At 46.9% G+C, this 128,527-nt stretch overlaps 4 protein-coding genes and 1 non-coding gene across 7 annotated transcripts; 3 read left to right on the plus strand and 2 right to left on the minus strand.

The window, feature by feature from the left end:
- Window positions 1-3,603: 3,603 nt before the first annotated feature.
- Crk (CRK proto-oncogene, adaptor protein) lies at window positions 3,604-34,457 on the plus strand. 2 transcript variants are annotated; one of them, XM_028866766.2, is made up of 3 exons: window positions 3,604-4,001; window positions 17,215-17,750; window positions 30,890-34,457. In XM_028866766.2, exons 1-3 carry the CDS (start codon window positions 3,761-3,763, stop codon window positions 31,025-31,027), a joined length of 915 nt encoding a protein of 304 aa, XP_028722599.1. In that variant the 5' UTR covers window positions 3,604-3,760; the 3' UTR covers window positions 31,028-34,457. The 2 variants fall into 2 exon arrangements, with proteins under 2 accessions (XP_028722599.1, XP_028722600.1); XM_028866767.2 differs by having other exon boundaries at window positions 17,215-17,580; window positions 30,890-30,982.
- A 13,409-nt stretch (window positions 34,458-47,866) lies between these two features.
- Window positions 47,867-50,953, plus strand: LOC119087036 (specifically androgen-regulated gene protein-like). The gene is made up of 2 exons (XM_037201469.1): window positions 47,867-48,062; window positions 50,655-50,953. The coding sequence occupies exons 1-2, from the start codon at window positions 47,967-47,969 to the stop codon at window positions 50,940-50,942; spliced, it is 384 nt and encodes a 127-aa protein (XP_037057364.1). The 5' UTR covers window positions 47,867-47,966; the 3' UTR covers window positions 50,943-50,953.
- Window positions 50,954-50,955: 2 nt separating this feature from the next.
- On the plus strand, window positions 50,956-87,349 carry Ywhae (tyrosine 3-monooxygenase/tryptophan 5-monooxygenase activation protein epsilon). 2 transcript variants are annotated; one of them, XM_028866770.2, is made up of 7 exons: window positions 50,993-51,156; window positions 71,853-72,052; window positions 76,450-76,556; window positions 77,457-77,663; window positions 80,339-80,475; window positions 84,659-84,703; window positions 86,361-87,349. In XM_028866770.2, exons 1-6 carry the CDS (start codon window positions 51,093-51,095, stop codon window positions 84,664-84,666), a joined length of 723 nt encoding a protein of 240 aa, XP_028722603.1. In that variant the 5' UTR covers window positions 50,993-51,092; the 3' UTR covers window positions 84,667-84,703; window positions 86,361-87,349. The 2 variants fall into 2 exon arrangements, with proteins under 2 accessions (XP_028722601.1, XP_028722603.1); XM_028866768.1 differs by lacking the exon at window positions 84,659-84,703 and having other exon boundaries at window positions 50,956-51,156.
- LOC114691630 lies at window positions 71,075-71,179 on the minus strand. Its single transcript, XR_003734240.1, has one exon. It is a non-coding gene; the product is annotated as a U6 spliceosomal RNA (small nuclear RNA).
- Window positions 87,350-92,423: 5,074 nt separating the features above from the next.
- Window positions 92,424-120,591, minus strand: Doc2b (double C2 domain beta). Its single transcript, XM_028866771.2, has 9 exons — window positions 120,045-120,591; window positions 111,423-111,502; window positions 106,768-106,842; window positions 105,399-105,508; window positions 105,183-105,309; window positions 101,790-101,947; window positions 96,923-97,004; window positions 95,895-95,991; window positions 92,424-95,416 (listed from the first exon to the last, which is right to left on the minus strand). The coding sequence occupies exons 1-9, from the start codon at window positions 120,415-120,417 to the stop codon at window positions 95,280-95,282; spliced, it is 1,239 nt and encodes a 412-aa protein (XP_028722604.1). The 5' UTR covers window positions 120,418-120,591; the 3' UTR covers window positions 92,424-95,279.
- Between the last annotated feature and the right edge of the window lie 7,936 nt (window positions 120,592-128,527).

Below are 128,527 nucleotides of genomic sequence, written 5' to 3' on the forward strand. Positions count from 1 at the left end.
GTCTCTGGGTAAGGCCCTGCCTTGAAGCCCTGCAGTCCTGAACAGGGACAGCAGATAGTCCTTTTCCCCCAAGGGCCAGCATTCACACTGAGTGACTTCTGCTGCTGGTTCCTGGTGACTAAGCTAAGTCAAGATGAGTCACTGAGAACACAGAAGGGCCCTTTTCCCTGCAGTCTTTTATAGGGCTGGCCCCGGCCACGCCACGGAAGAGCTGAGCTCCCCACTAGGCCAAGGATAACTTTTGCTTAGGGCTTTTTGTTTGTCTGTTTTGAGACAGGGACTCACTACATAGCCCACACTGGCCGGGAATTCCCTACATTGACCAGGCTGACTTGGAACTCACAGAGCTCTACCTGCATCTGCCTCCACCACATAGGGCCTTGTTGTTTGTTTTTCAGACAAGGTTTCATGTAGCTCAGGCTAAGCTCAAACACATGAAGTAGCCATGGTTGGCCTTGATCTTCCTGTCTTTAACTCTCAAGTGCTGAAATTATAGGTGTGTGCCAGCATGCTGAGATGGGTCCTAGAGAGCAAAGTTAGGGCCTCTAGCATGCTAGGCAAGCGCTATCCCAGAGAACTTGTCCCCCAAGTTGCATTTGTCTTGACATTTGCGACTGCTAAGTGAGGAGCTAGAATTCAGATCTGGAAGGAGAGTGCTCTGTTCTGCGATATCCTCCAAGCAGATGCCAGCCTGGTTTACATGGTGAGTTCTAGATCAGCCAGGAGTACAGAAAGACCCTACCTTACAAAAACAACAACAACAACACACACACACACACACACACACACACACACACACACACGTGTGCACACACAAGATTCCCCCTAAAACAACAAACAACAACAAAAACTAACAAACCTGAACAAACAATGAAAATTCAGGCTGTTGAGATGGGTTGATGGGTAAGGTCATTTGCCCACCAAGCCTGAGATAAACCTTCAGGACCCTCACAGTGGAAGGAGAGAACCAACTCCACAACGCTGTCCTCTGACCTCTATATGAGTGCTGTGGTATCTGTATGTACTCATGCTTCCAAAGAACAATTAACTTCAATTCTGAGCTTCACTTTCCTTATCTGTAAAATTAGGCAATTTAAAGATATTAGCCCCTCAAGTTGGGGTGAGTGTAAAATGAGATGGTTTGTAGAAAAGCATCCAGCACCATGCCTGATAGTGATTCCTGACTAAATGAGAGCTGTTATTATTATTATTTTTTAATATTTTAAAATTTATTTTAGAAGCCAGCATTGGTGGCACACGCTTTTAATCCCAGCAGGAGGATTTCTGTGAGTTCGAGGCCAGCCTGGTCTACAAAGCGAGTTCCAGGACAGCTAGGGCTACACAGAGAAACCCTGTCTCGAAACACCCCCCCCAATTTATTTTACAGTTTATTTATTGGTGTGGATGTTCGTGAGTATACATGCATGTGCTGTGGTGGAGCACGCAGAGGTCAGAGGACAACCCACAAGAGTCAGTGCTCTGCTTCTGTGGTTCCCAGAGATCCAACTCAGGCCACCAGGCTTGGTGGCAAGTACCTTTACTCACTGAGCCAAATCTCCAGCCCTGTAGATGTTATTAAAAAATATTAGGTTTTCTAGACTAGATTTGGATTTTTTGAGGTACAGTTTCAGTATGTTGCCCAGGTTGCCTCTGGCTCTTCCTTCAGTCTCTCCAGTAGTGGGACTTCCCTAACTAGATGCCTGGCCTTTGAAGAATTCTAGCAGGAGCCACAGATGGGCCTGTAAGTGAAAACTTTCAGGACAAGGGGTAAAAGCTGTAATGGAAATAATGTGGACGCAGTGCTAAGGGAGTGATAGGGTGATCACAAAAAACCACACCGAGGCTGCAGCCCTCGGACAGTGAAAGAATGTGAGGTTCAGGTAGGAGCTGTTAGGATGAGTGAGGCTAGCTCCATTCTATGCTGGGCGCTAAACTAGAAGGTTCTTTTAATTTTATTTATTTATTTTTTACATCAATTGGTGTTTTGTCTGCATGTATGTCTGTGTGAGGCTGTCAGATCTTAGAGTTACAGACAGTTGTTAGCTGCCATGTAGATGCTGGGAATTGAACCTGGGTCCTCTGGAAGAACAGTCAGTGGTCTTAACCACTGAGCCGTCTCTCCAGGCCCTAAACTGGAAGTTTTAAAGCTTTTAAAAGTTTTATGCAGGGTAAGAGCAGATTGGTATTTAGAAAACTTATATTGATGTTGCAGTGCCATCCGGCAAACTAGCCTCCGGAGCAGCCTCAGGCAGGCTGTGCACAGGAATCATGGCAATCGTGGCCAGGCATGGTGCTGTACTCTTGTAATCCCAGTACTGGGGAGGCTGGAGTGGAAGGATCTTGAGTCAGCCTGGGCTACAGAGTAAGATTTCATTTCAAGCAGGGCATCATTGGTGGCTTGGGGGGCAGAGGCAGGCAGATATCTAAGTCTGAGGCCAGCCTGGTCTACAGAGTGAGTCCCAGAGCAGCCAGGGCTACACAGAGAAACACTGTTTAAAAAAAAAATCATTTAAGAAAATTGAGAGAGATGATCATGATCACAGGGAGTAAGAGCAGGAGATACCCATCGCTAAAGCTGAAAATTGAGAAGGCCCTGACTGGGAGACATGGGAACGTCAATAGAGAGAACTCCATTCTTTTGCCTGTCTGAGCATTTTGCTTTCTTTGCATTGAGTACCTTCCTCACTTGCCATTCAACACCCCACCATCCAACCTGTGCCTCCTCATCTGTGTACCCCTGTTTGCTGTTCTTTGTTTAGGTGTTTTTTTTTTTTTTTTCTTCCTGAGACAGGGTTTCTATGTGTAGCTTTGGTGCCTTTCCTGGATCTCGCTCAGTAGACCAGGCTGGCCTCGAACTCACAGAGATCCGCCTGGCTCTGCCTCCCGAGTGCTGGGATTAAAGGCGTGCGCCACCACCTCCCGTCTTGTTTAGGTTTTGTAAGGTAGGGCCTCAGATTCGCAGTAATTCTCCGGTCTCAGCTTCCCAAGTGTTGGGATTACAGTCTTGAGTCCCTTTACCCCGTCCTTTGGATCCCTCTACAGACTACTTAGTCGATTTCTTTGTATCCCTGTTCCCCATCACAGCCTTTGGCGTTCCTTTGTCATTAATTGTTTCCTGGTTCCTCCCACTGGTCTGTGAATTCGGTGACTTACGGCCCAGTCTGGGTCACCACTGCACCTGCAAGGCAAATGCAATGTCTATGACTGTTACTGAATAACACGAACTTCAGCTGGCCTCGGGGGAAACTGAAGACAACAGAAAAAAAAAAAAAAAAAGACCAGCTTGTCAGGGAGCTTTGACAGAGGCTAACATCTTGGAACCACATCGTCTTTTCTACTCCAGTCTTTGTATTGGAGTTGCTACCTGTAGGTCCTGGGCGAAAGACCTACACCACCAATCTGTCAAACACAGATCAGTCAGCCTAGAGACTGAGGCTCCGCCCCTTAGTCCTAGACTCCGCCTCCCCATCCTCGGCGGTCAGAGTTTGGACCAGGAGGCGACGCCCATGAAGCCGCATGCGCACTGCGGGCCCCAAGGACTCCGTTTCCCTTCTCCCAATGGCGGGCGGCGGTCCCCTTCCCGGCAGCCTCCCTCGGGTAGAGAGCGCGTCATTTCCGGTGGGGAAGGCCCGCGGCCGCCGCCGCCATTTCGGGCGCTGCTGGGAGCCTGACACCGGAGCCGGTCCGCTGGGCGGCGGGCGCCAGGGCTGGAGGGGCGCGCGTGGCGGCGGCGGCCCAGCGTGGAGGCGCGGAGGCGGCCATGGCGGGCAACTTCGACTCGGAGGAACGGAGTAGCTGGTACTGGGGCCGCTTGAGCCGGCAGGAGGCGGTGGCGCTATTGCAGGGCCAGCGGCACGGGGTGTTCCTGGTGCGGGACTCGAGCACCAGCCCCGGGGACTATGTGCTCAGCGTCTCCGAAAACTCGCGTGTCTCCCACTACATCATCAACAGCAGCGGCCCGCGCCCTCCAGTGCCTCCGTCGCCCGCTCAGCCTCCGCCGGGTGAGGGACAGACGGGCGGGAGGCTCCGGGCGGGGATGAGGGCCGTGGAACTCTGTTCTGCTTCGGCAGGAGAGACGTGGGCAGAGAGGGCAGCAGTGGCCCTGGCGGGGGAGCTGCCTTCAGCTCCAGCTGGTTCCCACCGACAAGCGGGATTGTGGGGGAGGAGGAGCTGCTTTACCGAGGCCTCTGGGTGTGCCTTGGGAGCCGGGGAAGGGGAACTGCGGCGGCCCCGGGGTGGGGCTGAGCGCCAGGGTCAGGCCCAAGGGCAGGGCAGGGCCAGGCCACTTGGGCAACTTGGGGACAAAGAGTTAATGGGGGACGTTGCGGGGACATAATTTGCCAAAGGGCCCAGAATGGATCTGCTAATTCTACAAGTGGCTTTTAAGGCTTGAGACGTTTCCTGCAGTGTTAGCGCTGGTGGCCTTCGGTAGGAAGTCACCACGTACTGGCTGGCTGGGAGGGATGGAGACACCCTCAGGAAGCCAGTCGGTTTTTTCCTTTCTTGGGCATTTTTCCAAAATCTTTTTACCGTGCTCTTCCCTTGTGGAATACGAAGGTGGTGAACTAAGTGAGTTGGTAATAGAAAAAAACCTCTGTGGCCAGCCCGGCGTAATTGAAGCCTAGCTGGCAAACTGTGTTCAAGAGGTTTTAAGTGTCCAAAGGATTGCCTGCTGCAACTAGAGTTTCTAGTTTCAAAGTGATTAGTGGAAGAAAGATTTTTTTTTTCCTTCAGAAAATAAACCAGGTATAAGCCAATGGGAACAACCGTGGAAGTGAGTGGAGCGTCATTCTCCTTGGGTTTAAACAGTCAGTGTCAGTCATGTACTTCTGGATCTTTTCTTGCTCAGTGAGTTGGTGCTGTGGTCAAAGTCTTCCAGGATACAAGAACAGACGTGGCTGGAAGATAACACGAAGAATTTTGGTTATACCACTGGGTCTTCCTTGTCAAGGATCATTGAATTCTAACTGTGTTGCCCATGTTATTGGAGTTGTCTTGGCAATGTTAAGGAAATCCATGCACTTAGTACTTGAGGTTTCTGAGTTGCAAAGTGACCTTTGTCTGTGTATGTATGTAATAGCACCAAGCTTCTTGCTTTCTGGATGTTTGAAGTGCAAGCCTTTTCCTCCTAGATCTGAGCCAGTCTCATGAATGAAGACTCCTTGGCTAACCTTAGCAGACCTGCCCTTTTAGGATAGTCCTGACTTAAGTTAACTCAGTTTGGCCAGAAATGAGGAGGTGGGATAGACAGTTCTTTTTGTTAGCACACAAGTTAAGGGGAAAAATGAGTATTGAGATCTTTTTAGTTTACACATTTAGATCTTTCTAAGTCTTGTAGGTTTAATAACATAAGATAGGAATATTAATATAATAATTAATATAGCCCTAAATAAGATAAATTCTATTTTTTGTGCTATCTGCAAGATAATCTATTTGTTTTGTGTTAAGTGCCATACTAGGATGGTATGTTTTCATTGAAATTCAGTTCTCAGCCCCATTTCGTAGTTCATGCTTCTAATTCTAGCACCTAGGAGGCTGAAGCAAGATGATTTTACAAGTTCCAGGCTATCCTGGAGAACTTAGTAATACTCTGCCTCAAAATAAAAAGTAAGCTTAGTGGATGGGAGTAGGGATGTAGTTCAGTGGTAGTTTATTTGCCTAGCATTTGGGCAGCCTAGGTTTTATTCCCAATAGTGGGGTAGAAAATTGCAGTTCTCAGCTTTCTCTGTGTGTGTTTTGTTACAAAATTTGGGAATAGCAGCAGGCAGGTTTGTTAGTTTGATTTTTCTCTATACCTGGTCATTGTGGTTTTATATCTTAGCAGCTCCACCTTTTCAAAATAGATGGTTGGCCTAGGCAAGGAGCTTGCCAGTTTGTGGGTGAGGTGTGGAAAGTTCATTGGCATTGTGGCATTTTGTTTCATCATGTACCCCATTTTCTCTACAGGCAGTCAGTTCACTTGCTGTCTTTACTTTGATGGTTACTTAATCTTTGTTCTCCCCACTAAGCTCTTTTTTTAAAGCCACACAGGAATTACCTGAGTTTTAGAGAGGCGTATATAATATTAATAGCTAACACTTACTGACTAGTTATTGTATGCCATATGCTTTGCTGAGTGCTTTGTGTGTCTTATATAAGTGGCTGTCAGTAACATTATAGTGAGTGAAATACTGCAATTTCCATTTACTAAAATATTCACAGTTTTTGGATGAGGAACTAGAAATCCAGTAACTTGTAAGGTCATACATTCAGTCTATAACTAAACCAGAATTTGAGCTAGACAGTGTGAACTGAGAACTGACCCAACCCTTCATTATATAGTTTTGTTATTCTTTGTTTATTTGTTTGGGATCCCTGAAGTGCACACAGGAAACTCCATTCTTTTGTTGTGAGACAGAGGCTCACTGTGCAGCCCTAACTGGCCTGCAACTATCTATATAAACCAGGCTGACTTTGAAAAATCCTGTTGCCTCTACCCAGCTCATAATTTTAAATAAATAAATAAATAAAAATAAGAGCCAGCAGGATGGCTCACTAGGTAAAAGCACGTGTCTTGAAAGCCCGAGGATCTGAGTTTGATCCTTGGATCCCAAGGTAGAGTAAGAAAATCAACTCCTAAGGGTTGTCTTATGACCTCCCCACTCCTACATCATTCATGCATACATCATGAATGTGCGCGCACGCGCGCGCGCGCGCGACACACACACACACTGTTGAGAGGCATGTGGTTAAGGTAGGTCAGGGATTGTCACCTTATCCCAATAACTGTTTGTTTGAGATGGGATAATTTTGTAGCTCTGACATGGGACTCACTATGTAGATAATGTTAACGTCTAACTTACAAAGATCCTGCCTCTGCCTTGATGTTGGGATTATAGACCTGAGCCATTAGGCCCAGCTCAGTGACCCTATTTGAACTTAGCATAGATCCTTAGCTCCCACAGATGATCTCCTGTGCTGCTATAGCCTGGGAGCATCTTGACTCGCCCAGAGCCATAGGGGAAAGTTTGTTCAAGTTGACTGGTCATGTTCTGTAAGGTTGGGCTTCAAGAGGAGCCTCTTGGGAAGACCTGGAACAATTGATCCACTAGTTTCTTCTGTTTGAAACAGTAAAGACTAGATTTTGACTGATAGAGTCCTAAACTGAATGAGAAGCTGGGAGTGTACCTCAGTTGATAGAATTCTTTATTCTAGTAAGACTGAAGGCTCCAATTGCAGTCCCCTGCATCACACAGACCAGGCTTAGTGGCACAGACCTGTAATCTCAGCACTTGGGAGGTGGAGGTAGACAGTTCACAGTACAAATAATCTCTGCCTATGTAGTGAATTGGAGGCCAAAAAAACCAAACTTGAATAAAGTGTATGTGTGTAATCTAAAGACAGGGTCTCATTTTGTAAGTCTGTCTGGCCTCAAACTCAGAGAGCCACTTGCCTCTGCCTGGGATTAAAGGTGTAGGCCACCACACTGGACATACATATTCTAGTGACAGTTATTTATCCCCGGCCACTTCTCTTATGTGTTTACATTTATTTTTGTTTCGTGTGTGGTGTTTTGCCTGCATGTGTATGTGTGAAGATGTTGGATTCCCTGGAACTGGAGTTACAGACAGTTGTGAGTAGTCACATGGGTGCTGGGAATTGAACCCAGATCCTCTGCAAGAGAGCCAGTGCTCCTAACCGCTGAGCCATCTCTCCAGTCCCACCTGCCACTTCATACTCACTTTGGGTGATTTTTTTTTTTTCCCTAAACTTTGCTTTGGTTTCTTCTGTGAAAGTCGGAAAATAGCAACACCTCATAGGGTGGTCTATTGCAATGAGTAAATGGATTCAAATATATAAAATTCTTGAATGTGGCAGGCATATTAAGTAAATACCCAGGTTATAATTATTAAGAATATAATGATGTGCAGGGTGTGGTGGCTCATGCCTTTAATCTCAGCACTCAGGGAGGCAGAGGCAGGTGGATCTCTGAGTTTGAGACTAGTCTTATCTGCAGGGTGAGTTCTAGGACAACCAAGGCTACATCGAGAAACCTTGTCTCGAAAACCAAAAAAGAAAAAAAGAAAAAAAAATACAAGGATGTTAGAAGGTAGTTCTGAAAGGCTTTCTGGCATGCACAGTGTGGTTGGTAAACACAGGACCACTTAGGGAATCCTGCTGAGTAGAAAGGAGTAGAGTGCTGGAGGTGTGAAAGGCCTTGGCTCTGGTCCATGGAAACAGCATTGTAATTGTTAGCTGCACAATTGAAGCTTTCCACCTGTTGCCTAGAGGGTGAGGGAGCCTCAGAGCTTTCCTTGGGTTGGGGATGTAGCTTATTGATAAGAGTGTTTGCTTAATACAAACTGTGATCATCTTAATACAAGGCTGTGATCATCTTACCTCACTTTGGAGATGGGTGGTCAGGGTATCCCTCTAATCTAATGGTTCCAGAGAAGTTCTTTCTTGTCTTTCTTTTTTAAAGATTTTCTTTATTTTTATCTTACATATATGATTGTTTTGCCTGCAAGTATATAAATATACCACGTACATGCAGTGCCTGCTGAGACCAGAAGAAGGAGTTATTAGATCCTCTGGAACTAGAGTTACAGATGGTTATGTGAATGCTGGGAACTGAACCCAGGTCCTCTGCAAAGCAGAGTGTGCTCTTAACTGCAGAGCATCTCTCCTGCTTCTCTCCAGAGTTCTTTAGTAGTTACTGAGAGACTTCATGGAAAAAAAAAAAAAAAAATCCCATGGTCAGATAGAACAGGTTTATTCACTGTAAGACTTGCTACCAGTTTTACTGTGCTCCTGTGAATTGCAGATTTCCAGGAGAGAATTCTGAGTTTTTCGGACCTATCCAACTGTTCTGCTCTTGAGAGTTATCAAGATAGTGTGGAGTCTTCTCTGTCAGAAGTGTAGTTCAAAGAATATTTTGGGTGAATTGAAGTGTTCTTGGAGTTGGGTCTGTGATGTGCATGTGTTTGTGTGTGCCTGGGGATGAAGGTTAGAGATGGTGTCGAGCATCTTCCTCTATTGATTGTCACTTTGTTTTCAATGCAGAGTTGCTCTGTGGAGCCCTGGCTGTCCTGGAATTCACTCTGTAGACCAAGTTGGCCTTGAACTTACTGACATCTGCTTGCCTCCACCTCTCAAGTGCTGGGATTAAAGGTGTGCATCACCACCGCCTGGCTGTCACTTTATTTTTTGAGAAAGGATTTCTTACTATTCCTGAATGTCACCAAATGACTAGACTGGTAGGCTCATGAGCCCCTGGGATTCTTCAGCATTAGCTTCCCAGTGTTGGGTTTACAGAAACAAAGCTTGGTTTTTCATTGTGGATGCTGGGGGTCCAAATTCAGATCCTTGTGCCTGTGCATCAAGCTTTACCCACTGAATCATCACCCCAGCCTGAAATTTCTTAAGGAATTGAAAGGGTTTGAGGAAGGATGAAGCTGAAATTTCATCTTGTTTAGAATCCATGGTATACTTTTTTGTACATTTTTTAAAATTTTGTGTGTATATCCTGGCATATGAGTGCTACAGGGCCCATATGGAGATCAGAGAGAAAATTGTGGGAGTCTGTTCTACAATGTGAGTTTAGGGATCAAACTAAGGTTGTCAGGAAAATGCTTTTACCTATACTGAGCCATCTTGCTGACTCCTAGCCTTTTAATAAAATTTATTTATTGTAAATTTTTATTGTTACGTGTGTGTGCATGATATATGTGGTGGGTTGCATGTTCTGAGGTATATGTGTGGGGATGAGTGAGAGCTGGTTCTCTCATTCAATCGGTATATGGGTTTCAGGGATCAAACTTATGTTGCCAGTATAGCCCTAGTGGTCCTGGAACTAGCTGTAGACCAGGCTGGGATCAAAGGCGTGCGCCACTGCTGTCTGGCCGCCGCTAATTTTTTTTTAAAGGCAGAGTTGTTGTTATGTTAGCTTTCGGGAGACGGGTTTCACTTTAGATTAGGCTGGTCTCTTCATCTTGTCTCCCCCTCTGTGCATGGCACTGGCCACTTTAGAAGTTATTAGATAGGTGCTTGACCTGTTTTACAAAGAAACTGAGGCACAGAGAAGGAATTAGATAGCAGTTGTAACAGCCAGTAAATGAGAATCTGATTCCATCAAGCATGAATCTATAAAGTACCATGCCAATATCCACTGTGTTTAAAAGATTTTTATTTTCATAGTTTTGGTGCCTGCCTTGGGTCTCGTTCTGTAGACCGGCTGGCCTGTGAACTCAGAGATCTCAGAGATCCGCCTGCCTCTGCCTCCCGGTGCTAGGATTAAAGGCGTGTGCCACCGCCGCTGGGCTTATTTGCATAGTCTTTATTCCCTTGTTTATTGTTAATATTTGTTACGTTTTCTAAAATGGTCTCATGTAGCTCAGGCTAGCCTGGAACCTCCCCTAGGTAGCCAAAAATGATCTTGAACTCCTGATACTTTTGTTTCCACCTCCCAGATATTGGGGTTATAGGCACCCTGTTATAGCCTGTTATCATGCCAGGCTTCCTTAGTCTTCAGAATTCCTTGTTAAATGGAAGGCAGCAGCCTTTGTATTAGACCAGTATTGGGTATTTATTTATTTATTTAAGCAACTTCTGTAAATGGTATAGGCAGAGGAGGAGGAAGAAAGGAACAGTAATGAAGGAAAGAGGAAGTGCTGTGTGATTTTGGAAGGGTTGATGGTGGAGCAGCTCTTGGTGATCTTGCCAGAAGTTACCTAGCCAGTTTTAGCACAGTGCCCTCGGGTGTTATGAATTCTTTGGGGAATGACATTGTAAAAACTGATGTGACCCGAGGCTTGAAAAGCTTAAAAGTAATTGGTTTTACAGATAGCAGAGAAGCACTTAACAAAAAGAAAAAAAAGAATCCAACTGTTTGCTTATTTTTGTTAGTTTATTTATTTATTTTTAAACATTTTTTTTTTAAGATTTATTTATTATTATGTACACAGTGTTCTGCTTGCAGGCCAGAAGAGGGCACCAGATCTCATTACAGATGGTTGGGAGCCACCATGTGGTTGCTGGGAATTGAACTCAGGTCCTCTGCAAGAACAGCCAGTGCTCTTAACCGCTGAGCCACCTCTCCAGCCCCTGTTAGTTTATTTTGTTACTTGTCCCACTACGTATCTTTGGCTGACCTGGAACTCAATTCAGAGACCAGCGTGCCCAGGAAATTAGGATAGTCTGTTTCGGTCTCTTAAATTCTGTGATTACAGGCGCTTACCACCACACCTGTTAATACTTATTTTTTGATATGTTAATTCATAACTGCACACTCAAGCCAGGGCCTAGTGATGTAAGCCTGTATAATTCAAACTCCTTGATAGGCTGGGGCTGGAGGATTACAAGTTGAGGCCTTGTCTAGGCTACATGGTAAATTCAAGGCTAATCTGGGCAATTTATTAAGAACTTTTCTCAAAATGAAACTTGCCTAGCATGTGTGAGGACCTAGGTTCGATCTCAATGTCTGCACTGCACATTCAGAATCTCACGAGTTTTGATATGGAGTGGGTGAAGTTTTCCGAGTCCCGGGTAGCTCTGAAGCTATAGGCTCTGTAGCTGGTTCTGTCCTCTAGACTGACTGACTGTATCTCCTTCCTTTCCCTCCCTTCTGTTTCCTGCCTTTGGCTGTTTGTGGTTAGAAGGATGGAAAAGGAACCCAAATTCATAACTGTGGTGAGGTCTGGGCTTATCTGTGACTTATGTGCATTCTTTTCCTTTTCTTCCTTCTGGAGTTGCAATCAGTGAAATTTGCCTGCCCCATATATCTGATTGCCAAGTAGTCAAATTAGGCATCCCTCCATTATTGTAGTGCTAACACCGTAGAAGTGTGCAGGTAAAGTGTGTCAAAGGTTTTGTTTACTGCTTTGCTTGTATTTTGTTAGTTTGGGATTGCCAAGCCAAAAGAAAAAGGCCAGTTTATACCATGCAGCATTAGAAGCATTAGAACAAGAAAAGAATTAAACTTATCTTTGATAGTTTTTTTTTTAAGTGATTTATGTGTTTTGCGTGTATGTGTGTATATATATATGCACCACTTTTGTGCCTGGTGCCCTTGGGGGCCAGCAAAGGGTGTTGGATCTGCTGAAACTAGAGTTGCAGTCTCTGGGAACCTGATCCTCTGCAAGAGCGGCATGCACGCTTAACTGCTGAGCCGCTGTTGGAGCCCACATCTCACTTGTGTGCTGGAGGAGCTTCTGAAGCTTATCCTTTTAAAATTTCATTGCACCCACCTTTCAAAGGGGTTTAACTTAGTGGTACTCTTGGTTCTTCCAGCAGCCCCCAGCTTTACACAAGAACATTCTACTTGCCCTTAGTACTATAATGGGGGCGGGGGCAGCAGTGGGTGACAGGGAGTGTTTGCCTTCCTTCTTAGATTACAGATGCTTCAGAAATGTTCCTGACTCGACAGAACTGCCCTTTCCTTGTGATTCGAGACAGGGTTTCTCTGTGTAGCTTTGTGCCTTTCCTGGAACTCACTCTGTAGCCCAGGCTGGCCTCGAACTCACAGAGATCCGCCTGCCTCTGCCTCCTGAACACTGGGATTAAAGGCATGCGCCACCACCGCCTGGCTGCTGCTGGGTTTTATAGGAACACATCTCCCATTGCAATAACAGCCAAGATGGCTTTCTGAGACACTCTCCTTTGTTTCTTACTCATCACACTGTTCACAGTTGCATAAAGCTGGAAGTAGAATTTCATTTTACCCCTTTCCCTAATTTCAGAGTTAAGCGTGTATGTTGATTAAGAATAATTCACACAGGGGCCAGAGACATGGCTCAGCAGTTAAGATTGGTTCCTGCTCTTCCAGAGGACCAGAGTTCTGCTCACAGCAGCCATATTGGAGTGCTTACAACCACTTGTAACTCCAGCTCTAGGTGATCTGACCTCTTCTGGCCTCAAGAAGCACCTATTATATATAGCTGGTATGGCACACAGGCACATGCATATAAATAAAAACAAATCTTTGTTTGTTGTTTGTTTGTGCAGCCCTTGCTGTCCTAAAACTTGCTTTGTAGACCAGGCTGGCCTTGAACTCAGAGATCTGACTGCCTCTGCTTCCCTAGTGCTGAGACAACACCACCTGGCAAAATAATCTTAGAAAAGGAATAATGTATGGGGCTGATGAGATGACTCAGCAGGTAAATAAAAGCTCTTGCCACCAAGCCTGGTGGTCTGAGTTCAATCCCTGGGACCTACATGGTACAGTGAGAGATCTACCCCTTAGAATTGTCCTGTTACACAAACACAGACAGAAACAGGAACCCACACACAGGGTCTATAATTTCAGAAAAATTTTAATAATATGTGAGGTGGCTCAGTGGGTAAAGCACTTGCCAAGAGAAGACTGGTGACCCAAGTTACCTCCCTGAAACTCATGTGACAGCTCCGGATCCAGTAGCTCACACCTGTCATCCTAGAACTCCTAAGTGGCATGGGGGCAGCGAGAATTTCAAGAGCCAGGTAGCCTGGACTACAAGGCACAGCAAAAAAGAGAGACCTTGGCCCAGTAGGGTGGAAAGAGAAAACCAACCTCTGTGAGTTGTCCTCTGACCTCTGCACACATGTACAGTAATAATACAAATAAATAGGTTAGGCTTGGCACATGCCTTCAATGCCAGTACTTGGGTGGCAGGACCAACTGGATCTCTATGATTTTGAGGCCAACCTGGTCTACATAGTGAGTTTCTGGCCAGCCAGGACCACATAGTGAAGACCGTCTCAAAACAAATATTTAAAAAAAATGGGACTGAAGAGATGGCTCAGAGGTTAAGAGCACTGGTTGCTCTTCCAGAGGTCCTGAGTTCAATCCCCAGCAACCACATGGTGGCTCACAACCATCTTGTAGTGAGATCTGGCATGCAGGCAGAACACTGTATACATAATAAATAAATAAATCTAAAAAAAAATTTTAAAATATATGTAAAGTTAGGTATGGTGACTCATGCTTCTAATCTCAGTACTCAGGAAACTGAGGCAGAAGATTCCATGTGAGTTTTTTTTTAAAGAGTAAGTGACGTTCACATTTCAGTACAAATAAAATATCACCATAGTGACGCTTTCTGAACACTTCATGTCAACCATGGTTTCAATGAGGTAACAAGTAAAAGCCATTTTGGCAGGTGCATCTTGGTCTGTGGTTGGCTAAACATTAGCAATGGAGTTTTCTGCCCTCTGTGATCTAGGACGATCTTCTTAGCAACAGACTCTTTGCTGTGTCAGCGACTCTGCTCTGTAAATGGTCCTTGGAGCTTTCTCAAGCAGGAAGTACTGAGCAGATTTCTGAACATTTTCACAATTGCTGTCTTCACCGAAAATCATCTTGAATTAGATCAGTGAGGACAGAGCAGAATAGGAGCAGGTCTTTGTGAAGAGAAGCTGTAAGGTAGCATTGCTGTACAGTCATAACCAAAATAGTCTCCTCATGCCAACTACTATGATACACATTTCAAATCCCAGCACTTGGAAGGCCGAGGCAGGAAAGCATAGGCTCAAGCCTACTCTGGGCTATATCACACACCCTGTTTCACAAAAACAGCCACTGGGTGGTGGGATGGCTCAGTGGACAAAGGGTTTGTCCACAGCCTAGCAACCTGAGTTTGACCCCTGGAGCCCACATAAAGCTGGAAGGCAAGAACTGACTCTGCCTTTGTCCCCTGATTACAATCATGCATCATGCACATACACAATACTTTTTTTAAAAAACCAGCCAACAGTGGTGGCTCCAATTTCGTTTCGTTTCGTTTCGTTTCTTTTCTTTTTTCTTTTCTCTCTCTTCTCTCCTCTTCTCTCCTCCCTCCCTCCCCTCCCCTCCCTCCCCTCCCTCCCCTCCCCTCCCCTCTCCCTCCTCTCCTCTCCTCTCCTCTTCTCTTCTCTTGTTTTCCAGACAGGATTTCTAAGTGTAGTTTTTTTTGTTGTTGCTTGTCCTGGAACTAACTCTGTAGACCAGACTGGCCTGGAACTCAAAGAGATCTGCCTGGCTCTGCCTCCCAAGTGCTGGGATTAAAGGCATGTGCCACCACTGCCTGCATTTTTTTTTTTAAATAAGTAAGAATTAATTAAGCTTCCAAAAATCATCTCTGTAGGCCAATCCTTAGAACTGTTGAGTTAATGTTGCAGTTTTCCTGAAGAGTGTTTAGGTAGGTGGACTATGTAAGCCCTCTAAACTGCATCCCTAAACTGTTTCATTTGAGCTGATATATCTTCACTTATTATTCTTGAATTGTAGACTCAGTAAAAATGTGCTCTGTATTTATGACATACACATATTGTTGTCATGAATTTTTTTCATTTATTTATTTTGTTTGTTTGTTTTTGGAGGCAGGTTTGTCTGTGTAGCCCTGGCAGTCCAGGAACTCGCTTTGTAGACTTTGCTGGCCTTGAACTCACAAAGATCCTCCTGCCTCTGCCTCCCAAGTACTGGGATTATAGGTGTGCACTACCACCACCCAACTGTGGCATAGTATTTTAAGTGTTCCTGTTAGGTCCTTTCTCTCAGATCATTGGTTGAGCAGAAATTGATGGAGGGTTAGAGGTGCAGTTATTATGTATCCCAGGCTGTTCCCCGCCTTCCCATATAGCTGACGATAACATTGAACATCTAATCTTTGTGCCTGTACTTTCCAGAGTGTTAGGATTATGGACGTGTACCACCATACCAGTTTATGTGGTACTGGGTATCAAACTTGGGGCTTAATGCAATTCTAGATAAATACTCTCCCAATAAAGCCATCTCCTTAGTTCCATTTTTCATGTTTTTGTGATAAGATCTCATGTACTAGGCTGCCCTTAAACTCATATGCATCTTAAAATGACCTTGGAACTCCTGATCTTTCTTTCCAAAGAATAGATTGAGGGACTGGGGGAGGGGAAGATTGTGAGACAGGGTTTCTCTGTGTAGCTTTGGCTGTCCTAGATCTCGCTCTGTAGACCAGGCTGGCCTTAAAGTCACAGAGATCCACCTGCCTCTGCCTCGCCCCGCTCCGATCCCCAGCACTGGGATTAAAGGCGTGCGTGCACCACTACCACCTGGCTACTTTTTGTTTTTAAAGTATGGTCTTGGGATGGAGATACATTGCTCTTAAAGAGGACCCTAGTTGAGTTTCCAGCATTCACACCAGGCAGTTCACAACTACCTCTAACTCAAGTTACAGGATATCCAATATCCAAATCCCTCTTCTGAACTCTATAGGTACCTGCGTGCACATACCTCCACACAGACACACATTCATACTTAAGTCTTTGGGTCTGAGGAGACTCTCTGAATAGGAGCACTTGCTGCTCTTGCAGAGGATCTGGGTTCAGTTCCTTACACCCACATGTCATCACACAAAGCCATCTGTAATTCAAATCCAGGGAACCTGATGCCATCTTCGGAATTGTACATTGTAGTGATGGTGATGTATGAACTTAGAGTAGGTTCCAAGTTTTTCTCATCTCATGCAGAAGCAGTTGCATGGATGGACCTATTAAAAAGGACAGCTTGAGGCCAGGGCACACGCCTTTAATCCCAGCAGTTGATAGACAAAGACAGATAGATGGCTGTCTGGGAGCCTGGTCTATATGAGTTCCACATCAGCCAAGGCTACACAGACCATGTTTCAAAATAACAACCAAAAAAAAAACCAAGCCATAGTGGTGCATGCCTTTAATCCGAGCACTTCGGAGGCAGAGGCAGGCGGATTTGTTACAAGGAAAAACCCTGTCTCAAACCCCCCATCACCCCCAAAAGGAGAGCTTGCTGTATTTCCTGAGATTGTAGAGTACATTTGGTTACTTTATTTATGGGGTAGCAGCAGAACACTGGGAGAATGACCAACAAGTGCATGTGTTGTACTATCTTGGCGAACCCAGTGGCCTGGCCTGTCATGGCTGTCTTTTTTTTTCTAGAGGATGCTTATTTTATTTATTTTATATGCATAGGTGTTAGTCTGCATGGATATCTGTGCATCATGTGGGTGCCAAGTGCCCAAGGAGTCAAGAAAATGGGCATTAGACCCCTGAGACTGGAGTTAGAGTTGTGAGGCCACCATTTGGGTGCTGGGAATGGAACCTGGGTCCCCTGGAAGAGGATGCTCAGTGTTAAAGGGTGATACCCATTTGCACTGTGAAGAAAGGGTTTTGTATCCAATATTGACTAGATATATATGAGAAATACATAAAAATCTGTTTCTTATGCAGTGTAGTATACCTTCAAATGACACTTTGCTCTGTTTTTTCCAGGAGTGAGTCCCTCCCGGCTCCGAATAGGAGATCAAGAATTTGATTCATTGCCTGCTTTACTGGAATTCTACAAAATACACTATTTGGACACTACAACATTGATAGAACCAGTTTCCAGATCCAGGCAGGGTAGTGGAGTGATTCTCAGGCAGGAGGAGGCAGAGTATGTTCGAGCCCTTTTTGACTTTAATGGGAATGATGAAGAAGATCTTCCCTTTAAGAAAGGAGACATCCTGAGAATCCGGGATAAGCCTGAAGAGCAGTGGTGGAATGCAGAGGACAGCGAAGGAAAGAGGGGGATGATTCCAGTCCCTTACGTGGAGAAGTATAGACCTGCCTCCGCCTCAGTATCGGCTCTGATTGGAGGTAACCAGGAGGGTTCCCACCCACAGCCACTGGGTGGGCCGGAGCCTGGGCCCTATGCCCAACCCAGCGTCAACACTCCGCTCCCTAACCTCCAGAATGGGCCCATTTATGCCAGGGTTATCCAGAAGCGAGTCCCTAATGCCTACGACAAGACAGCCTTGGCTTTGGAGGTACATAATGTGCAAAATGTAGAAAGACGAGATCTGCTACAGGGTCTCCCTTTCAGACCTCTTACAGCTTTGTAGGAATGCTGATGCGGTACCAGCTTTGTGATGTTGTAGATGTCAAACCACTAAATACTGATTTTGACATTTTATGTGGGTTTTCTCTCTTTTAGAGAAAACCTATTTTGTAATGAGTAAACTTAAAATTGTGTAACTGAATGTTCTGATTGATCTACTAAACCTATTTTGACTAATAACCACCTGAATTCATAGGAATTAACATGAAGTAACTTTTCTCACCTCTATCCTAACTTCTTTCCTGCTTTCTGTTTGTCACTGTCTACAACAAGATGGGTTCACACAGATTAGAATGTAATAAGTGATATGTAGCAATATACTTAAGTGGGATTTTTTCATAATTTTTTTTCTTTCTATTTTGGAGACTGGGTATCTCTGTAGCCCTGGCTATCTTGGAACTCAATTTGTAGATCAGGCTGGTTTGAAACTCACAGAGAACAACCTGCTTCTGCTTCCCAAATGCTGGGGTTAGAGGTGTGTGCCAGCAAGTTCATTCAAAAGCTGCTTTTATTGTAGTGGATAGTCTTACTATTAATTATTTTTGACATGAATCAGGAAAGGCTGAATGCTGGCTTTGAGCAGGCCTTAGGTTTAGTGGCTAGTGTGACATACACACACACACACACACACACACACACACACACACACACACACACAGAATAGGGAGGAAATAGTGGTGTGCAGATGTAAATTGAGCCATAAACATAAGAGAGTGAGTTACAGAAAACAGATTTAATTGTCTTTTTTGCTTAGTGTGTTGGAATGGAGAAGTCAGTTGAATGACTTTTTTTTTTTTTTTGAGACAGGGTTTCTCTGTGTAGCTTTGCGTCTTTCCTGGATCGCACGCTGTAGACCAGGCTGGCCTCGAACTCACAGAGATCCGCCTGCCTCTGCCTCCCAAGTGCTGGGATTAACCCATCGTAGCCTTTCTTATGACCTGCCATTCATTGCATTTATCCCTTTGTTCCTCTTCAGCACTGTCTCTTACCTGTTTGAATGCAGAGGCGGCCTGCTGGCCCATCTTTCAGAGCCTACCCATGGACTGACTTGAGAGAATAGGTAGCCAGCTCCCATAAGCATGGCCTGGGGTTATGTGAATACAGCAGCGGGGAAGGGGTACAGTACGCTGGTGACTTGGTTCTTCTCTTTCCTTTGGGTTGTGTTCTTACAGCTGGGGTAGGGGCTGCCTGTAAGTGAGACTCTTAGTCCATAGAATGAGCAAAAATTTATTTGAACCAGACTGATGTTAATGCATTTGATTGATTTTTTTTTTTTTTTTTTTTTTTTTAATTTACTCTTCTTATTTACCAGGTGTAGTGGTTCACACCTTTAATCCCAGCACTTGGGAGGCAGAGGCAGGATGATCTCTGTAAGTTCCAGGAAAGTTAAGGCTACACAGACCGAACCCCTGTCTCAACTCCCCCCCCCCAAAAAAAAAGAATTATTATATGTGTATGGATGTTCTTCCTCCATCTGTCTATATATCATATGCCCAGTGGCCAGAAGAGTGCATTGGATGCCCTGGTATTGGAAGTTGCAACTGTCTTGTGGGTGCTGGCACTGGAACTCTGGTCATTTGGAATAGCAGGTAGTGCTCTTAACCACTGAGCCATCTCACCAGCCCTGAAATTTTCATTTCTGATCTAGTGGGTGTGTAAATTAAGTTAATTGAGTTTCCTAGGTTTGACTGAAAACTGTATTATTGGTTTATTTATAATTTTTTTTTCTTTTTTTTTTTTCTTTTTTTGGTTTTTCGAGACAGGGTTTCTCTGCGTAGCTTTGCGCCTTTCCTAGAGCTCACTTAGTAGCCCAGGCTGGCCTCGAACTCACAGAGATCCGCCTGTCTCTGCCTCCCGAGTGCTGGGATTAAAGGCGTGCGCCACCACCGCCCGGCATAATTTTTGTTTTTTTGAGGCAGGGTCTCACTATATAACTCTGGCTGTCCTGAACTTACTAGGCTGGTCCTGAACATACAGAGAGGATGCTAGGAGTAAAGTCATGTGCCACCACCTCCAGCTTTTTTAAATGTTCTGTTTTGTTGAGATGGGGACTCATTCTAGCCCAATCTAGCCTGGAGCTCACTATGTAGCCCAGGCTGTCTTCCCATTTATGATACTCCTGCAGAAGCCCCCAAGTGTTAGGATTATAGGCATGAGCCATCACACTCCTGCTGAAGTTTGTATTTGAAATTATGTCTTAACTTTAAAGTTCATGTCTTGGCTTTGAGAAATGGAGTGTATGTTGTCTAGGTCACACTGCTTGGAAGATAAAGAAAGCAAGTTTTTCAGCTCATGAAGTTGAGGGATGATGCTCACATCTAGCATGTGTGGGCACTTATCATTGGTTGTGGATCTTATTAACAGACTGGAGTGGGAAAACGGTGTTCCTGGACCAGGTCACTGTATACCCAGAAGAGGATAGTGACTGTCAATTTCACTTCCGTTTTCCACTTCTTTGCCAATTTAAAAAAAAAGATTTGTTGATTTTATTCTACTTGTGTGAATATTTTGCCTGCATGTATGTATGAGGTTCAAACTGGAGTTATGGATAGTTGTGAGCCATCATATGGGTACCGAGAACTGAATGTTGATCGTCTGCAAGAACAGCACATGCTCTTAGTTGTTGAGCCATTTCTCCAGGCCAGTGAAAGATTATTTCTAAGGATGTCTCTGTTAATTAATAGCACCAGTGCTTAAAAGTGGTTGAACTGCTTTTTCTGCTATGAAATACTACAAAAATCTTGGGGGATAAAGATTTGAGTTGAAAACTGGTGTGATTTCATAAAATTTCTTTTTAGTTGGTTTTGAGTTATATATGTTTATTACTAAAAAGGGCCTCTTTCAATATAAAACAGATACCCTAAAACGGCTTTAAAACACCTTTCTTACATGCTTGAAGAAATAGCTTAGGCTGTACATGGTGGTACATGCTTTTAATCCCTGAATTTGGATCTCAGTGAGTTCAAGGCTAGTCTGGTCTATATAGTGAGTTCCAGGACAGTCAGAGCAACAGTTTCTGTCTTAAAAACAAAAACAGTTGGCTTATGAGAACTCTTCAGTGGGAAGGAACCTTAACTCTCCTTTGCTGTAGGAAAAAAACTTCTAGGCAAACAGGTTGAATCAAGAGTGATGGTAAACCCCAGCACGATGGAGTGAAGGTAAGAGGATTTCAAGTTTAAGGCCAGCCTGGGCTACATAATCAGATTCTGTCCCTGATTCCTGAGGTAGGGTTGAGTGACATTCAGCCTGTTGGAGGCATTAGAGATGTTGAATCCAGGGATACAGTCTCTCTTTGTTTTCCTAACAGTGTTGCAGTCCTCCTTGACACAGATAGATGTGGTCTTTTTGTTTGCTTTCAAATAAGTTCATTAGTGGTGGGGGGGGGTTAGAGATTTGGCTCATGGGTTAAGATCATTTTTATTTCTTACAGAGGACCTGGGTTCTCTACATCAGGAAGCTCATTGCTCAAAGTCTAGTTCCAAAGGGATCTTAAGCCCTTGAAAACACAGAAATGACAACATTTTTTAAGATGATTTTTTCCCCCTTTTTAGTTTTTTTTGGAGGCTGAGTCTCACGCAGCCCAGGTTGGTCCTCCTGGCTCTGCCTCCCAAAATCCGGGATTAAAGTTGTGTGTCACCACACCCAGCCCTCCCTTTGTCTTTTGTTGTTGTTATTTTCTGTTTGTTTTTTTGAGACAGGGTCGCCTGCCTCTGCCTTCCGAATGCTGGGATTAAAGTTTGTACCCCCACCCGGCTCCCACCCCTGCTTTTTAGGACAGAATCTTGGTGTGTAAGCCAGACTCTATTTAATAGAGTCCTAGAGTGAACGGCCTTCGTGGGGTCTGCGGTTCAATGCTGGAGCGCTCCTGTAGTGTGCGCAAGGCCTTGGGTTTAATCCCTAGCAACACACACAGAGGACTTTGGAAATAACAAATCCATCTTTCAAATATTAAAAATGTCTTTGGTATCTTCATAATAACTTTTTTTGAGAACTCAAAAACTTTTTATTTGTTTTTAATGTAGCATAGCCTGATCTTAAAGTCAGTAAAGTCTAGGCTGGCCTTGAACATTATCATCCTGCTTTAGCCTCTTAAATACTTTTTTGTTCTTTATAACTGGTTCTTTTTGTTGTTTCATTAGTAACTTAGGGTCTGGACAAGGATTTACCACTGAGGTGTATCCCTTGACCCCAAATGGCATGATTACAGACCCCTTTCACTATGCTTGGATTCAGTCTTAAGTACTTTTATTACATAATGGTTGTTTTTAAAAGCAAATGTAATTAAAAGAAGATATTTTTAGTTTAGCATTGAATAACTAATACTTTACCTAGTGAGATGTGTACATCAGTTATACACCTCCTAGTTTATCGTACCTTGTGACCATGTTGAACATTTCCACTCTCATTTCTCACTTCACATTTATATCTGTAAGTTACATACACTTTTTTTGAGTGATCAGTCAAAATAATGGGTTTCTTTATGACATTTTTGTACTGTGCTCATAGTCACATCCTACTCACCTTTGCTTCCTTGTTTGTTTTATAATTTATTTTTATTTTATGTGCGTTGGTGTTTTGCCTACATGTATTGTATGTCTGTGTGAAGGTGTCAGATCCCCTGGAACCAGAGCTATGGACAGCTGTGAGCTGCCATGTGGGTGCTGGGAATTGAACCCGAGTTCTCTAGAAGAACAGCCAGTGCTCTTAACCTCTGAGCCATCTCTCCAGCCCCTTGTTTGTTTAATTTAAAAGAATACATTTATATATTTCTTTTTGGGAATACACACATGTAATAACTTTACATGTGGGGACTAGAGGACAACTTGGGAGTCAGTTTCCTTCCACCATGTATCCACTACACTCAGGGACTAAACTCATTGGCTTGGTGACCATTGTTCATACCTTGGTATTTTTGAGACTGGGCCTTATGTAGCACACTCTGTTCTTCATTTCCCTGTGTAGTTGAAAATGGTCTTTATCCTGATCTTCCTGCTTGTCTCCAGTGCTGTCACCATGCCTGCCTGGAAGGTGGATGGTTTTTTTGTTTGTTTGCTTTTGGTTTTTTGAGACAGAGTTTCTCTGCATAGCCCTAGCTGTCCTGGAACTTGCTCTGTAGACCAGACTGGCCTGGAACTCACAGAGATCTGCCTGCCTCTGGTAAGCCCCGCCCTCCTCCAGTGCTGAGATTAAAGGTGTGTACCACTACTGCCCAGCCCTGGATGGTTATTTTATTCTTAAAGATTTATTTATATGTTTAGTGTCCATTAGAGTTTTGCCTGCATGTATGTCTGTTTGAGGGTGTCAGATCCCCTGGAACTGCAGTCGCAGACAGTTGTAAACTGCCATGTGGGTGCTGGGAATTAAATTCACATCCTTTGGAAGAGCCATCTTTCCAGCTCCGCCAAGTAACTCAGTGCAGATCAAGTGTTCCTGTGTTTCCCTCAACAGCTTAAAACACATTTTGGCACTCCTATGGTTTGTGCCATGCCTCTGACACTACAAAGTTTGGGGACTTCAGGTCTCATTTATAATACTAATTTTTAGGAAAAACAATTTTGTAGTATGGGGATTTGAACCCAGGCCTCTCATGGATGCTAGGCAAGTGCTCTATCACCTGACCAGAAAATTACTTCTGTTTAGCTTTTCTTTGTGGACACAGGGATTTATTTGTTTGTTTGTTTTTGAGATGAGGTCTCACTATATAGTCCTGGCCTGGAACTCGATGTGTAGACGAGTCTGGTTTTAAACTCGTGTAGATCTGTCTGTTTGCCTCCCAAGTTCTGGGTTTAAAGGTAAACACCACCATGCCCAGCTCTCAGCTTTGTTGTTTTCAATGGTACTGTAGATTAAATCAAGGCTTTGCATGCTAGGATATATATATATATATATAATATATATATATATATATATATATATATCCCTAGCCTTTTCTTTTTGAGGCAGGATTTTCACACCTATATAGCCCTGGCTCATCTTAAACTCAAGGCAACCTTTCTGCCTCAGCCTCTCAAGGGCTGGGATTACAGCTGGTGTGAGACACTGTGCCTGGTTCTCAGCCTTTTTTGATTTTATTTATTTAGATATCATCTGTGTACCCTTGGCATGGAACTCACAGTTCTGAGGTTGGCCTCAGGAACTCAGATTTACCCACTTCCTGAGTACTGGGATTAAATGTGTATACCACCAAACTGAGTTTCTCCTTGCACGTTTACTTGACTTCCGGGAATTGAACTCAAGCCCTAAGGTTTTGAAGTAAGCTCTCTTACCGTCTTGCTAGCTCTGTTATTGGAATCCACCAGGCTCCACTTGTCTTGTTTATAACTCCCTTCTGGTTACAGTGGCAGAGTGGAGTCCTTATGAATAGAGACCATGGAGCCATCCAACCCCTGCAGTAGGGGAGGAGAGAACCGACGCCACAGAGTTGTCCTCTGACTTCTGAAGCAGGCACAGACACACGGAATGACAAACTGTTTACAAAACAGCAAGCTGGATTTGATTTAGAAGCCATGATTTGCTGACTCCTTCCTTAGATTTCTATAATTTCCTTAACTTTCTCCCCAGACAAATCTTAAAGTATTCTTTTTTTTTTTTTTTTCTTTTCTTGAAGCTGAGGACCAAACCCAGGGCCTTGCACTTGCTAGGCAAGCGTTCTACCACTGAGCTAAATCCCCAACCCCCTTAAAGTATTCTTTTGTCTTCGTTATATTAAAAAATGTTAGGACAGAGCTGGGGAGATGGCTTACTTCGCTTGCCACATAGGACTTAGTATCTGAATTTGGATTCCTGGAACCTACATAGAGAGCAAGGAGCAACAGCATGTGCCTTTAATTCTAGCAGCTGGATGAGGCAGACACAGGATCCCTGGTGTTCACTGCACAGCTAGGCCATGCCAAATTGTGAGCTCAGGTTCAGTGAGAAACACTGTTCTCAAAATATATTATGGGTGAAATGATTCTGCAGGTAAAGACGCTTGCCATCAAAGTCTAAGATCTGAGTTCCATCCTGGAAACCTATGGTAGGAAGAAAGATCAGACTCTACAAGTTGTCTCTGACCTCCATGTGTATGCAAGTGTAAAGAGCTAATTTAAAATACACACCATGAAGAATGAGAGAAAACACCTGCTGTGAACCTCTGGGCTCCCTGGCACACCGGAGGCCGCTGTTTCTCTTCTCTTGTTTCTTTCTCCCTGGCTTTTCTGTCCCTGTGCTGGCGTGCATGTCCTGCTCTGGGCTCACAGGAGTCCTGCAGGTCTGGATTGGAGGAAAACTGGCAGTTGTTGCTGTCTTTCCTTTAGGTAATAGGGACAAAACCTATTTTTGAAAAGATTCACCTGGAGGTGTACCCACAAAGGAGCTCACATAGTTCCCTGATAGCCTCCTAGTTAGTGAATTTCAGAGTTTAATGCCGTTTGGACTCCAGTTTCTTTTTCATTGTTACTAAGACTTTCTGGTGCGGATAGATGGGTATTCTTTTGTTTCCGGACTATTCTAGGTTTAATTATGTCTTCACTAGGGTCGCAGCTGCCTTTGGTAGTGGGACAGAGCCAGGAAACAAACCAGTTCATTAAGTTTCTTGGGAATAGCCTTGTTTAGTCCCCTTTATAGGTCACTGTCTGCTTCATCCTCAGGCTTGCTCTAGAGGATGTTAGAGAATCAGTCGGGAGGGTGAGGACCAGATGGAGCAACAAACAGTGGTCAAAGAGTCCTTGGAGCTTGGGACACTGGGGAAGCATCAGGGTTAAGACCCTGTCGCAAGCTCTTTCCTCCTTGACCCTCCCTCCCCAAGAGAAAAGAAAAAAGAAAAAGAAACTGAGCACTTGTGAAGCTAAGGATTACTGAGTTCAAGGTCAGTTTAGAGTAATATATAGTTAGTAATACCAGGCCAACTAGGACTGTATAGAAAGATGCTATATCAGGAGAAAAAGTCATCAGAACCTCTGGTTGTACACACCTATTATCCTGGTACTTGGGAGGTAGAAACAGGAAGATCAGAATTTAAAGGTCATCTTTAATTAACAGTTCTTGAGAGTCTTGATAATCCGTGTGAAGGTCTTTTTCTCTTTATTTCTTGTTTGACTTCGTGGTTAATGTTGAGACTAGAATCTTACTGTAACCCAGGCTAGCAATGAGTCTTCTGGCTCAGCCTCCAACATTCTAAGATTATATGTATTGTACCATGTACCCTAACTGACTTTTTGTTTTCTATTTATTTGTCTCATTTCAATTTTTTTTTTGTTTGTTTTTGTTTTTTCGAGACAGGGTTTCTCTGTGTAGCTTTGCGCCTTTCCTGGAACTTGCCTTGTAGACCAGGCTGGCCTCGAACTCACAGAGATCCTCCTGCCTCTGCCTCCCAAGTGCTGGGATTAAAGGCGTGGGCCACCACCGCCCGGCTCATTTCAAATTTGAAATAATGGGCAGAGAGATGGCTCAGCAGTTAAGAGCACTGTTAAGGCTGTTCCAGAAGGCTTGGGTTCAATTTGCAGCACCCACATGGCAGCTCACAATTATCTGTAACTCTGGCTCCAGGGGATCCCAACACCCTCAAACAGACATACATGCAGGCAAAACATCAGTGCACATGAAATAAAAATAAATTTTAAAAAATATATGAGAGCTGGGCGGTGGTGGTGCATGCCTTTAATCCCAGCACTTGGGAGGCAGAGCCAGGTGCTGTGAGTTCGAGGCCAGCCTGGTCTACGGAGCAAAATCCAGGACAGGCACCAAAACTACAGAGAAACCCTGTCTCCAAAAAAAAAAAAAAAAAAAAATGGCTGGGTGGTAATGGAGCGTGCCTTTAATCCCAGCACTCAGGAGGCGGATCTCTTGAATTCAAGACCAGCATGGTCTACAGAGTAAGTTCCAGGGCAGCCAGGGCTACACAGAGGAACCCTGTCTTGAAAAACAAAACAAGAAAAGATTGTAACATTTTACTGTGGGTTGTAGCATATATCCATGATTCCAGTACCCAGCAGGCAAATAGAGGAGGATAATCACAAATTTATCCTGGTCAACATAGGAAGTATCAGGCCAGCCAAGAGTACATAGTGAGACTTTGTCTCAAAAAAGAAAACATATAGCATTTCTGGGGCAGATCCTTTTATTCTACCTGCTTTGTGGCACTTATACTTGGGAGGAGCAGAGGCAGGAGGACTTCTGAGAGTTGGAGGCCAGCCTTGTCTATGTGAGATCAAGCCAGCCAGGGCTACACTGTAAGACCCTGTCTCAAACAGACAAAAATAAAATAAATAAAATAGCACAAAAGCCAGACACAGTGCTGCATACGTATAATACCGGCATTGGGGAGGTGAGGAGGTCTGGGCAGGAGGAGCAGCAGTTAGTGCATCCTCGGCTGTGTGAGTGTCAAGTCAGCCTCAGCCACCTGACTGGCTCAGGAAACCCAAATAAACCTCCCTCTTTAGTCTGGCTTTTTGACACAGAGCAAGAATTGCTCTTGATGCCCCAGAATTGACAGCTGCTCTTCCCCCAAACTGTTGGGAAACCCACCTTGTGGGGCTTCACTGGAAGCCCTATCTCTTAAGTTTAGTCATGCTCTCTTTGGCTCTTGCCCTTGCCCTCAAGAGCCCCGAAGCATTTCAGGAGGATGACCCTATGGGGTAAAAAGGGTTATCTTAATAATTGTCTTTTTGAAGTATTTGTAGTTGATGCCACTTTAGGGAGTGTTATTAGCCCAGCTGACTACTTATATGTACCTCCATTTAAAAATGACAATCGGCCAGACAGCGATGGTGCACGCCTTTAATCCCAGCACTCGGGAGGCAGAGGCAGGTGTGTGAGTTCGAGGCCAGCCTGGTCTACAGAGCAAGATCCAGGACAGGCACCAAAACGACACAGAGAAACCCTGTCTTGAAAAACAAACAAAGACAATTATTGCTGGGCATGATGGCACACACTTTTAATCCCAGAGGCAGTCAGATCTCTGAGTTTGAAGTCAGCCTGATCTACAGAGTTCCAGCATAGCCAGGGTAACACAGAGAAATACTGTCTCGAAAAACAATGAGCGAGCGGGTGGTGCACGCCTTTAATCCCAGCACTCGGGAGGCAGAGTCAGGCAGATTTCTGTGAGTATGAGGCCAGCCTGGTGAGTTCTGAGTCCGCCAAAGCTGTTACACAGAAAAACAAAACAAACAAAAAATTTGCATTTTGTTGATGTTTGCCTTTCACTCCTGATTGATGAAGTTTGTGTTTAAGAATAAGATACAGGGGGCTGGAGAGATGGTTCAGTGGTTAAGAGCACTGACTGCTCTTCCAGAGGACCCAGGTTCAAGTCCCAGAACCCACATGGCAGCTTGAAACTGTCTGCAACTCCAATTCCAGGAGACTTAACATCCATGACAAACACCAGTGTACATAAAATAAAAATAGATAATTTAAAAAAAAAAGAGTAAGATACAGTTTTTCTTGAGTCTCCTTTGTAGAGTGAAATTAGGAGAATGAAAATATATAGTTTTTTTGTTGTTTTGTTTTTTAGAGACAAAGCTTCTCGGTGTAGCTCTGGCTGTCCCGAACTCGCTCTGGAGACCAGGCTGGCCTCAAACTCAAATGTGCCTGCCACTGGCCTCCTGAATGCTGGAATTAAAGCCGAGCTCCACCACCTCAGGAATCTATATCTTAAAGAGAGCTCTGATGCCAGGCAGTGGTGGCACATGCCCTTAATCTCAGCACTTGGGAGGCCAAGCCAGGAGGATCTCTGTGAGCTCGAGGCCAGCTTGGTGTACAGAGTGAGTTCCAGGAAAGGTGCAAAGCTACACAGAGAAACCCTGTCTCGAAGAAGGGGGGGGGGGGAAGAGGGCTCTAAAGCCAGGCATCGTAGCACACACCTTTCATCTCAGCATTTGGGTGGGAGAGGCAGGCAGCTCTCTGTGAATTTGAGGCCAGCCAGGCCTACATAGTGAGATCCTGTCTCAAAACAAAACAACCCCATAGGAAATAAGAAAGAGAAGAAAAGATGGCTCTGTTGATAGCTCTTGTTTGATACATTGTGTACACACAATTCTGTCCTCTAGTGATGCCTGGCTCTATAGGAACTTCCCATTTCTCTTTAAAGGGAAAAGGCCTGATGACAGATGGGATGATCTAACACCTAGGAAAAGCTAAGTAAAATATTGACAGATACCCTCCCACTTTTTACTGAGGTGTAAAATCATTTGGTAACATACAGAACTTAAATATGCAGTTCAGTGAATTTACAGATGTGGACACTTGTATGATGCAAGTCAACGTTTCACACATTTCCAGCACTTTAGAATGCTCCCTTGTGTCAGTTGTTTAGGGCCTTGTCTATGCTGTGTGCATGCCATATCATGGAGGTGCACCCTAGCCAAAGATTACTTTTACTAAAAGTGAAATTGTACTTAAATGTCTTGGGTCCTTGAAGACTATATGAAAATCTGTGGTCGTCAGTCAGCTAACTTGGATGTCTGACTTGGAGCCAGATAGTTGCTAGCAGGTCTAGGCCTGGATGCGTGTGGTCTGTGGTCCTCGCCCACCTTTGCCCAGTCCTTATGGCACTGCGGTTGGAGCTGCTCTCTTTTTTCACCCTTTGTATCTTACTCTTATTTCTGTTACTCCCCTCCGGCCTGTTCTGTTTTTCTGTTGTTCGAACAAACACATCAGGCCTTTGTGGTTTTCATATTTTTTCGTGGGAAATTACAGACCAACCAGTAAGCAGGAGTGTTCCTTTCCCTGTTAATGTGATCAGGCTGGTTCTCTAGGAGTCCCTGGGTCTTCACAGGAGTTGGCTTTGCGCAGTAACTCCCAAGAGAAGTTCTTACCATGAGGCCTCATACAGCAGAGCTTCAAGGTTCCTGATCTAATAGCACAGTGAGCTTCAGCGTCATGTTGGCTTTGTGACTATCATGATTGTCCTAATCCTCCATCTTGTCTATAAAATAAAAAAAAAATGTTCTTATCCTGGAGGGTTATTATGAGAATTAGAAATTAATGTTTCTAAAATACCCTCTTGAACCATAAAATAGACTCAGAAGACAGGAACAATGTGAAGCTCAAGGGACTTGCAAACAGTGGTCCCCATCTGGCTTCTTAGTCGGGGTCCTCTGTTGTGTTTTATTTATTCTTTTTTTTTGCTACATTTTCTCTTTTGAGATAGTAGCCAGCACACGTGCCTCCCATTTCCCATGTAGCTGAGGATAGCTTTAAACTCATTGTCTTCCTCCTCCTGTGTCCCAGGGCTAGGATTACAGCATGCACCAACGTGCTGTTTGTTTAGGGTTTTGCCTCAGTGAATCTAGTTATCAGTCTGACCTTATCTTTACTTCATGGCAAAGTGGTGATATATCTTGTTAAAACTTTATATTTGATTTTATAAATAGAAGGGGTGATAGTTAGCTGGTTATAGCTATAGTAGTTAGTGGACTTTGTTTCCTTTGTCCCCGATTGGGTAATGAATACATGCTGTTTTAAGGAGCAGCAAGTCAGCTAGTAGATTTGAGAGTTGACATTTGCTGGGAACTGAGAGGATTTGGCATTTTGGCCTCTACCTTCTCTAGACTTGGCCTGGGCTAGAAAATAGTAAGAACACTTCATTTTCTGGGTCCAAATGCAGTGAGCTTGCTGTGGTTGCCTTGTGCTGTGTAAGCAGTGGCCGCCACAGTGTGTATGAGAGAGTTGGGCTAAGGTAGGGGTTGGGCCATGCTACCACCTGTGCATGCTATCCCAAGAAGAACTGGGTGTTAGTCCCTACGCCAGAGCTTGTCGGGTGGGGTAGGGAGTTGCTGAGAATAGTAGACCAGAGAAAAGGAAGATTAGCTCATCTAGACATGCTGAGTTCACAGGAAGTATCGTTTTCTAGGATCATTTTTTCTGTATTCTCAGTGTCTTTCTCCACTGCTAACAACACTCTTTCCTTTTGCCTGCATTAACCACAAGTAACCAGTCTGGTGGCTGGGGCTGGGGAGGTAGTGAGTAGCCATTTCTATAACATCAGCCCTAGAGCAATCACATGGGCAGGGTATGCCTAACAGAGAATGGAGATTTGCAGCTTGCATTCTTGACTGGAAATAAAGTGCTCTCCTTATTCTCGTCCTGCAGGTCGGTGAGCTGGTAAAGGTTACGAAGATTAATGTGAGTGGTCAGTGGGAAGGGGAGTGTAATGGCAAACGTGGTCACTTCCCATTCACACATGTCCGTCTGCTGGATCAACAGAATCCTGATGAGGACTTCAGCTGAGTATAGCTCAACAGTTGGCTGACAGATGGGAACAATCTGGTTTTTCCCCCAATTGCCATCTATACAATTTTCTTACAGGTGTCAAAAGCAGTCTAGTTTATATAAGCATTCTGTTACCTGTGATCTTTTTAAAGACTGAATTACTCCATTCTTACTCGTATTTACCATATTCAGGGTACGAAACTGGAGGGCTTGTGTGGTTAACTTCTAAATTGGCAATTTTTGGTGGTAGTGGCCATGCGTGTATGAGAAGAGGTAAATACCTTGCCTCCTTTCTCTTTGGCAGTATAGATCAACCTGTGGAAAACTGATGGTCAGGAAAAGAATGTTACACACTGCTTACCCTGATTTCTTCAGTGGTTCTGTTTTCATTCTGAAACCATACTATCAAAAGGCAGCAGACTGTTCCCTCCCACTCCCATGAAGTAATCATGCACTGTGTGAATATTACCCAGTGGGATTGCATTTGCATTTATGGACCATGACCATTGTATGACTCATTCTGACATTTCAAATCCTGAGGATTCTGAGAACACTACTCGAGTCATTTGTCTTCCTTCCCAGTCAATGCTTCATACTTTTTCTTGGATTCTTTCCTTGTTACTCTCTTCCCCTGTACCTGTAAGTGGCCTGATTCTTAGGATAGTGAATATCTTCATTCCAGATGAGAAGCAGGATGTGCAGAGCACTTTATTCAGTGCATAGCTTTAAGCCAGTATTGGATTCACTCAGTGGAGAAACTCCCAGCTTTCTGCCTTCCCCCAAGGGGGCATCATAGGTTCACACTGCTACCACAGCTAAGAGACTCCTTGCTGATAGGACGGATCCGGCAGGGCCATTTCTCCTGATTACTAGTATCCTAATGGGATACTTAGGAGTTCTCAGATTCTACTTGGAGTGGAAGGACCAATCCCATATTGTATCCTGTAGAAGGTATCAGGGGCCAAACTCTGCCCTCTGCATCATGTGCAAGTTGTATAAAAGGCAGATTAGAATTCTATGCATTGGGGTAGGATTAGTACTTTGAAAACTGTGCCAGTCATAAATTCCTTATGTATCATTTTCCATGGTCAAAATAGTTCTTGAAGTACATTACATTATAAATTGCCTTCATTTGGGTTTTCCTTTTGTCCAGATTTAGTTTATAAACCCTTTAAAGTATAGAATGATTTATGTGGGGTCAGATGCTCCAGAGAATAGGCCTGTGAGGCCACAAATGGTTTAGGGTTTCTTTAGACTGTAACATGAGACTTTTGGGTGCTAAAGACACTTGCTGGTCTCTGGTGTGGTATGACCAATAGAAATACCTTATACGTTGCTTTGAACTTCATTTTAGAAAAATAATGTACCTTCTTAGTTGTCCTGTATAGATTAATATGATGAACTTGCATTCTTTGAACATACACCAAATCATGGTATTGCAGTGACTAGCACATTGCTTAGCACATGTGTGTAGAAATTTTGTATGAAAGAGTGAGCAGAGTGCAGAAGCTTGTTACATGACCAGGGATACCAGTTGGCATAGGATTGCATACATTACCACAGGCAAACTAATGACGCTAATGTAATACATTTTTACCTCACTCTAAGGTAAAAGCTTGATAAAGACATTAAAACTCAACTTTGGAGATGTTGGCACAGTGCTAAGTACATAGTAGGTGTTCAATGATGTTGAGTGGCAGATCTGCAGTATGTGACATATTCCACCTGACTACTTGGTTCAGTTTTCAGTTAGTATAGATAGATACTGTAAATCCCAGTGCACAGTAAATCTTGTTTTCCTAAGCCAGGCATAGTGGCACACGCCTTTAGTCCTAGCACTCAGAGGCAGGTGGGTCTTTGAGTTAGAGGCCAGCCTAGTCTACAGAGCTACTTCTAGGACAGTCAGAGTTCCAAAGTGAGACCTTGTCTCAAAAACCAAATAAATAAATTAATTAGATTAAAAAAAAATCTGTCCCTGAAATTATGGCATCTTAATTACTTGTAGAAAATCCTTGTCACAGTTGATTTGAATGTTTGTATTTTCTTTGCCTTTGATGCTGGCTTGTACTGTCTGCATTGTGTGTGGTGTTGATGGGATCAGAAGAACTCCTCAGTGACTAATGTTCAGAGCCATTACACGAACCGTTGGTTGAATTTGGCTGGGTGTAGCAGTTATTGGACCTCAAGAGATCAAAGGACTTCTTACAAATATCTTCCAAAAATAGCAAGTGCTAGAATCCTAGTCAAGTGCATATGTACATTGTCACAGAGCAAAAGAAACTGAAATTGGCTGCTATGTTTTATATAATCACTTCTGCAAGAGCCCATTTTTGGATACTAATATTTGACATGGTTAATTCTTATTAATTTGTTGGAATTGTTTATTAATAATGCAAATAGATAATTTTAATTTTCCACAAGTAACATTTCACTATTAATGGTTTGAAATGGGTGATAAGCAAACCAATTTGAAATAAAATATAAACATGTGCCATTGTATTATAACACTATACACTTTCTTGACAGTTAAATTTTAAAAAATGTGTTTTTTTTGTAGCATGTATTGTATATGTTTATAGTATATGTAGTAAATAAAAGTATGGCCAAATGTTTGGCTTGGTGATCTTTTGGAGAAAATAATCTTGGAATATTTGTCACAAAAGAGTGAAACCTTTATCTTTTAAGGAATAGAAGATGTGTGTCTCAACTGCCCGTCAATAGTCATATAAACTGTTACATACATGGTGGATTGCTTAAAGATGGGGCTAATCCTTAGGTATGCTATGTGGGACCACTAGAAAGGATGATACGGCTGTGAGGGGAACATGAAGAAAATCGTCTATGAAATCTAAAGGAAGCAGGTTGTGAACAGAATACCAGACTCGTCTGGAAAAGGGTATATGTGAATGTAAGACAATGACGACGATGACAGTGTGTTGGGGAGCCTGAAGGCTTCAGAATATTAGTGTAGGTACTCCATTAGTGTAAGTAGCAAATGCACAACAAGGTTCTAACGGTAACAACAATGACAAAAGGAGACCGTACATGCCACCCTTCCCCAAAGTATGTGTACACCCCAAATTGTCATCATTCTCTCTAGTATTGGGAACTATAGTTTCATGGTGCTGTGCCATGTCCCCATCATTCCAGCTCTTCCAGGCTGTGGAATTATTTGAATCCAGGAGTTGGAGGTCAGCCTGCATGACCTAGCAAGACCCCTATCTACTAAATACCCATGGGACAAATTGTACCTATTGCCTATATGACACTCTGCCTTAGACTCGAAACACAACCTCATAGTTGCTGCTGTGGATTTAGGAGTATGTCAGTGTAGAGCTAAAGCAGGTTCCTCGGGGGGATCCAACTTTGGCATATGCAAGCTGTTTAACAGCACAGTTAGATAAAGTGTATTTCAACTTGTGACAAAATAAACTGTCCAACTTTTGTTTACTGTGTTGAACGTTGGGTTCCTTTACATAGTCTCTTAGAGTGTTCATATACGGCCCATGTTTAGTAACTCAAGAAACTTCGGATGAAGTTTTCTCCTCATAAATGTGGAGAGGGGTTGCCTGAGTAAAAATGTGGGAAGAGGCCCAGATGTAGGCGCGGGAGCTAAAGGAGCTCTGCCCCCACTTGGGCTGTAAAGACGTGAGCTTCCGCCAGTCTTCAACGTTCCCCATGGACCAGACCCCCTCCCCCACCACCACCGCACACACACACCTTTACTTTTGGTTCCAGCTTAAATGTAGCGTCCTTAGAGATGTTATGTTTACCTTCATGGTGCTCCTTTCAAATGACACCTTTTGGTTTTTGAGGCAGTTTCTTTGTGTATCCTTGGCTGTCCGGGCACTCACTCTGTAGATCAGACTGGCCTTGAACTCACAGAGATCCTCCTGCTTCTGCCTCCTGGCATTAAGGACTTGTGCCACCACCATCCAGGCGATAGCTACATACTATTGTGCTTGTTTAGCTCAACTATAACAACTCCAGCAAGGCAAGAGTAATTAATGTCTCTGTTTCTTCAGATTTCAGCCTCGCACAGAGCTTGGCTCCCTCCCAGGAGTCAACTGTTGCTGAGGGCTGACATTGGGCCTCAGGGGAAGAGTGGATACCCAATATGAATGAGGCTTTGGCTTCAGCCCCCAGCACCACAAAACCATACAGGTGTTGAATGTTTTCCTTAGTAGGGTGTGCTGGAGAATGTGGACAGAAGGTCGGTCACCTCAGCTGCTTCCCTAGCATCCCTGGTCTTACAGAAGTTCAAAAACAAGGTTCAGTCACATCTACTTAATGATCCTTTGCAGAAATACAAAATGTTCTTCGTGGTTTGTTCTTAAAAGGGTGGGTACTTCCCAGCCTTTGTGTGTGTGTTTCCACAGAAGGGAAGGTAATCCTGTCACTTGCTAACTATTAAAAACATAATGATTCATTACTGGTTTGTATATTTTTTAAAGTTTTTATTTTTTATTATTATTATGATGTATAGTGTTCTGTCTGTGTATGCCTGCAGGCCAGAAGAGGGCACCAGATCTCATTATAGATGGTTGTAGGCTGCCCTGTAGTTGCTGGGAATGGAACTCAGGCTGTGAGCCATCTCCAGCCCCACTGGTTTACATCTTTGAGTTTGTAGCATTAGCCACACTCAAAAAGGCTGACTCCCACTTGTCAAAGCATCAAGGTTATGTTCAACATGCTCTGTTCTCAAATACTATATGGAAATTGCTTAATAGATTCAAATTATTCAGGGCTGGAGAGGTGCCACAGTCGTTAACTGCACTCGCAGCTCTTGCAGGGGACTTAGGTTTGGTTCTGGGTTCCTCATGCATCAGACACACCTGTGAGGCACATGCGTACATACATGAGATATCTCTTCTATTATCATTTAGGTCTTTTGGTATTTTTTGGTATTATAGATCCTAAAGAAAGTAACAGGGTAGGACCCTAGTGAATCCCATCTATGTGTGATAGTCATGGGCATGACCATATCCTAATGCCAAGGTGAGTTGGTAGAATTGACCTGAGCCAGGGGCCCAAATATTTTCAAGAGTCAGGTGCTAAAACAAAGAATAAGGCCAGGCGATGGTGGCACACGCCTTTAATCCCAGTACTCGGGAGGCAGAGCCAGGCGGATCTCTCTGAGTTCGAGGTCAGCTTGGGCTACCAAGTGAGTTCCAGGAAAGGTGCAAAGCTACACAGAGAAACCCTGTCTTGAGAAACCAAAAAAAAAAAAAAAGAAAGAAAGAAAGAAAAAGAATAAAACAAGGAAATGACTTAAATTACTTGTGCATATCTTTTCTTTCACTAGAATTAAAGTATACCCTCCACTACCTGTTTTCCTTTGAACACAGTCTCACTGTAGTCCAGGCTGAAATTCTAAGGAATGGAATTCAGAAGCCACATGACAGCAGAAAGCAGGTGCTTCCCTCCACCCCTCCCCCTCGAAACAGGGTTTCTCTGTAGCCTTGGCTGTCCTGGAGCTCCCAGAGATCTGCCTCCCAGGTGCTGAGATTAAAGGCATGCACCATTGCCTGGCCTCAGGTACTGCTTTTTAAAAAGTAATTTTTTTTTTTTCCGAGACAGGGTTTCTCTGTGTAGCTTTGTGCCTTTTCCTGGAGCTCACTTGGTAGTCCAGGTTGGCCTTGAACTCAGAGAGATCCACCTGGCTCTGCCTCCTGAGTGCTGGGACTAAAGGTGTGCGCCACCACCACCCGGCTTAAAAAGTAATTTTTAAGAAAGCTTGACTATTATTTGTTATCTTGTCCTGTTTTGTTAACATACTCCCTCAGCTAAATCTCTCCAAGCAGTGGGACTCAAGTACTCAAATACCAGAGCCTATGGGGGACGTTTTTCACTGACGCCACCACGATTTCCTTTCTCAGAGCCTCTTTTCCCTCCTCGGACCCCTTTCTAGTTTTCTAATGTCTCCCTACACTTGCTCCCACATAAATGCATATACTTGCAAAGTAAAAGCTGGGTGCTGCTGCTGGTGGTCGTGGCAGCTGCTTACTCTGGAGGCAGAGGCAGGCTGATCTCGGAGTTCTAGGACAGCCTGGTCTACACAGAGAAACCCTGGCTTGAACCCTGCCCTCCCCCCCAAAAAAAGGAACCCCCTGGGATCTGCATGAGAAAGAACATGGGCTGCTCGTCTTCCTGTTTGCTCACCTCAGTAATTCCCAGGTTCATGCATGTTCCTGTAAACTTTTTATTTTAAGTTGTGTGTGTGAGTGAATGCCATGTGTGTATAGGTGCTTCCAGAGTCCAGAGGAGGGTGTTGAATCCCTTGGAACTAGTTACAGGCAGTTGTGATCTGCCTGACATAGATGCTAGGAACTGAACTCAGGTCCTCTACAAGAGCAGCACATTTTTCTTAGCCACTGAGCCATTGCTCCAGCCCAAATTCCGTTGTGTATATGTACCACATTTTCATATCCATTTATCTATTCATGGACACCTACATTGATTCCTAGGTTGCATCAAGAACGCAAGCCGGGCGGTGGCAGCACACCTTTAATCCCAAAACTCAGGAAGCAGAGGCAGTCAGATCTCTGAGTTTGAAGTCAGCCTGATCTACAGAGTTCCAGCATAGCCAGGGTAACACAGAGAAATACTGTCTCGAAAAACCAATGAGCCGAGCGGTGGTGGTGCACGCCTTTAATCCCAGCACTCGGGAGGCAGAGGCAGGCAGATCTCTGTGAGTCCGAGGCCAACCTGATCTACAGACCAAGTTCCAGGACAGCCACCAAAACTACACGGAGAAACTCTGTCTCGAACAACAACAACAAAAAAGAAAAAACCAAAGGGAAAAAATTGAGTGGCAATAGGCAGACATGCATGTATCTATGCTAAGATTCAGATTTCTTAGGGCATATGGCAAAGACTGAGTAGGGTAGTTGTCAGTTTTTAGATTTTTAATTTTTTACAAACATAGTATTATTTGGAGTTTCACTTAATGTACCCCGATCACATCCACTTCACAGTGCTCACAGGTCCACCCAAGCCCCCCCCTTTTAAGCCATGGGTTCACTACATAGCCCTAGGTGTCCTGGAATTTACTATATAGACCAGACTGACCTCAAACTCAGAGATCTGCCTGCCTCTGCCTCCCAAGATCTGGGATCAAAGGCGTGTGCCGCCGTGCCTGACCAGATGTGTTCTTTAAACTTTTGTTTCATTTTGTGTGTATGTGTGTGCACATGTGTTTGTGCATGCCGTGACATGTATATGGGAGTCAAAGGACAACTTTAGGAGTTGGGTTCTCTCCTGCCATGTGTGTCCTGGGGCTCAAATTCAAATTATCAGGCTTGGAAGCAGGCACCCGATTAGCCATCTGGACATCTCAGTAGTTGTAGTTTTAGTAGTCTTATTGGAGGCTCACATACTTACGTAGCCTAAGTTTGCCTTTTTAAGTCATGGTAACCTTCCTGCCTCAACCCCCTGCATACTAAGATTATGTGCATGACCGCCATGTCTAGCAAACAAAGGCCTCTGAAATATTAGAAATGACCTAAAGTTAGCTTGTAACTATGGTTATACCAGTTTGTATACTAAAGTACCTTTTAATTGTATGGAAAGTGAGTGGTATGATGTAAGCATCACTTCATCGATGCAGCTTCGTGATACTGAGTGTGCACAGCATGTGTGAGGCCCTGGGTTCAGTCCCCAGTACTGCAAAATAAGAAACCCGTGAGCCTATCATAAAAATACTGTTGGTTGGGCAGTGGATATGCTTGAGATGGTAGAGTGATTGCCCGGCACACAAGAGGTCTTGGATGAGATCTCCGTCACGTAGAAGCTGGGTATGATGATGTGAGCTTGTAATCCCAGCATTTGGGTTTCTTGTTTGATTGGCTGGTTTGATTTGTTTATTGTTGGGTTTGGATGGGTGGTGTTTTTGTTTCTTTTTGTTGTAGTGAGACACTATATAGTCCTATAACTACTATCAGGCTAGCCTCAAACTCGTAAGAGACCTGCCTCTCAAATGCTGGGATTAAAGCTTTTTACCAGCATGCCCTATTAATTCCACCATTTGGGATGTAGACAAAGGAGAATCAGAAGTTCAAAGTTGAGCCCAGCATGATGGTACCTGTCTTTAATCCTAGCACTGGGATGACAGAGGTATCGGGGAATCTCTGAGTTCAAATCCAGCCTGGTTTACAAAATGTCTAGGCCAGACAGGGCCACACCGTAAGACTCTGTCTCAACAACAACAACAACAACAAAAAAAAAAAAAAAAAAAAAAAAAAAAAAACAACCAATATCCAGGCTGGAGAGATGGCTCAGGGGTTAAGAGCACTTGTTGCTCTTGCAGAGGAAATGAGTTTTGATTCCCAGCACCCATATGGCAGCTGACAACCATCTGTTACTCCAGTTCCAGGGACTCTTATTCCCTTTACTGACTTCTGCAGGCACCAGGCATGCACATAATGCACGTACATGCATGCAGGCAAAACACTAAAGATAAAGATACATGTACTATATAAAAAAAACAAAAACAACACCTGAGAAAGTCATAGGAAATTGAGCATGGGATTAATATTAGATGATAAAATGAAGTTTATGTTACTCATGTTGTGTGTGATGATGATATTGTCAGCCACTCTAACAAAATCTACCCTGGGGTAGACAGAATAATGTTCCCCCAAAGATGCCCACATTCCAACCCCTGGGAGCTGTAAGGATGTTATCTTACTGATGGAAAGGATGTGGCTTCTGTGATCTGAATGTTGACACAAGGAAGATCCTTCTGGGTTATCCTTGACTGCCTGGTTCAATCACACCTTCTTTCTATTCACAATGCAAGAAGGCCAGGAAGATGGCTCGGCAGGTAACCATATCTGACAACTTGAATTCCTTCCCTGGGACCCACAGATGAAAGGAGAGAAGCAACTCCCATGAGTTTCCCTCTAACTCCCACATGCATGCTGTGGCATGCACCCATACAAATAAATAATTACAAAATGTACTAAATCAGAAAAGGTGTAGACAAGCTTTGAAGTTGGTCCACAGTAAAAGGAAGCTGCATCAAAAGAAAGCTTTTCTGTTGGTTTTTATAGTGCTGAAAGATAACCTGCCTCTGCTGGCGACAATTGTCATCAACAGTCTTATTCAGCTTTGAACCCTGTCTTAATTGGGGTTTTATTGCTGTGAAGAGACACAATGGCTACGGCAACTCTTATCAAGGAAAACATTTAATTGGGGCTGTCTTACAGTTTCAGAGGTTTAGTCCATTATCATAATGGTGGGACATGGCTGCATGCAGGCAGATATGGTGCTGGAGAGGAGCTGAGAACCCTACATCTTGATCCACAGGCAGCAGAAGGAAAAACTGTCACACCAGGTGGTGGTGGTGCATGCCTTTAATCCCAGCACTCTGGAGGCAAAGGCAGATGGATCTCTGTGAGTTCTGAGGCTAGCCTGTTCTACAAAGTGAGTTCCAGGACAGTCAGTGCTGTTACACAGAAAAACCCTGTCTCAAAAACACAGCAAAAGATTGTGTAACACTGGCCAGACTTAAGCTTATGAGACCTCAAAGCCTGTGTCCACAGTGAGACACTTCCTCCAACAAGGCCAAACCTCCTAATAGTGCCATTCCATATGGGCCATGCATTCACACGGGAGTCTATGATAATCATTCCTATTCAAACCACCACACTACTAACCTGACAGATAGTATATGCCATGCCTGAAATAGTGGCATCACTGTTACTGCAGTAACCAGCCACTTTCTGACTGTGGCTGCAGAAGTCTCTGGTTGGGGAGCTACTTATGTTCTATTAGTAAGTCACTAGGGGCCTACTAGATGACTCACCAGGTAAAAGCACTTGCTGCCAAGACAAATGACCTGAGTTGTTTTTTTTTTTTTTTTTAATTTCATGTGTATGAATGGTTTGCCTGTGTGTATGTATGTGTATGCAATACATATGCATGCAATGCCCTTGGAAACAGAAGGGCATTGGATCCCCTGGAACTAGAGTTACTGATGGTTGCAAGCCACCATGCAAGTGCTGGGAACTGAACCCTGGTCCTCTCCAAGAACAGATAGTCCTCTTAACTACTGAGCGCTTTCTCCATCCCTCTCCCCATTTGAGAGAGGCTCTCACCATGTCCCTGGCTGGCCTCAAACTCACAGAGACCACCTGTCTCTGCCTCTGGAGTCCTGGAATTAAAGGTGTGCACTACTGTATCTGGCTGTGATATGAGTTCTAGTTCTGGGAACATACCGAGTATAAAAAGAGAACCAACTCCAGCAAGGTGTTCTTGGCCCGCCACGTTCAATGCTGCAAGTCTGTGTGCCCATACACACGAACATACACGCTAATAAAATGTCAAAACTTAATAGGGGCTGGAGACATGGCTTATTGGTGAAGAGCATATACTTCTCTTCCAGAATACCCGAGTTCGGTTTCTAGTACCCACATCAGGTGGCTCACAACAGCAGACTTCTTTGGGCACCTGTGGTCACATGCACACACACATTACGTACAAACACATAATTAAAAAATCATTTAGATAGGTAGTGATGGCACTCAGGAGACAGAGACAGGTGAGTCCCTTGAGTTTGGCTACACAGAGAAACCTTGTATCAAAAAAGAAAAAAAATTAAGCTGAGCATTGTAGGTTATGCCTTAATGCTTCAGAAGCAGGTAGATCGCTGAGCTTGAGGCCATCCTGCTCTACATAGTGAGTTCCAGGCAGGCCAGCCAAGACTACATAGAACCACCCTGACTCAAATAACAAAAACAAAAAAATGTAAGGCCAAACAGTGGTGGCGAAGGCCTTTAGTCCCAGAACTTGGGAGGCAGAGACAGGCAGATCTCTGTGAGTTCAAAGCCAGCCTGGTCTGCAGAGCAAGTTCTAGGACAGCAAGGACTACACAGAGAAACCCTGTCTTGAAAAATAAACAGCCAGGCAGTGGTGGCACACGCCTTTAATCCTAGCACTCGGGAGGCAGAGCCAGGCAGATCTCTGTGAGTTCCAGGCCAGCCTGGTCTACAAAGCGAGTTCCAGGAAAGGCGCAAAGCTACACAGAGAAACCCTGTCTCGAAGAAAAAACAAAAACAAAAAAACAACAACAACAAAAAAAAAAAACGGAAAAAAACAAAGAATGTATAAATGAATGTGTAAATAAATACATAAACTAATGAAGCCAAGCATAATGGGCCATGCCTTTAATTCCAGCTCTCAGGAGGCAGAGGCAGGTGGATCTCTGTGAGTTTGAGGCCAGCCTGGTCTACAGAGCAAGTTCCAGGACACCCAGAGCCACATAGTTAGACCCTGACTTAAAAATAAACTACCACCAACACAAAAACTAATGGTAGTAGAAGTGCCATAAGATGCTCTGAAGGGCCGAGCGGTGGTGGCACACGCCTTTAATCCCAGCACTCGGGAGGCAGAGGCAGGCGGATCTCTGTGAGTTCGAGGCCAGCCTGGGCTATCAAGTGAGTTCCAGGAAAGGCGCAAAGCTACACAAGAGAAACCCTGTCTCAAAAACCAAAAAAGAAAAAAAAAAAAAGATGCTCTGAAGATAGAGCAAGGCCATAAATGAAGGCCAAATTTAAAGAGGGAAGGGAAGGGCTCTTTCTCAGAGTCTCTGGCATGAACCCCACTTTTGGCAGTGAGGTTTTTTTATTAGTCTTCTCCCAGAACTTGGTGATAAATGTGGGTTGTTTTGAGCCTCAAAGTTGGTGGTAGTTACAGCAGCATTTGGAAAATCTTACAAAGTTATCTCCATGAGTCTTTGGCTTCAACTGAGTTATTTTTAGCACAGATTCCCAGGAGTAGGGTTACTGAGTCACAGCCATTGCTACATCTCAGTATCTCATTTTCCAAAGCGTGTTTACCAAGTGTCAGTGTTACCATCTCTTTCAAAGAGAATTTAGGAAGTTTAAAATGTATCTCACACGATTATGTGACTGTACTTAAGACTTTGGTTGGCTTGTTTGTTTACCTTTAGATACAGCCTGGCTATATGGTGGCTGTCCTAGACTTGTGAACCAGGCTGGTCTTGTATTTGGAACAGTTCCCTGCCTCCACTTCTCCAGTACTAGGATTAAAGACAGCATTTATTTATTTGTTTATGAGTCAGGATCTCTCCACATAGCTCTGGCTGTTCTGGAACTCACCATGTAGACTGCTCTGGCCTCAAACTCACAAGAGATCCTCCTGCCTCTGTCTCCTGAGTGCTGGGATTAAAGACATGAGCCACCATACCCAGCTGAAAATACATCTTAATAAAAAAAAAAAAAAAAAACAGCCGGGCGGTGTGGTGCACGCCTTTAGTCCCAGCAGAAGCAGGCGGATGTTTGTGAGTTCGAGCCAGCCTGGTCTACAGAGTGAGATCCAGGAAAGGCACAAAGCTACACAGAGAAACCCTGTCTTGAAAAAAAAAAAAAACAAGGGGCTGGAGAGATGGCTCAGAGGTTAAGAGCACTGGCTGTTCTTCCAGAGGTCCTGAGTTCAATTCCCAGTCAACCACATGGTGGCTCACAACCATCTGTAATGAGATCTGGTGCCCTCTTTTAATTTATTTATTAAATAAATATATTATTAAATATATGCAGGCAGACATATATAATAAATAAATTAAAAAAAAGAAAAAACAAACAAACAAACAAAAAACCCCAAAAACTCTGCTTTCCTGAACATTGAACCCAGGACCTTGCTCATGCTGGTCTTTTATTAAATTATACCCCAAGCCTTACTTACTTACTCACTTATTTATTCATTCATTCATTCATTCATTCATTCATTCATTCATTTATTTATGTTTTGAGATAGGGTTTCTCTGTATATCCCTGACTGTGCTGCAATTTGCTCTGTAGACCAGGCTGGCCTTGAACTCATGAGATCCACCTGCCTCTACCCCTCCAGTGCTGCAATTAAAGGTGTGCTCCACCATAGGCTGGCTCCAAGCTCTATTTTTAAAAAGAAATTTATATGTGTGCCTTGTCAGGATTAATTCAAACTAGCCTCAAACTGTAGATCCTTTTGCCTTAGCCGCCTGAATGCTGGGAGAACACACTTGTGGCACCATACTTGGCGTAGTTGTTTAAATAAAGTTTGTCAGGTGTGGTGGCACACATCTATAATCAGGAGGCAGGAACAGTCAGATCTCTGTGAGTTCAAGGTCAATCTGGTCAACAAATTGAGTTCAGACTAGCCAGCACTATCTAGTGAGACCCTATCTCAAAAGAAAGGAATAAAATAGACCTTTAATGTAGTGGTGAATAAACTATGTGTTATTTATCTATTGAATAAATAAATAGTGGTTCTCAACCTGTGGTTGCCTAAGGCCACCAGAAAACACAAATACTTACGCTATGATTGATAACAGCAAAAAGTACAGTTATGAAGTAGTAACAAAAACAATTTTATGGGTGGGGATCACTACAACTCTATTAAAGGGTCCTCTAGGGCGGCTGAGAACAACCGCTCTATTCATGGGTTCGAATCTCCTCTTCATCATCCTTAGTACTGGGGTCACGGGAGTGTGCTATACTTCTGACGAGATTATTTTAAAATTACATTCATTTGTCTGTGTGTGAGTCTGTATGTGTGTGGGCACGAGAATAACGTGTGTGTGTGTGTGTGTGTGTGTGTGTGTGTGTGTGTGTGTGTGTGTAGGTCGGCCGACAGTTGTTGGAGTCTTTTTTCCTCATCTACCATGAGGTCTCCAGGCTTGCCTAAAAAGATATCTTACATGGACCCATGATTTTTATTTATTTTGTTATTTTATGTATATGAGTGTCTTGCCTGTATGTGTCTTCACACTGCCTGTGCCCTAGGAGACCAGAAGAGTGCTTCCTAGGATCCCCAGAACTGGAGTTGTGGATGCTTGTGAGCTACAAAAGAAGTCAGTGCTTTTATCCACTGAGTTATCTCCTGAGCCTCGGTATGATTTTTCACATAAAATTTATTTTTGAGACATGGCCTCACTAGGTAGACCTGTTACCCTGGAGCTCTCTATATAGATGAGGCTGGCTGAGAACTCACAGAGATTCGCCTGTCTCTCCCTCCTGAGTGCTTGGATTAAAGCTGTGTGCCATCACACTACATTTATTTACATGTATGGAGGCACATGTATGACAGTTGGCACGGAATTCAGAGAACTTTCAGGAGTCTGTTCTCTCCCTCCACCGGGGGGTCCCAGGGCTCAAACGTAGATGATCAGACTTGACAGCAAGGGCCCTCACCTGCTGACTTGTCTCACAAGCCCTTGCTTTCTTTTTTGGGGCCATGGTTTCATGGTACGCAGGCTGGCTTCAAACTTCTATGTAGTCAAGGTCGGTCTTGAATTCTTGATCCTTCTTCCTCTACTTCCCAAGTGCTGGTATTACAGTCTTTAAATTTTTTTTTTAATTTTTTGTTTTTGTTTTTTTTGAGACAGCATTTTTCTTTATAGCCCTGGTTGTCCTGGAACTTGTTCCTCTGTAGACCAGGCTGTCACCGAGATCCACACAGAGATCCACCTGCCTCTGCCTCCCAGATATGAGTATTACAGTCTTGTGGTGACATCCCATTTCTGTGGTGCTAGGGGTCAAGCCTGGGTGTTAGATATGCTCCATGCCTTAGTTCCCTTCCACGCTGCTGTGATAAAATATCCTTCTCACAGCAATGTAAGGAAGGGGTTGTTTTGGCTCACTGTTTAAGTAAATACAGTCTGTGGGCTCGGGAGATGCTCCCAGGTAAAGAGCACTTGTTTTGCCCTTGCAGAGGACCTGGGTTTGTTTCACAGCATTCATATGATAGCTCAACAACCATCCTTAACTTCAGTTCCAGTAATCCAATGCCTTCTCTGACCTCTTTGAGCACCAGACACACACGTGATGCACATACATACATGTTGACAAAACACTCCCACATAAAAATTAAATTAAATCTACTTTTTTTTTTGTTTTTTTGAGACAGGGTTTCTCTGTGTAGCTTTGTGCCTTTCCTGGAACTCGCTTTGGAGACCAGGCTGGCCTGGAACTCACAGAGATCCGCCTGCCTCTGCCTCCTGAGTGCTGGGATTAAAAGCATGCGCCACCACCGCCCAGTCAGTTCTTACTTTTTAAAAGTAGATTTAGCCGGGCTGTCAGTTCTTACCTTTTAAAAGTAGATTTAGCCGGGCGGTGGTGGCGCACGCCTTTGATCCCAGTGCTTGAGAGGCAGAGGCAGGAAGATCACTGTGGGTTTGAGGCCAGCCTGGTCTATAGAGTGAGTTAGTTCTAGGATAGCCAAGGCTACACACAGAAACTGTCTCAAAAAACAAACAGCTAAGTGGGTATGTTTTCTTGCCTGTAATCTCAGTGAGAAGGAGGCAGAAACAAACTTCCAAATGCAACCCACCAGCTAGACTAGGTGAATTAGCCAGCCTTGGGTTCAAGTGAGGTACTACGACAACATAGAAGGTGAAGAGTGATTGATCAAGATACCCAGTGTTCACCTCAGATCTCTACAGGCATGTACACCCATGTGTGTACATACACATGCACACACACACATGCACACCACAAACACATACACAAAGCAAAAACAAAAATGGGGCCGGGGTGATGGCGCAGTCAACAAAGTGATTGCCACACAGTCATGAGGACCTGAGTTCAATCCCCAGCAACACCTAAACAGCTGAGCACAATGGTATGTGCTTGTGAGTTGGAGACACAGAGACAGGTGTTTCCTGGGGTTTGCCAGCCAGTCTGTCCTAGTCAAGGAGTTCCAGCCCAGTGGGAGAGCCTAAAATCTCAAGGTTGATGGCTTCTAAAGAGCATCTGAGGTTGACCTTTGACCTCTACACATGTGCATCTGTACACATGTGTAAATACCCCTTTGTACATTCACACAGACACAGGAGAGAGAGAGAGAGAGAGAGAGAGAGAGAGAGAGAGAGAGAGAGAGAGAGAGAGAGAATGTAGCTCAAGGGGTTGGAAAGATGGCTCAGTGGTTAAGAGCATTTGCTCTTGCAGATAACTTGGGTTCAGTTCCCAGCACCACACGATGGCTTACAGCCATTTGTGTCTATAACTCCAATTCTAGGGGTGTGGTGAGGACACCAGGCACACACACGTGGTGCACATACATGAAGATGAAAACAGAAATCTTAAAATTCTGGAACTAGAAAATATTATCCTGACTGAGGTAACACAAACCCAGAAGAACAAACATGGTATGTACTCAATCATAAGTGGATTCTAGATATAAAGCAAAGAACAATCAGACTGCAACCCACAGAACCAGGGAGGCTACATAGCAGGGGGGACCCTAGGATGACTGTGGCTTATAGAAAGTTTTGGTTTTACTTGATCACTGGGCAAGCCTCAGTGAAACATTTCACTATTAGGATAAGAATTTGTACTGTATCAAGCTGATAATAAAAATTTTAAAAATCATTTTTTAACTTAATAAAATACTGATTTCCTGACTTTTTATGTTTGGTTCTCTTTTACCTCTACGTATTTTGTATTTGTTTATTATATTTTATTTAGTGTGCACATGTGTGTATGCACACGTATGTGCTGTGGCATGGCTGAGGAAGTCAGTTCTCTTCTATGCTGCGGCCTCCGAGTGTTGAACTCTGGTCCTCTTGGCACCAAGTTCTTCACCCCCTGCGCCGTCCTGTTGACTCCTCCCTTAAAGCCTCGCTGCTCTCCTTTTCAAAGAAGGGTCTGTGCAAGTGATCTCCAGCTTGTGAAGGGCTGGGACTGTGGACACGTGCTGCTTCACCTGGATAGCCTCTTGGGTTGCGGTCCGTCTGTCTGTCTATTTTGAGACAGTTTCATGTAACTCAGGGAGTGTTTGTTTGGTTTTGTTCAAACTCCCTGTCTTCCTCCAGATTTTTTAAAGTTACATTTTCTATTTTGTAGACCTTCAGTTGCTTTTTCCAACCTGATTTTTAAAAACTATTTACAGGGGATGGAGAGATGTTCAGCAGTTAAGAGCTCTTGCCGAGAACCCGGGTTCAAGTCATAGCACACACATGCTGCCTTACCATCATCTGTTACCAGGGGATCCAAGGAAGTCCTCTTCTGGTCTCCAAGGGCACTGGACACACATGATGCACACCTCTGTACAGGTAAAACCCCTATATACATAATTACAATAAATAAATCTTAACAAAACCAACCTGATATAATAACCTAAGTGATATAATATAAATATCTTGACTGCTAGGAAAATGCATCCTGCAAAACCCAGGGAGGGTTTACACTTGATGTGTAGCTGAGGGTGGCCTTGAACTCCCAATCTTCCTGCTGTGATGTCTTCAGTGCTGGGATTACAGGTGTGTACCACTATGCTGGGTTTGTCAATGCTCCTTTTCAATTATATGCTTCTACCTGCATAACCTTGGGGGCAGCCTCAGAAACATCATGTGCTTAAAGAGAACTAATGTTTTCCTCTGTATCTTATCAGCCAGCAACTCTTCCTAGAGTCCTGTTCTTTATTCAATTATTATTATTATTTGTATTTTTTTTTTTTTTTTCGAGACAGGGTTTCTCTGTTAAACAGTCCTGGATGTCCTGGAACTTACTCTGTAGACCAGGCTGGCCTTGAACTCAGAGATCCACCTAGCTCTGCCTCCAGAGTGCTGGGATTAAAGGTGTGCACCACCACCACCCGGCTTTATTCTTTGTATTTTTTGAGATAGGGTCTTACTATGTAAACCTGGCTGTCCTGGAACTTGCTCTGTAGACTGGGCTGGCCAGAGATGGGAAATCAAATTTTGCATTATTTCCCACAGCTGGTCACCTACAAAAGTCTTGTGGCTTCTCTGTGCTGCTCTTCCTGTCCATCCTTTCCTCTCTCTCCAGAGGCTATCATCATCGATTACCTTTTGCTTATATTTTGTAATATGGTAATTTACCATTCTTGTTCAATTACCGCTTTGTTTTACTGAAATGTTTTCTTTTTCTGTGTGTGTTTTGAGGTAGGGTATTATTTTAGTCCAGGCTGGCCTAGAACTTGTTGCAGTTCTTGTCTCCTTTTTCACAGTGCTAGAATTATAGGCGTGAATCACTTCTGCAAATGTGCAATACTTTTCTTAAGTGTAATCACGGTGCTGTCACCTTCCACTCAGAACCATCAAAATAGAGCTCCCCGGACAGGACTATAACTCAATGTTAAAGCACATGCTGGAGGCCCCAGGTCAGTACCCAGCACTTGAGCAACAACAAAATAATAATTCTCCTCCGTTCACAGACTAAGACACACACCTCTTGGTTTGTGACCTCAGGCCTATCATAATTTGATTCCAACTTTTTTTTTTTTCCTTCGAGACAGTTTCTCTGTGCCACAGCTTGGCTTGTCTCCAAACTCACTTTGTAGACCAGGCTGGCCTTGAATTCACAGAGATCCTCCTGCCTCTGCTTTCAGAGTGCTGGGAATAAAGGTGTGCATCACCACTGCCCAGATGATTCCAACCTTTTTATTTCACGCTTATTTTGAGACCCTTTCCTCCACGGCTCAGCAACAGATGTTAAGAATAAGATGTTGAAAATCTATTGGGAAGCAGAATATGATGGCCATTGCCAGAGAAGCAGTGCCCATTGAGGGTTATTTATTTCTAGCTAATTAATGTCAGTTTGCCCTTACTCCACCACCTCTGGTGCACCTTGCACTCCACACTAGGCATGTCACTTTCTTTCCCCCTTTCCCCTTGAATCAGACACACACAGAGACACTCTTCCTTTCTTTTTTCTTGAGATGGGGGGGGGGTGTCTCACAATATAGCCCTGGCTGACCTGAAATTCACTTTATAGAGCAGGCTGGTCCCCAACTCAGAGAGATCCTCCTGCCTCCTTTTTTTTTGGGGGGGGGGGGGGGGTTCGAGACAGGGTTTCTCTGTGTAGCTTTGCGCCTTTCCTGGAACTCACTTGGTAGCCCAGGCTGGCCTCGAACTCGCAGAAATCCACCTGGCTCTGCCTCCTGAGTGCTGGGATCAAAGGCGTGTGCCACCACCGCCCGGCTTCCTCCTACCTCCTTAATGCTGAGATTAAAGGCACGCGACACCATCCAAGGCAAAACCTGGGACTTGTTTTGTTTTTCAGAGGCAGGGTTTCTCTGTGCAGCTTTGGCTGTCCTGAAACTGTGTAGACCAGGCTAGCCTCGAGGACTCGTAGAGATCTGCCTGCCAATGCCTCTGGAGTGCTGTAATTAAAGGAGTGTGCCACCACCGCCCAGCTAAAACCAGGTTTTTTGTTTTTTTTTTAAACAAAAATCCTGTCTATGATGGGCCAAAGTGATAGAATATGGCTGAAGGGGAGAAGAAAATACAGTGTGTGAGCAAAAGAAAAGCTGATGAATAACGACTGGAGCCCTCCCTTGCTCAAATGTCAATTCTTTTTTTTTTTTTTGTTCTTTATACTTTATTTTATTTTACGTGCATTGGTGTGAAGGTGTTGGATCCCCTGGAACTGGAGTTACAGTCGTGAGCTGCCAATTTGGTTGCTGGGAATTGAACCCAGGTACTCTGGAAGAGCGGCCAGTGCTCTTAACCATCTCTCCAGTCCCCCACCTTTCAATTCTTTACAGAGAGGTTAAAAGGACCTGAAAAAGGCGTATGGATGAGAAAAACCGTGCAGGAGTGCACAGTGCGTGGATTTCAGTGAGGAAGGCCTGCGGCTGCAAGAACCCATCAAAAGCCTCTCGCTCTGTCTTTCCTCGGCAGGCCAGTCCTCGACCCGCGGCCACGGAACAGGCTCCGGGCTCATTCCCCTCGCCCAGACTGGGCCGACCTTGCCTCCTGCCCCTCAGGCTCGCCGGGCCGTTCTTCTTCGCAGTTGCAGTTCCCGCCTCGCTGCGGGGCCGCCCGCTGAGCCGACGGAGGAGGGGCCCGTCCGTCGGGCTGGTTCCAGCCTTTTCTGGCGCCGAACTCCCGGACCCGCCTCTCCTCCCCGCCTCCCAATCCCCCCCCACCCCGCTCCGCGCTCCAGTTGCCAGGGAGCGGTTGCCATAGAGCTGAGCAGTTGTCCGCGTGCGCAGGCGGAAGTCCCGGATTGAGGCGCCGCCATTTTTACTGCTCGGACGCGGAGCGAGACGCCGAGAGAGTCGGAGCCGCTAATCCGCTTCCATCCGTCGCGCAGACCCTGCCGGAGCCGCTGCCGCTATGGATGATCGGGAGGATCTGGTGTACCAGGCGAAGCTGGCAGAGCAGGCCGAGCGATACGACGGTGAGCCGGGGGGGCGTCGGGGGGCTGGAAGCCTCGGACCCTCCGCCGCCGCCGCCGCCCACAGAGGCCGGGGACCGGAGACAAAATGGCGGCAGGGCCGCCGAGCCCGGCTCGGGACGTGGGTCGGGAAGCCGGACCTGGCCCCGCGGGCCCCCGAGGCGGCGGGAGTCTCCGGGCCCGGGGACCTGACCCCCCTCCGGTGTCCCGAGCTTGCAGGCGCTCGCCAGCCCGCAGGCCGGGGCGGAGGGTGGAGGAGTTGGTTGTAAAATGGCGGCTGGAGGGGGAGGGCGCGTCCCCGGGCGGGGGAGAGGGGGGAGGGAGGGAGGGAGGCAGGCGATGGCGGGTGCCGTCCCCCGGCGCGCCGTCCCCCACGGGAGCTCTGGGCACCGTGGCGGGCAGTGGAGGGCCCTCGGGTGGGGCGGTGCGAGGAGCGGCCGAGGCCGCCCGGGAGCGGGCGCAATCCGGGGGAGCCGTCGCGCGGGCGCCTTTCGGGGAAATATGGCGGGTGGGGGCGGTGGCTTTTCCCCCGAGGCCCAGTGTGGGGCGGCGGCTTGCGGAGCCTCACAAAGGAGAAAGCTCGGGAGCGGACGGCTGCTCGGGCCCGGTGGTGGGGGAGCCGTCTTCGGTGAGGGTGGCGCGCGTGGAAATCACTGCAGATCGTCCTTGGGTGGAGGCACGCCGAGATGCTGCGATTGGATTTCTTCCCGTAGGCCGGCGCTGCTCGGGAGTGGAGGGGTTTGGGGGATCTCCTCGCCTCCATCCGGGGAGGTGCAGACCCTCCTCGTTCAGGCTCCGTGTGTTCTTCGCCCAGGACATCCCCAAGTTCCTGCGGGTTTTTTTTTTTGTTTGTTTGTTTGTTTGTTTTTTTCAACCTTCAGAAGCACCGAGCTCTGATGGATAGAATAGACTACAGGAGACCAAGCTTGCCAGGACTCTGTAGTACCGATGACCCTTTACAGTGCCCGTGCCTCAGTCTACTCGTTTGTAAAAAAAAAAAATGACTTTACTATTCACACTCAGCATTATGACACATGGAAAACCTGTTGAAAAATAGTTCATTCGAAAAATGTTTAGTAACACTCCTTTGGTTGACAACCCAAGTTTGGAAAATGCGTGTTGCTTGGATTGGGGATTTTACTTATTTGGAACAAGTTGAGGCTTGGGGATTTTGAATTATGACATCGTGTTCTTTTTTTCCTTTTTCTTTTCCTGTTTTATGACTTCATTGTTGCCTGGCTGGAGTTCGAACCCAGGGTTGCATGCATGCAACACAAGTGTTCACTTAGATACATTCTAGTTCTGTTCTATCTATTTTAAGCGAATGGTTTTATGTACACATTTTTTTTACTAGTTACTCTTTGTTCATTGACACCCGCCTCACCCTGAGTGATGGAACCCAAGCCCTTGTCCATGCTAGGTCAGTGCTTTCTGTCACTAGTTATATCCTTGGCTCGTGCTAATTTGAATTTAGTCTTTCTTCAGTATTTCATTGAAATATCCATTGTGTTTAGTCAGTTGTAGGCAATTTATATGCATTTTTTATGCCGTCCTTTCCCCTAATTTTGTACCTAGATACCTTGAGTTAGGCAATATCCATCAAACTAGTATTTTAAAAAAAAAAAAAAGTGAAAAATCACATATGTGCTTCCTGTGGTTGGTTTGTTTATTTATTGAGATAGGGTCTCACTAGGTTGCTCTTGAAACCTCAGTTTGTAGACCAGGCTGGCCCCGATCTCCTCAGTGCTTGGATTAAAGGCATGTACACTAAGGCAGACAGGTCCATGAGATTTAATGTTTGGGGGCTAGGATGGGATGAGACATGTTTGAGATTAAGTGCTATTGCCCCTCAGGTTTTTTTCCAGATGACTTAGCCACTTGTTTTCCAAAAGTTAGGTCAGACTCTTTTCCTTGAATGCCACTTGGGTCCTGTGGCAGCTTTTGAACTAGTCCTCCTAGAGTCTTGTTGGAAATTACTGTTCTAGCATTTGAAGAGTAGAACAGAGGGCCTCAGAACCTCCAATGTAGGAAGTTAGATTCTGAACTAAATTTTGTCTTAAAGACTGAAGTTGCTGTTTGCAGTGTTCTGGGCTCCTGTTGGGAGTGGGAGGAGGTAGGATGAGGAAAGTACAAATAAATGCAGCTCAAGGTCAGCTTTCATTGTAGTGTGGGTTTTTATTTTTTTATTTTTTTTTTGGTTTTCAGAGACAGGGTTTCTCAAAGTCCTGGCTGTCCTGGAACTCACTGTGTAGCCCAGGCTGGCCTCGAAGACACAGAGATCCGCCTGTCTCTGCCTCCCGAGTGTTGGGATTAAAGGTGTGTGCTAGCCGGGCGGTGGTGGCGCACGCCTTTAATCCCAGCACTCGGGAGGCAGAGCCAGGTGGATCTCTGTGAGTTCGAGGCCAGCCTGGGCTACCAAGTGAGTTCCAGGAAAGGCGCAAAGCTACACAGAGAAACCCTGTCTCGAAAAACCAAAAAAAAAAAAAAAGGTGTGTGCTGCTGCCGCCACCTACCTGGCCCTACATTTTAGTGTGTTTATAACCAGGAGAGTTTGCTAGCATTGGAGGTTTCTCTTTGCCTTAATCTAGTGTCCTTGGGAAGAAACATAAAATTACATTGGAAGACTGGGGATTTAAGGCTTTGTGTGAATGTGATAACACCTCCCCCCCCCACACCCCGATATAGGGGACGATTTTGGGTTTGTTTTTAAAAGTCATTTTAGAAAGGATTTGGAAGCTTATATGATTGTAGCTTCCAAGTTAATTTCAAATCATAGTTGCGATTTGAGTGCTGACTGTTTTTGACCCAAGCCTGGCCTTGTTGATTATTGAGCATAGGAGTGTAGACAAGCCACTTGGTTTTGACTTGTTATTCTGTCCTCTTCCAGGCTCTAAAGGAGGGAAGGAAATAGGAAGCACCTCCGGGATTTGGCATGAGGAAGGGATCCAGTTGAAAGGGAGAGGCGGGAAGGCAGTCAGGAAACGCCATCGCTCCTTTACCGACTGCATTGATGCAGTGTGTTTGTGTAACAGAAGGGGTTCTACAGAGTGACCACTGAGTAAAATACGAGGGGTAGCAAGAATGCATTGGAATCCTGAGTTTTGGGTACTTCCATGTAAATGTTGGCTTTTTAGCTGACCTTTCTTGCTACTGTCCTAGGTTTATCTTGTATTTTGCATGCTATGTAGAATCTGGTGCCTAAAGTATCTTTTACTCTCTCCATAGGGAATTGAAATCAATCTATATAGATTATTATTTAATGGTCTTGGAAGAGGAGGTGAGAAGCTATGTTTCAAGAACAGAATCATTTGGGGGTTTATATAGGAAATATCAAAGCTTGAGACTAGGAGTGTTCACTTCAGTAAGTTTAATGTTTTTTTCTCTCTCTTGGTGTTTTGAGACAGGGTCTTTCTAAAGAGTCCTGACGGTCCTAGAAGACATTCATTATATAGATCAGGCTGGCCTCGAACTCACAGAGATCCTTCTGCCTCTGCCTCATGAGTGCTGGGGAATGCTCCACAACACCCAGCCTAATTTAGTAATCTCTTTAACAAGTCAGTAGTCTAAGAGATATTTTTGTATACTTGTAGCCGTATTAATCAAGTTAACATCATAGTCAACCAAATCATAATTTTCACACATATTTAAAACATTAGTATAGAAAAATTAAGGGGGTGCGTTGCTGGGATTGAACTGGGGGCCTTGTGCATGCTAGGCAAGTGATCTACCATGGAACTATATCTACCCAGCTCTATGAGACAGTCTCACTAAGTTGCCTAGGGTGTCCTTGAACTTGCCATTGCCCTCCTACATCAGCCTCCCAAGCAGCAGAGTTTGACCTGTCCAAAAAAGGAGTGTTTTTCCTATTTTCTGGGATCAGAGTGGTCAACATAGGTAATATTTGGCTTGTGTGGTAGTTCTTTTTTGTCCTTTCCTAATAACTTTCATCCTGCTTGGATTGGCTCACTGGAGTTAATATGGTGGCAAATCCCTTTAAACTACACTTAGAAGACAAGGGAAGAGGCTCTTGGGGTTCCAGACAAGCCTGAGCTATGCAGTCCTGTCTGACAAAGACAGATAACCAGGTGGAGTGGCATGTCAGTCCCAGCACTCAGGAGGCAGGTGCGGGACAGCATCAGGCCAGCCAGAGTGATATCAGACTCTGTCTTTTGAAAAAGGAAAGGGAAAAAAAAAAAGAATTGGCCCTATGGGGTGTGGCTTGTGTGCCCCCCCCCCCCATAGTCACTCGGGTCACTCTAAATACTGAAACACCAGAAATGCATCTGTTCTGAGTCATTGACTTGAGAGCTGTTTAAAACACCAAAGCCGCATTTCTAAGAACATACTGTGCTAGTTAGGGAAGGATGGAGAACACACACTCACTTATCTATTCATTTATTTTGAGGTAGGGTCTTATTTTGTTGGCCTGGAATTCACAGAGGTCCTCATTTGTACCTCCCAAGTGCTTCAGCTACATGTAATGAATTTGTGGTTACATGACACTGTCTCAGCTCCTTCCCTCCAAAAATAAAGGGGTGCTCTTTTTGTACATTTCAGGGTTTTTTGTTTGTTTGTTTGTTTGTTTTGAGACAGCGTTCTCTATGTAGTCCTGCTGTCCTGGAAATCTGTCCTGCAGATCAGGCTAGTCTTGAACTCATGGAGATCTGCCTGCTTCTGCCTCCAGAGCGTTGGGATTAAAGGTGTTCGTCACCACCCCACAGCTACACTTTAATTTTTTTGTACAGTATTGTGCATATTTGTTTTTGAATCACTGTGTATTTGAAGTGATTTTTTTTAACTGCAGTGGATGTTCTCTAAGCATTCTGTTTATTTTAATTTTTATTAAATTTTATTAAATAAATTTGTATGTCTGGTTTTTGTTTTGTTTGTTTTTTTTCAGACAAGGTCTCACTATGTACCTCTGATTGTCTTGGAACTCAGTCTGTAGATCAGGCTGGCCTTGAACTCACAGAGATCCAACTACCTTAGTCTCCTGAGTGCTGGGATTAAAGACTTTAGAAACTATGCCCAGCTGTCTATGTGTGTTATCTCTGGGTCGTCATGTGCTGTGGCGTGTGTGGAGGTCAAAGGACAATTAATGGAAAACTGTTCTTTCAACCATGTAGGTCCTGGAGCTTGAACTCAGGTGGTCAGGCTGATGGTGGGTGTCTTTACCTGAGCTGTCTCACAGGCCCTCTTTTTACCTAAAGAACTGCTTTTATTTTCTGTGTGAATGTTTTGCCTTCCTTGTACCACATGCATGCCTGCTTCCTGCAGAAGTCAGAAGAGGGCATTAGATCCCCTGGAACTGGACTTAAAGTGGTTGTGAGCCACCGTGTGTGTGCTGTGAGCCAGCTCTTCCATGCTCTTCTCACCTTTCCTTAAAAAAGTTCTGAAGCAGGGCACTGGAGTTCATGACTAGCCTCAGTAGGAGGCTGAGGCAGGAGGATGTAAATCTTAGCAATTAAGCCAGACTCGGTCTTGAAGTAGAAGCAGGGCTTGAGTATGTTGACTCAGTGATCGAGTGCCTGCTAAACACAGGCAATGGCTGGGTTCATGTGCTGCCTGGGGGAATAAAAGCAAAAGCACAGGGAAATGGACCTTTGAGGACTGTTCTGCCAGCTTGGTCAAGAGAATCGGTTATTCACTGTTCTCAGGTCCTGGGGAGCCCAGGGCCATGTGCACGATAGGCAGGTGCTCTGCTTCTGAGCTACTTCCCAGGTCTAGGAAGTGTTTGAATATTTCTGTCTAGTACACTCACTGAAATTTTGGTTCAATAAATTCATGTGTTAAAAGTTGTTTTTGAGTACTCTGATGTGATCTGAAGCTTTTTTTTTTTTTTAAGGGATTGTTAGGCTGATTTTGCAAGTCAGTTTTCCTGTATTTCAAAACTACTTGTTTTTATACAAACTAGTGACAGGCTGCATAAAGGATGAATTCTAAAGCTTTATAATATTCAGGCCATTTTCATGATACTCTTTACTTGACACAAAATATTGACCAATAGAATGTTATTTCCATTTTAGTGATTCAGAAAAATGAGTTGGGAGTAGTACATTGCCAGGCTGGTGGTGCAGGCCTGTAGTCAGCATTTGGGAGATGAGTCAAGGAGGATTAAGAATTCTAGTCTGTTGTTCATAGGAGACCCTGTCTCAAAAGAACAAAACAAAAAAAGTTCCTTCATATAGCTAAGTCAGATAATACATAGAGCTGGACCATGTGGTCCTTGACCTGAGGACCAGTGTGCTTTCCTTCTCTTGAGTGCTGGGATTAAAGGCATGTGACACCATCCGTGCCTGGCCAAATCGTATATTTTTAAAGATTTGTTTCCTGTGGACGGGTATTTTGCCTGCTTGAATGTGCACCATGTGTACACCTGGTGCCCTTGAAGGTCAAGAGGGTGTCAGATCCCCTGAAACTGAAATTACAGATGGTTATGAGCCATCATGTGGGTGCTGGGAGCTCAACTCTGGGCCTCTACAAGAACAGCAAGTGCTCTTAATCATGAGCCATCTCTGTTCTTTTGAGAATGGGTCTTGCTGTGTAACCCAGACTGGCTTTGAATTGGTGATCCACCTCCTGAGTGCAGGCAGCAGCAGCACAACAGGCCAGGTAGTGGTGTCTTGATGCTTACGACTTCTCTAGAGCCTGTTGATGTTTATGATTTACCTGAAAATAAAGTATCTTAGCATTTTCTATAGAAATCTGATCTTTACTTCAAAATTCCATCTTAAGGCATAATGAATAAGGTATTAATGTGGTCTATTCACATTCAGGTTCCATGACATCCCTCTCTCCTTCTTCCTCCTCCTCCTGGTACTGTGGATCAGTGAAGAAGTATCCCCCACCCCCACCCCCAGCTCAGCCTAGGCTCAAACTTGCCCTCCTTATCTCAGCCTCCTGAGCCACTAGGTTACTGGTAGGCTGTACCAACCAAGATTCCCATCTTTCTTGAAAACCCTGGTTAGCTGGGCAGTGGTGGTGCATGCCTTTAATCCTAGCACTCAGGGTGGATCTCTTGAGTTTGTGGCCTGCCTGGTCTGCAGAGTGAGTTCCAGGACAGCCAGAACTAAAAAGAAACCCTGTCTTAAAACCGAATAAGAAAAACGAGGCCAGCCTGGGCTAGAGTGAGTTCCAGGAAAGGCTCCAAAGCTACACAGAGAAACTCTGTCTCAAAAAACTAAAACCAACCAACCAAACAAAAACCCAAAACCCTAGCTAAGGCTGGGCATAGTGGCACATGCCTTTAATCCCAGTGCTTTTGAGGCAGAGGCAAGAGGATCTCTGCTAGTTGAGGTCAGCCTGATCTCATAGTGAGTTCCAGGCCAACCAGGGCTTATAGGCCTGGCCTTTTTGGCTGATAATATCAGTGTTTCTGGGCTGTAGCTAATGCCACACATCTATACAGAGTACTTCTAAAATATTTTTCCCTTTTTTTCCTACATGAATGTCCTTAAATAACCATTGTGAAACAGTTTTGGAGGGGCAGTACGTGGGCATATGATTAGTATCGCAAATAGTCCAGAGATAATAGAACCGAATAGAATGTAAAGTAGAATCCTCCAGAAGGTATCAGAGTTGCAGCACTACAATGTAGTTATTCCTTCTGTGGCTAGTTTGCTACAGTAAAGTACTGTTACATCCAAGTTGGTAGATGGAGTTGCCCACTTAACTTTATGGATTGAGCTCATTCTGTAACTAAATGCTGATGCTCAGCCAGGCCTGCAAGAGTACTTCCAGGGGCTTGTTTCAGCTCACTAGAAGCAAGGTAGGACAAAGGGGTCTTCAAAATTTATTATGAAATCCGGATGTATTGGAAAAAAAATACTTATTCATGATTGTGTTGGAACAGTTGGTATGAACTTGCCATTTGACATTACTGGGTTTCTTTTTTCTTTCTTTTTTAGTGTAAGTTTTGAAGCTGGAATTCAAGTCCTCACGCTGTGTTGCGGGCACTTGATGGACTGAGCTGTCTTCCCAGCCCCTATTTTTTTATTCTTGGCGATGACAGGGTCTCTCTTCTTGGATGGTCTGCTGCTTGCTTTATGGGCTTGGCTGGCTTCAAACTTGTGACAGTCACTCTGTCACCTCTGCTGAAGCAGTGGAATATCACACGCGTGTTCCACCATACCCAGCTAACCTGGTACTTGCCATGTAGACCCAGGCTGGCCTTCAGTTCATAGAGATCCACCTACCTCTGCTTTGTGTCAACATGCCTGGCTTAATTTTTATTTTGAGACATGGGTCTTGTTTCTAGTCATACCACTATACCCAGGCTAGTTTTCTCACTTAAATGAAAATTTCCCAGGATTAGAGAGATGGCTTAGAAGTTAAGAGCACTGGCTGGTTCAATTCCCGCACCCATATGGCAGCTCACAACTTTATCCAGTTTCAGAGGATCCGACACCATCACACAGACATACATGTAAGCAAAACACCAGTGCACATAAAAAAACAAAAGGAATCATCAAACCAAAAAACAACACACATACACACACACACACACACACACACACACACAACTTACTAAGCTTTGTTCTTCTACCACAGATATTGTAGTTCTGAGTCCTGAGAATTTTGGCTTTCTTCAAATTTTGCATTTGGTAGGAAACAAAATAGATCAAAAGAAAAATTGAACCCTTTCCAAAGTGGCACTGGGAAAAGTCAAGGAAATTGTACTTGCTGACAGTAGAGCTAGCTGGCCTACCAGCTAATCAACTGGACGGTGTTAAGAAGCACCTGTGACTAGCTGTGTGGCGGTTGAATAGGTATGGCCCTCATAGACTCAGTGGCACTGCTAGGAAGTGTGGCCTTATTGGAAGAAGTGTGTCATTGTGGGAACGGGCTTTGAGGTCTCATATGTTCAAGCTATGCCCAGTGTGGGACATGGACTCCTGCTGCTGCTGCTGCCTGCAGATCAAGATGTAAAACCCACAGCTCCTTCTAGCACTGTGCCTGCTTGCATGCTGCCTCGTCCCACCATGATGATAACTATGACGATAATGGACTAAACCTCTGAAACTGTAAGTCAGCCCCAGTCAGTCAGTGTTTTCCTTTACGTAAAACATAAGAGTTATGGTGTCTCTTCACAACAAAAGAAACCCTAAGTAAGACAAGCGAGTTCCCCCTCCCCCCTAAGACAGGCTTTCTCTCTGTAACCCTGGCTGTCCAGGCTGACTTTGAACTCAGAGATCCTCCTGCCTCTGCTTCCTGAGGAGGCAGATTAGTGCTAGGATTAAAGGTTTGTGCCACCACCTCCTGGCTTTAACTACTCTTAAATGCTGTTCTGTCATGGCTCACAACAGTCCAGCCTGGGCTCTGATGGTGCTGAGGCCAGCCTGGCTTATGTGAGACCTTAGCAATGGAAGGAGGCCTACTATGTCACCCTGGCTGACGTGGAACTCTGTATGTAGAAGACCAGGCTGGTTTCAAACTTGAAGCGATCTCCTGCCCTTGCCACCCAAACATTTTTGAATAACCAGGATAAAACATGCCTTTAATCAAAACATTTTGGAGCCGAGACTGGATTATCTTTGAGTTGGAGGGCAGCCTTGTCTGAAGAGCAAGTTCTAGGCCTGCTGAGGCTGCATAGCGAGATCCTGCCTCAAGAACAAGACGCAGCTCTGTAAAGCAGGTGCCGCTCGCTTTTCAGATAAGTGTTCAAGTGAGGGGCTGGAGACAGGGCTCAGTTGTTGCTCTTGGAGAGGGTTCAGGCCGGTTCCCAGCACCCGAGCAGTGGCTGACAGTTGCCATAACTCCGGTTTAGGGTGTCTGACATCTTGTTTTGGTCTTCACAGTCACACATGCACTGAGTGCACATACATACACCCAGGAACACAAACACATAAAAGTAAGTAATTTTAAAACACATGCACTTAAAATCTAAAAAAAAAAATAAAGATTTAGCTGAGCAATGGTGGTACACCCCTTTAATCCCAGCATTCAGGAGGCAGGGGTAGGAGGATCTCTGAGTTCTAGGCCAGCTTGGTCTACAAAGCGAGTTCCAGGAGAGTCAGAGTTACACAGAGAAACCCTGTCTCAAGCCGCCACCCTCCAAAAAAATTTTTTTTAAATGAGGACAAATAGGTAACATTACTGTTATTTAGTCAAGTGTGTTTTACTCTAAAGATGGTATTCCTTCCACTTCACACTTGATGTTTGTGCAGTATTATAAACATCAGTCAAAACCTAGGCTGTTTCTCCTTTTCCTTCCTCCTCTGTTTTAAGAGAGTCTCACATAGCTCACCAGGCTAACCTTGAACTTGCTTCTTCTTTGCCTACACGGCCTTGAACTGCTGATCCTCTCATTGAAGCACTATTCTTAGTTTTTAATTTTATAATGTGGAAATTGCTTTGGGGGCCTGGGGAGATAGCTCAGTCTGTCAAGTGCTTGACACGCAATCACAGACACCGAGTGTACGCCCAGCACCCTGTCAAAAGGTCTGTTGCTTGTCTTGTCATTCCAGTATGCTTGTCATCCGTCTCTGGGGAGGCAGAGACTGGTGAATGAATCCCTTGGGGTTTTCTGACCAGTCACCCTAGCCTGATTGCTGAGCCCTAGGATTATGAGAGAAGTTGTTTTTAAAAACCAAGGAGGAAGGAGCCTGGTGGTGGATCCCTGAGTTTGGGCCAATCTGGAGTACAGAATGAGTTCTAGGACATGCATGGCTACCCAGAAACTATGTCTTGAACCCCTAGCCCTACCCCCTGCCCTACTCCCCTCTCTGAAAAAAAAAAAATAAATAAAGAGAGAAAGAAAAACCAAGGTAGATGGATGGTTCCTGAGGAGTGACATCTGAGGGTGGCTGAGGTTCTCCCCATGTACTTGTAAAATTGCACATAAGTGAATACACACAATAAGTACAAGTTACTTTGAACAGCCTTTTGGCTTAATTTCATTGAGTCTTGCTGCTTTTATATGAAGATGAGTGTGTTGGTTGAGTATATTTTCCAGTGGTGAGACACCAGGAGGTAGTGGAAAGTGGGGCAGCTGAACCTCAGCCATCATGTGAACTGGGAGCAAGGCAGCCATTCCTTAGTCTCAGGACCTGTTTTTCTTACATAGGGACTGATGAGTTGCCTCTGCCTGCTTGCTTTCCCCTCCCCCTTCTGTGTTCCTCTCCACCTCCCTACTCCACCCCACCCCCCTTCTTTCTCTTTGTCGCATAGGCTGGCCTCAACTGGAGATCCCTTTGTCTTTGCTTCATCTCTCGGGCACTGATACTGCAAGCCTGTGTAACTACACCTGAGGAATTGCTTTTCTGAAAGAAATTTTGTCCAGTGAGTTATAGACTGGAACATTATTTTTGATGTGTGCATTAGAGGACAACCTCAGATGTCATTCCTCAGGTGCCTTCCCACTCTTTGAGAGACTATTTTTAATAGCCTCTAACTTTATAAAGTAAGTTATAGTGGGTGGCCAGCAAGCTCCAGGAATCCTCTTCTTGTCTCTCCTATTCCTTAGCTGCTGGGATTGCAAACCATTTGTTGTGCTGGGAATTGTCATAGGACCTTGCACACACTAGTTACACAAGTAATCTACCACTGAGCAAAAGCTCAGTTTTGAGTGGAATCTCATTGTTGCCAAGGCTGGATTCTTGGCCTCATGTGGTCCTGACTCAGCCTTTCCAATCTGGAATTTGCAAATTTTACTGTACTGGGCGTTGAACCTAGGGGACTTCTAAAAAGATCCCTAGACAAATGCTTTCCTCAGACTTTCTTGCCTCTTAGTGTTGTTCTAACGTGTCCACTTGGTGGGTGGTTAGGAGCTCGGGATTCCATTCCCAGCACCAACATGGTGGCTCACAACTGTCTGTAACTCCACTTCCAGGGAATCTGACACCTCTGGCCTCTGAAGGGCACTGCATGTGTGTGATGTAGACATACTTGCAGGCAAAACAGCCACGCACATAAAAGTAATTTAAAAAATAAAGCTTTTTCTTACACTTGTGTGAGTATGTATATGATACATACATATGTATGAGCAATAATGATGGTGTACATGTGGAAGTCAGGATAACTTGGCAAAAGTTCTTTCCTTCCTCCTCTCCGGCTGTGGAAATGGAACTCGGGTCACCAAGCTATCTCACTGGGCCCCTTCTATGTTGTGAATGAAATGAGATCTCACTATGTTGCTTAGGCTTGATTTATTTTATTTTTATTTTTTTGGAGGGGATATATGTTTCTGGGGGAGCTCAAGTTGTCTTCCCTAGCCTTCCAGTAGCTGGAACTTCAGGGGTGCCCATATGCTCTACAATGTGCCTGGACTAAGTTGTTTTGTGTATATACCTAAATTTATCTATGGAGTTGAGGGCACAGGTCTTACCATATGGCCCAGGTTGATTTTGAACTGGAACTCCTGATACCTCTTCCTGATTTGTGCTGATTGTAGGCAGGCATCAGAGTTAGCTGAACTAAAAGCTTTATAAAAGACTAATGACTTAATTCAGGAGGTGGAGGCAGAAGGTCAGGAGTCAGTGTCATCCTTGGCTGCATAAAGAATTCCAGACTACCTTGACTCTAAAAATAAACAGATGGGCTGGAGAGATGGCTTAGCATTTAAGAGCACTTGCTGCTCTTATGGAAGACCCAGGGTTGATTTCCAGCACTCACATAGAGGCTCACAACCATCTATAACTTCAGTTCCAGGGGATCCTGTGTCCTCAGGCACAAAGCATGCATGTGGTAAACAGACATACATGCAAGCATGTGGTAAACAGACATACATGCAAGCATGAACACTCATATATGTAAAATAATTCTAAATAAACAAAGTAAACAACAAAATATAAAACAAATAAAACAAATAAAAAACAAATAAACAAAATAAGCTGTCATGTATGCATGCCTATAATCCCAACATTTTGTAGGCAGAGGCAAGAGCCTAGCTCCTAATTAATACATAGCAGAATTCAAGGCTAGCCTGAGTTAGGTAAGATTCCATCTCAAACAATAAATAAATAGCTAGATGGAAAACTTTAGGAACTTAATTGATTCTTATAGCTATATGGTCATCTTTATATATTTTTTAAATTATATATGTAGCTGGGCGGTGGTGGCGCACGCCTTTAGTCCCAGCACTTGTGAGGCAGAGCCAGGCGAATCTCTGTGCCAGCCTGGTCTACAGAGTGAGATCCAGGACAGACACCAAAACTACACAGAGAAACCCTGTGTCGAAAAAAACAAACAAAAAATTACATATGTGTGTTTGCCCATATGTATGTATGTGTACCACTTGTGTGCCTGGAGATCAGAAGACTGGGTATCAGGACCCTTTGAACTGGTGTTGGGGAATAGCTGTGAGCTGCCCTGTGGGTCCTAGGAACTGAACCTGGGTCTTCTGCTGGAGCAACTCTTAATTGCTGAGTTCTCTCTCCAGCCCTTCTTTTCAATAGATGTCTTAGGCATATAGTTTTAAGATGTGAACAGATGAACAGAGGTTAGGGAATCTTCCTCCTTTCCTGTTGACTGATAACTACGTTGTTCGTTCACATGGTTCCATGTTTCTTCTCACTGTTGCCTTTTTCTCTTCTTGCCCCTGCCCCCTTTCCTTTCCCCATGACAGGGTTTCTCTGTAGCTTTGGCTGTCTGGAGCTTGCTCTATAGACCAGGCTGGCCTTGAACTCACAGAGATCTGCCTGGCTCTGCCTCCCGGGAGTGCTGAGGTTAAAAGCGTGCACCACCACCACCTGTCCTTTAGGCCTTTAAATAAAGGAAGAATTATGGTAGTGGCAAGCACAGCAAATGAGGGTGTGGTTTGGTTGAGCTTTGTCTTGGTTGTGGTTTCCAAGGTGTTCTGGAGCAATCCCTTCTCTGTCACTGTCAAGGGGGCCAGTCTGGTTCATACAAGGTTCCAGGGTGCTCTCTACTTTGGGGGTCTGAGGTCGTGTGCTGAGGTTTTGTTCTCCCTGGTATTCAAGGTGACTGTAGGTTAAAGGCAGTTACTTATCCCTTGCCTTCTTCCAAGTAAAGAAGACAGATACAAAATGATGACCAAATGTCAGGCTTTCATTCTGGTCTTAATTTTTTTTTTTTTTTATATGTTCGTGCCTGTGAGCATGAATGGAGTGTGGGTATGTGCAAACGTGTGTATGTGGAGATACTAGAAGACAACTTTGTAGAGTTAGTTCTCTACCTCTGCTAGCCACCTTTACCTTGGCTTCCAAGGATCAAACTCAGGTCACCTGGTATCTGTTGCAAGTGTCTTTACCAGATGAGCCATCTTGCAGCCCTCATCCTCATTGTAGTTATTACTTAATAGGTTCAAGTGAATACTAATGCTTTTTGCCAAAAGCATCTATAATTGCCTGTTTCAAATAGGTTTGTTATTGTTTACCATTAATCATAGAAATTAAAAAACATAAACCAGTCAATTTGACTTAAAGTTAGAAGTAATGGTTTATCTCTGCCTTTTTTTTTTTTTGAGACAGGGATACTCTGCATAGTCCTGGCTGTCCTAGGACTCGATCTATAGACCAGGAGGGCCTTGAACTCAGATCCACCTAAGTGTTGGGATTAAAGACATATCACCATGCCTGGTGCCTGGTTTTTCTTTGCTATTTTTTTTTTTTTTTTTTTTTTTTTGGTTTTTCGAGACAGGGTTTCTCTGTGTAGCTTTGTGCCTTTCCTGGAGCTCACTTGGTAGCCCAGGCTGGCCTCGAACTCACAGAGATCCGCCTGCCTCTGCCTCCCGAGTGCTGGGATTCAAGGCGTGCGCCACCACCGCCCGGCCTTTCTTTGCTATTTTTAATGATACTTAATTTGACAGCTGAGTTGTTTTTTTTTTTTTTTTTTTTTTTTTTGGGTGTGTGTGTGTGGGGGGGGTGGTTCAAGACAGGGCTTCTGTGTAACCCTGACTGTCCTGGAAGTCTTTTTTTTTTTTTTTTGGTTTTTCGAGACAGGGTTTCTCTGTGTAGCTTTGTGCCTTTCCTGGGACTCACTTGGTAGCCCAGGCTGGCCTCGAACTCACAGAGATCCGCCTGGCTCTGCCTCCCGAGTGCTGGGATTAAAGGCGTGCGCCACCAACGCCCGGCTCCTGGAACTCTTTGTAGACCAGACTGGCCTTGAACTCCGAGATCTGCCTGACTGCCTCCCGAGTGCCAGGATTAACCACCACCTCCTGGTTTTGACAGCCTTTTAAAATGTTATTTATTTAGTTAGTTATGTATACAGAAGAGTGTGCCAGATCTCATTACAGATGGTTGTGAGCCACCATGTGGGTGCTGGGAATTGAACTCAGGACCTCAGGAAGAGCAGTTGGTGCTCTTAACCTCTGAACCATCTCTCCAGCCCTTAATTGGCTCTCTTAAAACACATGAAAGCTGGTGAGATGGCTCAGAGGTTAAGAGCACTGGCCATATATTTTTATTTTATATATGTGTGTTTTGTCTGCACGAATGTATATGTACAGTGTAGGTGCTTGGGAACCAAACCCAGGTCCTCTGCAAGAACAGCAAATGCTTTTAATCTTTGAGCCATATCTCTCCAGCCCAATTATTTGTGATTTTTATTTTTTTAAATATTTATTTTTGCTGGGCGGTAGTGGTGCACGCCATTAATCCAGTACTTGGGAGGCAGAGGCAGGCAGATGTCTTTGAGTTCAAGGAAAGCCTAGTCTACAAAGCTATTTCCTGGACAGCCAGAATTGTTACACAGAGAAACCCTGTGTGGTAGTTTGACCATAATTGGCCTCCATAATCTCAGGGAGTGGCACTGTTAGAAGGTATAGCTTCGTTGGCGTGGGTATGGCCTTGTTAGAGGAAGTGTGTTGCTATGGTGGAGGTTTCCTATGATCAGGATACTGCCCAGTGAGTCAGTTGACTTCCTGTTGGCTCCAAGATGTAGAACTCTCAGCTGTTCCTCCAGCACCACATCTGCCTGTGTGCTACCATGCTCCCCACCATGATGATAATGGACTGAACCTCTGAAACTGTAAGGGAGCCCCCTTAATTAAATATTTTCCTTATGAGAGTTGCCGTGGTCATGGTGTCTTTTCACAACAGTAGAAAACTCTTAAGACACTCTGTCTCAAAAACCACCATATGTGATGATTCTCATATTCTCTGTCTTTCCCTCCCTGTCTGTCTTTCTCTGTCTCTTCACACACACACACACACACACACACACACACACACACACACACACACACACACACACACACACAGAGTCTCCTGTAACCTCAGCTGGCCTTGTACTCAGGACTTGTGTTGTTTGGTTTTATTGCTGGGAGTTTAAGCAGATTACCTTTGGCTTCAGTTTTCTGTCTTTAAAATTATGAAATAGTTGGTGACCATTTTTTCCATTTGGGAGAAGTTAAGATTTATCATCTTGAGCTGGGCGGTGGCGGCGCATACCTTTAATCCCAGCAGAGGCAGAGAGGGGCAGATCTGAGTTTCAGGACAGCCAGGGATGTGTAGAGAGACCCAACCTGCTGGGTGTCAGAAGATTTTTTTTTTCCTTTGTTCATTTGGTTTTCAAGACAGGGTTTCTTTCTCTGTGTGTAGCCCTGCCTGTCCTGGAATTTGCTCTGTAGACCAGACTGGCCTTAGAACACAGATCCATCTGCCTCTACTTCCAGAGTGCTGGGATTAAAAGTGTGTGCCATCACCACCCAGCTTTTTTTGGGTGAGGTTTGAGACAGTTTCTCTGTGTACTCCTGGTTATCTTAGAACTCACTCCACCACAGCTTGGGTGTTGGAAGATCTTTTAAGAAGACTGATCTAGTAATACATGGAGAAGAGAGTGTTTGAAATAGTGCCTCCATTAAGGTGCTTTAAGTGGATGAGTTAGATGAATGAATGAATGAATGAATGAATGAGAGAGAGAGAGATAGCGCAAAGAACCAAGATTCAGAGTGATGAGAGCTCTGGGGATATTGGTAGTTCAGTGGTAGATTACTTGGCTCAAGCTTCTGTCCCCAGCACAGCAACAAAAGGTATGTGTGTATGGGATTGGGTAAATTAAGTGAAGGCAAATGACATTTGATAATCTTAGCAGCAACCTTAAAACCATAACATTGTCTCAGATAGTTGTTCAGTGTAGTGGATATCTAATTAGACTGTTACCACACAGTGAATGAAAAATGACTCAGAACACAACAGGTCTAGTGTGTTTAACATGCCTATTGATGTGTGGAGATTATGTTTTAGAATTTTTGTGCATTAGTGATTTTCAGCCAGCACTCCTTGTCCTCAAGCTGTCAAAAGTCTCATAGAGGGCCTGGATGGATGGTTCAGTGGTTAAGAGCACTGACTGCTTTTTCCAGCATTCTTTATTTCCCCCCCCCAAGACAGGGTTTCTTTCTTTTTTTTTCTTTTTTCTTTTTTTTTTTGGTTTTTCGAGACAGGGTTTCTCTGTGTAGCTTTGCGCCTTTCCTGGAACTCACTTGGTAGCCCAGGCTGGCCTCGAACTCACAGAGATTCGCCTGCCTCTGCCTCCCGAGTGCTGGGATTAAAGGCGGCGGCCGCCGCTGCCACCCACCTTCTTTTTTTTAAAGATTTATTTATTTATTATGTATACAGCATGTATGACTGCAGGCCAGAAGAGGGCGCCAGATCTCATTACAGATGGTTGTGAGCCACCATGTGGTTGCTGGGAATTGAACTCAGGACCTCTGGGAAAGCAGTCAGTGCTCTTAACCTCTGAGCCATCTCTCCAGCCCCCGACAGGGTTTCTTCGTGTAGTTTGGTGCCTGTCCTGGATCTTGCTCTGTAGACCAGGCTGGCCTCGAACTCACAGAGATCCACCTGGCTCTGCCTCCTGAGTGCTGAGATTAAAGGCGTGCACCACCACTGCCCAGCCTTCCCAGCACTTATGGCAACTCACAACCATCGCAACTCCAATTTGAAGGGATCTGATGCTGCCTTCTAGCCTTTGGTACCAAGCATGCATGTAGTTCATAGACATACTTGCAGGCAAAACTTGCATAAAAACGAAAAAAAAAAAAAAAAAAAAAAAAAGAGTGAACTGGAGTCGGGGCATTCCTTTAACCTCAGCACCCAGACAAATGTAAGACGATTTGTGCAAGTTTGGTGCCAGCCTGGGCTACCTGGCAAGACCCTGCTTCATACTCCCCTGTCCCTCAAAAAAATAGTTTAAGAAAATGTGTTCATGGTCTGCAAAATGGCTCATCAGGTAAAGGTTCTTGCTATGAAGTCTCACAAAATCTAGGTTTGATCCCTAGAACCCACATGGTGGGAAGAGGAGACCTGTTTATCCCCAAGTAGTGATTCAGTCATGAGTTTCAATTCTCTGGTTCAGAAATTTTGATTATGTCAGCTGCAGATACATGACAGCCTTACCCTGCTACAGAAATGTTTACTTAGAATTGATGAAGTCCTTGCTGCAGAGGTTTCATGAAATGCTAGATATGTTGAGTGAGGAATTTTATGTTAATGAGTTAGTAGGAATCCTTGAATGGCCAGGTTGGTCCAGAGTTGGGGATCAGGCAGCTTTTGTGCATAGCTTTGAAGAAGACTAAGATTAGGTAGGGTGATAGTAAAAGAATAAGGATAATTGACATGGAAGTTTTCATAAAGCACTCAATAGACAGAGGAGGTTAGACCCTGGACTCATTCTTGCTGGTGAAGAGCCTGAATTTGTTGGGATCTTAAAAATAACTTATAATTGGTCACTTAACAATTTATGAAGAATTAGGTGGCCCACCCAAGTATCTGAACACAGTTCATCCTCCAAAGAGAGCAGTCAAAATAGCAACTAGAAAGAACATGGGGCAAAAGTCTTAACATCATTAGCAGTCCAAAACCACAGTGGGAAGCTGGAGGTGTAGCTTAATGGTTGAGTGCTTATCTAGTGTGTAAAAGGCCTGGCTGGCTAGGTTCAGTCATTTCAGCAACCGTAAAGGGGTGGATTTTGAAACATGAAACTCAAATTGCTAATTTGGAAAACTCACTCTAATTTTTGTTTTGTTTTTGTGAGACAGGTTCTAACTCCTAGTTGCAGGGGTTACAGTTACAGCATGAACTATTACTGCATTTGGCTTAATGTATGTAGCTTCATTCATTGTGATAACTGTTGGCTAATGTATTGCTCTCAGGGTATTACTGTATGCCTAGGATGCTTATTAAAGTATAGATTCTTGGCTCTTATCACTAGGGATCCTGAATTAGTAAATCTAAAGGTCTATTTGGTAATAGTGTCATTAAGACATTTGTAAACCACCCTTCCCCCCTTTCTTTATAATACTCAGTATTTATATGTTTTCAGTTTTTCCTTTATTATTCTTAAAGTGTCATTATTTATTATTTCTTGCTATACTTGGAATATCTCAGATTATCTGGCCCCCTTTCTTTGCTTGCCATCTAGTGGTAACAGTAATTACCAAAAGTTACACCAGCAGAAGAATTCATAGTGTATCCCCTTCCCACTTTTTTTTTTTTTTTTTTTTTTTTTGGAAACAGACTGTCTTTAAACTCAGAAATCCTTTGTCTCAGCTTCCTGGTTCTAGGATTACAAGCATGAGCCATTGTTGCACAGTTTTTATTTATTTTTTTTATTTTAAACAAGGTCTCCCTGACATCTTAACTTGTTCATGGCTTGGCCTTCTGAGATTGACCCCAATGCTTGATTTGACTCATTTATTTTGGTGATTATAAAGTTACTTTTGCTAAACTACCTTTTTTTCAAGATAGAGTTTCTCTGTGTAGCTTTGCGCCTTTCCTGGAACTCGCTTTGTAGACCAGGCTGGCCTCGAACTCACAGAGATCCGCCTGCCTCTGCCTCCCGAGTGCTGGGATTCAAGGCGTGCGCCACCACCGCCCGGCCCTTTTTTTTTTTTTTTTTTTTTTTTTTTTAAAGGCTTGTTTTATTTTAATGACTGATCCACCTGAGGCCTCAGGCAGCCTACTATGTACAGACATGAGGGAAACTTTATTTCTTGGTCTCTTCCTCCTTGGACATAGTTAAAAATATGGAAGGTTTCATGAATTTGCGTGTCATCCTTGCTCAGGGGCCATGCTAATCTTGTCTGTGTCGTTCCAATTTTAGTGTATGTGTTGCTGAAGCGAGCCTGGTAAACTACTTTTTATTGGGAAGGATATGTGTTCCAGATTAAACAGGGCTTTTGTGTTCTAGCTAAGTTAGCACTTTTCCTTTAATTTGTTTTCAGACAGGACCCTCCTATATAGCTTTGGCTGATCCTATACCCTTTTTTTTTCCCCCTCGAGACGGTTTATCTGTGATGCTTTGAGTCTTTCCTGGAACTAACTAGCTTTGTAGACCAGGCTGGCCTTGAATTCAGAGATCGGCCTGCCTCTGCCTCCCCAGTGCTGGGATTAAAGGTGTGTGCCATCACTGCCTGGCCCCTTTTTTGGTTTTTCAAGACAGGGTTTCTCTGGGCATCAGCCCTAGATGTCCTGGAACTAGCTCTGTAGACCAGGCTGGCCTTGAACACACAGATCTGCCTGCTTCTGCTTCCCAAGTGCTGGGATTAAAGACATGCACCATCACCTCTGACTGGTCCTATACTTTTGTAGCTCAAAGTGAATTTTGAACTTAAGGCAGTCTTCCTGCATCAGCCTCTATGCTATGTTTGTAGGCATGCATTCCCCCATCTGGATTTCCAGCTCCCCTAATTATCTCATTTTTTATTAGCTTTGCAGGGGGAAAAAAAATAACCGTGAAAGGGATGGGTCAACAAAACTTGTTAAATCTATAGTCTCCTTTTACCATTTCCTGCATAGAAATGGTGGAATCAATGAAGAAAGTAGCAGGGATGGACGTGGAGCTGACAGTTGAAGAAAGAAACCTTTTATCTGTTGCATATAAAAATGTGATTGGAGCCAGAAGAGCATCCTGGAGAATAATCAGCAGCATTGAACAGAAGGAAGAAAACAAGGGAGGAGAGGACAAACTAAAGATGATTCGGGAGTACCGGCAAATGGTGAGATGTTACCATTTGATTTGACTTGATACTGTCTTCTTGTTTTACTTTGAATGTTGGTGAGCACTTTGCCTTGCCTCACTCTATACCATGTATGTGCTTGGTGCCCTTGAAGGCCTGAAGAGGGTGTCAGCTCCTCTGGTACTGGAGTTAGAGGTGGTTGTGAGCTGCAGTGTGGATGCTGGCAATTGAACCTGGGTTCTCTGCAAGAGCAGCCAGTGCTCTTAACAGAGTCTATCTTTGGAGCCCTGGCTGGCCTGGAATTCAATATGTTGACTAGTCTGGATTCAGTCTCTAGTGCTAGAATTAAAGGCATCCGCTTGAATACAGTGTTTTTTAAAAGAAGATGATAGTTTCTCAAATATAGGTGACACTGGGCTAATTTACAGTTTGGGTACCATTAATTTCTGTATATCTGTTAGAACTGATTAGTATACATAGAGAAAGAGTTTATTTTTACTCAGTTTCAGAGGATTCTGTCCTTGATTGAAATGGACCCCAAGTCTCTGATTTGGCATTCTGGATGACAGTGCAGGGTCCATGTCTGATAGCAAAACCGCTTACATCTTTTGTCAGAAAGCATAGAAGACATTTATCCAAGTCAGGGTAGTGTTCATTTGTCACAAATAGTAACATTTGTGGCAGAAGTAATAAGAGTTGTTGATATCTGAATGTCCTAAATTATTGCTTCTTATGTTTATTTTTGCTATCTGGGAGAGAAAGGAGACGTGTGTGTGTGTGTGTGTGTGTGTGTGTGTGTGTGTGTGTGTGTGTATCTGGCTAAGTCTCAGGCCTATAGCTTCAAGTGATTTGTGTTAGACATGGGTATTTTAGGTCACTACCTAATATACACTGCATAAGTACAAAAGTAAATGTAGTTTGTATTTTTAACTTTTCACTTAACCCTGGTTAGAAATTACAGACTAGAGAGTATTTGAGAGTAAAGCCAAGAACTGTTTGTTTTAGAGCTGCAGAGGGGGAAGTATCCTGAGAGGGAGGGGTGTAGGGATTAGGCTTGGAGTGCACACTCTACCATTGAGCTGTGTGTCCAACACAGGTATTAAGTTTTAAACAACACACACACAAGTGAAGAACAGATGGAACTGTTGCTCCTGCTGTGGCTATTGTAAAGCACTTCATTGACTCCTAGTGAACACGTAGGACAACTTCAGTGTTTGCATTTATTTGTACATGTACACGGGGAGTGCCATGGTGCACGTGTAGAGGGGAGGGTGACTCGTGAATTGCAGGTCCTGGAGCTTGAACTCAGGCCAGCAGCCTTGGTGGTAAACACCCATATGGGCCAGTTGGATAAATACTTGTATGCCTCTGTGTACTAAATAATTGGGTATAAATACTGATGAAACAGAATTACTGTCTTTATGGGGACTCATTCTGGTTTGTTTGTTTGTGGGTTTGTTTGTTTTTTGAGACAGGATTTCTTTGTGTAACAGCTCTGGCTGTCCTGGAACTCACTTTGTGTAGACTAGGTTGGCCTCGAATTTACTGAGATCCACCTGCCTCTGCCTCCCAAGTTCTAGGATTAAAGGCGTGAGTCCCCATTCCTGGCTGGTTGTTATTTTTTTTTTTTTAGACAGTAGAAACTATTGGGGCTTTCCACTCTTAAAAGAATTTATGAAGTTATTTCAGATAGTTTGTAAGTATACTTATATACAAAAATGGGAGCCTCCTAGTTCATGCTGAGCTGTTGCCCAGCATGCATAAGGCTCTGGGCTTAATCCTTAGCAACATTAAGAAGTAAGAAAGTAAGTGACCCTGGAAAGGTAGCTATTAACCCAATTTATAGGTAATAAAACGAGATACAGCTGGCTTAAGGAACATGCCAGAGATCTTAACAGAGGTAAGTTGGGATTATCATTGTCCTCAGATACCTTGGAACAAAGAATATGGATTGACAGACAATTTGGTGTTACTTAGGCATGAATAAATGGAGAAAAATTATGGTTAAGACTGTAGGATGTAAGCCGGGCGGTGGCGGCGGCGCGGCGGCAGCAGCAGCGGACGCCTTTAATCCAGCACTCGGGAGGCAGAGGCAGGCGAATCTCTGTGAGTTCGAGGCCAGCCTGGGCTACCAAGTGAGTTCCAGGAAAGGCGCAAAGCTACACAGAGAAACCCTGTCTCGAAAAACAAAAAAACAAAACAAAACAAAAAAAAAACCAACCAAACAAACAAACAAAACAAAAAAACAAAAAAAAAAAAACTGTAGGATGTGATGAGGAGACAAGGGAAAAACTGCTCAATTGGGAGATGAAGCCAAAAGTCTGAAGTAGTCTTGATGAATTTCTTAGTAAGACTAAGGAACTAGAAAGAAAAGGAGGAGGCCAGGGATGGACTGTCCACTGCAGGGCGGAGGTTAGGAGATTAGATCAGTGGTTTGTTTATACCAAGGTGATGGATCAGGTCACTGGAAAGAAGGTGGACTGGAGTTACTTTGTGAATGAGGGAGAGGGACATGGAGGTACGCAGTGATGTTGAAGCTGAGTATGAGATTTCAAGGAGAGCTTTGGAGTAAGGCTGTAGGAGAACGAAATAGCAACTCGATTTCAACTTAAAAGCCACCAGAGAGGCACAGTCTTAATGAACTAAGGGCAAGATTACAGAAGAAAAATGGGAGAATGCCCTAAAGTGTCTGAATTATAGGAAATGGAGAGCAGGAGGAACATGTTGGTGAGGTTGGCCAGTTGCCTGTCCTCCCTAGTAGTGGTGGAAGAGCTGGAAGCTGGAGACTAGGGACTCCAGGCGCAGGTGGCCTGACACCCTGGGCCAATTTGCACAAGGCTCAGTTTTATTATTACAGTTGCTTTGACAATAGTTAGGAGCTTATGGTTCAGTAGAGAAGCCTGATCCACAGGCCAGCATGTTATATAACGTTCATATAAAGCACAATGTCCCTTGTTTTCAGAAAAAGTCTGAGGTATGGGAACATCATTTACCCTAGCTTCTGTAGAAATTGAGGAAGGTCATAAGCACTCCTGTGTTCTTCTCATTTTTGTTGGCATTTCAGATTCCCTTCTTTAGAAATACCAACATCAGATATTCCCATGACTGTGTCACAAATTTCATTATATCTTCACATAACTTATGTCAAAAACGCTAATGTGTTCAGAGATGCCATGTGCTTTAGTCATTACAAACCAATAGAGATCCATGTTGACATTTAACTTGGACTCTTGCTGTTGTAGCTGGTTCTAATCTCTACAATGAAGTGAGTGATTGTTGGAATATATTAGTACTGAAGACAAACTGGGTTTGAGTTTTGACTTTGTCTTAAATGCTTTAGTTCAGATCCTGTCACGCACCTTCCTTATATACTTGTGGTGCTGGGTGTTGGTCTGTTCTAGGCAGCACCCTAACATTTTCCTGGTTCACTCTCCTGTTGTTTTAAAGTTCTTTTAAGTTGATGGCCTTTGGGCATATCTTAAAAATAATATACACACATTTCTGATTTATTAGAGCCCCTTACAGGCTGTGGCCCAAGTAGTCCAACATTAGCTGTGTCCTGACAGAATGGCCAAGGATTCAAAGGTAGTTCAGTCCACAAGACTGGATGTCGCAGCATTCCCAGTCTGTGCTGGAGTCTTTGGGAGGTCTGAGAACTGCCAGGTTTCAGTCCCCGGTGGAATCTCATAGTGTAAGTTCTAGCACTAGGGAAGAAATGACTCGGGATAGATGAACTTGTCAGCGAGAGTGAGGACTGAGAAAGCACCAGCTTCCTTCTTCCTTGTCCTTTTATGGGAGCTGCTCCCAGGTGGTGTGGTCCAGGTTTCGGTGGATCTTCTGACCTCATGATCCGGACTTACGGCGAGTCTCCCACTTCAAATGAGCATACCAAGAACAATCCCTTCCAGGTGTGCCCTACTGCTTGGGATTTAGTAACTTCCAAGTGTAGTTCATGTAGAAAGTGTAGCTGGTACAGTTGGTACCTTTTAATGGAAGTTAATTCATGTAAGTACCTAGCACTTAGGAAGAACGTTGCATATTACTCACAGGTGCTTCTTTTTTTTTCTTTTGGTTTTTTGAGACAGGATTTCTCTGTAGTTTTGGTGCCTGTCCTGGAATTCACTCTGTAGACCAGGCTGTCCTCGAACTCAGAGATTTGCCTGGCTCTGCCTCCTGAGTGCTGGGATTAAAGGTGTGTGCTAGCACTGCTTGCTTGGCTCACTGGTGATTCTTTAGGTGAACTGTGGGTGTGTGCATGGCTTAAAGAGAAAGAGACTGTTTACTCTGAATAGTTTTCTGTCAACCTAAGGTTTGGGGAAAGAGTTTGAAAACAGATAAGATGTTCTGTTTAAGACTAGGCTCTTCAGATTAAGCTTAGGTAGAATATAACAAGACTTTTGAATGGCCAAACTTAATCTGATGTTTTCCCTCCCTAGGTTGAAACTGAGCTCAAGTTAATCTGTTGTGACATTCTGGATGTACTGGACAAACACCTCATTCCAGCAGCTAACACTGGCGAGTCCAAGGTTTTCTATTATAAAATGTAGGTTCTATACTAGAAGGGAAAATGTGAGATTTAAAGTTAGCCTTAGAACCATAACTTTTTAAATGTAGGTTTTCAACTTTGACTTAAAATAGTTGAATATTGGAGGGTTAGTTACCAAAACTTAAAAGTTTTAATTTTAATTAGCAAATAAGGTACTAATGAAGAATTAACATTGTTGAGACTGTCAGACTATTGTACAAAATACCTAGCTTTTGGTCGCTGTTACCATTCCCAGCCCCACCCCACTGTTTAAATCCTTGACTGACCTAGAACTCAATATGGCAGACGCATTCGATCCTTGTGTTCAGATAGATCTCTGTGTCCTGGGATTAAGGTGTGTGCCACCATTCCCAGTTTATTCTGAGAACAAGGTCTGTCCGTGTAGCCCTGGTTGCCCTCAGCTTTGGAGTAGTCCTCTATTATCTTCCTAAATGCTGGGGTTATATGTCACCACGCCCTGCCTGGGTCTTTTGCTTTTGTGGCTTCCTTCCTCTTAGCTAAAGCTGCGAAGTTCATGGTATAATCTTAACCTTCTGGAGAAATTAGCAGGCTGGTATAGCTCAGGAGTAGTCGGAGCTCATCGTGCTCAGAGCTCCAGGTGTCTTGGCACCTCAGTGACAGCAGCAAATGTGTATTGTGACGAACGAATGTGTGCCGCTCTTGGGAGACACTTTTATGCTACTCAGGTGATTTTTGCTTCAGTTATTCTGTGGGAATTTCCCAATAATTTTTAATAGGAAATCCTTAAGGAAAGAAGAGATGGCTTCTGAAGTCATTTTTAAAGTTTCTAAAAAGTATATATCTTAATTGTTAACTGTATTTTGTCATGTACTAGAGAAAATTGTCAGGCCCCAAGAAGTATTTTTAATTGTGGTTTTATTTGCTGTTGTGTCGTAGGAAAGGGGACTACCACAGGTATCTGGCCGAGTTTGCCACAGGAAATGACAGGAAGGAGGCCGCAGAAAACAGCCTTGTGGCTTACAAAGCCGCTAGCGACATCGCCATGACAGAACTCCCGCCAACGCACCCCATTCGTTTAGGTCTTGCTCTCAACTTTTCCGTATTCTACTATGAAATTCTTAATTCCCCCGACCGGGCCTGCAGGTGAGTGGTGGAGGGGCTCCCTTCTGTTGTCGACTTCCTTTTTCATTAGGTACTAGGTGTGATCCTTCAGCTTTTGAGGGGCTTACGACAGGGTCTTGATAGCTTGCCTCGCCAACCTTTGATATTGAGTTCTCATGTCTCATTCTTCGGTTGTTAGGAATTGTAGACATTGACCACCTCACTTCCCTGGGAATGCTTACAATACTCTTGGTCAACTTTGTTTGGTTGTTTTTTGAGACAAAGTTTCTCTATGTTGCCTTTGGCTGTCCTGGAACTCACTCTGTAGACCAGGCTGTCCTGGAACTCAAAGAAATTTACCTTGCGTCTGCCTCCCAAGTGCTGGGATTAAAGGCATGTGCCACCACCTCCCATCATGAACATATTTTAAAAAAAAAATATTTTCTAATATAATTATCACTGGTGTTTATGAAACTGTTGTCACACTAAAAACTGTGCACTTTGTGTGTGTGTGCGTGCAGGAATTGATTCTCTTTCTCCTATGATGGGCCCTAGGAAACAAATCAGGGCATCACATAGTTGTGAGCAAATTGTGGGTGCTGGAAATTGAACTTGGATCCTCTGGAAGGGCAGTAAATGAATGCGCTTAACCACTGAGCCATCTCGCCAACCTCTTTTCTCCCATTTTTCAAAAAAAAAAAAAAAAATTACTTTTATTTTATGTGTGTTGGTGTTTTGCCATGGATGTCCGGTCCCCTGCAACTGGAATTACATAGTTATGAGCTGCCATGTGGGTGCTGGGAATTGAACCCCGGTCCTCTGGAAGAGCAGTCAGTACTTTTAACCACTGAACCATCTCTCCAGCCCCTTTTCTCCCCACCTCAGACAGGATTTTTTTGTGTAGCTTTGGAGCCTGTCTTGGAACTTGGTTTGTAGACCAGGCTGGCCTCGAACTCACAGAGATCAGCCTGCCTCAGCCTGCCTCTGCCTCCGGAGTGCTGGGATTAAAGGTGTGCACCATCACTGTCTGGCCTTTCTTCCATTTTTATATCAACTTGTTTCTAGTTTTTAAATCATGAATGCAAATTAAAGAATGTTGTACTGATAAACATGTATACTACAGAGAATATATTGTAACAATTTTCATGTGTGTAATTGAGTGGAATTTAATATGTTCACAATTTTTTATAACCATCAGTACTAGCCATTTTAAATCGTTTTCATCACTTCACCCAAACTCTTGCCTGAGTTACAGTGTGAAATCCTGTCTCAATCCTCCTCTTCTAAAAGCTGGGGGTGGAGGTGCAGCCCTGTGATTCCAGCACTCTGGAGATGGAGGCAGGACAAGTAGGCATTCAGAGCCAGACAGGGCTACATGAGACACTGAACAAAACAAATCTTTTTTCCCCCTTCTCCTTTGGGGGTGGGTTCTGAATTTTACCCATTGTAGGTATATGCCACATTTGTCTTATCTATCTTTTCGAGGCAGGGTTTTTTTTTCTTTGTTGCTCTGGCTGTCCTTGGAACTCTTTCTGTACAGACCAGGCTGGCTGAAGATCCTGCTGCCTTTGCCTCTCGAGGGCTGGGATTAAAGATGTTCACTACCCCACTGCCTGGCAGAAAAATATCTTTATCACAGATGTATTTTGGTGGAGGTTTGGGGTGGTCGACTATATAGAGTGTTTTCACAGTCTAGCCTATTTGTCATAGTTCATATACATTGTATTAAGAATTAGTGCCTTGGGGCTAGAGAGATGGCTCAGTTTAAAGAGTCTGTACTTTTAGGGTGCCTGAGTTTATTTCTAGCACCCATATGAAGCAGCTCACAAGTGCCCGTGACCCAAGCTCCAGGGGATCTGATGCCTCCGGCCTCATCTGACATCTGTACTCTTGCACACATAAGTACAAATGCATATAATCATGATAATAAATCTTGGATGGGGTGGTGGTGCGTGCCTTTAATTCCAGCACTCAGGAGGCAGAGGCAGGCAGATCTCTTGAGAGTTTGAGGCCAGCTTGGTCTACAGAGTGAGTTCTAGGACAGCTAGGAGTACACAGAGAAACCCTATTTCAAAAAAACAAACTTTTTTTTTTTTTTTTTAAATAAGCTAGGTGAGGTGGTGCAGGCCTCAGGTAATCATACCACCTGAAATGAAAGGCTGAGACAATTTATATAATTTCTTTGAGATACAGTCTCACTTTGACACCCTAGCTGGTATGGAATGTAGATCTTGCCTCCATATAGTTTGTTAATACTCTGGGCTAGGGTTGAAGTTCCAAGGCCCATCTTGCTTTGTATAGGAAGATGTTTAAAAAGGCACATGAGCATCTCTTTGAGATGCCCGAGTTGGAAGGGATGCTTGTTATCAAGCTGGATTAGCCTGAGTTTGGTCCTTGGGATCTATGAGAGAGAGGCAGCTCGGACAGTTTGTCACCTGACCTTCAGGTGCATCTGTACAGAATTCTAAAAATACATTTTTAAAAAGTTTTTTATTTAAATTAAATGCAACCTGAACAAAAATACTGAGTCTTACATACTTCTAGTCAAAGTTACCTTGCAGCCGGGCGGTGGTGGCACACACCTTTAATCTCAAAGTTATCTTTCTGTGTTTGTCTGTCTGTCCCTTTGTTTCAGCGGTGCTGCTAGAGTACCTAAGAGATAGCCCTTTGTTGCTGTCTTTGCTGTTAATTGTGTATTGACGGTGTGTTCATTTCAGGTTGGCAAAAGCAGCTTTTGATGACGCAATTGCAGAACTGGACACTCTGAGTGAAGAAAGCTATAAGGACTCTACGCTTATCATGCAGCTGCTACGTGATAACCTGACACTCTGGACCTCAGACATGCAGGGCGATGGTAAGCAAGCCAAGATGTTTCTCTTTCGGTGGTTGTCTCTTCTAAGAACTCTTTTGGTGTTTTTTAATCTTTGTGTATAATTAAAGTTTATTCCTTCTATAGGGAATGGTGCCCAAGTGCCATTTTGGCCCTTGATAGAAAGTACAAGGCCTGTTTGACAATTTCAGATGTGTGTAGCAATATTATGCCAGTATTTAAAGCTGTAAAAGTTTTGCCTTTAATAATGATTTGTTAGTTCTCATACTGCCTTAATCATTGTAGGGACAAAATGACAGGAAACATTTCCTTTTTATCGTATTTTTTTAAACTTAAATTGTGTTATGTGTTTGAGTGTTTTGTCAACATATGTCTGTGTACTGCATGTATGTCCTCAGAAGCCAGAAGGAAGGCACTGATGAATCCCCTAGAACAGGAGTTACGAATGTTTGTAAGCTTTCATGTGGGTGCTGGGAATTGAACCTGGGTCCTGTGGAGGAGCAGACAGTGATCTTAACCACTGAGACATCTCTAGCCCCCATCATTTCCTTTTATCTTCTCGAAATTCAGTTGGGAGGGAATTAGCAGAGGTTGTTTATAAAATTATATGGTATTATTAGGTATTAATGAAACATCTCTGCATGGGGGTCTCCTGTGTGTGCCAGGTACATGATTTACCTCTGGCTGTACCCTGGTCCCTATGTAGAAATCTTTTTCTCTAAAAAGCAACTATTTTCCTCTAGGGTTCTACAAGAAATAAAATGATCTGTCCTTAGGTCTGTGCTTGAGTTCTGGTATTGTCTGATTTTGGATTTTTATTTGCAAAGTTACTATTTTGGGGGAAGTAATTGCTGTTTGGGCCATGCACATGTAATTTTAACTTCAAATATAAAAGTTGAAGTTGATCGTATTTGTTGATTTCTAAGGTGTGTGTGTCTATGTGTGTGTAGGTAGAATCCAGGTCCCTGTGCATGTTAAGCACATGTTCTAACACGTAGCTCGCTATTCTTCATTCTCCAAAGAGATTTTTTTGGGGTTTTGTTGTTATTTTTTGAAACAGGGTTGTATTAGTTTTTTTTTTTTAAATAAGATTTATTTAGTAAACAATTACTTTATGTGTAGGGGTATTTTGCCTGCATATATGTCTGTGTACCACATGGGTACCTGTAGGCTTCAGAGGCCAGAAGAGGTGGTCAGATCCCCTGGAACTGGAGTTACAGGTGTGAGCCATCACGTAGGTGCTGGGAATTAAACCTGGGTCCTCTGGAAGAGCGATCAGTGTTCTTCTGAGCCATTTCTCCAGCCCCAAGATTTCTTGATTTTTTTTTTTTTTTTTTAAAATAAGGAGTGTTTTGCTAGTGTGAATGCATAAACATCTCATGCATGTCCAGTGCCCAGGGAAGCCAGAAGAGGGCATCAGATCCCTTTGAACTCGGATCACTGGTGGCCATAAATTAAGCACCACATGAACGATGGGAATAGAATTTATGCCTTCTGCAAGAGCAGCAAGCACTCCCCAACCACTGAATCGTCTCCTACCCCAAAGTTTATCTGTGCTTTTTTTTGTTTGTTTGTTTTTTTGAGACAGGGTTTCTCTGTGTAACAGTCCTGGCTGTTGGAACTCACTCTGTAGACCAGGCTGGCCTCAAACTCACAGAGTTCCGCCTGCCTCTGCCTCCCAAGTGCTGGGATTAAAGGCGTGCGCCACCACCAAACTAATTTCTGTTTTAATTGTAGTCATGTTAAACGTGCTACTCAGGCAGAAACTTCTATTTAATAGCTTACTTCTAACTACAGTTTCTGCTTAGATTGACATGCTTTGTATTGACCTTGGAAGTGTGCTTGGGTTATGAATGCTATCCATTTCCTTTCTCTGGCAAAATTGAGTTTGATTTTTGACTTTACCTTGTATTAATACAAGAACTTGTTTGGTTCAGCTTCTAAAAGCTAAGTCATCAAGTATTAATGTATTACAAGTGTTGTGATGAGATACATGAAACGAACTGCCTACACACTTTTCTACCATCTTGATAGAGCCACTATAGTGATGTGCACAACTTTAATCCCAGCTTGGAGGGCAGGTGCATCTCTGCGAGTTCAAGGCCAGCCTGGTCTACAGAGCAAGTTCCAGGACAGCTAGGGCTACACAGAGAAACCTGGTCTCAATAACAAAATACAATCACAACAAAAAAAAGGAGGCCATTTTATTTATTTTACTAGTATGTGTGTGGGGGCATATACGTACCCTCGTTGGTGTTGGTACTTTAGGCACATGTGGAGGCACAGAATGATGTGGGCATGTGCGCTGTCAGCATTTGCAGTCACGCCCAGCTTTTATGTGGGTGTTAGATATTTGGAGTGGGGTCTTCTTGTTTTCACGACAAGAACTCTTACTCACTGAGCCATCTTGCCAGTCTCTAAAATGCTTTTTGTTTGTTTGTTTTTTCGAGACAAGGTTTCTCTGAGTAGTTTTGGTGCCTGTCCTGGATCTCTCTCTGTAGACCAGGCTGGCCTCAAACTCTCAGAGATCGCTTGCCTCTGCCTCCTGAAGGCTAGGATTAAAGGCGTGCGCCACCACTTCCCGGCAAGTTCATCACTTTTTCCTAAAAGTACCTTGGTATACCAGTAAATTCCAGTACAGCCCGGACTACATAGTGAAACCCTGTGCCCTCCCCATTAAATAAATGAAATATAATTTGTACAAATTTAAACTCAATTTACTTAAACTTCACTTTGTTTTGGTGTGCATGGAGTACGTGCACGTGGAAGTCTGAAGATAACAGCTTAGGGTGAGGTGTGCTCCTGGTTTCTCTGTGTAGACCAAGCTGGCCTCAATCTCAGTTCTACGAACTGCCTCTGTTTGTGCCACCACACCTAGCTCATGTTCTTTCCACCTTTACTTGGGTTCTGAGGATTGAATTTATATTGTCTGGCTTGCATGACAGTGTCATTTTATATGAGCCATCTTACTGGGCCCTATAAATTATTAAAAATTCTGTGGGTTGGGGGAGTTTGGTATTTATGGAGGCCAGAGGTACCATCCACTTTGTATGTGTGCGCGTGCATGCACACACTTCAGACAGAGTCTGTCATTGCTCTGGGTCATACTGATTGTCTAGGGTGGCTCCCCAATTCTGCAGAGATCTCTCTCTCCATCTCAGCACTGAGATTCAAAGCGTGTACCACATACCTTGCCTTTTCTTATGTGGTCTCATGCTTGTATAGCAAGCATTTTACAGCTGAGTTCTTCCATGTGGAAACATTTCTGTCATGGGATTAGCAGTTTTCCAGCATTCAGCTTAAGTTAGAGCACTCTTGTTGATTTTTTTTTTTTTCTTCCAAGACAGAGTTTCTCTGTACCCCTGGCTGTCCTGGAACTAGCTCTGTAGACCAAGCTGGCCTGGCACTCAGAGATCTACGTGCCTCTGCCTCTCAAGTGCTAGTATTAAAGGCGTGTGCCACCACCACCTGGCTAAAGTTGGCCCATTTATTTTACTGCTGGTCATGAAAATAGTGTTATTAAATGTTTGAATTGAGAATGTCTAATGATGTGCTCTTTTACCTACCTACTTGTATGTCTTTTCCTGTAGAGGATGCTAATGACTGGTCTAATTTATTAGAACATTTTGTTTTATTTTATGAGTATTTTGCCTTAGTACTACATGCCTACCTGCCTGCCTGGTCCCTTCAGAGGCCAGAAGAGGGTGTCAGTCAGATCACTTGGAACTTGGATTACAGATGGCTGTGAGCCACCACATGGGTGCTGAGAACTGAACCCATGTCCTCTTCAAGAACAGCCAGTGTTCTTAACTGCTGAGCTATCTCACCAGCCCAGGAAGACAATCCTTTAAAGAAAAAATTTGTGCATGTGTGCACGTGTGCTTGTGCACGCCCATGTGCATGCTGCAGCACATGTGTGAAGCACAGAGATTCTTTAGTGGGGTCACACTGTTAAAAGGACTGTTTCATAGAGAGGAAAGGTGTATGTTCTGCCTGCTCCTTTTTCTCCTGGAGTGGGCAGAACCTCCAAAAGGTTTCTTAGGAGCAAAGGGGAGAATTGGACAGGTCAGTTCTTGAGGATTCTTCAGGTGGAAAGACCAAGGCTGACTCCCGGGACTCGTGGGTGTGTCCTTTGTCCTGTTGTGGTTGGTTTTCCTGTAATGTGCTCATCTGATTGCTCTCCTCCTCCCTCTCTTCTTGACTGTAGATTCCTAAAGGAAAGCCCACCTCTTCTTTCCCTTAGAACTACTTTGTAAGTCGTTGCTGTGGTGCAGGGAGCTCTGCTTTGTTTTCTTCTCACTAATCATGCTTGCCGCCTGTACACCTGTCCTCCCAGACTCCTCACCTGTTCACCTTCTCAGGTGCTAAGTTTGGAGGCAGCCATGGCCTGCTCCCTGCCTGTCTATTTATTGGGTGTGCCTTATGTATGCAGTGACTTTCATGACTTGTGTCTGAGTGGCTGAGACTCTTGCCGTGTCTGCCAGTAGCCTGTGTGTGTTCCTGTGCTCTGTTAGCACACTGGCCAGTGTGTTCTGTTACAAATGAGACTGAACATCCAAGCCTGTGAGCTTGGATGTGTTGCTCTGGAGGGCTGGCCTCCCTCCGTTCTTTCCTAGGAGATGGTTCTGTTTGTCCTTGCATGTCTTTCTGTCTTACAAGTTAAACCACCCTCCATGTGCTTCAAGCAATTTTCATTTTTGAGACAGGGTCTCAGTATGTAGTTCAGGCTGGCCTTGAACCTTTTGTGCTTTGATAAAGACCTGACTTGTTAATCACACATCAATGTCAAACTTCTTACTACAAGAAATTTTAGAGCTCTTAACTTGATGCTTACTGCTGTGGTGATGCATCACTGTTTAAAAGCTGGCCTTAGTATAAATGCTCCATGTTTACACATTATAGATGCAAAGCTTATCATCTAAGCTGTTTCTATTGTTAGACTGCTCTCTTTTTTTAGTGGTCCAGTAGCATTTTAAAAATTGGTTTAGTAGCAGTTAACTGAGTATGTGGTTATGTGTGTTCTTATTTTTGAGTTGCTAGAGGTTGAACATAGAGCATTATGCATGATGCTAAACAGTACATGCTATACACTCTACCCTCTGGTAAACTGAGTGGGCTTTTTTATTCAAACTAGTAATTCTCCATATTATAATGTACAAAAGAATGTAATTTTTACCTGTTGGATCATTTTTTAGCAAAAGCTTCGCATGTTTTCTTACTATGGCTGACTTGATTAGTGCTTATAAGTAGGTAGATGACCCTCCAGTGAGTAGACTTGGCTTTCTCTTGCATGTCATAGTGCAGTTGAAATGTGAAACTTGGCAGGCTAGTTCAAAAAGTAAAGAGAAAGAGCATGAGAGCTGGCCCAAATGCCCTTTTAGGATAACCTCAGTGACCGGGTATTTGACCCTGAAGGAAAGAATCCACTGTTGGGCTTGTCCGGCCACCACACAAAGAAGTATTCCTGTACAGTAGCACATCCTCCCCAAACACCGTCGAGTTTTGTGGAGCTTTTATTCCCTAGAAGGATAGCTGATGTTGAGCTTATGAGTAGATTGTCCCTCCCCTGCCACCCCAAAAAGTAAAAAGCAAAATACTCTTTGGCCCAAGAAACACACGAAGGCTTGAAGGTCACTGTGTAAGAGTGATCTTTCTGCTTGTCTACAGAGACGTTTGATTTCTGAGCCTTTCAAAGTCTTAATTTTATCATCCTCTAACACTTGACTGTTTCAGGACTGTGGTTGGCAGCTCTTGGTTTAAGCACCTCAGATGTGAGGTTAGAAGCTCTGCCTGCTGAGTTTGCTAACATTGTAGTAAAACTAGGAACTCCTCTTGGATTGGACTGGTGTCTTTGTAAGCATTAGAGCATGTGACAGTGTGAAGTCATTGTGCCTTGTTCTTCCTTACAGGTGAAGAGCAGAATAAAGAAGCGCTGCAGGATGTGGAAGATGAAAATCAGTGAGACATAATAAAGCCAACAAGAGAACACATCTCTGACCACCCTCCCTCCCCTCCCCTCCCCTCGGAAGTTCCCCATTGTCACTGAGAACCACCAAATTTGACTTTCACATTTGGTCTCAGAATTTAGGTTCCTGCCCTGTTGTTTTTCTTTATTTTTCTTTTTTTTCTCCCCTCCCCCTTTTTTAAAACAACAAACAGTTTTCAGAAGTTCTTAAAGGCAAGAGTGAATTTCTGTGGATTTTACTGGTCCCAGCTTTTAGGTTCTTTACGACACTAACAGGACTGCATAGAGGCTGTTTCAGCATTACTGTATTGTCTCCAGCCACATGCGGCAAGATCATCATTAGAAATGGAAATGACGTTTGAGAGCCATTAGACTTCTAGGTGATGCATCTAAGAAAGATTAATCACACGATAGAGGCGTATGTGCTGTCATTCTTCCTTTTTAATTGTTTAAATTGAATTTTATACCAATGTTTCAACTTAATTGGGTGTTAGCTTGAGGTGTTTCGGGGAGTTGGTTGCAATGGTTTTGCTGTAAAATGTGTTTGGAACTCTGCTGAAGTGTTGCTGAAAAGCTCAGCAATCCGTGGCTGCTCATTCTTGCCGACTCCTCCCCTCTGAAGCAGGTTAGCATTGAAGGTGGTATGGAAGCCTGCATGCGTGTTCAACTCTGTTCCTCCCCTCGCTCCTCAGCCTCCTTCCCGCCTCCTCCTTCGCTCGCTCAACCTCTTTTGTTCAGTATGTGTAACTTGAAGCTAATTTGTACTACTGGATATCTGACTGGAGCCACAGATACAGAATCTGTATTGTTCTTACTGAAACACAGCATGGAATTAACATTAAACTTAAATAAAACAAACCTAAATTAAAAATGCCAAATATATTACGCCTCCATCCTTTATACTTCTAAAATAAAATCTCTAGTCCAAACATATTTGACAGTATTGTTTGTCTGAATGTGGAAATATTCCCCATTTTATCTTCCATAAAACATTTGTTCCCAGTGATATGTACTTGGGGTGTGGGGAAACTGCTTGTACTGTGGTGTTGAACAACCAAGCCGATAGATGACATGTCCTGTCTTTCAAACGAGTTAGCAACACAATATTTATGTTTATCATTAAAGTACAACAGTCCTATTTAACACAGGTGTAGCTATGGATCATTTTCTATTGTGTAATGTTGGGGTGTACAACTAGATAAGGTTCAGCGTGTCAGAATAATCCTCCTTGGTATAAAGTGGTCTAAAGTAAAAGTACACTTCCTCACTGCAAAGCTAGCGGTAAGAAGAGAGCAATTGCCTCTCTTGTTATATCGTCCTTCCAGAAACATCTGCAACATGTGCATAGTTTGTGCAGAGGCAGTGTGTATGGTAGTGTGTGCACTTGGGTCTCCCTTACTTACCATTGCTGAATGCCGGAGGTCCTCAGAACACCTCCCAAGGTGTATCCAGTTCCGCAGTAGGCACTGGTGAGTGTTGGCATGGGCAGCACAGCGCGCTTGTAACTATCCCGAATCAGAAAACATCTCTCTGCAGTGCTGGGATTGAAAGAATGTTTGCGATTGGAAAACACTTTCTCTAAAATGTCACGCTACTCTTGTACTACTTAGTGGATGATGGGGCCTAGCTTTTTGATTTTCAAAGAGGAGGACCGTGGTTATTATGCAAGGTCACAGTCACATAGACTAGCTAACTCAAAGATGCCATTCTGCCTCACCTTCCCAAATTGTTAGGATTAAAAGCATTCACAGACTAGATTTTAGTTTTATCTTTAGGACATGCCAGCAGTTGAAATAATGACTTTGTGAATTTCTTTTCCATAAGGGGGTCTTCAGATGATTGGTCACTTTATAAGCCAGCATATGATTTCCAGATCAAGAAAGTTATAAAGCCTTGTGACAGTTTTTTAAGGCACTTAGGTAATGCGGACATTCAGAGAGTTACTGCACCGAACACTAATGCCTGTGTGACTCCTGAACTTGATCTAGTTAAACAGTGGAGACAGAGCTGGAAAAATGGCCCGGTGATTAAGAATACATTCTGTGAACCCAAGTCCCAGAACTGGTCACCCACCATTGCCTGTAATTCCAGTTCCAGCAGATCTGACACCTGCCCTCCACAAAACACCAGCAAGCATGTGGTGTATATACTCAAGATTTTTTTAAAAATAGTGTATCTTTAAAAATCAAAACTGAGGCCAGGTGGTGGTAGCATACACCTTTAATCTCACAGCACTTGGGAAGCAGAGGCAGGCGGATCTCTTGAGTTCGAGGCCAGCCTGGTCTACAGAGTGAGTTCCAGGACAGCCAGGGCTGCCCAGAAAAAAAAAAAAAAAAAAAAAAAAAAAACACTCTCAAAAACAGAAACAACCCTGAGGACATCCACCCCTATCCCCGAGAGCCTGATACTTCTGTGAGGTAGTCCTCACACAGTCTGTTAGGATGAAATAATGTCTTAATTTCATTAGTTTTGTTGTGAGGTTGGGGTCTCATGTTACTCAGGCTGGCCTGGGAATTCAGCTAAGGATGACTAACTTTCTTTCTCCAAGGTGCTGGGAGTACTGGTGTGTGCCACCACACCAGCAGTGGTGTAGGAGTGCTGAGGGTAAAACCTGGAGTTTGCACAGTGGACAGCACGAACCAATCAGGCTTTACCCCAACCTGGCCACTGTCCATAGTGTGTAGACTCCCTGTAGCAAGCAAACTTTTTAAAAAGAGGCATGAGCATTAACTTTTTTTTTTTTTCAAAATAAGAGTTTCTCTCTCTACACCTGGCTGTTATGGATGGAACTGGATCTGTAGACCAGGCTGGCCTTAAACTAGGAAATCCTCCTGCCTCTGCTTCCCAAGTGCTGGGATTAATGGCATGTGCCACTACTGCCCGGCCAAGTTTGTTTTTAAGTTTTATGTGTATGAGTGTTTCTCCTCTGTGTATGTCCCTGTTCCTCACAGAAGCCTGAAGGAGTCGATCGAGGCCTTAGAACTGGAGTTAGAGGCAGTTGTGAGCTTCCATGTGGTTGCTAGAAATCCTCTGTAAGAACAAGTTCCCTAAACGGCTTCTACGTCTCCAGCCCTCCGTGAGCATTTCCAAGCAAATTTGATAAGGAGAAAACCAACCTGTCTAGTACTCCAGGAAGTTGAAGCGAGGATCCCAGGTCAAAGGCTATCTTCAGCTACATAGTGAATGGACAGGCCAGCCTTTACTATATGAGGCCACAGAGAAATCTACCAAAGTAATTATGAAGTCAGGAGAGAGATCTCATATGCTAAGAGATGAGCAAGCAAGGAGGCTGTGAAGGTCCTGAGCCCGCAGGGATAGTCACTCCCACTGCCCAGGGTTGGGTTGCAAAGGGTGTCACCCAGAGTTTGAGCTCTTGGTTTTGTAGTGTCCTCTGAACATTGAGTTCAGTCAGAAATGTAGTTACATCTGCATTTTTATGTATAGTGATGTTTTGTCCGTGTGTCTGTACCGTGTGTGTGCAGTGCCCACAGAGGCCAGAAGAGTGTTGGACTCCTGGAACTGGGGTTACAGACTGTTGTGAGCCACCATGTGGATGTTGGGAATCTCCATCATCTGGAAGAGCAGCCAGTGCTCTTAACCCCTGAGCTGTCTCTGAGACAGTTTTGTCAGTTTGTTTTGAGACAGGGTCTTGTCACATTGCTTTAGCTGGTAGACCAGGCTGGCCTTTGTTTTTTGTTTTTTGTTTTTGTTTTTGAGACACAGTTTCTCTGTGTAGTTGTGGTGCCTGTCGTGGATCTCGCTCTGTAGGCCAGACTTGCAGAAATCTGCCTGGCTCTGCCTCCTGAGTGCTGGGATCAAAGGCGTGTACCACTGCCGGTGTAGACCAGGCTGGCCTTTAATTCCTGCCTTAATCTGAGTATTGAGATTAAAGGTATATTCCTCTGTGCCCAACAGTCCTGCTTTAAAAAAAAAAAGTGAGTGTTTTGACTGCACGAATGTATAGCTGTGCATCACATGCATACAGTCACATCGTCATTGGAGCTGGAGTTACAGACATTTGTGAGCTGTTGGGATTTGAATCCAGATCCTATGGAAAAGCAGCTAGTGCTCTCAACCTTGGAACCATCTCCAGCCTCTTTCCTCTTTTAAGAGATTGTGTGTGTGTCACACACACACACACACACACACACACACACTTTTCAAAAACATGGATTCTGGTGGCCAAGCAAGTCCTTGTGTTTGCAAAGCTACCTCTTCACCAACTGAGCAGTCTCCTGTCTACTGTGTATGGATTGTTGTTCCATCCAGCCATGGTAGAAAGCAAGCTCGAAATCAACAAAAACTAGAATATACCACACAAACTGGAGAGTGAACAACACATTGGAATACTGAGCCATTGGAAATGTAAAGGTTAACTAAAATTGAATGAAAACCAAAACAAAAAACCAGCATGCCAAAACCTATGGGGCACAATGAAAGCATTGCACAGGGCCGTTCATAGGTAGTTAGGTCTCACGTGATTCAACAGGGGCAAATCCCCAGAAGGGAAGCTGATCACTAGACCTAAGTGGAAGTAGGAGAAACAGTAGGAAGAATCAGTGAAACAAAGTTTTTTGAGATAATATCTGATTGGCACATCTTCAGCCAAATTCAAGTATAGACATGAACTTCCATGCCTGTCCTGGTTTTGGTTTTTGAAGACAGTGTTTCTACCTGTAGCCTTCGATGACCTGGAACTCACAGACCAAGATTGCTTCAAACTCACAGAGATCCTCTGTCTCCCAAGTGTTGGGATTAAAGGCGTGCGCCACCAGCGCCCAGCTGTCCCTGGCCAATTTTTCTCAAGTCGTACACAGCCTACCTGTGGTACTCTGCCCTTATTCCTTGCCCATTCCACTTGGTCACATTGGGCTCCTTGAAGTTTCCTCCCATACCAAGCTTGCCTCTGTTCCCTCCACCTGGAACAGATATTCACCCCCAGTGCCCTCTCTGGGCTCCTCGAGTCCATCAGATCCATCTGTGGAGGCCGCATGATCTCCCCAGGTGCCCAGCATTAACACTGTTCCCGCCCTGTTGAGACCTGCTGGCCAGTAACACCGATCCTGGTCGCGCAACCCCGGAGATCTGGACTTGAACCCTGTGTGTTTTGTACAAACATTTTAACTTCTTATTTAAAAAAATTATTGTGTGTTTGAGGGAGAGGAAAGGGTGGGGAAGGGAAGGAGGCAGGTTGTGAGAGTGTGCAAGCTGGCTCAGGTGTGTGGGGGTCAGAGGATAACTTCTGTTCTAATCCTCCACCTTGTTTCTCAGGTGTTTATTCCAGGTTAGTTGGCAGGAAGGCTCTGGGCAGTTTTCCATCTCCACTTCCCATCTGGCACCAGGAGTTGCTGGGATTATTAATTTGTCAAATTACATCCTGATTTTTTTTTGAGACAGGGTCTTTTAACTGTGTAGCCTTGGCTGTCCTGGAACTGGATGTGTAGACCAGGCTGGCCTCAGACTCAGAGATCTGAGTCTGCCTCTGCCTTCCGAGTGCTGGGATTAAAGGTGTGCGCCACAACCGACAGTATCTTGCCCTTTTTTGTTTGCTTTGTTTTTTTGAGACAGGGTTTCTCTGTGTAGCCCTGCAACTTCCTCTCTAGACTGTGAAGGCCTCGAACTCAGAGATCTACCTGCCTCTGCCTCTGGAATGCTGGGATTAAAAGTGTAGGACACCACTGCCCGGCTTCATCTTGCCTTTTTAATTTGGGTTCTAGGAATCACATTCAGGTCCCAAAGCTTGGGTGGCAAGTGCATCTGATCAGCCCCATATATATATTTGAACTTAATGAGCCTTGATTTCCCCATCTGTAACTTGGGAGCCTGTTTCAAATGGGATCTTAGTGAAGGGTAAATGTGGGGCAGGAGGATCACCATAAATTGGATACTAGCCTGGTTTACAAGTGAGACCATTTCAAAAAACAAAGAGTACACGTGACATGTAAATCCTAGTTCCCTCTCGTTTGTACCCTCCGGATCTTCCAAGGAGTCTCCCGGGCCAGTGCGATCACAGTACAATGTTTCCATTTACTTTTGAGTTATATATCGTTATAAATATTAACAAATAAGACTTAAAAAGGACACCTTCGGGAAGGTCAGACGAAAAGTACAAAAATTGTGTCGTGGCGCTGCAGTTTGAGGACGTACTCTGCAGCCGTCACGTGGTAGTAAAACTGTAAGCAGTGCACGAGGCCGCGTCGACGACAGCCAGCGTCCATGCATCGGGAGGTTCGCTTGGCTGGAGGACAAAGGGTGGGACATGCTTGGTCCGGGCTCGGCAGGCGGGCCGGCCGCGGAGGTGCAGCTCCTCGTTCTCGCCACTAGAGGTCAGGAGGTCACCGCCTCAGGGTTGGAAGACGGCCTGTTCGGGGATTGGCTAATGGTAATGGTGGCGGCGGGCACGGCGGAGACCGGGACGCTAGGTGGATGACAGGACTTTGGAATGACCTTTGTTTTTGGTATCAGATTTCCTCTCTGCAGCGCTGTTGGACCAGAAGCAAGATACCCGTTTGGAGTGAAAGGATGAACTGATTCTGCAACTTCTCAGAGAGCTTTAACAGAGATGGAATGCACTGGGGCTTTAGACCAGCCAGGACCCCGGGAAAGTTCCATCACTTTAGTGGGCTCCTGCTTGGGCACTCACACGTAAGCCAGCTGGCTAGAAGCCCTGTCTCCCACCCAGGGTTCACAAGGACCATCTCTGAGGCCACGCCCACTTACTGCTCTGGACAACAGGTTCTTGTCCCACCTGAGCGTGCTCTCTTGCTGGGCCTCGGCAGTCACCTAATGTCTAACAAACACTTCTGTATCATCAGGGAGGCTGCCAGGCTCCTCTCAGAACAGGGCACCCCGAAGGCCAAACACTGAATTACTCAGCTCAATCAGGTGTGTTGAAACGCCCTCCTTGGGCCCCAAGAGGCTCCCATTTCTAGCTGTGTGGGGAAAACACCAGCCTTGGTACTAAGTCCCTTGACCACGGGCTAGGCGTAGGGCAGCCGAGTTCCAGGGCTTGGCTGTGGTCTTTTGGTAAACTCTAAATGGCACAGATGATTTCAAAGCCAGCTAGAGGGTGAGGTGCCCGGCACTAACGAGATGCGCCTGTAACAGACCTCCCGAAGCCCCCGCGGCTCAGGAGGGTAAGGAGTCCTCAGCCTCAAAGGGCTTGGGCTTAAAACTGGGTTCAGCCCCTCCCAGCTTGGTGGCCCTAGAAGTTTACCAACTTCTCCGAGACCATTTCATTTGTAAAGTGGGTTGACAAAGCCACTGTGCCCCCCCCCCCCAAGATGGTGAAGAGTCAGTGAGAAAGTGTCTGTCAGCGCACTAACATAGGCAAAGCCTTCCCAAGAGGGAAACCCAGTCTCTATAAGCAACAGGTGCCCGGGTGCTGTGGGGGACAGAGACCTCTTCCCTGCCATGCGGGGAAGGCTGGGGAGCACTTGGGATTGGATCATGATCCGTGGCCCCGGGGCCTTATTTTAGCTGTAGGAGGGTGCTGGGCTTAGGGTATCTTCCCTCTTGGGAACTCCGTGCCTGTCACCCAGTGATGGGTCCAACAAATGGGGCTCTGAGATGGTGGCGGAACTCCTTGGTTCTCCGTTTCTCCTGTCTTCCTGGAGCCCCCGTTGGCAGGAGACATTTGGGCGCTTCAGGATTGACATGTGTGGCACCCTACCCCAGAAAGTGAGGCCAGAGCTCTCAGCTCCTGGGGGCAGAAGGTCCACCCCTACACCTTCCCCCAAACAAGGCGCTGACTTCCACCGCTATTCCTAGGGCAACCCACCGTCCTGGTAGGTCTAGGATGCCATGGAGTCTTGTGGGACCCAACACCAGCCTGAGCTGAGGGGATGAGGAAGGGAGAGGTGGGCAGGCAGGAGGAACTCTTGCCCCTTTTCATGCTGGTAGGGTCCCTTTCTCTCTTCTCTACGCTGCGGGAAAGAGGCTTCTGCTGAGAACAGGAGCAGTGAGTACTGAGCCCCCTTGGGAGCAAGATCAAATGGGAGAGCTTGGGTTTGAAGAGTCAACCTCAGTTTCCCTAGAGTGCTTGTACACATTCCCGAGCCCAGCTCCTGCCTCAAAACCTAATGCTGCCCCAGAGCAACCCTGGGCCCCCATGGCTCTCTGTCTGTGTCCCCTGGCATCTGCCTCAGGCCTCCTAATCTCTGTATTTGGCTTTCTCTTAGCTTCAGAGCCACGGCTGGCTTCTCAAGGCTGCGCTGAACCCCGACTCCCGCCAAGACGCCTTCCCTGCCCTCCACCCTCTAGCGGTCAGCAGTACCCACAGCCCCTGCAGACAACTGGCTGGTCCTGCGTGCCTCACTCCTCTGTGGCTATGTGTAGACCAGATCCTCTGCTAGTCAGGGACTCCCCGCCCCTGAGATGCACAGGCTCTGTTCATCAATACACCAGGCACGAGGAAGTTGGAAGCTCCAGTTGGCTACATGGTCTGTCGGTCCTCGAGTCCTGGGCTCCGCCGGCCCATAGTCCTTCCTCTGTGGTCCCCAGGCAGCCAGGGTACCCCAATTTCTGAGCTTGCAGCGTGTGTTCCACCCCTCACCTGCAACAGGTCCTCACCCTAGATAGCCCTTCCTTTGGGTGGAGCTGAGGCCCAGAATTTCTCCCAGCTCCAGCCCTCTTGGGCCCCAGGGGGTTGAAATCGGGTCCAATGTTGTGTCTTCTTGTCCCTCCAATGGGGCAGGGCTGGATGCTCTGTGGCCTCCAAGCGGGGGCTACAGTGGCTGTGTCCGAGTAGACAACCTGGACCTTGCCCCTTGTGAGGGGCCACAGCCCTTGATGGCAGTTGAGAAAGCCCAGGGCGGGGCCTGTGTGGGCCGGGTGGCGTGGTGGGTGGCCGCAGACGGGACAGTCAGTCGCTGAGCACAGCCCCCGGGAGCTCGTTGGTGAGCGTGTGCCAGCGCTCGATCCTCTTGTCCTTGTTCTTCAGGCAGTCAAACCAGTGCTTCAGGCGCTCGCCCTTGGCATTGATGCCCAGCACCACGCCACCTGTGGAAGAGGCCAGAGGGGCAGCCGGGGATGCAGTGACTCTGTCTGGGCCCTCCCTCCGGCTCAGCTGTGGGTGGACAGCATCTGGCTTCCAGCCACACCCTGCCCACCTGACCCGGTGCTTGCTGTCATATTCTTCCTCTGCTAGGGACCAGAGCAGTGTGGGGCAGGATGCCATGACACACATTAGGGACGGAAAAGGGAAGGGAGGGCTGCAGTGGCCTACTGTGCACCGGAAACACCCACCAGAGACTCGGGCTCTGAGTCCAGCCTCAGATGCTGACCGTCATCACTCTAGGTCCCCCACCAATTGCTGTGAGCCCTTCCCAGGGCCCCTTCCCTCTCTGGGCCTGTCTCTTGTCACGAGTTCAGTCCGGGGAGTATCCGAGGTCCCATGCACTAGGGGTGAGTGGTTCTTGGACCCATATCTGCCCAGGACAGGCACACGGCTAAACAGCATCTCCCTTGTGTTCCTTACCGATGAAATCATTGGATTTGCCAATGTCATAATCCCAGACAGTGACCTCCAGGGTCTTCTTGGCCAGGTCTCCATGCTTGATCTCATAACAGAACTCCTGCTGGCCAGAAGAGGGTGTTAGAGCCAAGGCCACGGGCTGAGAGGGGTCTGTGATGTGCTGAGGGGTCGAAGGGGTCAGTGTGTGATGCCTCTAGCCAGTCTGCCGCTTCTGCCTGATGGGAGACTAAGCAGGCCCCACCCTCCACCCCCCTGCCCTTCCAGTCCAGAAGCTGCCCCAGATGCTGCAAGACCCCCTGGCTGCAATTAATCGTCCAGTGAAGAGTCTCTGTCATCCTTCCTCTAGGGCTGGCCTGGCTCCTGCCTGTGAATCCTGGGCTGAGTCAGGCCTGAGGCGCTCTGGTGTTTCTCCCGACTTGCTCAGTGAAGAGCCCCAGGCCTGGGTGCCACCCTCTGTTCTGAGGACCTGGGCACCCAATTGTCCTGTCTGGCCTTTAGGCATTGTGCCGTGACCTTCTCATCTACCAAGTTCAAGTTTGAGAACTGTGCAACTGAGTTCCAAATAGAAACTGCAAAAAAGTCCCACAGAATGTTAGTAAGTTTGTGGTTTTGTGTTGACTGTATTCACAGCTGTCCTGCCACGTCTGCTGGGGTGTCTTAAATCCTCACATCCCACCTGGACTGTCTCCCCATTGTCTTCATACCTCCCTTCCCAACCCTGTCATCTGGAAGGGACCCGAGAACCCAGGAGCCGCTCAACATTCCCTCTTTCTCACCCCTACCTCCATCAACAAGACCTTCTAGAAGGTTCCTTAGTCCCATGTGCGTCCCCACTGCCGAGCAATCCGGTGGAGCCTTACCCACCATGACCGAGGGCGCTTCCGGCAGCTGCTCCCCACCCGCTCATCACTTTCCAGTTCCCACAGTGCCCCTTTGGGAACCAGGTCCCTCCAGACCCCCACCCAGCCCAGGGGAGCCCCACAGCCCCTCGTGAAGCCCAGCCGCGCCCCCCCCCCCCAGCCTGGCCATACCTCATTGAACTCCGGGTTTAGTGTTTTCTTTTTCACTGCGGTCTTATGCTTGGATTTCTTGTCTACATCTGGCTTCAGGTATCTGGAAGGATAACTGGGGACAGTCAGAGGCTGGGGAGCGCCGTGGCCTGCGGATGGTGCTAGCAGGGTGCCCAGCCTGCCCAGCCTGTGGGCAGCACTGAGGCGGCTGCATGTTTACCCAAGCACACCTGCGTCCTCGGAAGAGGATGTATCTTTGTTTTCTCTGGAAATCTGATCTTTACAAAGCTCGCACCCCCCCCCCGCCCCCAGGAAAGCCAGTTTTGTAAAGCAGGGGTTTGCCCCTTGTTCAGGAATTGTAGTTTTTGTTTTTTAAGTGGGGGGTGGTGGTGGGGGACATTGCAGTGCTTGATACTTGAACCCAAGATCTCCTGCACATAAGGCAAATGCTCTACAAGCTATTCTTAGCTCCAGCCCCAAGAGCTAAGAGCCTGAACACTCCCTCAACACCAGATTTATTAAGAACTCACACACTCCATTCTTTTTAAGTGTAAAATTCCATTTTTCAGCATACCCTTGGAGCTGGGCAAGCATCATTCCTTTGTTGGAGCCTTTGAGGAAGGCGCTCTTTTGGCCGTTATCAGGGATGATTCCTCCAGAGGGATGGTGAAACTCATGTCCCTCCCTCCTTAGATTCCCCCCCCCCCAAGACAGGGTTTCTTGGTGTACCTGTGGCTATCCTGGAACTCACTCTGTAGACCAGGCTAGCCTTGAACTCAGAGATCCACTTGCCTCTGCCTCCCAAGTGCTAGGATCAAAGGCATGTGCCATCACTGCCTGGCCCCTCCATAGGCTTTAATCCACCCTAGGCCCAGAGAGGTGGAGTGCCTTGCCCACGGTCACATGACTGGCAAGAGTGGTGCTTGGAAGCCAGGCTCAATCTCCTTTCTCCACGACAGGGAGGTCATTCACAGGCTGGGAATGCAGGAGGCCTCTGAACTCTCGTAGAATCTCCCACCCTGTCCCTGCACAGACAACTGTGTGACAAATGCCTTGTTTCTGCTGTGTGTTCTACTCAGTGGTTGGCACTGGGGACCTCAACACAGTGAATGACTAGTTTCCTCGAGGTTTAACATGCCCAAAGGCCTGCCAACAAGAGTCAAGCTTCTTGCCTGGTTTTTTGCCAAACTTTGGCCTTGGAAAAGCTGAGTGCTGTTGTTTAAAAATCCTTACTGGAGGCCCAGCAGGCTGCTGGGTGTTGTGGAACCATCTTTTTATACATGGTGAAGATGTGTTGCTCTCATTGGTTTAATAAAGAGCTAAATGGCCAATAACTAGGCAGGAAGAGGTTAGGTGGGACTTGCAGACAGGGAGAGAGCTCTCTGGGATGGAGAAGGGCAGAATCACCAGTCAGACGCAGAGAAAGTAGGACATGTACAAGATGAGGTAACAAGCCATGAGCCATGTGGCAGCAAGTAAATTGATAGAAATGGGTTAATTTAAGTTATAGGAGCTGGTTAGGAACAAGCCTAAGCTATTGGCCGAGCATTTATAATTAACAATAAGTCTCTGTGTGGTTATTTGTGAGCTGGCTGGTGGGACAGAGTTGGGCGCTTTGCACTTGCTGCCCAAGCCCACCCATGTGAGTGTGGATACTCCCCTATCCCTCTGCCTAGAGCACACACAGTGGAATGAGAGAAAGGACTGACTCCTACAAGTTGTCCTCTGACCTCCACATCCGTGAGCTTTAGTCTCTTAGGATGGTTAGGGTGACCCTGAACTCCTGATCCTCCTGCCTCCACTTCTTAAGTGCTAGTATTACAGATGTGACCATCACACTCAGCTTCAAGTTGAGGTTCTGTTACATATACAATACTGCCTTGTTAAAACACATATTAGAAAGTACATGTTAGCTGGGCAGTGGTGGCGCATGCCTTTAATCCCAGCACTCAGGAGGCAGAGGCAGGCGGATCTCTGTGAGTTCAAGGCCAGCCTGGACTACAAAGTGAGTTCCAGGAAAAGGCGCAAAGCTACACAGAGAAACCGTCTTGAAAAAAAAAAAAAAAAAAAAAAAAAAAGAAAGTACATGTTAACAAGGATTGGTGGTAAGAAAGAGAAATGAAAATGTATGTCGACACAAACACTCCTGGATTTGTTTTGTATTTGTGACATAGTTTGCTATACAGCCTGGCTTCCCTGGAACTCAGTGTGTAGACCAGGCTGGCCTTAAACTCCCCACCCTTTGCCTCCGCCTCCCAAGTGCCGAGATTTCATGTGTGCACAGCCTTGCCCGAACTGTATGTCAATGGCTGCTTTACACACAATCATGCAAAACTTAAACAACCTACATGTCCTTCAACTGGCAAGCGGATGAACAATGAACTCATGTTTTACATACATGCTGAGAGCTATGCAGCCATGGAGTCTCCAGTACATGTACTGTGAGGGTGAACCTTGGACAAATCATTCATTGCAGATGAAGCCTGGCCTGAGGCAGCATCCATCTGATGTTTGCTGTGAAATCTGGGGAAGGTGACTGTTGTAGAATATTATCTTAGGATGTGTAACTTTTGTTTATGTTGCATTTGTTTAACTCTGTGAAGCTGTGTTGTTTTGCCTATCTAAAACACCTGATGGTCTAATAAAGAATTGAATGGCTGATAGCGAGGCAGAAGAGAGAAACAGGCTGGGTTGGCAGGCAGAGAGAATAAATAGAGGGAGAAATCTGGGAGGAGCAAGAAGAGAGATGGAGGAGTGAGAAAAAGGAGGAGGTAGCGAGAGCAGGAGGACTCCAGGGGCCAGCCACCCAGCTGCACAGGGTAAGAGTAAGATTTACAGAAGTAAGAGAATGGGAAAAGTCCAGAGACATAAAGGTAGATGGGATAATTTAAGTTAAGAGAAGTTGACAAGAAACAAGCCAAGCTAAGGCCAGGTATTTAGAATTAGGAATAAGCCTCCCTGTGTGATTTATTTGGGAGCTGGGGGGCCAGTACCCCAAAAGAGCAAAAACAAACAACAACAAGAGACGCTACTGGGATAGACAACAGGCCAGAGGATGCCAGGAGCTAAGGAACTTCTGGGGTAAGAGCAAAACAGCTGACTTTCTGTATCTGCTGGTCCTAGACCCTCAGATTCAACCATCTCAGGGTTGGATTTGGTGGTGCACCCTTGGAATTCCAGTTTTTGGAAGACTGAGGCAAGAAGATTACAAGTTCATGGCCTGCCTGGGGTACATAGTGAGATCCTGTCTCAATCCCTACTCTCCATCACTCAAAGAAAAAGGAAGAAACTTCACCTGTACCAATCTCTCCAGCCTTTCCTCATCATTACTCAGAGACAGGTAACAAGTGTTGCTGTGGTCTTAGGCAGGGGGGAGCCTCGAACTGTGAAAACATCCTGTTAGGGCTTCAGTCAATTTGTCTGTGCAAGTCAGCACCAAAGAAGACCTTAGGTTCTGCGTCACCCTTTACATGACCTGGAGTTGGAGTCCACCCAGCAGATTGGCACTGAACACGGTTTAAAACGTTCATGCCATATTGGTTCTGCATCTCTGTCCCAAGAGAAATGTAGCGTGACAGGTGGGGGGCGACACACCCCGCTGACCTCCCAATCCTGGTGCTCCATGCCTCCCTGTCTCCACTCAGGATTGCCCTGCGTGGTTCAAGAAGGGCAGTGGCCCTCAGTGTCTGTGTAGATGCACTCCAGGGCACATCTCTACATGTCCAAGTTCCTACATTAAATGAGCTGGCGCCTGCACGGAACCTTGCCACAGCCCGCCGTAGGCTTCTAAGTGGTCTCTAGGTCACGTATTGATACCTAAGCCACGGAAATGCTGCATACGTGGCCGTTACTCTGTTGCTTAGGAATAATGACAAGGAAAAAGTCTGCATGTGCTCAGAAGAAGGCTTTTTTTTTTTTAGATTTTAAAATTGTGTTTTTATTTTACGTATATCTGTGAGCACCTGCATGTATGTATACACACCACATATACACCTGGTGCCCTCTGAGACCAGAAGGTGGCGTCAGAGCCCCTGGAACTATGTTACAGGGATTGTGAGTCGAGCTGACTTCTTCCCCAAGGCTCCTCTCTGGAGAGTGTCCCTGTGAACTCAGTGACAACTCACATCATTTGTGAAGAGCTCCAGGCATCGAGGGTGGGTTCTTGGCATCTGTCACCTTCGTCTCCAAAAGCTCACCTGCTTCTACCTGCCTCCTGGATCTCTGAGTGCAGCCTGACCCAGCCAGGTCTACCCTTGTGGGACCCAGGCCACTGTACAAACTCTAGCCAGTGTCTGTCCTTAGTGCTACTGTCAGTGGTAGAGAGGATAGACACAGGGCTGGGCACACACAGGAAGACTTGGCAAAGGTCTCTTGCCGGCCCCCCTAGTCTCCTGGCTCCTGGCACTGGCCCTGCCTCCTCCCCCAACTTGCTTGTGAGCCTGGCTCACTAGTGACCTTGCAACCCTAGGCCCCAGGTTTGATCTCCAGGACTGCATGTTCATGTGCGGTGGTTCACACCTTCAATTGCAGTGGTCAGGGGGTAGGGGCAGCGTGATCTCCATCCAGTTCAGGGTCATCCTTGGCTACACAGTACAATCAGGGGCAGCCTGGAATACATGTGACCAGTGTCCTCCCATCACCGAAAAGAGAGGACTGTTCTCTCTCCCCGTGGGTGCCCCTTGTGCAGGCTTCAGTTTCCCCATCTGTGAAATGGGATAGCTGGCCCTTAACTCCAGAGTCACAAAAGGAACCCAGAAGAAAACACCCTGGCGAACAGAGCCCCATTGCTCTGAGGCGACCCTCTTAGTGACTGTCATGCTGGGCTCCAGCTCCAGCCACGCAGGAGAGCAGGGGAACCAGGCACAGGCCTGGGCACACGCACACTCACGTTTTCACGTAGGGGTCTGAGTAGCCGTTAGCGTCCATGGCGGCCAGATGTGCACAGCGCACGATGCCCACCAGCAGGCCCTGCTTCTGGGAGCTGTACTTGAGTGAGATGAGGATGCGGCCCCGCTCCTCCAGGGACTTGTCCTCTGCCTTGTCCACCTGTAGGAGAGGGTGGTCACTCTGCTGTCCTGGTCTGCTTCCACCTTCCTGGCTAAGCAGTAAGGCTGTCCAGAACCTCACTCTCCTGGTGTCTACTCGCCGACGCTCAGCCAGGCTGGGATCTACAAAGGTCTATGGAACCCGGGGGCTGGGGGTGCAGCACTTGCCCAGCACAAGTGAGGTCCCTGGGTCCCTCTCCAGCTTGGAAAGAAAGGAAGGCGGGGAGGAAGGGGAGACAGGCAGGCAACGTCTGTGTCCTTAAGTAAAATTTTTCTGGAGCACAGCCTGGCCCCTCCACTTCCATCTCTCCGGAAGCTGTTTTTGCCTACAGCAGGAGAAGTGAGTGTCAGGGACAGAGGCAGCCTGTCTGCAGGGCCTGATGCATTTATGACCCGGGTAGGAAGCCTGCCCCGGCCTGCTCGGCCTTCTTCACACTGAAGCCTCTCTGTGGACATCTGCTCTGAGCTAGTGAAGCTCTCCTCCATGTCTTTGCTCCGTTTCGCCTACTCCCAGGAATTCTGCAGGGTGCCCCCCATAGCCTAAATGACAGAGCTCTGCTACTTTCTGAGCCCAAGGCAGCTAGAAGTCCGGTGGGAAGACGGCCAGCCCCTCCCAAGCAGACCCAGGACCCACTTCAGGCTGAGACTTTAGCTCGAGGCCTCCACATCCCATCCCTCCATGTCCCGACAGCGGGAGTCCTCTCCATTTCCCATGCTCCCCTAAAGTCATCCAGACATGCACAGGTGGAAGCCCATGTCCCCTGAGGGTCCCTCCTCAGAACCTGCCAGGCTCTTCTTTTACAGGCTCGGCCTCTGCCTGCAGCTGTGCTCTGCTTGGGACTGACCTGAGTCCCTATGTGGCCAGGTCCAAACCTTGCTGGAGATGAGAGTCCTGTGAGATGAGGAAGGGATGGAGGCCTGGGACCCACAGGCCTTTCTCCAACTTTAATGCCCAGAGCAGACATGGCTAATTGATCCCAGCACTCACCCTGAATTCAAATGCAGCCTCGGCATCCTTCTCAACCCAATGACCAACAGTGCAGGGATGTGATTCTGGGCTCTGCATGTATATATACAAGCAGAGATGTTTTCAAAGGAAGATGACACTACCATACTTTAGACTGCTTCATTTGACCACCACGGAACCAAGTATTTACTTAGAACAAGTAATATAGAGTATAAAACCTAAAACCACCAAACTATGTCCTTACAACCAGAGTGGTTATCTCAAATGTCACCCTGTGGTCAGTGTGTCTCTCCAAGCTGGCCAATGAGCAACACGGCACATTCACGGGAGGCTTAGCAATGGCCAGAGCATGCCCCAGGGACACACACAACACACATGTATCCAGATCCACACACATGTACACACTTACACACAGTGTGCACACGTGTACATACACTTCCTACTCACTCATGCATTCATGTGCACAGAGTCGTGGGTTTTTTGTTTTTGTTTTGTTTGTTTTTTTCAAGACAGGGTTTCTCTGTGTAGCCCTGGCTGTCCTGGAACTCATTCAGTAGACCAGGCTGGCCTCGAAACTCAGATCCATTTGCCTCTGCCTCTCAAGTGCTGGGACGAAAGGCCTGCACCACCACGCCCCACTGAGTCTTGTGCATATCCGAGGTCAGAATTCATGGACAACAAAGCATCATAGGAGCTGGTCGTGCCTTCTTGAGGGGTGCAGGCCATTTGGAAAATTTGGGCCACCCCTGGCAAGTGACCCATACCACACCAGCAAAGGTTCTACCCATCTGCACTTGAGTGGAGAGAATGTGATATGAGAATACAATCTGAGGTTACGCACATAGGCAGTGTCTCAGCTCGGGGTGGATTCCCAGGGCTGGGCTTGGGCCTAGCTTGCTGAGTGGCCATGTCCCAGGCTCCAGACCCTGCCAAGCCTGGTATACAGGGGTTAAATGCTGGACTTCCTCCTCACTGCTGTTCCTGGCTCAGGGTTTGGGAAGACAGTCATGTCCTGAGCATTGGGCAATGGAGGGCTTAGCTTGTCTTGGCCCTGAGCACTGGGGCTTCCCCTAGACTCTCTGCCCCTCAGCCTCTATAAGCAAGATGAAGGAGTGGAGAGAAGGCAGGCAAAGAGAGAGAAACACACCAAGACTGTCAGAGGGCTCAGCTGTTGAAGGCAGCGGGGTCAGATTTGCCCCGACATCACGCTGAACAATTACAGTGTCTAAGAAAGAATTATGTGCTGTCTCCTCTGGGCATCTCACAGCACTCCCGGCCGAACATGTTCCAACTGCGTTGCCCCTCGTGAATGGCTCTCTCCTCCCTCTGTGCGCCCAGGCCCCAGCCCTGGAACCGCCTTTGTCCCCAGCCAGCCCGACTCATGCTATCTGGTACTTGGCTCCAGCCCCTCCCTCCCTCCCTTTGGTCAGCCCGAGCCCAGCAGGCAGGGAACCTGTTAAGGTATCGCCATGCCCTGCCTTGAGACATAGACCTGTACTCTTAGCTACCGAGAAAGCTGAGACAGGAGAATCAAGAGTTCACTGCCAATCTGGGCGACCAAGCGAGTTCGAGGCCAGTCTGGGGAACTTAGCAAGACGGTTTCATAGGACAGTTACCAGGGGGTGGGGAGAGGCCCAGCCAGTCAAGTGCCGGCTGTGTAAGTCTGGATCCCCAGCATCACTGGAAAGCTGGGCAGAGTGGTCCAAATCTGCGTGGAGACAGAATCCTAGCTCAGGGGCTAGCCAGACCAGTTAGTGAGCTCGGGCTTCAGTGGGAGACCCTGTCTCAAAAAATGAGGTGGAGAGCAATTGAGGAAGATGCTCCATGTTGACCACAGGCTTACACATTCATACATCTATCCGCTGTACACACACACACACACACACACACACACACACACACACACACACACACACGAAAAATTTAAAATCTGCAAAAGTACAATTTTAAAGGGGCTGAGGATGTAGCGCAGTGGAAGAGTGCTTGCTTACACACACAAGGTCTTAGATTTAACCCTCCGCTTGCACCTTAGCTTAGCAACCTCTATGGAAAGGGAAATGATCCCCTGCCACTTCTGTGGCATCCCCGCCTAGGCTTGCTCTGTCCACTGTGCTCTCTGCTCCACCAATTAGCCTTGCTCCTGCCCCATCAACCAGCAGCGAGTCCCTTCTCTGTCCCTGCAATGGTGCCGAGAACACAGGCATCGGCACACGGTAGAAGCTCAGTAAACTCCCGTTTGGCTGGGGTGCCGGAGCCTTCCTCCACTCACCGGCAGTTGTTTCTCCAGGCAGATGCTGAACGTCTTGGTGTGGTTGGGTTTCAGCTTCTTCAGGGGCACTCGAGTCTCGCCGATGAACTCATTGTGGCGGAATTTGTCCTCGTCACACACGGAGATCCTGGGGGCGAGTGGCTGCCACAGTCAGTGGGAATTCATAAGTGGCAGGGTGTCCCCGGGTGGGGTGTAGGCACGGGGGCCCTCACCCACCTCAGGGTCTTTCGGATCATGTCCTCATCTGTGATCCCGTAATAAGTGAGGGTCTCGTTCCATGTGGGGTTCAGCGTGTTCCTCAGAGTTTTTGTTCTGAGCTTATTTGCCTGGAAAAAGAGAGAGATCTTACTGGTTCTGAACAAGTGTGGCCAAAAAGCTAGCCGGCCTGCTCCCTCCACCCACGACGGAGCCGATATCTGACCCAGTGGGGGAGACCTGAGGCAGGAGGTGAAACCGACACCGTTCATTTGCTGACTTAAAAACAGCAAGCTTATTGGAGGCATGTGAGTGGCCCCTGTGGTCACAGAGGTCTTTGACAGCAAAAGATAGCCAAGAGAGACAGGACCAGCACAGCGGGAACTCGCTGGCTTCAGACCCCGGGCAGGGGCTGCCGCTGGGGAAGTTGGAAAGGAAAAGGAATGACTGTCCCGGCATGGACCAGCCCATGTTGCGTCTTGACTTCTGGTCTAGTCAGAGCAGCCTGTCTGGCTGGTGACCCGTGGAACAGGAAGGCGACGGTGTGTTTAAACGGCTAAGCTGTGGGAATTGGTTGAGGTAGCTACAGAAAGCTAACGTGAGGAGCATCCCACCCCTAGACCCCGGGGACAACAGCAGGGTAGAGGTGATGACTATGGGGTGGTTCTGCGTGGGGTAGGAAGTTGCCATGTTGCCTCATTCCCATTAGGAAGGTGAAGTGTCCAGCTTAATAGGCATTAGCTTAACCAAAGATGTTCCCCACCACCACATACACCATTACAAAAGAGATCCCTAACAAGACTGACCATGTCCCCAGCAACAACTGGACCACGTTCCTGGATCACCTGATGTCCCGATCCCTCCCTTTATGCAGGCTGTTCATTCTGCCTGGGATCCATGCTTTCCTAGTGAAAGCCTTGTGGGTGGACTACAGCCTCTGTGTTTTCATCTGCTTGCGGGGCCACCCAGCAGGGGAGCAGGAACAGGGGTTCTGTGGTCAAATAAACCAGGCTGATGGTACCCACTCAGTCCCCTTCATGAAGCCACAGAATCAGCAGACTGAAGGCTCTGACAGGTCCTGCCACCAAGAAACCTGTTTAACAGTATTTCCTTTTTAGGCAGGCGCTATGCATCCCTGGCTGGCCTGGATTTCTCTATGTATGTAGAGCAGTCTGACCTTTAACTCACAGGGATCCGACTGCCTCTGCCTCCTGAGTGCGGCAATTTAAAGGCGTGTTTTTTAAATATAATATACATTTTCAAATGGCTTCATATGAAATGTAACCTGGACATTCCCGAGGCCCAAATAGCAGATAGGTAACAGACTCATGAGGTCCCAGGGAGGCCATGAGCACCAAGCCAGTGCCATGTCTGGGGCAGAGGCCCTCACCTTGCTGGCTCCAGGCAGCAGGTGTAGTTTGACGTAGGGATCAGCCAGTCCATTGTGGTCCATCGGCTTCAGGCCCTGAGCAGAGACCAGAGAGGATGAGAGTTGATAACAAGGACACAAAGGGCCTCCTCTGCGACATCTCCCATCTCCCTGAGGATGGGAGGTTCTCAAGGGCCAAACAGTGTGGGGTAAGTTTCCCTCCCCCATACTTCGGCCCCGACTCATTTCACTCTCTACCTTCTTGACAACTGAACCCAGAAGACACAGCTCACGCTAAACTTGGGGAGGCCGGTCTCCCTGCCCACTACTCCTTGGACACTACTTCTTGTTGGGACCTCCTTCTCTGACCCCAAATCTCCATGATTTGGCTCTATACTCGTCCTCACGTTCCTTGTGGCAGCCTTTGTTCCAAGTCTGGGAGGCCAGCCGAGACTGCCAGCCATTGCCCTCTACGTTTGCTAGTTGGTATCCCTGGAAGTCACAGGCTGCCTGCCATGGAGGGTCCTTCCACAAGATGGCACCCCTTGCTAACTCTGATTCCAGCCGCCAGCCCAGGAATGTACAGCTCAGGGGAGGGACCCACAAGGGCCTCAGCTAACCTTCTGGGAATCATGTTTTCTCCTTTCAGTGAAGGCCCACGGGGCGAGGGAGGCAGCAGAGGTGTGCATGGCCCACATTCCAGATGGGTGGAGGAGGGAGGGATGGGCTCCTGGGCCAGGTGCCCCAGACCTTTCTCCCAGGTCTAGCTCATTGGGCCTGGAGGAGCTTCCAGGCAGGGCACCCACCCATGGCCTCTCTTCTGCTGTGGCCCCAGGCCCAGGCAGGGCACCCACCCATGGCCTCTCTTTTGCTGTGGCCCCAGGCCCAGGCAGGGCACCCACCCATGGCCTCTCTTCTTCTGTGGCCCCAGGCCCAGGCTCGGGAGCCAGAGCACAGCCCATGCACTGCCGAGTTAGTGGACCAGGCACAGTACAGTGTCAGCTTCATCACAGGTGAAGAGTTACTCATTCCCACAGTCTGAGGGACACAGAGCAGGGAGGGATGCAGATGCGGGGCTAAGGGGTGGGACCTCCCTCCGACCTCCCTCCCCTGCTCACCCCCTCAGAAGATATCAGACAAGCAGCTGGGGGAAGGGTGGGGATTTAAGCCAGGCCCAGAGCTACTGGGGCCTGACCTGGAGGCAGTGTGCGTGCCTTGCTAAGGGTGACATTCATACCAGCTAGCTTCACCTGGTAGCTCCTCACCCCCAGGGAGTACCGAGCAGGTGTCCTGGGGGATCCGGTGGGGGTAGCTGACGGCTCCTGTTTTATTTCTCTAATTCCTGCACACCCATTTGTCACGTTTACAATGTTATCACTCTTCCTCTTTTCTCTTGTAGATCTTTGAGCCAGGAGATTAACCAGAGATACTGCAGGCCCCACTTCTGAGGCCTGGGCACCCGTAAGGACTGGCTAGGGCAGGGGGCTGCTGGATGTCATGATGCCTGCTCTGCCCTTCGGATCCCCAGCCTGTGATGTGGTCCCTTGTTACTGCCACACCCTTCCACCTGGCAGGTCCCTGGACACAGCAGAGGGCCACACACTGCGCTGGAAGCAAGGGCTGGTGGGCTCAGCCAGAGGCTGGGTGGCTGTCCCTTCCGGGACTCCCTAGCTCAGGCAGCCTCGCTGGCCCTGAGTCTGGGGTCTGCCCTGCAGCATGGCAAGGTCCCAACCTCGCCTGTATGCACAGCCCCAGGAGCTGACTGGATCCAGAGAGGGGGTAGGAGGCCGAGTTCAGCCAGAGGTGGGAAAGGGGCTGTCTCCAGCAGATCCCATCAGCTTATTGTGTTTCCATGAAACCAAAGCAGATGCCACTGTCTCGGAGAGGGACAGGGGAGGTGCTGTGTGGGACAGTACTACCAGCACTGAGGGGACAGGAAGGAAGGTAGACGCTCCTCAAACCACCACGTTCCTGTCGTCCCTGCACCGCCCAGAGCTTGCTGTTTGCTAGGCATTCGGGAGTGGAACCTTCTGGACAGTCAAAGCTGGGGCTCAGTGCTCAGCCTGAAGGAGGGGGACAGACACCAGTTGGTGAGTCGGCCTGGTACACAGGGACAGAAACTGCATGACGCTGTACCTACCAGGTCCCTGGTGACAGTGGGGAGGGGCAGCTTGGACTGGGCAAGGAGAGGCAAGGGGTGACAGGCAACTGTTTCGTGGGCAAGGAATTTCAGTTCGGCAAGCTGAGAAGGCTCTGGGAGGGTCAGGGGTGACGCAACGCAGCCACCTCGGCATTCCGCCGCTGAGTTCACATGTGTGATATTTTATCACAATGAAGGAACACTGTGCCGGTGCGGTGGCGGAGCACGCTTTTAATCCCAGCACTCGGGAGGCAGAGGCTGGTGGATCTCTGTGAGTTCCACTGCAGCCAAAGCTACACAGAGAAACCCTGCCTTGGAAAAACCAGGGTACAGGGGAGTAACACTGGTCTTCCAGCACTGTGGCTCTTTGGGGTTTTGCTGGGCACTGCTCGGAGGTGAGTGCCTGAGGTCCACCTGTGGATAGATACATCCACTGGGCACTACCCTGCAAGACGGGATTAGATAAAATGCCAGGTTTCCAGTGCTCTACTTCTACACGGTTCAGTAGTCACACAGGGTGCGTGGTGAGTCCTGCTTACGGATAACAAACTGAGACACATTCTCACCTGGGGGTGAGGGTGACCAAGTGCCCCGGTGAGTTGTATGTCAACCGGAGGCAAGCTACAGTCATTGAGAAAATGACCCCACTAGATGGGTCTGTGGGAAGACTGTGGTGCATTTTCTTGGTTGATGATTGATGTGGGAGGACCCAGCTCACTGTGGGTGGTGCCACCCCTGGGTTGGTGGTCCTGGTCATGTATAAGAAAGCAGGCTGAGACCAGGCTGCTTTCTTATACATGACCAGTACTCAGGAGGCAGAGCCAGGCGGATCTCTGAGTTCGAGGCCAGCCTGGTCTACAGAGCGAGATCCAGGACAGGCACCAAAATGACACTGAGAAACCTTGTCTGGAAAAAAACCAAAAAAAGAAAAAAGAGAAAAAAAAAAAAAAAAAAAAGGCAGGCTGAGCCAAGTCAGTAAGCAGCACCCCTCCATGGCCTCTGTATCAGCTTCTACCTCCAGGTACCTGCCCCGACTTTGCTGGATGATAAACTAAAAGCAGGAAGATGAAATAAACCCTTCCCAGGCTGCTTTTGGTCAGTGTTTTATCCCAGCAACAGAAATCCAACTAAGACACCAAGTGAGAGTGAGTGCAGTCTGGGAATCCTTGTTGCGCGGACTCCCCAAAAGACTGAGTGTGGGCCCTGTTTCAGCTGACACTCTGTGGATCTCCTTTGGGGCCCCAGTATTTCCTAGACCTGTCCCTTTTTTTGTAGACATTTACAGAGAAGAACAGGGCCACCATGGTTCAGAGGCCTCTGGTCCTCACCTCTGTGCACACCAGCACCCATGTAATCTGTGCATATAGACACAGACACACACACACACCTGGAGCAGGGAAAAGGCAGCAGGATCCCCGGATTCTGAGATGGGGAGGAAAAGCTGGGCTCCACTAGAGTGGTCTGATAGCTGGTCCCCAAGCACAGACAAGCTCTACTAAGCCAGGAGGAGGAGGGGGGTGCGCTCTGCCTGGCCCTGCAGCCTGCCTCCACCTTTCCAGGCTGGGCTCACCAGGAGCTCAGCTCTGTTCCCTAGGCTATCACAGCCTAAAGGTGCCAGGGGAGTGGCCAGAGACACAGGGTGGAGTGACTGGGCCTTCAAGTACCCAACCTGGGCCCCAAGCCCCATGGAGACAGTTCTCACGCTTGCCCATGGCCTTCCACAGGAGTGACCCAGGCTGGATAGCGGTATGGTGTGGGTTGTCCCTCTAGGCAGGCACAGAGCCAAGGGCAGCCCCTCAGTGGCAGGGTAGGCCAGAAAGAAGCACAGAGAGACGCTGCAGGGCAGGGATGCTGGGTGAGGTCTAGTCTTGGCAGCATTTGGAAGCTACTCCCTGTGTGCTGGGCTGACTCAGGCCCTTCCACAGCTCTACGAGGGTCTCTACTGGCCACCTGGGCCCTTACCTTTCGGGAAAACATCAATTTTGGCACCTTCCTCCCAGAGTGGGCAGTGTGAAGGGAAGAATGTGCTTGAGAACATGCAACAGACGTGGGTTCAAGGGTAGATCCGCAGAGACCACAGGGTAAGACCTGACCAGGCCACACTCGGTCTGCAGATGTCCACGACTCCCCTCAGCAAGGCTCACAGGGCCTCTGACGCTCAGGCCCAGTGGCTACCACCCTGCCTGGAGCTGCTTAGGGGCTCAGGGAGCCTAGGGGCTGGAACTTGGGAATGGGGAGATCCAGAGACAGTAGCATCCAATCAACTCCCCCCTCCCACACACACTCTGCAAGACAGGCCCCCCACCTTCCTCCTTCAGTGATCCCTCCCAGGCTCTAAAAGCTGCCTGGCCTTCCACATCCCCACTCTTGTCTCCTTCTGAAACTCCTTTCCCTACATGCTTTACCGGGCAGGGTCAGTCTGGGGAGTGGGCAGCTGCACCCCACAGAGCAGGGACACCAGGAAGCCTGGACAGAAGGGACAGGCAGGACCCTGGCCCTGTCCTGAGGTGTGAGCTGCAGCTGGCGCTGGGCCTACCTTGGCCTTGCTGATGGTACAGTGTAGGGCGTTGTTCTCCTGGTCGTAGAGCAGACTGAAGTCCAGCGTCCCCAGGGCGGCTGCGGGAGAAGGAGATGCGGGTCACACACCAGCTGGATGGGAAGAGCAATTCCCTCCCCTGGGTGGCTTCAATAGCCGCATTATGATTACTTTACGTGTGTTTATTTGTGCATGTGTGTGCACATACGTGCGCCAGGATATGCATGTGGAGGCCAGAGGATAATCTGCAGGAGTCAGTTTTCTTCTTCCACGATGTGGGGTATGGAGCTTTAACTCGGGTCACCAGAGCTGGCAGCTGAATCATCTCGCGGGCCCGACAGTCACATTGTTTTCAAGATTAAAAGATTTATTTGGTGGTGTCTGCTTTTAGTCCCAGCACTTGGGAGGCAGAGGAAGGTAGATAGATCCCTTTGAGTTGGGGGCCAACTTGGTCTACAAAGTGAGTTCTAGGTTAGCTAGAGCTACAAAGTGAGATCCTAGCTCAAAAATAAGCATATAAATAAATGAATAAATAAAGTTTATTTGGAAGAAGAACCATAAGGCAAATATGTCCATCATAGTCCTCAGAAAATGTGCATGTTGGGGGCTGGAGAGATAGCTCAATGGTTAAGAGCACTGGCTGCACTTCCAGGGGTCCTAGATTCTATTCCCAGCATCCACACAGTGGCTCGCAACCATCTGTAATAACAGTTCCAGGGGATCTGACTCTCTTTTCCGGCTTCTTTGGGCACCAGGCATTACAGTGGTACACAGACATGCATACACACACAATAACCATACAAATAAAAGAAATATAAGCAAATAACTAATTTAAAAAAGAGGCGATGTGAACATGACTCTGGAGGAGCTGGCTTCCTGGCATGCTCACATGGTGCACAGGTGACAGTCTCTGCCCCCATGGACACCAGCTGTCTCCAGCTTCTGTCTTCAGGCTGCTGCACAAACTAAAAGGCAAAATCATTTTTGCTTCTAAATGGCTGGAATTAGTTAAAGCGAGCAAAATACGGTTACGGCAAGGCTTAGCGGAACCACACAGGGATGGCACTAAGGCCATTTTAAATTACACAGATGACTTCCGTATGGAGATTAAGGAGGTGGACAGATCCACAGTGCTGAGGACCACTGGCGGTGGGCTTAGGGTGGAGGCACAGGTTCAAAACTGACCCTCACCAGGCCAACCCACAAGCCTCAGGAATAAAGCAAAGATGCAGGCAGGCAGGAGTGTGGCCCTGCGGCAGATCACTGGCCTAGCCCGGGCTGGGCCTTCAGCTCATCCACAGCACTGCAAAATCAAACAAACACTTCAAGTTCTGCCAGAGACAGTAAACGTCTGCACGTGTTAACAGCATAACTTCCTTCCAGGTAACAGGTGAAGGTGTCAGGGTGTGCCATTCACTAACTTGGGGCTTAGTAGTCGTAGTAGAGGTCCCGGATTCAATTCCCAGCAAGAAAAGTTAACCAATAAGGAATGTTATTGTATCCAGCTCAGTGGCTGGTGCCGGGACAATGGAGCAGCTACAATATGCCAACCTCTTTATCTGGCTCTCCCCACGAAACACTCCAGCCTCGGAGGGACCCCATCCTGCCACTGTCAGATGAGGAGGCTCAGGGATTCTGGGTGGATCACCTAAGGCCCACGAGTGGTAACCTGATCGCAACCAGGCAAGTGGCTCAGAAAGGGGATCTCGAACCCCATTTCGTGTGGTCTGTCCTGTCCCCTGGTGGTACTATGGTGAACCAGACGGCTTGGGTCCCCCCAACACGAGCAACGACACACAGTGGTATGAGAAGGCAGAGGACAGCTCCGAGAGGCTGCAGGGCCTGACCAGCCTGACTGGCTGGCTGTTGACTGAGCCCCAGGTGACAAGTGACACTATATAGCTCCCTGGTCTTCCTGGCCCCGGGAGATCCTCAGTGGGCAGCGACAAGGCAGCTGGGTCCTCATGTGGTTGCCCCCAAGTCTCTCAAGAGCATTGGTAAGTCCCAAGGGCCAGGCAGAGGATGCAGCAATAATTGGGTTCAGCTGCCACCTTAGGAATAGTCACTTGCTACAGCTGTGGCCTGCCATGTCCCGAGGGTTCCCAGCAAGAGGGCAAGAGTCTGAGTGAGGGAAACCTTTGAAGTCCCCAGACAGCAAGATACACATGCTTAGATATCTCCAAATCCCCGATTTGCTCCCAACTGCTGGGCAGGTCACAATATTGTCTGGTGAGCCAAGAGCTGGGAGAGCTTCCAAAGGGACTCTGGGCCCCAGTGTGAACGGGGCCACCAGGGGAGTCCTCTTGGAGGAAGCGATGCCTGACCCGAGAGAGTAGGAACCAACAGATAATAGTATGAGGGACTTGGAGGGGACATCATAACCATAGGCATCTGGCAGATGGGGGTTGATGGCTGAAGTGATGCTGGGATGAAGGGCGGGCTGGGCTGGGCCGGGCCTCTGTCCTCATCAAGGTCCTGCACTGGATCTTAGATGGATTCTAAGTGAACACGCTTCTGGACTGTGTCTGCCTTTAGTAACAAAGGCAGGCCACATCATGATAGCCTTTGTGTCTGGAGGGACGTGGGGTAGTTACATCGGGGCGCTTCCCTTTGTTCTGAGAGACATGTGGAAGTGTGTCCGGTTCCCTACATCCCAACAAGGTGATGTTCTTGTTGCTTTCTACAGTGCAGTTGTGAGTGTGGAGGATGACACCTGCTGTTGCCCTCTACAGGTTCAAATCCTTACTCTGCATATCCTTGCTGTGTGACTGCAGACAGTTTCCTCATCCACAACCTGGAGACAACCATAACTACCCTGTGGCGCATGGGGCTTGTCGGGTGGTTACAGGAACAGTAGTCATACTCTGATGATGCTTCTAGAGCTCTGGGTTTGCCCTCTAAGGACTTTCTGGAAGGGTCTGCCCTAAACTGGATCACCTTCTCCCTGCCTTTGGGAACATGCTATAGAAGCGATCACTTACGCTCCTTCCTCTGCATAAGCAGAGTCATTGCTATGACTACAACGATTCTGCTGTGGGTCACAGTCACAGTCACATAGAGGGGTGTGAGGTGATTGCTCCACTGGGGCTCCTAGGTGGTACCTCACTTTCCTGCCTCCTCCCTTTACTCCTGCCTCTGGTAGCACAAACAGCTCTTTCTTTCATAATAATAGAATTGTGTTCAGACTAAGAGTTTCTAGGTTGGGAGTGAGCTGCAAGTATCCTTCCCTAGTGGAAAATGCATGCATGCATTCGTGAAGACCACACGGCAGCATCCTCTCTCCCTTCCAACAGGTGAGCAAGTGAAGATGTTGTAGGTGAGAACGCTACAGATAAGGATACCATAACTGAGGATGCTGAGGGTAAGGATGCCGTGGACAAGATGTTGTGAGTGAAGATCCTGAGGGTGAAGATGTTGAGGGCGAGGAAGTTGCTGGTGAGTATCTTGAGGGTGAGGATGTTGTAGGTGAGGATACTGTGGATGAAGATGCTGCAGGAGAAGGTGCTGAGGGTGAGGATGTTGTAGGTGAGGATACTGTGGATGAAGATGCTGCAGGAGAAGGTGCTGAGGGTGAGGATGCTGCAGGTGAGTATCCTGAGGGTAAGGATGCTACAAACCACCACGGCCTTTACTGCAGCCGCCCAGCTGGGCTTTTGCAAAATCATTCTGCAGAGCTGGTGGCTTCACATGACAGTCCGTTTGCATGCCGTCAGCTCAGGCTACCTGCTCCCTGATGACCTCACCCCGAGGACACTGCCTCAGGCACCTAGGGGGCCGGCAAGCAGCAGATGGTCAGTGCTCACGGTGGAGCCACTCAAATGGCTTTGGCGTCCAGTCACTTCCCAGCAGGAAGGATTTAGTGTGATGCCACGTTACAGCACACACTCCGTGATGTCTGCCTGTGTCCCAACCCCAGAAGACAAGTCAGGGAACGGGCCTCTTGGGACACTAACACCTGTTACCACCACCAAAAAAAGAGCAGTGTGCCTAGTGTGCGGTCAGGAAAGGACTGATGAATAGCTAGTGCCACTGAAGTCCGTGAAGAAATTCTACCTTGTCATCGGAAGCTCGGTCACCATTTGAGAAACTGCATGTGTGGAGGAGCTGTCTCAGGGAACACAGGGCCCACAATTCGCCCTTTTCACTTGTAGAAATGAGGCTCAGAGAGGGGTGGTGGCCCAGTGAGGGTGGCCCAGCAAAGCTGGCAATTGGTTCTGTTTTAAAAACCTAGTGGCTTCCTGAAAGCGTTTCTTCACCATTTTGTGTCACTGAAGTCCTGAAGATGCAGCTAGGGGAAAAAAAAAGGCTCAGCAGCAGAGCCTTATCTCACATGAACAGGGCCCTGGGTTCTTCTTGCCTCAGCAATGGGGCAGGGGCAGGGGCGGGATAGGGACTCACTGCTAATCTGAAGGGCCTGAGCGGAGGCCATAGCGGGGCTCGAAGGACAAGAGAGAGTGCCTTTCCGCGAGTCCCAGGATCCTGGGGGCCCTGCCCTCAGAGCCACTCAGATCACGTGCCCTGATGAAAGTTTACATCTTTGGAAACATAATGAAGGTTGGTCACTAATGGGCCTCTGAGAGTTGTCACCGGCTTGCTGATAATTATAGCGCTTTAATGGGGCTAATTCAGAGAGAATCAAGCTCAGGCCCCTGTTGCTTCCTCCAAGGCCGAGTGTTCCCCAGCAGGGCCTGTGCAGACAGGCAGCTGGCCATGCGTGACCTTGGTCTGCACTTGAACTCACTTGGCCCATTCACCCCTGGGAATCAGAAATCGGTCCTTTTGGTCTTGTATTTGGAAGAAAAATGTCAGCCTCTAAAATAGCTGACGAGATGGCTCAGTGGGTAAAAGTCCTGGCTTTACAAGCCTGACGACCTGAGTTCAATCCCCGGGCGGGCTCCACGCCCAAGTGGAAAACCGGCTCCACAAACTTGTCCTCTGACCTCTCGCTGTGTGCTGTACACATGTGCACCCCTTCACATCACACAAACACATCCACTAAAAATACAATAACTATGCTGGTTTTCATCGGCAGGAACTCATAGAAAGTCCTCCAGTCTGATCTGAAAGCAGGTCACAGGTGAGGAAGCTGAGGCGCTGCACTAGGCGGGCACTGTGGGGGAGGGTGCCGAGGAGTAAGTGACAGATACAGCGTCACTCACAGAGCCTGCAGACAGAGCCCAGATTCAGCCACCTCCTTCATCCCCTCGCTTCAAGCAGCTCAACAATTCATCGCATCCAAGACATCTGACCTCCCTGGTTCGGCATTCAAGCCTTCCTATGTGTTCACTTTGACCTCATCACTCTTCCTGTCTGTGTTTCTGACACGTTGGTTCCTTTGTCCCCCCCCCAACATACACACCCCCTTTCAGTCTGCTAGTCTTTCCCCTCCCGCCCAGCTTCAGAGCCGAGGCCTCTGCGGATGTTTGCCTCCCTATCCCCCCCCTCCCTGCGGTCCTCTTGCTGGGTTTCTGTGAGCGGCCTAAAGACCATGTGTGTGGTCCAGCCCATGCTTGGCTCTCCGTGGCCCCTGTAGGGAGCCCGACATACAGTTGGCCTTGCACTGTTGAATGGGAAAGAATATGACGGAGGGCTGGGCAGAACGTGACTGAGGCCCACAGAAGTTCTGGGTGAAGGAAGAAGCCATATAGATCAGTAACCGGAATCTGCCCATGCCCAGGAGAACCTTCCAGGCAGACCCAGCAATGGTTCCCCACCTCACCCTTGCTCCAGACCTCTGTGGGCACCGGTCCTGACCTAGCTGAGTGAGTCATTTGGGAATACAGACACGTGATACAATTCTAGCCAATGAGACAAAAGGACAGGTCTCCTGGGAACTTCTTAGAGAGAATTTTCTGAATCCTAGACATGAGAGTAGAATTTTTTTTTTTTTTAAATCAAATCTAGGACCTTATTGTTATATGTGATGCCTGGACCCACAGCAGCCACCTTGGATCATGAGGGTCCTGCTCAGCTGATGGAGAGTGAGAGCATCACTGTGACTGTTTTACATTTGATGTTCCTCACCCATATGCCCTTGAGGAGAGGAAATCTGTCCCGATTTTCAGCTCAAGAGGGAAAGAGCTGGCTGAGTGGCAGGATGGACAGAAGCCTCGTCACCAGGGATGCTGGAGGGCTGCTCCAGTGTACCCTGGTATCTGCAGCAGGACCTTGGCTGCCCTGCTGGGCTGAGCTACTCTGGACTGATTTCATGGTACTTGCAACCCGAAGCCTCTTAGTCATTGCAGCTTTGGGGTCCGGGTTCCCTCTGCAGATGGGGAGCAAGTAGCTTGGGACATTCGGGAGCAGAGGTCCAGGGTGATGCTGTGACTCCTTCACTGGCCTTCTAAGCTCAGCAAGGAATGAAAGGTGTGTGTGTGTGTGTGTGTGTGTGTGTGTGTGTGTGTGTGTGTATCCATGTGCCCATGCTCACACACTTTGAGGTGACCGGCAAAGGAGGGGTTTTTTAAAGCGGAGAACACAGAGAAGCAAACAGGCTGTTTTTATCCTTTGCTTGGACAACAGAGCAACCGTCCTCATTTCTTCTTGTCCGAACAGATAATCCAATAATTAGAGCAGCAAATAGCATAACCCTGGCTAAAGCCATAATGAACCATCTGGCTTGAATCACTTAGGCTTATTCCAAGGGATCTGGTTGTCATGAGCTCAGAGGGTGCACAGCCTTGGATACCAGGTACAGAGTGGTCTCACTCTGTCTCCTCACCCAGGAGAGCCCCGGTTCTCACGCTCTCAGCGGGATGGGACGCGCTGTGAACCTCCTGGCTCAGCCTCAGACCCACTTCCCAGCACTGCGACCCCCAGGCCTCTTCTCCACACTTTGTTAGTGTGTCACAGTGTCACAGTGATCTGGGTGTGGCCAGCCCCCGGGGTTCAGCTGAGAAAGCTGTATCTGGGACCCAGCTCCCGAGCCTGTCCCCAGCTAGGACACCTGTGGCTGAGCCCAGAGACTCAGTACAGTACAGGGTTTGTACCACTCCCTGCTGCTGAAACAGACCTGGGACAACGCTGTGGAGCTGACCGACAGGAGATGGGACTTCTGGTCTGTTTTATTCTTTTCTGGTGGGTTTCAGGATAACCACAATGACTAGGTTTCTCTCCTCTTGGCCATATGTCATCCCCTGGGCCTCTGTGGCACCTGGAGTGTGGCCTACAGTTCAGGCACAAGCTTCATCCACATGCTCACTCCCCTGGCTGCAGGCAGCAGGCTAGAAATGGGAACTCTTTTCTATCCTTCCTTCCAGGATGTCTCTGGATCCCCCAGGGTGCTGACTGCGGTCCTGGTTAGAACCTCCCCAGGGGCCAGTCAGCCTGGATCCTGGCACAGAGTGCCAGGAACTGGGCAAGGGAGTAAATCCAGGGCACAGCTCTGCGGACTCGAATAAATTTTGCCCCCCCCCCCCCAGTTTTCCCGCAGTCTGCAGGACAGCAGAGGGTGAGGCCTGCTCCCCAGCCACTATGCTTGGGAGGAGGGCCTCGGTGAGAGGGTCCAGGCCTAGAATACACACAAAAGGCATTGTTCCCAGCTGGGGCTTGATCCACCTCTGCTGATGGGCTCTGAAGTGAAATGAATCTGTTCCCAGGGTGGCACTGTGAACTCCTATCCTCAGCTTTGCGAGGCACATGTTATGTTGGGGAAAAGCCAGGCCCTAGCCCGGAGGCCCCGGGAAACACCCGGTCCAGGCACAAACCACCGATGTGGTACAGAGGAGGGGCTGCTTTTCCTTGGGGAAGCTGGTGTGGGACCCGCACTCCCCACATCCCATAGCGCCCATGACTAGGTTTGGAGGCTGGCTCTTCGGGTCTAAGTGAACCAGCTTGGAGTCACAGCTGGGCTGGGCCCTTCCATGAAGTGACCCCCCACCCCCCACCCCCCAGTAAACCCATTGGGCTCCTGCTGCAACCTCTTCCCTCCATGGCTTCCGGGATGGTCCCTGGTGGGCCGGGCCAGGTACCCCCAGGGACCACACAACACGCCAAGAGTGCTCCCGGCCTGGCTCGGGAGACCCTGCTGTCCGCTGTCTCCCTGGGGTTGAGTCCTGGAGGAGGGGGCGCGGCTGGGGACCCTCCTGCCCCGGGGAAGCCGGCGTAACAGGTGGGCGAAGGTCTGCGGCCAGGGCCAGCGCGGCGGTGGGGTCCGGGGACGCGGGAGGAGGAACCGCCAAGGTTTTTCCAAAGGACAAGCAGCCCGCGGTCCTGCTCCTCGGCCCGCGCGCACCAGCAAAGCCGCGGCGCGGTGCGGGCCGCTGGGCCCGCCCTAGCCGCCACAGGGTCTCCAGCTCGCCCGGTAGCCTCTCCGGGCGGCCCGCAGAGGGCTCTGGGGCCGGGAGCCACCGCGCGGCCCGCAGCAACTGGTGTCTTCCCGGGGCGCAGCTCCGCCCTTCCCGGGAACAAAAGCCGCCGCCCGCGCTGGAGCTCCTGGCGCGCGGGCCGAGAAGGGGTGCGGGGCGCGCTCCGGGGAGCGGAGGCCCGGAAACGGGGTGCTCCCAGAGGTCGCCCCCAAACTTCCCAGCTCTCGCGTGCAGGTGTGCCGGGCGGCAGCGGCGCATGCCCTACCGGGCCCCGGGCGCGGGGAGGGGGCGAGCGGCGGGCGACTGGGAAACTTACTGCAGTCGTCCGACTCATAGCCGTCGGCGTCCGGCTCCTCCTCGGGGGGCTTGGCGGGCGGCCTCGCGGGGCTGGGGCCGGGGCCGGGGCTCGGGCTGGCACCGTAGGCTCCGAAGAGCTGGTCCACATCCTCGTCCTCGTCGCGGCCGCCGTCGGAGGGGCTGCGGGGGCCGGCGCTGGCTGCAGGCGAGCGCGCGGGGGCGTCCGGGGGCGCGGGGGCGCGGGGCGCGGCGGTGGGGGGCAGGCCCCGCGGGAAGCGGGGGAAGTAGTCGGAGATCTGTTTGATGGGCCGGATGGGCCCGGGGCACACGTCGATGGCCATATGCTCCTGGATGCTGATGGTCGCCTTCTCCCCGCGCCGCCGGAGGGTCATGCAGGCAACGCCGCCGCGCGCGGCCCGGCCCGGCCCGGTGTGACCCCGGCCCGGGGACAACTCAGCGGGTCCCGCGGGGCGCGGCGGGGGCTGCGGGCATCGCCGGCGTGGCCCCCGGACGGCCCTGACGCGGATGCTGCCTGCTTGGCGGCGGCTGGTGCGAGTGAGTGTGGGGCCGGCAGCAGGGGGCGGGCCCAGCCCGCGTCACCCGGCAGCAACCAAGCGGTGAGTGTGCGGGCTGCGCGCGCGGGCGGGCGGGCTGGCGGGCGCGGAGAGAGCGAGGGAGCGAGCGAGCCGGGAGAGCAATCGCTCACTCGCGCTCACACGGGGCGCGCGCGCGCGCGTGCACACACACACACACACACACACACACGCGGGAGACGCGCAGGGCCACTCGGAGCCTTCCCTCACTTGCACATCGCAAGCCGGGACCCGCGTGCCACGCATTCTCCTGTGTGCCAGCCCATGAGGGGCTGCCTTCACTCTTGCAGGACATGGCGCAGGTGTGTGGGGCACTGCACACACACACACACACACACACACACACACACACACACACACAAACGCGCGTAGAGACACTCAGTGGAAACGGTCACCTGTTGGGGCTACAGACGACAGACACATGCAGTGGTGGCAGATGCCGTGGCACAGTGCACCTCCCCAGCAGGCCCATACACCCAAGAAACACGTTCTCAAGGATGCCCAGGACACAGTCCTCCGTGCTGTGCTCAACTAACAGAACCCGCAGCCACAGAAGCCATTTGGGCATGTGGACATGAACTCTTCAAGATCCCCCTCCGGTGCAGAGGAAGGTGGGCAGGCCACAGGATTACTCTCCCAGGAAGACAGGAACAGGCTGTTTACGTCCTAGCATGACATGCGCACCCTAGGCTGTCCCAGGTCACTGCGGGCACAGTCTGTTTACTTCCCCGCAGGTTGCGGTACAAGAGAGAGCTGCTGTGACCTGGACCGGGGCTCCTCATTCAGCCTCTGCGTGAGTTGAAAGACCCACAAGAGCAGGTTGGGTGAGGACTTGGACCAGGGCCTGGTCAGCATTGGGAGAGGGAAGCAGGTAAGGGTAGAGACTGAGTCTGGGTGCAAACCCCACACTCCCCTGGCCAGGCAACCAAACAAATCCCTGCCGCCTTTCTGGGAACAGCTGTGCTGGGAACAGGCTGCTGCTTGCACAGGTGCGTCTCCAGTGAGCCCTGGCCCGGCGTGGATGGAATCCTGTTTACTCTGGTTTTCACTGACGTGTGGGGAGGCTTATCATTTTTGGCTGTAGCGCTCTATTGCAGCGGTTCTCAACCTCTGGGTCGCGACCCACCGCCTCGGATAGCAGATATTTACATTACAGTTCATAACAGAAGCAAAATTACAGTTATGAAGTAGCGATGAAAATAATTTTATGGCTGGGGGGGTCACGACAACGTGAAGAACTGTACTAAAGGGTCACAGCATTAGGAAGGTTGAGGACCACTGTCCTATTGAGTCTGAATGAGGGTGTCAACCACGAGCCTTATGCAAGGTGAGGACCGGAGATAGGAGAGGAGAGGGCCTCCTCTATTGCTCTCAGTTGCATCATTTGAGCCCCCAAATCTCAGTTTCCTCATCTGTGAAATGGGACTAGTTCCAGTTTCACAGCAGCGTGGTGAAGCTCCACATTAGCACTGAGGATGGCTGGCATGAGGGACTTCACGAGACTGCCTTTCTTTTCTCCTCCTTTTAAGAGACCAGGTTCACTGGTAAGAAGTGATGGAGAATTCCATGCTTCCTTCCCCCTTTTATTATTTTCCTGTTTTTCTTTGTGGTCCTGTGGATTGAACCTAGGGTCTCACACACGTTAGGCACACTCTACCACTGAGCTACACCACCAGCCCTCGGGGTTTTTATTTTGAGAAACGGTTTCCATACATTGCCCAGTAGTCCTTGAACCCCTTTCTGTCCGAGTCTGGTCTTGAATTTGTACCTAGTCCCTTTACAGTTCTTATTTTGAGACAAGGTCTCACTAAGATGCTTGTGCTGGTCTTGGACTCACCTTAGCCCAGGCTTTACCTTCAACTTCTGGTCCTCTGCTGCAGCCTCTTGAGTACTGGATTTCAGCTGACTCTCCTGGGCCTGGCTGTTGTGCGTGAGGGACCACCTGTCTTTGGAAACCATGTCCTACTCTGCCATATGCCCCAGTCACCAGCTCATTGATTCTTTTGCTGTCCAGCATGGAGCCAGAGATTCTTGTTCCCATTTTACAGCTAAGGAAATTGAGGTCCAGGCACAGAGAACAGCTCGGGATGACTGCTGGTTGCTGAGAGCTGCAATTAAGACCTAACTGAGGGGCTGGAGCGATGCCTCAGGGGTTAAGAGCACTGGCTGCTCTTCCAGAGGTCCTGAGTTCAATTCCCAGCACCCACATGGAGGCCTACAACCATCTGTAATGAGATCTGGCGCCCTCTTCTGGCCTGCAGGCATACATGCAGACAGAATACTATGTATATAATAAATAAATCCCCCCCCCAAAAAAAATCATCTAACTGAGGGCTGGGTATGGTGGCAAAGATCATTAATTTCAGCACCCGGGAAACAAAGGCAGGAGGATTGCCACATGCTTGAGGGCAGCCCGGTCTACACAGTGAGTTCTACACCAGGCAGGGCCATACAGCAAGACCCCTTCTCAAACAATACAGCCTGCTTGTTTTGTTTTGTTTGTTTGTTTGTTTCATGTCTCCATTCTCCTTTCTTCTCCCTCTCCTTCCTCACCCCTGCAGAGCTGGACCGGCTCAGAGTGGAGCTGGCTGCACCGGGGAAGCCTTGCACTCCAGGATCCTCATGAGGCTTCTGGGGTGGGGACAGCCAGATGGAGTGGGGATGGGCGTGGGGACCGAGCTTCAGGGATGACAGTGAACTGGCCTGGCAGTCTGGGTGCTGGGAGAGCCGACTCAGCCTTCTTGAGATTCTAAGTCCCAGGAGGGACAGAGGCACCTGCTCTTAGCAGGGCTGTCAATCTTGAATGACCAAAGGGGCTTAGTCCTTTACACGGGCACACTGTGACTTTCCCTATGCCAGAAGTGGCAAGAGGTGGCCACATGGTGAAATGATGTATTCTGAGACAAGAGTCTCAGAATACAGCTGCAGAACAGTCTCCACAGTTTCTTCAGTGAAGAACAAGAAAGGGGAGCATCATCTTGCAAGCAGGGAAAGTGAGGATTCAGGTGGGCAAGGGGCTAGCAAGTGGGACTGGGCACAGGAGCCTGGGTATATCCTGTGTGCTTTTTAAGTCAAAGTCTGACTCATGGGCTTGTGGGGAGATTGGGACAGAGGAGGGCCTGATCAGTTTCTCCTGGCTGCTGCTTCTTCCTCTTCTTCCTCCTCCATTTATTTAATTATTATGTACACAGTTCTGACTGCATGTAAGTCTGCAGGCCAGAAGAGGGCACCAGATCTCATTATAGATGGTTGGGAGCCCCCATGTGGGTGCTGGGAATTGAACTCAGGACCTCTGGAAGAGCAGCCAGTGCTCTTAACCTCTGAGCCATCTCTCCAGCCCTTGCTCCTGGCTTCTTGATCTTTTGAGGAAGTGGCTTTCTAGGAGAGCAGGAGAGTGAGTAGCTCCCGGTTCTTGACCCAGTAGAAGCTAGCTTTTGGGAAAAGTCTAGAAAGGGGTCCTAGCTTACAAAGCATCAAGCCAGGGGAGCCTAAGATACCCACTGAAGAAAGGTGGTGTGTGGGCCAGACTCTGGCAGCAGGCAGAATGGAGGCCCGTTCTGAGTCTGAATTAGCACCAGTGAGCTCTGCTGACATGGGATGGGACCCACGAGGCGGGGAGTGTTGAAGTGGTGTCCTCTGGAGAGAGGTCCAGTTCTGGAAAGACCGTGGCTTAGGACCGAGACAGACTTGTGTCCTGGTCTTCCTGCCCCTGTGTCTGACTTTGTGTGAGTTGCTGCAGTCCCGGGATTAAAGGGAATCTGGACAGAAGATGCCTAGCACACTATCTGGCTGGTAGCATGCTCTCTTGATGCATCTCCCTGGTGCAGACTTCCTCCTATGCCATGTGCCTGCCTCAGTTTCTCTATCCGGTGAATGCAGTTAGCCGCTCGGTCTGTTGCCAGGACCGGGTGAGAACACAGACGGAAACCTGTTGAGAAGTGAATGTTCTTGCCAGTGCTGGGTACCAGCTGGCAGGGGGGTGGGGATCTCTAAGCAGCTGGATAGATCTAAGCCTAATCAATCATGTTGCTGGGGTGGGCAGCTCCACAGCAGAGCTGCCCCCCCACCCCCACCCCCGCAAGGTTCAGTGAGTACAGTCTGCTCCCCCACACAGACTCTCTCAAAGGTCCTCTACAACTAAAATAGACTCCACGAAGGATGTCTGTCCCGCCTTGATGGATGTCTATGAAGAATGCAGATTCCAGGGCCCCACCTCACCTTCACTGACCCAGAATAGGTGTGTGCAGTGCCAGATGTGTCTAACCAGGCACCTTGAGATGATTTTTGTGCACAGCAAAGGCTGCGAATTGCTGGCTTAGGAGGTGCTAATGGTCTGATAGTGTGATGCTCAAGCTGCGGGTGGCCCCTCCCCCACAGTTCACACCTGTCACACAGACCATTGACAGCACCTCTCCCCATTTAGCGGTTCTCTCTGAGGAAGTACGTGCTGGATAGGAGTTATGGGATATGGCATCTGGAGGGGCATTTCTAGAAGAACTTGGCAAAGTCAGTGTGAGGAGTTTGATTTGACCTCCTTGGTCCAGAATGAACAGTGAACGCCTTTCCTTTTTGTAGGTGACATACATTTCTTTGTCTTTTTTTAAATGGTTTTCTGAGACAGGGTTTCTCTGTGTAGCTTTGCGCCTTTCCTGGAACTCGCTTTGTAGACCAGGCTGGCCTCGAACTCACAGAGATCCGCCTGCCTCTGCCTCCCAAGTGATGGGATGAGCCATCACCGTCCAGCCAGGTGACATGCATTTTTGTGGACATGGCCTCTACTCAGCAGTTGGCTGGGTGTCCTTGGTTGGTGTCCCTAGCGAGTATACTTGTATCTGGGGAGGAAAGGACATTGCTGGTCCCGGCCTCCCCTCCCTGCCCCCCTATTCCTCCGGCTTGTCCTTCCCTCTCTGATTGAAGGAACCCTTGCCAGGCTGTGCTGATAGACGTCATTGTATTAATGGGGATTTTTAACTCAAAGGAGAGACCGGCCGAGCAACTCCAAACACTGTTGCTGGCCGGTGGAGAGGTGCCTTCCTGGGGTTCTTGTCTGTTCATTTATTCATGACTCCACATTCCAACCAATGTTTACCTAGCGCCTCCTCTGCGCTAGCCCGTGCTGCCGTTTGCAGGGGTTGGCTTCGAAGTGAAGCCCCGGTTTTCTTTAGGGTCTGGAGGAGGGAGGGTAAGTCAGGAAGACTGGGAGCCAGGCACTCTCGGGGGCATCTGCCTCCTTTGTACCTCCTTTGTACTTCCGCACACACACACACACACACACACACACACACACACACACACACACACACTAGCCTGAGTGCTAGCCCCAGCCAGTCAGCTTCAGCGTGTGCCCTTAGCTGGTGTCTGCTGCAGGGCGAATGATGTGCTAAGCGACGTTAAAATGTGGCTTTCTGATAATTTATCATGTACATTCTCATAAACACATCACCCTCGTCACAGTACATTTCCAAGTGCTAGGCCTAGCAGAGGGGACAAGTTAACACTTACCTAATGAGGTTTTGCTGATGTCAAATGCTCAGGAGCTTTGGTAATGGGCTAAATGGCCCAAGGAGGGCGTTTGGCTTCCCTTTCTCCTGCGACACCCCTAGAGTGTGGGGCTGGGAGCCTCTCACCTCACTTGTTCCCCAGAACTGGGGGCCTGGGGATATGGAGGGCCTGGCTCCATGTTTGATGAGGCAGACCTGGCTCTCACAGCCAGGTTTCCTGATATTTGGCCCCCACACATTAGAGGTGGGGAAGGACTAGGCCCCTCCCTCTATCCCAGCCAGGGCTGGACTCTGCCATCTCTGTGCTGGTCAGGATATAGGCTGCCAGCCTGGACAGAGGCAGGTTTACCTGCCAGGAGAGACTGCCCAAAGTCAGACCATCTCTACAGGAGACCAGATGTTATACAAGGCACAGTGTTGTGTCCTTGGGAATCCCCAGAAATGACCCACGGGGCTTAGGAAGGTGTGGCCTAAGGCTTAGGTTGGGACAGCACATCACTTGCAGGTGAGAGGTTTCTAGAGTTCAAAGCTTTGGTTCAAGGAGTCATCCGCATGGGATTGAACACTGCAGTGTTGTAAGTGGGCTAGAACGGCAGGAACGGGCCTGAGGGCGTGACTCATTGATAGGGTGCTTGCCTAGACCGTGTGAGGCATTGGATTTGATTCTCCAGCACCGGGTGGGGGACGGGGAAGAAGAAACACAAACTAATAATTTTGAAACCCCAGGCAAATGGCTTTGGATTAATGATGCAATTCAAAAGTATTAACAATGCAAGCGGTAACTTTCAATTATAGTATGCTTCACTTCTTAAATTTAGAGGATGTGTTCTCTTATAAAAATGCCTGGAATATAAAGTAAAGAATGTCTGCACCCATCAGCCGCCTTTACAAGAAACCATTCCAGTTCCCTGGAAAACTAAACACAGGAGCCTCGTGTGGTGGCACATCTCTATTGTCTCAGGTACACTGGAGGCTGAGGTTGGAGAAACTGAGCCAGGACAAGAGCCTGGGAAACACAGAAAGACCATGTCTTTTTTTTTTTTTTTCTTTCTCCTTGAGATAAGGTTTTTCTGTGTAGCCTCGGCTGTCCTGGAACTCACTCTGTAGACCAGGCAGGCCTCAAATTCACAGAGATCCGCCTGCCTCAGCCTCCTGAGTGCTGGGATTAAAGGTATGCGCCGCCGCCGCCGCCGCCACCCCCACCACCACCACCACCTGCAGAAAGACTCTGTCTTTAACAACTACAACTGCCTGGGTGTGTTGGCTCATGTTAGTAATCCCAGAACTGGGGATGTGGGGCAGGAGGATCCAGAAGTCCAAAGCCATCTTTGGCTACATGTCCAGTTGGAGGCCAGCCTGGGCTACATGAGAGCCTGTCTTAAAAAAAAAAAAAAAACAACCAAAAGTTAAGAATAGGGAGAACTGGGAGTTATTGTGAGCGCTACAGAGCTTGAATGTGATGAAGGAAAGTTTCAGGAGTAACAAGGACAGTGGCATAACCCTTTGAACTTGGGTGATTCTACTGAAATACATACTTAAGTTAAAGTGAAGGGTGGTGGTGGCTGGGAGCCCAGGGCCAGAGGGTGAGCCTAGCATTCAGTAGGCCCTCCCTGGGTTGGACCCACAGCAACCCACTGAAGTGACTGAAATGATCAACATTCTTATCTATATTTTCATACTTTAAAAAAATTACAAATGTGGCTGGGTGGTGGTGGTGCATGCCCTTAATCCCAGTACTTGGAAGGCAGAGGCAGGCAGATCTCTGAGTTTGAGGCCAGCCTGGTCTACAAAGTGAGTTCCAGGATAGCCAGGCCTACACAGAGAAATGCTGTCGGAAAAAAAAAAAGCCAAAAAAAGATTTTTATTTTATATATATATATGTGTTTTGCCTGCATGTATGTGTATTCACCTGGTATCTGTGGAGGGCCTTGGATCCCCTAGAACGGGAGTTACAAATGACTATAAGCTATCAGGCCAGTGCTCTTTTTTTTTTTTTTTTTTTTTTTAATTTATGTGCATTGGTTTTTTTCCTGCATGAGGATGTCAGGTACCCTGGAACTGGAGTTACAGACACCTGTGAGCTGCTGTGTGGGTGCTTGGAATTGAACCTGGGTCCTCAGGACTGTTGCACAGAGAAACCTTGTCTAAAAAAAAAAAAATTACAAAGGTATTTGAAATTCGGGTATACTAGTTTTCCTCCATCACAGTGCTTTCTTCCAAAGCAAGGACTGTCTCAAATTTGATTCTGTTCTTCCACACAATTATTTTGTATATTTGTTATGTAAATAAATAATATCTGGTATTGTTTGTATGGTTCAAAACTTCATATAAGTTCTATCATACTGTACATGACCTCATTCAACAATTTTGGTGTGTGCATACATGTATGTGTGTGTGCATATATGTAT

This window comes from Peromyscus leucopus, chromosome 8b (genome assembly GCF_004664715.2).
Source record: "Peromyscus leucopus breed LL Stock chromosome 8b, UCI_PerLeu_2.1, whole genome shotgun sequence".
In the NCBI taxonomy this organism is placed as follows: Eukaryota; Metazoa; Chordata; class Mammalia; order Rodentia; family Cricetidae; genus Peromyscus; species Peromyscus leucopus.

Excerpts from the sequence above, each read along its gene's own strand:
- Doc2b (XM_028866771.2), bottom strand. The coding sequence starts at position 120,417 with ATGACCCTCCGGCGGCGCGGGGAGAAGGCGACCATCAGCATCCAGGAG. Across the intron at positions 111,503-120,044 it reads CTATGAGTCGGACGACTGCA|CCGCCCTGGGGACGCTGGAC; the intron begins GTAAGTTTCCCA and ends CTTCTCCCGCAG. Across the intron at positions 95,992-96,922 it reads TAAACCCGGAGTTCAATGAG|GAGTTCTGTTATGAGATCAA; the intron begins GTATGGCCAGGC and ends TCTGGCCAGCAG.
- LOC119087036 (XM_037201469.1), top strand. The coding sequence starts at position 47,967 with ATGCTGCCTTACCATCATCTGTTACCAGGGGATCCAAGGAAGTCCTCT. Across the intron at positions 48,063-50,654 it reads TGATGCACACCTCTGTACAG|GCCAGTCCTCGACCCGCGGC; the intron begins GTAAAACCCCTA and ends TTTCCTCGGCAG.
- Ywhae (XM_028866768.1), top strand. The coding sequence starts at position 51,093 with ATGGATGATCGGGAGGATCTGGTGTACCAGGCGAAGCTGGCAGAGCAG. Across the intron at positions 51,157-71,852 it reads GCAGGCCGAGCGATACGACG|AAATGGTGGAATCAATGAAG; the intron begins GTGAGCCGGGGG and ends TTTCCTGCATAG. Across the intron at positions 77,664-80,338 it reads TCCCCCGACCGGGCCTGCAG|GTTGGCAAAAGCAGCTTTTG; the intron begins GTGAGTGGTGGA and ends TGTTCATTTCAG.
- Crk (XM_028866766.2), top strand. The coding sequence starts at position 3,761 with ATGGCGGGCAACTTCGACTCGGAGGAACGGAGTAGCTGGTACTGGGGC. Across the intron at positions 4,002-17,214 it reads GCCCGCTCAGCCTCCGCCGG|GAGTGAGTCCCTCCCGGCTC; the intron begins GTGAGGGACAGA and ends TGTTTTTTCCAG. Across the intron at positions 17,751-30,889 it reads AGACAGCCTTGGCTTTGGAG|GTCGGTGAGCTGGTAAAGGT; the intron begins GTACATAATGTG and ends CTCGTCCTGCAG.